Genomic DNA, 118,769 nt, shown 5'->3' on the forward strand with positions numbered 1-118,769 from the left:
CTGTTTCTAAATGCTTAAATTATGCCAAACAAATCAGTTCGTGCCATCTAGCATTTGCTGTTGATCTTTTACTGAGTACTTGGATTGGGGTAAAGGGCTGTACTATGCACTTTTTATTAATGAATAAATAGACAATATTAGTAACATTTTGTTTTCTGTTTGGCTTCTGTGGGAAACAATGCCTCTTCTACTTAGTAAAGGGTTAACATCCTGGGTTAACATTTCTGGTACAACTTTTCAACTCAAGATATTCCTAAGAAATAAAAAAAGTATCTACATAATAGCTTGGTATAAAACCCAATTGTCAGAGCCTTTATGCCTGAAGCTCTGGATCTTTTCGCCCACACTTCAGAAACCGGGCATGGTGGCACACATCTGTAATCCCAGCTCTTGGGAGGTAGAAGCAGGGGAATCCCTGCCTTGGATGCAGGAGACCTTGTCAAAAATGTAAAATAAAAACAAACCAAAAATTATGGGTAAGTATTCAGAAGAAAAGATTCTAAGAACCTCTAGGAAGTTATATTCAATTTCTTTGGTTATTGTTTTCTTCCTAGAATATGAGGTCAAACAGACATTTTCTTTGAGGGCGTAATATGCAGTAGTATTTATCTGAGCAGACAGTATTTACAAAGCTAGACCTGTAACTGCATTGAACTTACACAGAAGTAAAAATGTGCTTTTGCTCTGACCTAGAAGGTGTGCAGACACAAAAGATCATAATAGCATACGGCACGGGGAAAAGCCTTTGCTTGCAGGGTCATTGGGTACTGTTTAATCTGGACAGAGGGAGCTGAACTGGTGTTGGGCCAGTACTGGGGGGTTGGTTTCTTCTGGCAGAGGGTAAGACACCAAGATTTTGCTGGGTATCTGTAAGTCTGAACTGTGTCTCATCATCAGAGAAGGTGGTGGTAACTTTCAGTTTATGCAAAAGGTCATGTCTTGATCAGTCCACTGCCATTAGTACCTGTATTTAGTCCTTTAAAGAACACCTAACCAATGCCCAAATTGCTCTATGATCCTGGTGGCAGTTTTGGTGCATTCTGTTTTTGAGACAATCTCCGTAGCCTGGGCTGGCCTCAAACCCTCCATCCTACATCAGCCTCTCTAGTGCTGGGGTTATAAATAAGTGCTACATCCGGCTAACTGTCTTAAATGTTACTGAAAATGTCTAAACGTGATAGCATACGCTAAAAGACCTAGCGGCTGGGAATGCTGAACAGGAGGCGTGCTTGAGCAAGAGCCCTGTTCGAAGAAGGGAACACTAGGCTGATGATGGAGCTCAGCGGTAAAGTGTCTAGTTAGCAGCAGCAGGTCACCTGGTACCACAAAAAGTTACAAAATGCTTTGTGCGGCTGAGGAGATGACTCAGTCACTAAAATGTTTTCCTTGTAAACCTGAGAACCTGAGTTTGGATCAACACTCAGTTAAAAACTGGGCATGGTGGTAAATGCCTGCAATCCCATTGCCCCAGAGACAGGAAGGTCCCTGGGACTTGCTGGCTAGGAGCACTGGCTGGATCAGTGAGCTATCAGAACCAGTGAGAGAAACTCAAAAATTAAAATGGCCTCCACGTGCATCCACGTGCAACTTGCACGTGTACCTGTGTATGCACACACATGTTCACACACATCATAAGCAAATTTTGGGAAGTATATGACTTCTTGGAGATAATAGTTCAATCTAAAGTTTCTCACGTGTGGGCCGGGAGTGTAGCAGTCAGTAGAGTGCTTGCTAGGTTTACACAAAGTTCTGGGTTTCAGCTCCAGCAGTGCATAAAACTAGACGTGGTGGCCCACGCCTTTAACCCCAGCATTCACAGATGAAGACAGAAAAAACAGACATTCAAAGTCACACTCAGCTAGGGTTACCGGTATCCTGCAGGCCTTGTCCATCAAAGTATCCCAGTGCGTCCCCTCTGGGCTGTATCCTGGTGATCCAGTGGCTCAGGGGACGCAGGAAAGCTGCAGAAGGGCAGGCCCGGTGATGAAACTCTATAGGACCATTTTTTTTTTCTGGTTAACGCTTCCCTTTATTAAGCGCACATGATGTAACTTCCTAGAGTTTCAAGAACACTCAGTGAAACAACAGGGAAGTACTTCTGTTAGCCTTTTTAATGAATTCTTGTTATTTGTTGAGTATAGGACCATTTTGAAAAGCACCAGACACACTGAGACTTGTGGTTGTACGTAGTGTGTAGTGTCACAAATACTTCCTGGGTTGCTCCTGGGTCCATCTTGTAGTGCAGAATTAAATGCGCCCCTGTTTGTTACATGGTTCTTACTGACCAGAAGAGAAGAATTTTAAAATAGAGTTTATTATCTTTCAGTTAACTTAAACACTTGATCCTCCTGCCTCCGTATTCTAAGTGCCGGAATTGCAGGTATGTTTAAGCACACCCAAGTAGTACATGGTAATACAATCCAAAGTGTAAAATGTGCATGAGCCTACTGCTAGGATTAAGTCATTGAATAAAAGAGAGTAAAGTGCTAAAAATGTTTTGTTCTAGAACTGAGAAACCACAGCTAAAATTATTCCTTTTTGCCCTTTTTTTTTTTTTTTTTTTTTTTGGTTTTTTGAGACAGGGTTTCTCTGTAGCTTTAGAGGTTGTCTTGGAACTAGCCCTTATAGAGCTGGCTGGCCTCGAACTCACAGAGATTCACCTACCTCTGCCTCCTGAGTGCTGGGATTAAAGGCATGCGCCACCACCGCCCGGCTGTTTTTGCCCATTCTTGTTTGTATTCATGGGCTGGGAATCAGCTGATACCTAATCCCACTGCAGTAGAATTACTTTTTTCTGTGGTTTGTTTTTTTTTTTTTTTTTTTTGGTTTTTCGAGACAGGGTTTCTCTGTGGCTTTGGAGCCTGTCCTGGAACTAGCTCTGTAGACCAGGCTGGTCTCGAACTCACAGAGATCCGCCTGCCTCTGCCTCCCGAGTGCTGGGATTAAAGGCATGCGCCACCATCGCCCGGCCTTTTTTTTCTGGTTTTTTGAGACAAGGTTTCTCTGTGCAACAGCCCTAGCTGTTCCGGAGCTAGTTCTGTAGACCAGGCTGTCCTCTAACTCACAGAGATCCTCCTGCCTCTGCCTTCCGAGTGCTGGGATTAAAGGTGTGTGTCCACTGCCCAGCGTAGATTTAACACAGCAGTTGGTGAATTTTTCCTGCTGTCTAGGAGTAATACATCTTATATGGTGAAATTGCCATTGTTACAGTGCTGAAGACAGATGACTTCATGAATGACTCCCGCTGGAGTCTGTCCCATTAGTACGAAAAGCCAGGAAATAAAAAACACTTAGTCATGGCTGTGCTTACGTGAGCCCCAGTACCCAGGAGGCCGAGACAGAAAGACCGTATTTAAAGCTAGCTTGTACCACAAAGCAAGACACTGTCTCTAAGGAGATAAAAATCTATTTTAGTAGCTAATAAGGATGACATTTTGCAAAGAGTAGGTTTAAAATATTCATAGTGTGAATTTTCATTTTTCATATAACTAAACTTTGTGGTGGTCAAGAAAAATTATCGTTTGAGGCCCTGAGTCCAATTCTCAGCCATGCATGCACACAAATACTTGTAATTATAAGTTACTGACAATACAAAGGTTAACCAAGAAGGTGAGATCATTTCAGGAACCAGTTCACTTAAGAATTTTCCAAGCTGGTGTCTGAGCTGAGACCTGACCTATGCCATGGTCCAGGAAAGAATGGTAACAGCAAGTGCAAAGGCCCTGCAATTGAAATAGAATTGTCATTCTCAGGAGGTGAGAAAAGATCAAAGGACTGGGCAAAGGAGCTCAGAAAGAAAGTCTGTCTTAGGTCTTCAAAAGCCAGATACAAACTTCGGAGTTACTTTGAGCATAAAGGAAAGTGATTGGCAGCGGAGACAAGGGAATTGTTTATAATCCCGTTCTAGCTGCTGTGTAGACGCATTGTTGTGTGACTCAGGAAAGGGGCACAGATTGGGGTTTGCTCCGCAGTAGAGCATGTGTGAACCTTAGCTCCAACTCCTGCCCAGCTCCACACAGGAAGGGAGAAACGGAAGCAGCTAACAGGAATGAACCAACCGGCACACCTTGCGGTTAGGATAAAAGGTGGTAGTGGCTTTGGCAGACTTAGGCATTTTGGAGTACTTTGGATAGCAGGGACCAGGTGATGGGTGAAGGGAAAGATAGAAAATGAGAGTGGCCTGTCACCTTGGAGCCTGAGCCGCTGAGTGGTGGCTGATGGAAAGAGATGGGAAAGGTTTGTGGACAGGAAATGAATGGTGAGAGGAAGCAAGCTGCCAAGAAATTTTCCTAAGGAGTCATCTTGACTCTCTGGAATAAAGACCCCGTGGTTGGCTGGGTGATGTGCCTGTAATCCCAGCACTCGGAGGCAGGAGGATCGAGAGCGAGAGGCCAGTCGGGGGTGGGGGAGACACAAGACTCACCTGGTAATTTCAAACAGGCTTGAATGCATGCAGCACTCCAACAGTGTAAGTGATGCCCGGCTCAGATGTAACAGTTTATGAAAAAGCAGTGATTTTAAATATTTTCCTACTATAATTCCCTGCTTATTTAAGTCTGGAATTTGTACATCTTCGATGGTATTGTGCTAGAATGTTTGGTTTTGAAAGTTACTGCCTCCCCACCTTACTTAGCACCACCAGACCTGCAGGTCTGTGTGGAGGCGGGACTTTGGTTTCTAGTCTGTGGAATGCGGTTTATGAGCATTTTTGAAGAATAAGGTCTTTTTGTTCGTTTGTTTTTTGTTTTTTTTGAAATGGTTCCTCTGTGTAGGCTTGGAGCCTGTCCTGGAACTTGCTCTATAGCTCAGGCTGGCCTCAAATTCACAGATTTGCTGTCTTTGCTAATATTAAAGGCGTGAGCCCCACCACCCACCTGAATAAGGCCTACTTTAAGAGATACCGAGTTAAGATTTAGAAGACAGCAAGAGAGTAAAACTAACTCCTATTCTTGGAAACCATTTGTGATCCAGGACAAAAATAAGGATGACACACCCAAATATAGGATGATAGCATTTGTCAAATATGAATTACTCCAGGTGGTGGTGGCGCACACCTTTGTGTCCAGCACTCCAGAGGCAGGTGTATCTCTGAGTTCGAGGCTAGCCTGGTCTACAGAGTGAGTTCAAGACAGCCAAGAGCTACTAGAAAAGCTGTCTCAAAAAAGAAAAATAGAAAGAAAAGAGACAGTTCTCTCAGTACTTAAAGGACAACATAACTCCAGATATGAAGGAGATGCATAAGAAAGCTCATGCTGCTACCTGAGAGAATCCAGTCTGTGAGAAGTCAAGGGAGAAGAAGAGGAAGAAGAGGTGGAACTGTCCCCAAATGTTCCTTGCCCAGAAGGAAGATAGGGTTGCTCAAAAGAAAACTGCCTCGGAGCTCACGAATGAGCTCCTGGGAGCTAAAGCATTTTCTTTTTTTTTTTCAGAAAGACAAACTTGCCAGGTGGTGGTGGTGGTACATGCTTTTAATCCCAGCACTCAGGAGGCAGAGGCAGAGACAGGCAAATCTCTGAGTTCGAGGCCAGCCTGGTCTACAGAGTGAGTTCCAGGTACTTTCCCCCAAGCCTGATGGCCTTAGTTGGATCCCTGGGACCCACATGGTGGGAGGAGAGAACTGACCCTCATAAGTTGTCCTCTCAGCTCCACATCCACGTGCAAGGTGTCACCTGTGCCCCTATACATCCACAAAAATAGATGGTTAAAATTCTTGTTTGAGAATCCAGCTCGGATGAGGAAGGGGCTTACAAGTCCCCACACCTAGCTGAGGTGCCATGGACAATTGATGGCTGTTAGGGTAGAGTTACTTTTCTTTGGGGTGTGGCCATTGGTGGGTTACCCATGCTCCGGTGAAGGCCCCATAGGCAAGTGCACATAAACAGCACTACTTAGACTGAGTGAGTAATTACAAAAGTTTCCAGAGGGGGCATATCTTCATGGCATGCATATTACCTTCGAGAGACATTCCATCAGTCAATCTGTCTGATTAATACATTCAGCAGTGCAAATTCTCTCAAATAATGTTTCAGCACCCACTGTCATGGACTGGGTTTTATGTGCCAAATCAGTTGCTTTCTTCTCCGGAGTGCTGAATCTCTCTTTAAATAAATTACTATCAGTCTGTACCTTTTCCAAAAACATCTCAGTTGACCAAGCCTTATTAAGTAAAGTCTTAGTATCCTCCTTCAGATGTACAATCTCTGTTTTGAAAAGTTTGTTATCAGTCTGTACCACTGCTAAAAGCACCTCATTCGACTGAGTTTTGTTATTCAAAGTGTTTGTGTTCTCCTTTAGATGTACGACCTCCTTTTCAAGAAGTTTTGTACCAGCCTGTACCATGGTTAAAAGTACCTCAGCTGACTGAAAATTGATAGTTAAGGTGGCCGTGTCCTTCTTCAGATTCTCAACTTCTTCCCTAAGAAGTCTGGATTCAGTCTGTAAAGACTGCACCATTTCCCTATTGTCAAACCATATTTTAAGAAAAAAGGGACAAGACTAAACCCTAGGAATAAAAATAGTGATGTGGAAGAGGCATCATAGCATCTTGTAAACCTCACACATGGTGTAAGTGAAGAGGCTATTTAAACCTTGGATGGTTAGATTGTCTGGCATATTGCCCTTTTAAATCAGTAATTTATAGCCGGGCGGTGGTGGCGCACGCCTTTAATCCCAGCACTCGGGAGGCAGAGGCAGGCGGATCTCTGTGAGTTCGAGACCAGCCTGGTCTACAAGTGCTAGTTCCAGGACAGGCTCCAAAACCACAGAGAAACCCTGTCTCGAAAAACCCAAAAAAAAAATCAGTAATTTATGAATTATATTTAGAATAATAAATCTCACCTGTGGTTTAATTAGCTGGAGTAGTGCAATAACCATTATCTGCCAGTAGGTGTCGTGGTGCACTTGGAGCCGCGTGCTTGGTTTAAATCTGATTTTAGGTTAAATGCTGAAAGATATGCTTAAATCAAGAAGTTGTTTAGTATAAATCACAGACTGTGTGCTCCTTGAAGGTCCTTGGATGTTGGACAGCCCCACGAGACAGTCGGACGGAGAAGGCGCCTCCTGTTCAGGACAGAGGGTGCATTGTCTGCGGTGGCAGTGGAGCTGGGCTGGATGCAAGCTCCTCAGCCTCCACCGGCAGAGGCTGGCGAGCTCCTCAGCTTTTTCCGTCTCAGCCTCCAGTAGCGGCCAATCAGAGCCAATGTGCGGGAATTACTATGCCCATAGCCACCGCTGGCCAGAGCTGCCGAGCCGGGCACCAACTATAAATGTGAACTCGATTCGTGAAATAACCAGGCCAGCATGAAGATAAACAATTATATTTTTACTTATTATAAGGGGAAACTCACGCCATGAGATTGGGAAGTCCAAGCTCCACTGTGTCCCATGGGAATCACCTAGAGAGAGCGCACGCACCTGGTCCATCCCAGTTTTTCTTCTCTGGGCTCGAGGTAGCCACACCTTAGGTTCCACTTCTTAGAGGTGATTGATTAACAAAGCTTCCCCCATCATTCCAGGGGAAATAAAATGGAAATCACACTTTAAAAAGAAGACATGAAGGGGACCGTTTGGGGGTGTTTCAGAGAGTTGGGGTGAAGGGGTAGATATACTCAAAATACATCATATGCCTGTATGAAATTCTCAAAGAATAAAATGTTAAACATTCATGTAATGCACAAACATGCATACAGGGAAAACACCAAACACTTTTTAAAAGTGTTGATGGACCAGGTGGTAGTGGTGGTGCATGCCTTTATCCCAGAATTCAGAGATTCAGAGGCAGAGACAGGAGGATCTCTATGAGTTTGAGGCCAGCCTGGTCTAGAAAATGAGTTCTAGATCTAATCTACATGGGAAGTAGAAAGTAGAAAAAGACAATATTTCCTGAGTAAATTAGGACCATGGGGACCTTGGGGGAGGGAGAGGAGAGGCAGGGAGGGAAGCAGAGAAAAATGTAGAGCTCAATAAAAAATCAATCTAGCCGGGCGACGGTGGCGCAAGCCTTTAATCCCAGCACTCGGGAGGCAGAAGCAGGAGGATCTCTGTGAGTTCGAGGCCAGCCTGGTCTACAGAGCTAGTTCCAGGACAGGCTCCAAAGCCACAGATAAACCCTGTCTCGAAAAACCAAAAAAAAAAAAAAATCAATCTAAAAGAAAATGAGTTCTAGAACAGCCGAGGCTGTTCCACAGAGAAAGTGTCTCAAACAAAACAAAAAGTTGTTGATGGAAGGTACGCTGGCTCAAGCCTTTAATCCCAGCAGTAGGAGGCAGAAGTGACTTTTGTGTCACTTGAAGAAAAGAATGGAGCTGGGCACCTTTAATTCCAGTAATCAGGAGGCAGAAGCAGGCGGATCTCTGTGAGTTCGAGGACAGCCTGATCCACAGAGAAAGTTCCAGGACAGACGACTACACAAAGAAATCCTGTCTCGAGAAAAGAAAAAAGAAAAAGGGGAACATCAAAGTAGAAGAGAGGAAACAAATGGAAAACAAAGACAGTCACGGGCATGCACCTTCTCAGAACCTGAGCATAAATCAAACCTCTAAGAGGCAGGATCAACTATGTCAAATTGTGCAGAGTCATTCAGTCACGGGGCAAAGAATCGCACGTTTGGACTAGTGAAGTTGGCTCGGTGAGTAAAGTTGCTTTGCTGCCAGGCCTGATGGCCTTTGGGACTCAATGTGGTTAAAGTAAACAACCAACTCCCTCAAATTCCCTGAGCACACTGGCACACCCATGCCCATTCACACGCAAATATGCTTAAAGAATTTGAATATTTTGATTAAACAGATTTATTGATGAACTTAATAAAAATTGCTGGTGGCATGATGGGAGCTGAGCAGTTAGTGTGAGGGAGGAAGAGGGAATCTGAAAAACTTTTTGGAGTTCTACCAAGAGGGGAGCAGAGAATTCAGGGTATGCATGGAAGATAGAAGGAAAACCTTTGCATTGCTGCTGGTTTTGTTTGTTTGGAGACACAGTCTCACATAGTCCAGGCTGGACTTAAACTCCCTTTCCGGTACTGGGCGTACAGGCAGACACCATCATACCTGATTTGTTCTCAGATCTCCCTCACCAATGTCTCCCCACCGTCCTTCCACATTGATGACTTCATCATGATAACTGATGTTAGAAACTCTCAGGATTGACCCTGTCCTGATTGTCACTATCCCAGGCATTCACCCCTCCTCTCTGCAAGGTCCTGTGTATCTCCTAAGCTGGTGCATCCTCAATCCCTTGTGCCCAAACCAAGCTCAAAGGACAGCAGCAGCAGCAGCAAGAGTCCTGTATCGTCGACTCTTTCTTTGAATACTCCATCACTCAGCTTCAGTGAGACAGCCCTTAAGGAATAAAGTGAAGCATAATAGAGCAGAACGCTAGATGTCCTTTGACCTTGAACAGAGACACGAATGTGCCGCGCGCGCGTGCGCGCGCGCACACACACACACACACACACACACACGAAAGTCGTGGGGAGACATTACCAAGGTCTCTATTAACTTTTACTTTCAAACATCTCTAGAGATCCTGGTTTCCCTGAATCTCCATGCCACTGTCTTAGTCATCCTTCCTTCAGCTCTACATGACGGAACTGACCTTCCTGAGTCCATTCTTCATCCCTCTGTAACTACTCTATGTCTTCTTGTTGTTTTGTTTTTCAAGACAGGGTATCTCTGTGTAACATCCCTGGCTGTCCTGGAACTAGGATCTCTGAATTCGAGGCCAGTCTGGTCTACAGAGCAGTTCGAGGACAGCCAGGGTGACACAGAGAAACCCTGTCTTGAAAACCAAACCAAAACACAACACAAAGCCGTTGTTTTAAACTCTCTACAAGAAGCTTCCGCTTCAAACAGAAATCGCGTGTGGAAGATCGGCACACAACACAGATGGAGGCAGCGCGAAGGAGACTTCCTGGAGAGGAGCTGTGCTGTTTGTGATCGATTGGAACTTCAGCAGCACGGGGAAGCTGGAATGTGACGGGTCAAGAGCTGAATTACGGTTTATCTTGGGCTATCTTTAGCCTCCTACACAGCTGTTCCCTTCCCAGCTCTGTATTGGACCTAACTTTCTGTGACACGCAAAAATGTTTGGAATGTATTAACTTAGCTGGCCGCTAGCTTCCGTCCGGGAAGCTAGAAATACTATTAAGTAGTTCCTGAGGACTTAGGCAAGATCTCTCCACTCGACCTTCAGCCATCTGATGTTTCAGCGTATTTCGAAGTATCTTGATTTATAACCTGGGTCCTCTACAAGAGTTAAATGCCCTTAACTCTTCGGCAGCTCCACCTCTTTGAGATTAAGGTCTTATCATATTGGCTGGCTGACGTGGAACTCACGATGTAGACCAGGCTGGTCTGGAACTCACAGAGATCTGCCTACTTCTGCCTCCTACTATTAAAGGCATGTGCCACCACTATCCAGCCCAATTCATGGATCTTCTAAAAGGTCCTCGGGCTGGCGAGATGGCTCCCTGGTTGTTGTGGGGTGTTCACCAGAGAAGATTGCTCGGACATGGGCTTAAGCCAATAGAAAGTCTTTATTGGCCAGCTGGCGATTACACTGGGTATAATTTAGAGAAAGGAAGCCGGGAGGTGGTGGTGCACACCTTTAATCCCAGCACTCGGGAGGCAGACACAGGTGGATCTCTGTGAGTTCGAGGCCAACCTGGTCTACAAGAGCTAGTTTCAGGACAGGCTCCAAAGCTATAGAAAAACCCTGTCTCGAAAAACCAAAAATAATAATAATAATAATAATTTAGAGAAAGGAATTAGAGAAATGTGTGTGTGTACATGCACATGCAGAGTATGCATGCATTCATGTTGCTCAGACATCCTAACTTGTGGGAGTCAGTTCTCTCCACGATGTGGGGTTTTAGGGATCAAGCTGAACTTACCAGTCTTTCCAGTAATCGCCTTTCCCGGTGTAACAGGGTAAAGTTACACTGTGTAACCCCCAGCCTTCTCAGGGTGAGCTTTTAAGCACGAAAGCCTTGTTCTGGGTCGACACACATCAATTAACAAGAACAGTCAGCCAGAAGCAGGACTACAGAAGCCGAAAAGCAAGGTGAGTACATTTCGAGGCTTTCCCAGAACTCTATGGACTTTGATGGATTAGGCCTTTGTTTTAGTTTTGACTGGTGGTCCTAGCTGCGTACTGAGTTTTACAGCCTGAATGATCATCATATCCTTCCATCACAGAGTCAGTTGTGCTAAGGTCTGGGGAACTGCTAAGTTACACTGTTGCACTGTTACCCCAGAGAGAGAGAGGGGGGGGGGAGGGGAGGGGAGGGGAGGGGAGAGGAGGGGAGAGGAGAGGAGAGGAGAGGAGAGGAGAGAGAGAGAGAGAGAGAGAGAGAGAGAGAGAGAGAGAGAGAGAGAGAGGAGCAGCTAATATATGCTTTAGATTTAAACATGGAACTTCAGAGAAACACCGTAATGGGCTTCTCAAGAGAGTAACCTTTAAATACCTTAACAGTCCTATGTGTGACTTTTAAAGGTATATTGCTCAAAAGATAGAATTCACAACCAGATCTAAAGATTAAGCAAAGTTTAAAATTTGAATTTAAAAGGGGAGCTTGTTTACACAGCCCTCCTAAAGAATTTCTTCTTTGTAAATGGAATTCTAAGATGGTTTTCTGTCCAGGCATAGTTATGGGAAGAGCACCGATGTGGTTGGCCAGCTGAGATGCAAAGAACAAGCGTCTAATGAAGCACTGGTACCTGTTCTTAACTCTTGTTTGTGATTCTCTTGGAAAAGGAAGTATTTATAGCAATGATTTTTCTTCTTTCTTTGTTTTTTGTCTGTTTGTCTTTTTCAAGACAGGTTTCCCTGTATAGCCCTTACTGTTCTGGAACTTGCTCTTGTAGACCAGGCTGGCCTCGAACTCACAGAAATTCACCTGCTTCTGCTTCCCAAGTGCTGGCATTACAGGTGTGTGCCACCATCACCTGGCAGAAATGATTTTCCAAAAAAAGAGAAAAAAAGGAAAAGAAAACAGTGCTTGTTTATAACTTACCTTTACAAATCAAACTTTCTCTTAACCTGTTACCAAGTTAGTAAGTAATGTGCTTTCAGGTCACGTGGCACTCTGAACTCATCCTGCTTCCATACTGTTTGAAATTAATTGCCCTTTAGGAAAAACTGTAATAAAGCCAGGCATGGTAGTGCAAATCTTTTTAATCCCAGCACTTGGGAGGTAGTGGCAGGTGAATGTCTGAGTTCGAGGCCAGCCTTGCCTACAGCGTGAGTTCTAGGACAGCTGGAACTACACAGAGAAACCCTGTCTGCAAAACCAAACAACACAACTGTAATCAATCTTACTGTGCTTCGGACTCCTTATCCCGTGTCTCCTCTGTGACTTTCACAGGCCCATAACTCAAAATAATGTATGTGTGCATGAGATGTGGTCACTGCTATCCTCCAGGCATTGAAAGCAATGTTCACCCACAAAACATGTTGAAAGCAACATGTGGGCATAGATTGATAACATTTGATTGTGGCTTGGTGTGATGTTCTCAGTGACACAGTCAGAAAAACAAATTTTCCTATTATGAAACTCCTGTAAAAGATTTACTAAGACAAGGGACTGGAGAGATGGCTCAATGATTAAGAGCATTAGCTCCTCCTCCAGAGGACCCGGGTTCAATTCCCAGAACCCACATGGCAGATCACAACTGTCTATAACTCCAATTGCAGGGAACTGACACCTTCATACCAAATGCACATAAAATAAAGTTAAATAAATTTTTTTAAATTGACTAAGACAAAAGTACCTCACTCATCCCCTCAACAATATAGCTGTCTAAACAAGACCTAGAAATATAACATCAATAGACCTGATAACGTAGAAGGGGGAATCTAACGGGGCCCCACCCCTAGACAAAGGCCCTAAAGACAACGAGATGCTGGGAGGGGAAATGAGCCTCTTAGTTGTTTACCCAATACAAAATGTTAAGCCCTGAAACCATATAGACCTGAAACACTAAACAGATTCAGCAGGTTTACTTACATAGTTAAGCAAATATGAGCATGCGTGCGTGTGTGTGTGTGTGTGCACGTGAGTGTAAAATGAAACAGAGGCTATGACATTGAGAGTGAGCCAGGGGGTACATGGCGGGGCTAAGGGGAAGAAGGGAAAGGGGAAATGATATATTTCAATTTTAAAAGTACTTGGAAGGCAGAAGTAGGCAGATCTCTGTAAGTTCAAGGCCAGCCTGGTCTACAAAGTGAGTTCCAGGACAACCAGGGCTACACAGAGAAATCCAGTCTCAAAAAATAAACAAAAACCCATCAATCAATCAATAACTAAATTTAAAATGTTTTAATTTCTTTTTGCACTATATTTATTGTGCAGTTCAATAGAAAGGATGACATTTGTTCAGGAGATGAGAATTCTTTACAAAAGCCAGGCTCATTCTTGAGTAACCAACATCAAGTATTTTTCTTTTAATATGGCACTGTTCCCTCAAATATTATCTTAGTAGACAATTTTGACTCCTCTACTTGTATTAAGGTTTGTTTTTTTGTTTTGTTTGGTTTTTGAGAGAGGGTCTCCTGTAGCCCAGGGTGGCTTAAAACTATATTTGGGCCAGGCTGGAACTTCAACTCTGCATTCTGACTATTGAGATTTTAGGCTATACCAGGTCTAACAGAAGTTTTTGTTTATTTTTACTTGAACCAGCAGAAAACTAGATTTCGGTGTGCTGACTGGCCTTATGTCAACTTCACACACACACTAGGGTCATCAGAGAGGAGGAACCTCAACTGAGAAAATGCCTCCCTAAGATCAGGCTGTAGGCAAACAGTGAATGAGGTGTGAGGGCCAAGCCTATTGTGGTGACGTCATCCTTGGGCTGGTGGTCCTGGGTTCTATAAGAAAGCAGGCTGAGTAAGCCATGAGGAACAACCCAGCATTCCTCCATGGTCCCTGCATCAGCTCCTGCCTCCAGGTTCCTGCCCAGTTTGAGTTCCTGCCCCAGCATCCTCAATATTTGTATATGAAACCCAAATAAGCTCTTTCCTCTCCAAGTTGCTTGTGGTCACGATGTTTCAATCACAGCAACAGAAACCCTAACTAGCCATGAAGTGAAGGGCTTCTTTCTTTTGTCATGACCCTTTAATTTTTCTATCCTGCCCTGCTAGCCTGTGAGCGTTTCTGTCTTCGGTCCCTGGGGCAATACAGGACACCCATTAGACACTTTGTAAATTCTTGCCGGGTGAATGAACTGCATTGGCTGTACAAATCCTGCAGGGTCTGCCACACTTCTTACAACCTTCAGCTCACTACGCTTAGCACAGCACCTGCCCTACTTTGCTTTCTGCTGTGATTAAGACTATGCCCACAGCAACCTGGGGAAGAAAGCCAGTCTGATAGAGGGATTTCCAGGTGAGGTTTCCTCTTCATAGGTGATGCTACATTGTGTCAAAAGTTGACAAAAAACTAACCAAGGTTCACCAATTTTCTTAGAGTTGCCATCATGAGCATATCAAGAAAGTAAATTATAACTTTGTTTTTTGTTTCTTTGAGACAGGGTTTCTCTGTAGCTTTGGAGCCTGTCCTGGAACTAGCTCTTGTAGACCAGACTGGCCTCGAACTCACAGAGATCCACCTGCCTCCACCTGCCTCTGCCTCCCAAGTGCTGGGATTAAAAGTGTGATCCACCACCGCCGGGCTTATTTTTTGTTTTTTCAAAACAGGGTTACTTTGTCAAGCTCTGACTGTCTTAGAACTCAGAGATCCCCCTACCTCTGCCTCCTGAGTACTGGAACTAAAGACATGCCCACCACCTCCTGGCTGTAATTACGACTTTAAAAAAAAATATTTTTGAACCTGGCAGTGGTGGCACATGCCTTTAATCCCAGCACTTGGGAGACCGTAGCAGGTGGATCTCTGTGAGTTCGAGGCCAACCTGGTCTACAGGGCGAGTGTCAGGACAGGTTCCAAAGTGACACAGAGAAACCTTGTCTTGAAAAAAAATTTTTTTAGTACCCAGAGGCTAAAGATCAACAATTGGTGCCTTCCTCTTGTTCTCACTTTATTTTTAAAAGTAATTTTTAGACAATTTCATACTTGCATATAATGTATTTTGATCATATTTGCCTCTCATTTCCGTTATTCCCTCTAGCTCCTTCAGTAATGGGAACTCGCACTTTCTTTTTTGAGACAGAGTATATCATGGAACATGAAGCTTACCAATTTGGCAAGACTTTCTGGTCAGCAAGCCCCAGGGTTCCTCCTATCTCTGCCTCTTGATTGATTTCTTAAGTCTAGCAGCAGCTGACTTTGTTGCTGTTTTTTTTTTTAGGTATTTATTTATTTATTGTTTTTTCGAGATAGGGTTTCTCTGTAGGTTTGGAGCCTGTCCTGGAACTCACTCTGTAGATCAGGCTGGCCTCGAACTCAGGCTACTTCTGCCTCTCGAGTGCTGGGATTAAAGGCATGCACCACCACTGCCCGGCTCCTGCTTTGTTTTTTAATTATACCCATGTATCTGTGTTTTTGTCTGTGGGTGCTTGCACCTGTCTCTGGGGCTGGCTCTTCAGGCTGTTGCGAGCGCCTCTGAGGCTGGTACTGGGACCTGGACTAGGGTCCGCTGCAAGAGCAGTACCCCCTCTTAACTACTGAGATATCTTTCTAGTCCCAGCTCCTGGCTTACTTGGGCTTTAGGGATCTGAACTTAGGTCCTCATGTGCGCGTGGAAAGCAATGTGCCCATTGAGCCATCTCCTCAGACCTATGGCATTTTAATGTGCTTTCAAATTTTCCTAATTACTTGTCCCATGAGGTACATACAGTCAAGCACTACATAACGTCGTTTGGCCAACGACTGACTTCATATGGGTGGTCACATATTCTATTGGGTACTGATGTCTTTGCGAGCGTGTGTTGTCTAAGTACACAATGACGTGGTAGAACAAATCTACCTAACACATTTCTCAGAACATATCACCACCAGTGAGAGACAGTAACTGTGCCTGTTTTTTTTCCCTTTTTGGATTTCAGGCTTAAGATGATCTTGAAATAGCAAAAGAAGCAAAACAACCCTTCATATTAAAAGTCGGATTGCCAGTAATCATGAATCCTGGGAGGCTAAGCAAGAGGATCGCTGGAAATGCAAGGCCAATATGACCTCTTCAGGGAGTTCCAGATCAGCCACCTCTACACAGCCAGACTTTGTCTCAAAAGACTTGCATGTGCAGGCTACATAATTTTACCTTTTTTTTTTTTTCGAGATAGGGTTTTTCTGTGGCTTTGGAGCCTGTCCTGAAACTAGCTCTGTAGACCAGGCTGGTCTCGAACTCACAGAGATCCGCCTGCCTCTGCCTCCTGAGTGCTGGGATTAAAGGCGTGCGCCACCATGGCCCGGCTTTTTTTTTTAATTTATGCGTACGGGTGTAGCTGTGTGTGCCACTTGTGTGCTGGGGTTTGTGGAGGCCAGAGCGTAGTCTCCTGGTGCTGGAGTTCTAGGCAGCTTTGGGTCACCTGATGTGGGCCCTGGGGAGTGAACCCCTGAGCCCTCTCTCCAAGTGGCGATTTTACTTTTATGTATGTATGTATTTTGGTTTTTCGAGACAGGGTTTCTCTGTAGCTTTGGAGCCTGTCCTGGAACTAGCTCTTGTAGACCAGGCTGGCCTCGAACTCACAGAGATCCGCCTGCCTCCTGAATGCTGGAATTAAAGGCGTGCGCCACCACCGCCCAGCTGGCAATTTTACTTTTTATGCATTTGTAAGGATTGGGGACATAGTTCAGCCAGGCACAAGGCTGAGTTCAATTTCTAGTACCACATACACACGCGTCAATGCACACCTACACATTTCTACTTTGCCTACGCCTTCCTATGTATCATGCAAACACTCTCCCTTTGAGAATTTGGTTGCAAAGTTTTCCTGGAAAATACGCCCTTAGGCGTGGGCGCCCGAGTTCTTCGGCCAGGGACCAAGAGACACTGGTCCAGTCATGATGGAACTCAGCATCCTTCCGATCTGAGGCGTTTTCTTCCCAGACCCCGCGCCACCGGGGTGGGACGTGAGTAAACTCTGGGCAGCAGTCCGGAGGGCGGGGCGGACCTAGGGGGTCTGAAGGCTGTGGGAGGGTAGCGGAGGCTGGCCCGCAGAGACCAGGGTGATGAGAACCCAGGCTCAGCCATGAGGGGAAGGCCCGAAAACCAGAGGATCTTCCAGTGAGCTCGGCCCGCAACGCGCCCTGCGCTCCAGTCCACGGGTGGCTCATTTGGCACACGCGAAGTGAGCCATCCCAAAGTCCAAGGACCAAGGGGCAGAAAAAGTCCAGGCGTCACGATGCCCTGGCCGACAGCCGCCCAACCTAGGGACCCAGGGCGCACGCAGCCACGCCCAGCGCCGCTCGGCGGGGCAGGGGCGGGGCGGTGACTTGGCTCGAGCCGATTCGCCCGTCTCGGAAGGGGCGTGGCGACCCACTTCGGGCCCCGCCCCTCCTGCCGCCCAGAGTCCAGAAGGAAATAGAGGCCTGTCCCGGGCCTGGCGCGGAGGGAGGCGGGGCAGTGCGGGGCGGTGGCTGGGTTCAGAGTCCCGGGCGGCCAGGCTGCGGGGGAATGAAGCCTCCGCCTTCCCCGGCAGAAGCATTTAAATACGGCCGCGGGCCCTGGATTCGGGCAGCGGCGGGCGGAGAGTGTGAAGGAGGCTACGGCTTGGAAGTAAGGCTCTGTCCGAGCGAACGGGATCCGAGTGGCCGCCGTGCTCCTGCCTTGGAAGTGGGTAAGCGCGGTTCCCCGCGGGATGCCTCCTTCTCGCGGCCGGGGTGTGCACGCGGCCCGGGGCTCGCGGCGGGGCTGCCCATCGCATCATTCTGGTCCCCCTTTCGGGCCCGGCGGAATCGCATCCGGCGCCTGCAGGAGGTCGGGCGAGGAGGGCTTTTGATTTGCAACTTGTGAGTCTTCGGGCCGGTTCTCATCTTCCCACTTTACGACTTGAAACGAACAAGGTTTTCCCGCCGCTTCGGAAAGCCAAACGCCCCCACCCCCGCCCCAAGGAAGGGGTCCACCCCGTGGGGCCTAATAGGAGGCTTAAAGTCCTATCTGTGCTTTGTTGAGAATTAGAGTCTGCTCACCTGGGGGTCCGCTGCTCTCCTCTGGTAGCCCCTAAGAGAAGAAAGCAACGCCCCCTGAAAACGAAGCCCTAAGGCATTTATCCAAATATCTTAGAGTCTTCTGCAGCCTATTGTTGGCCGAGGCAAATGCTTGGACGTTTTACTTGATGTCAGGGAAGGCCTCTCTTGGGGGCTTCAGAGACCATGTTTTGGGGGAGATCTTGAACATCTTCATGTCCTACGTGTAAGATAATTGAGCAAGGCTGGGAAATCTGCTAGGGAGAAAGGAGGTGCTCTCTGGGTGACAGAGCTCATACGTGGGATACACAGAGGACTTACTGTTCATCCGTTCACCTCAAAGGCCAGTCTTTGGGTTTTTTTTCAACTCCCCTAAGAAATAGAGAACAGTAGTCTGGTCTGTTTCTTCTGAGGGGTCTGGACTTGAAAGAGCTGAGTGTTTCTGCTCTGAGGCAGGCTTATGTGTACTCAGCTTCTAGTCTTAGCTAAATGCTTCACAACCCTGGTTTGGAAAAGAACTCATAATATATCCCACCCCCCACCCCACTCCTCCCCTCGCCTTCCTCTCTGTACTCTAACCACTAGGCAAACTCCATCTTTCCCTGTATTTCCACTGCTTTGCTCTTGCCCGTTAGACATAGAATTAAGTCTTTCACAATAGTTTTTAACCCCCTTAGGTGGGGCATTTTATTAAGTATGTGTCCAGGAAATGACCGACCGAGATGAGCGAGATTGGTGTACCCAGCTGTCTATCATGTCTACTGTTTAGCTAATCAGTAGCTATGAAGAGGGGTGGCAGATGGATTATATTCTGTTCAGATTGCAGCATAGGACATTTGCTGGCTGTTAGTGACATCTTGTAGGGTGAAATGTTTATCTGAATTTAAGAGATTTTACATAGGGCCAGGCGATGGTGGCGCACGCCTTTAATCCCAGCACTCGGGAGGCAGAGGCAGGCGGATCTCTGTGAGTTCGAGACCAGCCTGGTCTACAGAGCTAGTTCCAGGACAGGCTCCAAAGCCACAGAGAAACCCTGTCTCGAAAAACCAAAAAAAAAAAAAAAATTTTTACATGAACAATAGTTTCAGGCCGATGTGATATATTGTGATTCCCAAAACACAGAGGTGGGAACTCAGTTCAGAATGACCTATTCACTAAGCAGATAGGCCCAGTTTTCTCTCATTACCGCGAGGGTCAGAGGGCGAACAAGTAGAACTAGGAAATGGTGAGATGAGCCTGCAGGGAGAACACTCATGATGTGGGATTCCCCTCTGTATGCTGTGAATACCATTGGTTAATAAAGAAGCTGCTTTAGACCTGTTATGGAGCAGAACTTAGGTGGGCAGAACTTAGGTAGGCGGAGAAGACTAAACTGAATGCTGGGAGATAAAAGGAAGGCAGAATCAGGGAGAAACCAGAGCCAGAACTTTAGCAGGTAAGCCACAGCCACGTGGCGATACACAGACTAATAGAAATGGGTTAAATTAATGTGTAAGAGTCAACCAATAAGGGCTGGAGAGATGGCTCAGTGGTTAAGAGCATTGCCTGCTCTTCCAAAGGTCCTGAGTTCAATTCCCAGCAACCACATGGTGGCTCACAACCATCTGTAATGAGGTCTGGTGCCCTCTTCTGGCCTGCAGACATACACACAGACAGAATATTGTATACATAATAAATAAATAAATAAATATTAAAAAAAAGAGTCAACCAATAAGAAGTTAGAGCTAATAGACCAAGCAGTAGTTTAATTAATATGGTTTCTGTGTGATTATTTCGGTTCTGGGTGGCCGGGACAAACATGCGGCCGCCTCCGACACACTTACCTGCCAACTTTGAGTTGGATCCCCAGAACCCACAGAGAAAGGAAAACCTAGACCCCCCAAAGTGGTCCTCTGACCTCACACATGTGCCATGGCCTGCATATAACATACAGAGAAAGAAAAAAATAAAACTCTAAAATTATAAAAAATGAAAATACAATCAGAAAACATCTGTATCATAAAGCTATTGGTAACTTTGTATCACGCTCCATATTGAAGTTTATTGAGGAGGCTGGAAAGATGGCTCAGCAGTTAAGAGCACTGGCTGCTATTTCAGACATCCTGAGTTCAATTCCCAGCAACCACATGGTGGCTCACAACCCTCTATAACAAGATCTAGTGCCCTTTTCTGGCCTGCAAGGATACGTGCAGTCAGAACACGGCATACATAATAAGGAAATAAAAAAAAGCTTATTGAGGATTTTATTGAAACTTCCAAGTAACTTTATTTGGTTTGCATCGGTTGTGCATCCATCTTTTCCATATTTCCATCCATTGTCATGTACGAGCTGCACATCATTTGAAGACTAGAAGGCAAAGTTACCCAAGATGAAGACCAGCTCATCAAGTAGCTGAGTGTTGTGGCTCGTGTCTGTAATCACAGTCCCCAGGAGGCTGAGGCAGAAGGATCACCACCATTTCCAGGACAGCCTAGCTGCAGAGGGAAACCTTACTGAGGGAGAAGTGGGTGTGTGTGAGGAAAAGGAGGAGGGAGAGAGAACGCAACACTAGAGGGGAAAGAAAAGCTTATTCATTTCTCCAGTACAGATGCAGCTGTTGTCAATAACTGCTCCTTGGAAAGAAAGAAAGGCAGATAGGAAGTAACTTGAGGACTAGGGGGTGGAACACAGTGGTGGAATGTTTACCTGAGATGCTTGAGACCCTGGATTTAATCCCCAGCACGATAAAAAACAACCAAGTAATATTAGAGGTAACAGGAAAATATGATGACATTCTTTAGGTGGCTAAAGAAGGTAGCAGTCTGATTGTTCACTGCAAAATATCAACCATCTTAACTAAACCTATGAAATAGGAAGTCTGCAATACAGAGTCCCATGGGGACAGTTAACTCAGTACGTGCAGAGGGATTGCCATACAAGGTGTTGGAGGTATAGCAGTGAACGGCAGCTGATAAGGACCAGCAGCCTTGGTGCTGGAGAGAGGCCTCAGAATTTAAAGACCACTTGTTCCTCTTGGTTCAGCTCCCAAAGTTCACAGTGGTGACTCACCGCCATCTAACTCCCAGGCACTCAGGTGGTTTACCTTAAAACACATTAAATAGATAAATCTCAAAACATTTTTTTAAAGATTCATTAGTCTCGGGATACCTTATTAAACTGTGAACTCCTTAAAGCCCAGGAATTTATCTTCCATAGACATTGGATCTATGCTTATTCTGTAAATGGTAACAGAAATAGGGCCTGCTTGAGCTTGAGGGTGTAGTCTGCCATAGTAGCTCTAATGTCTTGGCTGTGGAATCAAGTTGTAACTCTGAAAGATCCTCTGGAACAACATGACTTAGAAGTTCTCGCCGAGCAGTGGTGGCACATCCCTTTAACTCCAGCACTGGTGGAGGAGAGGTGGAGGCAGGTGGATGTCTGTGAGTTCAAACCCAGCCTGGTCTGGGTACACAGAGAAACCCTGTCTTGAAAACCAAAAAATACTACTTACTAGTTTAATTAGGGAGGAAAGCAGGTGTCTTTTATTTTTATGTATTCTTATTTTATGTGTGTGGATGTTTTGGCTGCATGTATGTCTATACCAAGGGTTCTCAATCTCCCTAATGCTGCGACCCTTTAATACAGATTCCATGTTGTGGTGATCCCAATCTTAAAATAGTTTCTATTGCTACTTCATAACTGCAATTTTGCTACTGTTATGACTCGTAATGTAAATATTTTTGGAGATAGGTTTGCCAAAGGGGTCACGACCCGCAGGTTGAGATCCACTGACCTTTACTGTCTACATGCCTGGTACTGTGGTCAGAAGAAAATCCCCTGAACCTGGAGTTATGGTTGGTTGCGAACCCCTATGTGTGTTAGGGATTGAACCTAGGTCCTTTGGAAGATCAGCGAGCGATGATAACCACTGAGCATCTCTCCAGCCCCTCATCAGGTATCTTATATTTATTTGGTGGTTCTGGTTCAGTCCTGTGAACCTTGGAGATAAACCTATAGGCCCAGAGTTAACTAGGGTTTAGATGTTGATTTATGTCAGTGTGGCTGATAAAGAGACTGAGTAGATAGATACGCTACGGTGGAACTTTGCTGTCACACTGGAGGGTTTTGTTGCAGGCTGGAAGACAGTGGCCTGGTGTCTCTGGGAGATTGGCTCCAGGTCTACTGCAAATGCCCACAACTGGAAATGCTCAAATCTTTTAAGTAAAATGGTGCAGTAGTTATCTGTCTATAGCCTATGCATGTCCTCCTGCAAACTTTAAATCCTCTGAGTTACATATGATACCTATAATTGTGCATCATGGCACATTCCTGTCATCCTAACATAGGAGAGGTGGAGGCAGGAGGATCATGGGCATAAGACTATCTGTCCCAGGCTACATAGCAAGTTCTAGGCTAACCTAGGCTGCCTAGGGAAATCTTGTCTCAAAACAAACAATTAAAGTAATACCTAAAAAGTCTATATGTGTTCTCAGTAGAAATCCAACTTTTTTTTTTTTTTTTTTTTTTTTTTTAAAGAAAGGTCTCACTATGTCACTGTGGCTGGCTGGCCTGGAACTTGCCATATAGACCAGGATGGCTTCAAGCTTGCTTCTGCTTCCCTAGTGCTAGGATTAAATATGTCTGCCATTATACCTACACGCATACACAAATACACACCACACCTCACACTTGATTCTGTGTGTGTGGACCTCCTGGGTATAGAGAATGTACTTATACTTGAAATTGAAGCCATCTTTTCTCTCTCTCCCTCCCTTCTTTCCTTCCTTCCTTCCTTCCTTCCTTCCTTCCTTCTCCTTCTTTTCTTCCCTCTCTCCCTCCCTCTCTCCCTCCCTCCCTACCTCTCTCCCTACTTCTCTCTTTCCCTCTCTATCTCCTTCCTTCTTTACTTATTTTTTTTTTTTTTTGAGATAGGGTTTCTCTGTGTAACAGTCCTGCTGTCCTGGAACTCACTCTGTAGACCATGCTGGTCTCGAACTCATAGAGATCTGCCTGCCTCTGCCTTCTGAGTGCTGGGGTTAAAGGCCTTTAATTATAATCCCGGCTAGGACCACCTATTTCTGCTACTGTAGCTTCTGGAAATTCAGATTGATAAAGCATCAGAACAGAGAATTTTGAGGAGGCACGCTATCTGTCCCCACTTTCCTGGAACCAGAGAATTTCTTATCTCTAGAATCCATGCCCCAGTCCTTTTGTATGACAGTAAATATCATGTATTGTGCTGTATTGTTCCTAACTCTTTCAGTCTCCAGACTTGAACTGAAGCCGCCCTGCTTGGAAACACTTCCCCTCTCCTAGCACAGAACAGGGTTAGTTGTGGCAGTGCTCTGACTGTGATGGTTCCATTCGACCATGTAAGCTGTTACTAGATTACGCTTACCGATTGCTGCCTTGCTGTCCTGAGAGAGACATTCAGGGGCCAATGTATGTAGCTATGGAGGACAGTTACTGCTCCCCACAACTCCTTAGTTCTCATTGCTTTACCCACTGAGCGTACAGCCTCACTTCTCTGTGTTTATTCTTTTACTCTTATCTAGAATGTTCTTTCTGATTTTGTTCTCCCCTTCCCCAAATTCCACCCATTCTTTACTGCAGGCTTAACTTCTGCATCTCCATTGAGATGACCTTTCTCTGCCTCTTTCTCCTTCTTTTTCTTTAAGTGCCCCATATTATTATTGTGTGTTGGGTCAGAGGGCAATGTTCAGGAGCCAGTTTTCTCCTTCACCTTATGTGGGTTCCAGGGACTGAACTCAGGCCATCAGGCTGGTTCGGCCAGCACTTTGTCCTCTGAACCGTCTCATGGGTCCCTCTTCATCCTCTTTCTTCTTTGGACTTGGACGTCATTTTGCTTTCTAGTTGACTATCTTTTTCTCATGTGGTCGTTTTTTGGGGGGGTGTGATTCTTTCTTTTCCCTCTTTAAGTTACCACTTTTCAGAGATCCCTTCCCTGTCCCCTACCCCACAGACAGTTCCTGTGTGTTTCTCTACAGGGCACTTACAAAGGCCATGGCTCTTCTTGCTCCTTACTGGATTGTAACTGTGGGAGGGCAGGGTCTGAGCTGTCTTATTATTGTATCCATAGCACACTGAACAACGGGAGCTGTTACATGGAGGTATGTAATAAATGTCTCCAGATAGTTGTTAAATACTTCAGCGTCAGGTCCTCTATCCATGGCCAAGTTCTCACCCATTTTTTTTAAGATTTATTTATTATATATACAATATTCTGCCTGCATGTATCCTTGTGGGCAAGAAGAGGGTACCAGATCTCATTACAGATGGTTAGTGAGCCACCATGTGGTTGCTGGGAATTGAACTCAGGACTCTTATCCTCTGAGCCACCTCACCAGTGCCTCTCACCCATTTCTTACTGTCAGGAACATTACTTTTTTTGTGTGATGGGGAAGGAGTAGGCCCTGGGACAAGTTGAAATAAATTTTCTGAAACCAGAGGCCGAAGTTTTCCGTTTGCAGAGGTGGGACAGCTGTGGTGTCGACTGGAAGCATGGGAGAGTTTCAGATGATTCTCCAGCTTCATCACTTAGTGTCCCCAACGTCATCTTTTCCATCCACTTGGGTGGGGGAAGCAAGATGGGTGAGGCAAGGAGAGATGGGTGACTGCCAGAAGCCAGCTTTTGGGTACTTACTCTTGGTACTTTTATTCCCAAGGCAAGTCTTACAATCCTAAAAGTTTGATAGGAGTGTTTGATTTTTGTAGCTTCACAGTGCGAATAGAGAACTTTTAACTCACTTACTTAGGCTCTTAAGGAATCAGTTTTAATATCTCCTGGTAAATGAATCCATGTAGAGGGATGCAGCATAACAGTGAGAAAGCCAAGGCAGGGGAGCATGGGTGTGACTTTAAAATACAGTAACTTAAAAAGAAGCCAAGCGTAGACACTGTCTATATGTGTGTTTCTTCAGTTCAAAACTACGATTATGCCAGGCATGATGGTGCACACCTTCAATCTCAGCACTTGGGAGGTAGATCTCTCTGAGTTCGAGGCCAGCCTGGTCTACATAGCGTGTTCCAGGACAGCCGGAGCTGCATAATAGAGAAACCTTGTCTCAAAAAGACCACAGTGTGCACATATAAGTGAGGGGCTAAGTAACACCGGGAGTAGACACAAGAAGCAAGGGAGCTGCCTGCAGAAGCAGAGTCAGTAGGGACGGGTAGAAGTGAGGCTTCTTTTTATTTTTTAATGTTTGTTTGTTTGTTTGTTTATTTATTATGTATACAATATTCTGTCTGTGTGTATGTCTGCAGGCCAGAAAAGGACACCAGCCCTCATTACAGATGGTTGTGAGCCACCATGTGGTTGCTGGGAATTGAACTCAGAACCTTTGGAAAAGCAGGCAATGCTCTTAACCACTGAGCCATCTCTCCAGCCCGAAGTGAGGCTTCTTGAGATAGATTTTCTTGTAACCCATGGCTTTGCCAGTGACAGGGTGACTCAGCTGGTAAATGCTCTTGCCAACAAGCCTGAGGACCCTAGCTCAGTCCCTGCGATTCACATGGTGGAAGGAGAGACCTACCCTCCACTCCAAAACTTTTACGTATAACTCTTAAGAATACTTTCTTAGCCGGGCGCTGGTGGCACACGCCTTTAATCCCTGCACTCGGGAGGCAGAGGCAGTTAGAATGCTTTCTTAGTAGAGTTATGAAATCCCATGACTTGCCTATTTGGGGAACTAAAACTGTGTGTGCTTTATTTTTTGCAGTAGTTAAGACTCAAACTCATTAGCTCAGCTCATGCATACTGGGCCAACAGTCTTCCACTGAACCACAGATACGTGATTGGTCTAACCCAGAGCACCTTCTCCCATCCTGCAGGAGTCCACAACAAACTGTTAAGCTCTCTGACTGCTGTTTTCCTTCTCTCTGGGTTGCATGAATGGGTTTGAATGTAATGTCTGAGACCTTGGCAGAAACTGAAGTGACCGGTCATTACAGTGAATAACCGGGCATTCATATATATGAGCCAGTTCCTTGTAAATTTTTACTGTCAGTCATTTCACCCGATGACTATTGAAAACATACTAAGATCAGTGCAGCAGTATTAGTAACTGCAGAAATGACTTTGCTGGGCTAGGGAGATTGCTTGTTGTGTAAGCCTGAGGACCGAGTTCAGATCCCTAGCACCCAAAGCTCTTGTGGCCGCACATACCTCTCACCCCAGGACTGAGAGCCAGAGATGGTGTGGTTGGGGACTGCTGGCTAGTCAGCCTTGCTCGATGATCGCAAGCTCCAGGCTCAGTAAGACCAGAGCCTCAGAAGGACAGGTAAAGAGCAATAGAGGAGCATGGTGTGGGCTTCAGGTCTCTGCATGCTCACACATAGGTGTTGCACACCAGCACACACACACACACACTCCTGTAGTGTTTTCACAGTTTCTAACTAAAGTTGAAATAGTTTCAAGATTATTGTCCAATATTTAAAAATAATCTGCCGATGCCAAGTTAAGAATTTGAGGGATGTTTTTGTTCTATTTTCTGCTTCTACAACAGCACCTGTGATGGATAATCTATAATGAACAGGAATTTCTTGGCTTAGGGTACTAGAGGTTGGCAAAACCAAGATGGAGGGCTGACAGTTTTGCTGTGTCATTCCCTGGCGGAAGAATAAAAGATATGAGATCAAACCTGTAGGCCTAAGCCCTTTTATAATAGGGATTAATCCACACTGAGAGCAGAGCTCCTCTTATGCCCCACCTACCAGCTCTTTTGCACGGGGGAATTAAGTTACCCGCACACTTCCAGAGGGACGTGTTTAATCAAGCAGGCGAATAGTCTTCGAGGCCAGAGCTGAGTCATGGAACTAATCTGACCATCTGTGACCATCTAAACCTGCGGAAAACCTCACCTTTGTACCTCACCTATAACCCTGGTTTAGAGGACAGGCTTTATTTTGCTTCTTGATTTTCTAACTCTCAGGTCATTATAATCTGTTAGAGATTTTCCCTCTTTTCGTGCGAGCACAGTGGGGGAGTGGCCGAGTCATCTGACTGGAATGTTATTTTCCATTTACAGTTTTCGCAATTCCTGTGAGCAAATGTAGGAACTTGCTCCAGACACCCGACGGTTTTGTGACGGATGTGCCAGTGATTTGTCCACATTTTCTGTTTCTAATACCACAACAGAACATTCCTGATTGTTTTCCTTCTAGTTGAGCCATGGTCGAAATCAAGAAGATCTGCTGCATCGGTGCGGGCTATGTCGGTGGCCCCACGTGCAGTGTCATTGCCCATATGTGCCCTGAGATCAGGGTAACGGTTGTCGACGTCAACGAATCGAGAATCAACGCATGGAATTCCCCAACCCTTCCTATTTATGAGGTAAATTATATATTAAATAGCTTTGTGTTTATGCTTATTGTTTTCTTACTGTGTTGGTTGACTATTTTATATATACTATTATTGTGATGTCTATGGATGCAACCAATTTCAGTGAATAAGGTCTGGCTGGGCATGTTGGTAACACCCGTGATCCCAGCTCTCATGAGGACTGGAGTTAGTTCATGGTCTGCCAGTTCTACATAGCTGGTTAAGGCCAAACAGGACAACAGAGAAACCCTGCTTCAAAACAAAGCAAAGGTTCTGGATGGTGTTTGAATGTAGCTCATCCTAGCTTAACTAGCTGACATAAGGCACTTATTTCAGGAAGGAAGGAAGGACGGATGGACGGACTAAGTGTGGTAGTGCATGCACTATAATCCCAGTGCTTTAGAAGCTGAGGCAGGAGGATTACTGAACTACATAGTGAGTTCCAGGCCAGCCTGGGCTGTATAGTAAGCCAAAAGTATACAACAAAAATTTCAGATAAGAAAATGTTCTGGGCCTTTGAACAGGGAACATGGCACATGATTAACATGTGTCAGGCTCTGAATTTCCTCTCCAGTACTGCAGAAGAGAAAAAGACCAAATTAAGGACAATAAAAAGACAGTCTTATTATGTCAGGAATGCTGAGAGAGAGAAAAGTGTGCCAGAGCTGGGGTATTGCCCAGTTGGTGGAGTGCTTGCTCAAGTTTTTCCCAGAAGGGGCATGGCAGTACACTCAAGAGTTGGAGTCAGAAGGGACAGAAGTCCCACGAGAGAGTTGGAGGCCAGTTTGGGATACATGAGGCCCTGTGGACTGTTGGGTATGATGGAGCACTCCTTTAACTCTGACACTCAGGAGGCAGAGGCAGGCTGACCTCTATGAGTCTAAGGCCAGCCTGATCTACACACAAGTCCCGGGACAGCCAGTGCTAAATAGACCCAGTCTCAAAAAAAAAAAAAACAAAAAAACAAAAAAAAAAACACCTCCTGAAACACAAAAATAATAAGTAGATCCCTGGTGTTTGGGAGACAGGATGGCTATCCCAGAGTTCTAGGCCAGCTGGAGCTGCGTGAGACCCTGCCAATAAATAAATAAATAAATATTTTATTTTATATATGGGACTAAAAATTATTTGTATGCACTTATGGGGTACAGTGTGATATTTCTTGTACAGTGCTTAGTGATCATATCAGAATAATTAATCCTATCTTTCACCTCAGAATGTTTATCATTTATTTGTATTAAGAGAATTTTCGGGGCTGGAGAGATGGCTCAGCGGTTGAGAGCACTGACTGCTCTTTCAGAAGACTCAAGTTCAATTCTCAGCCCCCACAGGCAGCTCACACCCATCTATAACTCTAGCTCCAGGGCTTCTGACACCCTCACACAGACATGCATGAAGGCAAAACACCAATGAATATAAAATTTTAAATAAAGAGCCAAGCAGTGGTTAAAATGAAAACAGAATTTTCTACAAACTGTTTTGAGATAATCTAATTGCAGCTCTCGGCCAGCGCCCCTGCTGTCTCGAGAGTGTCAGAAGTCACCCTTCCTGTCCAGCTGGACTTCTGAACCCATTACCGGCTATCACTCTCCCTGCCTCCGGTAATCACTGTTTTATTCTCTGTGTGATCAGCTCTCCTGGCTTCAACATCATGAAGGACATGTGGTATTTGTCTTCCTGTGCCAGATTCACTTCATTTCACAGAAGACTGGTTAACTTGTTCTCTGCAAAAACACACCTCCGCAACATTTTCTGTCATTCTAGTCCCTGGTCAGGACACCTGAAGAAGTCTAGTGCATGTTGGGGACCCCACACATGTTGTATATTGTTGCTGCTCCTGCTCAGGTGTTAATTAGTACGGGGTATGCGTTTACAGTTAGACCTCCTCCAGTAGCTTATGTTAGAAGGCCTCAGGGCCTGGGAGATGATGGTTCAGCTCAGAAAGGCATTTGCTATCAAACCTGCCGACCTGAGTTTGGTCCTGGGACCCCCATAGTGGAAGGAAAAAACTATTCCCAAAAGTCCTCTGACCTCCATATGCACACCATGGCAAGTACAAGCTATGACACATTTGCATGTACACACACAAGAATGAGTGTTAAAAATAAGTTAAAATTAGTAAAGAATAAGACTTTAAGCTTAGTAGTGATGGTGCATGCCTTTAATCCCAGCACTCAGGAGGCAGAGGCAGGAGGATCTCTGTGAGTTCGAGGCCAGCTGGTCTGTAGAGTGATTCCAGGATATATATGTGTATATATATGTGTGTGTGTGTGTGTGTGTGTGTGTGTGTGTGTGTGTGTGTGTATCCCTTGTCTTGGAAAACAAAACAAAACAAAGCAAAGCAAAATACTGTGAAGAGCTCCTCTTGGGACTGGGAGTGTAGCCTTATGAGAGAACAGACAGCATGATCTAGGCCACTGCAAAAACCCAAAACAAACAAAAGAAAAAGTTTATGAATGTTCATCCTCCAGTTAGTTTAAATCAGAGGCCAAGGAAGATTCCCATTTTGCAGTAGAATGGTATCACTTACGTGTAAGTATTTTATTTTGTTTCTTTCATCGGAGACAGGATCTCACTGGACGAATCAGGCTGGTTGGTCTCAAACTCAAGTCCTCCTGTCGCCTCCCGAGGGTTGGAGCCCAGGTGTGCACACTATGCTCAGCTGTGTCTTGTTTGATTTTTATTTTTTAGAGACAAGGTTTCTCTGTGTTCCTCTGCCTGTCCTGGAACTGGCTCTATAGACCAGGCTGGCCTTGAACTCAGAGATCCGCCAGCACCTTCCTCCTGAGTGCAGCCATGTCTAAGTCCACAATCTTTTGACTTTCTGTTCACTTGTTTATCCTCCCTTGCTTTGTTAATGGTTTTGTTTTGTCCCCTGCTTTTTAGTTAGAGAAATTAGTTTGATGTGGAAATTTCCAGAGTAGATTCTCCTGGTTGACTCCTGAGCTCCCTTGAGTATTTCTAACATTTTCCTGCATCCTCTAGTCCCTGTAAATTGGCAGTTGGATCTAGAGGACAGATCTGCTCAGATCTGGGCTCAGTTTTCTCTCTCTACAAGAATACTTGTGGACTGATGGGGTGACTCTGGGTAAAGGTGCATGCCACCAAACCTGTTGACCTGAGTGTGACTTTGGACCAACACTGTAGGAGAGGGCTGACTCCCAAAGGTGTTCTTCTGACCTCCACACGCATACCACGGCACGCACACTTCCACACCCAAAATAAATGTAGCTTTTTAAAAAGTTAAACAAATACTTTTTAAGTGGCAGTGTTCCTTTTAAAAATTTTTGACATAAATATGTCCCCAGATAAACTGCATGGTAAAAAGTAGTAAAGATTTTCAGGGCTTCTTATAGTAGGACTTGGAAAAACAAGTACTATTGTCTCCTTGTTTAAAGCAAACACTGGCTTCTACAACCACCTCTATGGTGTGAATCATGGGGCAGGTGCAGAGGCCATGGCACGGATACGACTGCGTTCATAATGACAATGCAAAAACTTTGCTTGGAATCCCAGGGCCTTGCAGGGTGTGATAACTGAGTTGATACGAGGGGTTAATGGTTAACGCATCACCAGGTCCATGGCAAACAACGAGAAGGCATTTTAGAGCTGCTGATCTTTGTGCAAGTTCAACTTTGCTTTGCTTTGTTTCATAACATCCTTACTTACTGTGTCTTGTGTATGCCCCTGTGTCTTGTGTATGCCCCTCCTTTTTCCGGTTTTCACAGGACCTCCCAGGGTAGCCGGTCTGACCTCAAATCCACTGTGTAGCTCAGCCTTGCCTCAGACTCAGTTCTCCGGCCTCAGCCTCCCAAGTGTCAGGACTACAGTGTGTGCTGCCACGCCCAGAGACCCTCAACTGTCCTTACCAAACACCTTGAAGTTACAGTACAACATAGTTGATTATGTTTGCTGTTCGTCTCAGGATTGGATAATACTGTGTTCAACTCCTTTTTCTTTTTTCCTTCTCTAGCCTGGATTAAAAGAAGTAGTAGAATCCTGTCGAGGGAAAAATCTATTTTTTTCTACCAATATTGATGATGCCATCAGAGAAGCTGATCTAGTATTTATTTCTGTAAGTAGTTTGCTTTCCCATGTGATTTTATTTATTTATTTTTAATATTCCTGCCTATAAAGGTTTCTTTGTTTTTATTTGGCATTAAGCCAGTTTTCTTAACTGCTGAGTCATCTCTCCAGCCCTAAAATTTCTCTTTAGAGACTTAATAATAGGGGCTGGAGAGATGACTCAGAAGGTAAGAGCACTGGCTGCTCTTCCAAAGGACCCGAGTTCAATTCCCAGCACCCACATGGCAGCCTACAAATGTTGGTAACTCCAGTTTCAGGATCCAACACCTTCTAACCTCAATGGGCACCAGGCATGCACACAGTTCATGTACATATACATAAACAAAATATACATATAACAAAATATCTTTTTTAAAAAGACCATCATAATATTTTGCATGTAATAGATAGGTACTCCTTTAGAGTAAGGACCTCTGAATTCATTCATTTTTATCTCCTGGCCTTAGCTTGGAACCTTCCTGCCTGCCCTCGGATCTAGCATATGTAAGGCCACCCTCCCACAGAAGAGTTCTCTAGATGTTTCCAGTTGTTTCTTTCTGTGGTTATATTTGTAAAGTGTATTGTGTTGTTCTGTGAGAGTTACGAGCTTCCTACTGTTGGTAGTTAACAGAGGTCGAGGCACTATCTTGAGAGCACTGGAGAGCGCTCACAGGCACCGTGTGTGCTTCATCCCAAATGCTTTCTCTAGGTGAACACACCCACTAAAACCTATGGAATGGGGAAAGGCCGGGCGGCAGATCTGAAGTATATCGAAGCTTGTGCTCGACGCATCGTGCAGAACTCAAATGGGTACAAAATCGTGACGGAGAAAAGCACAGTCCCCGTGCGGGCAGCAGAAAGCATCCGCCGTATATTTGATGCCAACACAAAGCCCAACTTGAATTTACAGGTATGAAGAAAGGAAACACCACAACTGATTCTTCTTAGGGCAAGACTGATGCCTTCGAGTTACCCACGATTCATTCTAGCCTAACCTTGCCTCTGTATTGCTCTTCTAGGTGCTGTCCAATCCTGAGTTCTTGGCAGAGGGGACAGCCATCAAGGACCTAAAGAACCCAGATAGAGTCCTGATTGGAGGGGATGAGACCCCAGAGGGCCAGAAAGCTGTCCGGGCGCTCTGTGCCGTGTATGAGCACTGGGTGCCCAAGGAAAAGATCCTCACCACCAATACTTGGTCTTCAGAGCTTTCCAAACTGGTCAGTGCAAAGCTCGCAGCTCTCCATTAAATCTGTTACTGTGTTTAGACAGTGTATTCCATGTTACTGAGGCCAGTGTCAAACTCAAATCCTGACTCTGCTTCCTGACTGTGGGGATCACCACACACACATGTACACACGAAAATATTTCTTTTGCTTTCCCCCCCCAGTGCTGGAGATTAAACCTGATGCTTTACCTGTTCTCTACCACTGCAACTTAATATCTTTTTAAATTGTCTTTTCTAATCAGTTTTCCACTGTCTCCTCCAAATGAGCCCATTAGTATCTTATGCGTTCTTAGTAGTTTGCATCAGCTCAGTGAGCTCTCCTGACATATAAGGTCGGGTTTTCACTCGCCGTCTGTCTTCTCCCTTTTGTCTTATATTTGAAGGCAGCAAATGCTTTCCTTGCACAGAGGATCAGCAGCATTAACTCCATCAGTGCTCTGTGTGAAGCGACGGGGGCTGATGTGGAAGAGGTGGCCACAGCTATTGGGATGGACCAAAGGATTGGAAATAAGTTCCTAAAAGCCAGCGTCGGTAAGTACAGTTTTCTCTATGTTACACAGGTTACTAATGCTTTCAGCTTTATAGAAGAGTTGTGTTTTCTTTGTAATTTAATATCCTTTAAAAAAAAAAAGATTTGGGGCTGGAGAGATGGCTCAGTGGCTAAGAGCATTGTCTGCTCTTCCAAAGGTCCTGAGTTCAATTCTTGGCAACCATATGGTGGCTCACAACCATCTGTAATGAGGTCTGGTGCCTTCTTCTGGCCTGAAGACATACACATAAACTATTGTATATATAATAAATAAAAAAATAAAAAATAAATTTAAAAAAAAATTAAAAAAAAAGATTTTAAGTCAGGCACTGGTGGCTTATGCTTTTAATCCCAGCACTCGGGAGGCAGAGACAGGCGGATCTCTGTGAGTTTGAGGTCAGCCTTGGTCTACAGAGGCTAGTTCCAGGACAGGTTCCAAAGCTAAAGAGAAACCCTGTCTCAAAGCAAAAAAAGGGATTTTAGAGGTACTAGGGAGATGGCTCCGTGGTTAGGAGCAATGGCTCTTGCAGAGGGCCAGAGTTCAGTTTCCAGCACACGCATGGTGACTCACCCGTCTCTAACTTGGGTTCCTGCACCCTCAGCTCTCTTATGATCTACATGGAACACATGCATATATGCAGACAAAACATTCATACACATAAAATAAATCTAAAAAGAAAACATCTCGGGCCTGTGAGATGGCTCAGTGAGTGAGGGCACCTGTCCCCAAGCCTGGTAACTTGAGTTTGAACTCATGCTGAAAGGAGAGGAGAGACCCCATCCCCACCCCCCGAGTTGTCATCTGACTCCAGTGTGAGCTGTAAAGAAGAAGTGAAGTTGGGGCAAGCTCATCCTTGCCCTTAGGAAGTCGAGGCAGGAGGATCAGGAGTTTGAGGCTAGCCTCTTTTATATAGGTTGCCCTGATGCCTTTGAACTTGTGTAGCCCAGGCAGGCCATGAGTCTAACTTTACAGTAGCCCTGTGGTCAGTTCTCGTTATCTGTGGTAGTTATACCGTGTTATAGCGCTAAAAACACTTCACAGAACACAACTTAGTGAAACAAACCCTGTCTCCTAATAAAAAATATATAAAAGGAGTTAGGACGTGACTCAGTGGTAGGAGTGCTTGCCTAGCGTGTGCAAAGGCCTACCTAGGGTTCAATCCCACCACTCACGCACATGCGTGTACACACTGCTAGTATTTCTGAGGTTAAACGTCACTTCCTAGTACCGTTTTCCCTGCCCTTTTTGATGTTTTCCCTCAGTATAATAAAAATAGCTTCTATTTACATAAGGCATATTATGTATCATATTCTATATCAGTACTTTATCTCCTTCAATTTTTTTTTTCTTTTAAGACAGAGTTTCACACAGCCCAAGATGACTTTAAATTGCTCTGTAGTCAAGGTTGTCCTCAAACTCCTAATCCTCCTGCCTGAACCTCTCGTGGGCCAGAATCACAGATGTTTGAAACTATACTTGGCATTTTTACTGCTTATGACCTATTAAGGAGGTGATGTAATTTTGTTTCTAGAGAGCACTCAGAGTCAAGGGAAGTTTTGTACATTGTTCAGAATCCTGCAGTGCTGAGGCCAGATGTTTCTGCCACTCAAGTCCTTACCTCCCTATGACAGCCTGAACTGTGCTAGCTCAAGGGTGAGCTCCAGGGCGAGCCCAGACACAGCCCACAGTTTGTCTTTGGCTACCACCACGCCCACAGCCTGGCCCTTGTCTTTGGCTACTGTGTCCCACCACGCCCACAGCCTGGCCCTTGTCTTTGGCTACTGTGTCCCACCACGCCCACAGCCTGGCCCTTGTCTTTGGCTACCACCACGCCCACAGCCTGGCCCTTGTCTTTGGCTACTGTGTCCCACCACGCCCACAGCCTGGCCCTTGTCTTTGGCTACTATGTGGCTGCAGTGGCAGAGGTTAACAGTCGTGGCAGAGTCTTCATGGCCCACGAGGACTGAAATATTAACCATCTGGCCTTTACCTTAAAAGTTTCCTGGCTCTGCAGTAAAGCAGGAGATGTAGGCAGTCATACAGGTGAGCACAGGAGAAACAGAAGATTAGTGCAAAGGAAACGTCTAATGGAGCTGGAGAAATGGCTCAGGGTTAGAACGTTTGTCCTTGTGGGTGGATGGCCCATGCTCAGGGTCCAGCACTCACACAGTGGTCAGCTAAACCATCCATCCCTCTTCCGACATCTGAGGATGTGCATATGCATTCATGCAGGCAAAACACCCACATAAAAAATAAAATCCTCTTTTAAAAGGAAAAAGATCAAATGTAGATTTAATAAAACTTGTTTTGGGGTACTGTTTGGTAAATATTTGAAGAGCTGAGCTGATTATCTATAAATGCCACGTGATTTATAAATCTGCTTTTCCAATTTTTATTTTTTATCTTGATACTGGGTCTCATGTAACCCAGGCTGGACTTGAACTCACCATGTAGCCGATATTGTAGAGATTTTACCACAGAATTTAGTTTCTGGATCTTACCTGAAAAAATGTGAGTTCTTTTTTTTCTTTCCTCAGGTTTTGGTGGGAGCTGCTTCCAAAAAGATGTTCTGAATTTGGTTTATCTCTGTGAGGCTCTGAATCTGCCTGAAGTAGCTCGCTATTGGCAGCAGGTATCTGTCTTTGTCGTCAATGACTTCTGATTAGAGTCTAATTCAACATGGCCTCCTTGATGAAATGGTTTTGACCATTTGAACTTGTTCCAGGAACTCAATTTTTTTATTTCAGGTTTATTTGATGAGTATCTGTTTTCAATTAGTCTTTTTTCCTAGTCAACTGTGATGGGCATTTTTTTATACATTGGTATTTCCTATTTTATAACTAGATCTCTCCCAGAATAAGTCAGGAAGTAATATCCTTTATGTTTGGGGATATGTGTTTTGAGACTGTCTCATAAAGAGGCTGGCCTTGAACACCCACTCCCTCAGCCTCCTCCTCGTGAATACTAAAATTACAGGCGTGTACCATCATCATAAGAGATGGGGTCTCATTGTGTAGTCTAGGCTAGCCGGGAACTTGGTGTGACGCGCCCACGTTGTAATATTTTTTTTCTCTTGAACTTAATGACTTTATTTGACACAAAATACCATATGTCTGTGGGAACAGCAAACACCAAAGACAAAGGAAAAAAACCACAGTTCTATGTAATTTATAATTAACAGGAAAGTGAGTAGCACGCATAGCAAAAGGCTAAGCTTTGGGGAGAGTCTTTTCTAAGCAGTGCCCCTACTTTTGGAATTCCCACTGTGTTGTCTGGTGGACACACCTGCCTCGTTCTGGGCCATCGAGAGGTGCAGTGGGAATGAGAGCGTAACTACAGACTCCCCACGCCATAGCACACTCCTCAGAAATGACGTTCAATGGAGCAATCCATGATGTGGCTCCTGCGGATGGCACAGTATCAACCGCAATATCTCGGGCCCAGAGGCTACTGCGTTCCTCTTGGTGCCACTGGGGGTATCCACATCCATCGCTGCTGCCATTTTAGAAATACACGCATATTGTAATATTTTAAGTGGTTTGCATCTATGGGTACTCTCCTCCTCTCTTTCAAATTCACAGAGCTAAAACGGGAACCCCTTCCTGGCTTATCAAATGCTTGTTTTTTCTGGGTACTCTTTGAATGCAGAACACTGTTTACCCCTCATCACTAACGTTATCCCCCATTTTTAGATGAGAGAAGATACTTTGAGAATGACAGATTTGCCTAAAGTGCCAGCCAGAATATGCACCGTTCCCAATGGTTTCCTGAATCCATAATCTTCAGATTTCAGCAGTAGCTATGGGAGCGAATCTGTATAGACAGACTCATTTTCTGTGTATTTCACTCAGCCAAGCAGGTGGCTTCATCTTGCCATCCAATTAAGATGAAGCCCTGATTTCCCGACACTTTGGGCTTCTTTCCAAGCTGCCAAGACTTGAGACCATTCCTGAAAGCTTTTGAAAAGGCCCCCCCTTCTCCCCCAGCTCACTTCATCAGCAACTTAACCTAGCAGATGTCGGATGCTCTGAGACACTCTGACTCAGGGCATTTGGTTAAAACGCTTGTCCAGTACTTGTGTTGTCACGGTTTGTGCAGAAGCAGCTCTCCCTCTGTGTGGTGTCTGTTCCTGTCTGCTCATGGTGAGCCTTGGTGGATGGTGAGTGAGTTGGTGAGCTTTGGCGAATTAGTGAGCTGTGGTGAGTTGGTGAGCTGTGGTGAGTTGGTGAGCTTGCAGCATTTGATGAGTGCTTGGAGAGCTGACTGCTCACCACCTTGTCCCTTCTGGGGACTTGAAGAAGCGGGGTAAAGGTGCCTTATTTAGGCTGGCTTTGTGGCTGGATCTCACATGCCTTCAGAATTCAAGCCTAGCTGTGTTCCCGGAGTCTTTTCATCTACCCGAACGTCACTCACAGCCTACCAAGCCAAATGAAAATGAATATTTTCAGAAAGGCTCTATGGAAGGGGACTAGTGGATTAAAGGCAGGTGTCACCACATCTGGCAATTGGTGGATTTTTTTTAAAGATTTATTTATTTATTATGTATACAACATTCCTTCTATGTATGCTTGCATGCCAGAAGAGAGCACCAGATCTCATTATAGATGGCTGTGAGCCACCATGTGGTTGCTGGGAATTGAACTCAGGACCTCTGGAAGAGCAGTTAGTGCTCTTAACCTCTGAGCCATCTCTCCAGCCCCCAATTGGTGGATTTTTAATTTTCAGATTTAAATCTGAATAACAGTGTTGAGTAAACTTTGCGTAATATGTGAACCATATATTTGTATAGCAGCATTTACGAGAACACCATGTGCATATACTAGATGACACTTTTGTAAGCTAACATTGTATATTATAATATGATTTCAGGTCATAGACATGAATGACTACCAGAGGAGGAGGTTTGCCTCGAGGATCATAGACAGCCTGTTTAATACAGTAACTGATAAGAAGATAGCCATCTTGGGGTTTGCATTCAAAAAGGACACTGGCGATACCAGGTATTATTAGTTCTTTTTGTTGTTGTTGTTGTTCCTAAGATTCGTTTATTTTATGTGCATTGGTGTTTTTCCTGTGTGTATGTCTATGTAATGATGTCAGATCCTCTGGAGCTGGAGTTACCAACAGTTGTGAGCTGCCATGTGGGTACTGGGAATTGAACCTCAGTCCTCTGGGAGAGCAGCCAGTGCTCTTAACTGCTAAGCCATCTCACCAGCCCCAGGTATTAGTTCTTTAAAACCATAAAAGTGTTTTTGGCCAGGCAGTGGTGGCGCACGCCTTTAATCCCAGCACTTGGGAGGCAGAGGCAGGCGGATCTCTGAGTTTGAGGCCAGCCTGGTCTAGAAGAGCTAGTTCCAGGACAGGCTACAAAGCTACAAAGACACCCTGTCTCGGGGGGGGAAAAAGTTGGTTTTTTTTTTTCAATTTTACCTATGCTTAGTGACTCAGGGTATTAATCTCAGGAGGCATAGCTAGAGACAGGCAGATCTCTGTGAGTTGGAGGCCAGCCTGGCCTATATAATAGCAAGTCCAGGCCAGCCAGGGTTACACGGCGAGAAGTGTGCACACGGCGAGAAGTGTGCACATGTGCACACAAGCCATGGTATTCGTGTGGCGGTCAGAGGACAACTTGGAGCAGCCAAGTCTCTCCCTTTTTTACCTGCTAAACATCTCAGGGCCAGAAGTGGGTAAAGGCACTTGCTTCTAAGCCTGATGGAACTAGAACGAACCAAAGAATAACATTTCAAACCTTTTGAGAGAGTATGGGAATCTTTCATCTAATCCTGATCTTCCCGTTGATAGAAAAGAATTGAAGTACATGTGATTGTACATATGTGTATATGTGCGTTTTCTATAGTATTTTATTCTCTATATATAACAATGCCAGAAGAGGTCTGTTAACAAGGTGCCTCACTCAGCGGAAGAAGGCCTGGGTATCTCGTGTGTGTGTTAGCCTGTCATGGTGGTGCATGACTTTAATCTCAGCCTTTTAGGAGGCAGAGGTAGGTAGATCTCTGTGAGTTTAAGGCCAGGCTCATCTACAAAGTGCGTTCCAGGACACCCAGAGCTACACAGAGAAATCCTGTCTAGAAAAAATACTCAAAAAAAAAAAAAAAAAGAGTCTATTTCCTCAACAGTTTAGCTTAACTAGAACTTCCCCATATCTTAAATTTCCTGATATTCTGATATTAGAATATGTCATTTAGCTGGGTGCTGGTGGTGGCGTCTGTCTTTAATCCCAGCACTCTGGACGCAGAGGCAGGTAGATCTCTAAATTTGAGGCTAGCCTGCTCTACAAAGGGAGTTCCAGGACAGCTCAAGCCACACAGAGAAACTATTTTTCAAACAAAACAAACCAAACGACTGTGTCATTTAAAGCAATGACTGGTCTCTCCTGCAGAGAGTCCTCCAGTATCTACATTAGCAAGTATCTGATGGACGAAGGCGCACACCTCCATATATACGACCCCAAAGTCCCCAGGGAACAAATCGTTGTGGATCTGTCTCATCCAGGCGTGTCGGCGGATGACCAAGGTAGGACTCTGTTCTCTAACCATTTTGAGTATAAACCCACACAACTGTTTTCCTTTGGAACCTTTAGTGGTTGCATTTTCTTTCGCTATCACGGTTGGCTCTGTATGCAGCCTCATTTCTCAAAAATTAAACTCTTAGGTATCATGTTCTCAGCTTTGATCTGAAGTCACCACTGGTGTTTCAATCCAGCAATTTTTGCAGGGGTCAGGGATGTATATAGCTCAGTGGTATTTCATAAAGCCCAGAGAGTCCCAGGAAATACTTCTGGAGAAAGTTTGGGGTGCTCCTGGTTCCCCATTATTCACTTCTGTCAGACACTCTTTCTGCAGGGCTAGTGTTATGTGCGTAACTTCAGATGCCTTGTTTCCCATCTCTCTTTTGGGCATTGTTGCTGTTTTCTAGTGTCCAGACTGGTGACCATTTCCAAGGATCCATATGAAGCGTGTGATGGTGCCCACGCCCTTGTTATCTGCACCGAATGGGACATGTTTAAGGTGAAGTCTCAGAAATTACATTAAGAAAAATCCTAGGCACATTCCAGTATCAGCATTGGTTGGATATGTGTCCACATGGTGTTCTAGTTCTGCATTTGCTGTGTCTTCACAGGAACTGGATTATGAACGGATTCACAAAAAAATGCTGAAACCAGCTTTTATCTTTGATGGGCGACGTGTCCTGGATGGGCTCCACAATGAGCTGCAGACCATTGGCTTCCAGGTAATCAGGATTCTGGGTTGGTCTTCAGAGGATAGCCCTATGGAGTCTGTTCTCTCCTCCCTCCTTTATATCTGTCCCCCAGGGCTTCCGGCTTGGATAGTGAGCACCTTTGCCCTCTGAGTCATTTCACTGGTCTGGTCTGTTATAAACTCATTGTATGGGTTCTAGAATTGCCATATTTTCTAAGTTAGCAGTAATATAACTGGGCAAGAGGTCTTCTCTGGGAAGTCCTGATTTCTTTGGTGACCGTTCACTCCTTCCATATTTGACATAAAGTTGAGCTCCTTTACTTAGCAGCTAAGAGGGCCTCAGGTGTCTGTCATACAGAAACAGCATGTGCCCTAGCTCACCTCATAGCATGAGTCAAGTAAGAAGACACTAGTTACATTGTCCTTATACCCCAGGGAAGACATGGGCGATGGGTGGGTGGCCACTGAGAAGATGCTTCACTGTGGCAGCAACATTGTCCTCTTGTGAGCATAGCCAACATCCACCTCATCCGGTACCCAGGCCCATCAGCTGGTTCATCCTGTACCTTTCCTGGGCTGAGAGATCTGAGGGGAGAGCACAGGCTTCGTGAGGCAGCCTTCTTTAGTGGAGCTCGGGGAAGCTGACTGAAGCTGCCCAGAGCCGTGCCTCTGTGTGTCCTCAGGCTACTGACAAGTTGTTACATTCTATCTCCTGCAGCAGTGTGGGCTTGGAGTGGAGGCTCCAGCAGGGTCAATTAGGGAGGATTAAAAAGTTGCTGGAGGAGAGCTGTCGGCAGGAGACACGGGGACGTGTTGAGCGGAGGGCCTGTGCGTGCCTCAGCACCGGCATGCAGGCGCCAGGATAACTGTGTCTGGTTTCTTTAGCTTCTTACTCACTTGCTGAGGGGCCATGTCTCTGTCATCTGTGAGACACTGGCTTCCAGCAAGAGTTAGTTGACAACTTTGTTCACTCCTGTCCGACCTTGGGAATTCCTCCAACCTACCTTCCCAAGCGGACAGCAGGCCTGCTCTTCAGAGCTGTCATTTAAAGTCAGGAGTGTTGCCAGGCGATGGTGGCGCACGCCTTTAATCCCAGCACTCCGAAGGCAGAGGCAGGCGGATCTCTGTGAGTTCGAGACCAGCCTGGTCTAAAAAAAAAAAAAAAAGTCAGGAGTGTTAAATTTTTTGTTTGTTTGTTTTCTTCTGAGACAGGGTTTCTCTGTAGCTTTGGAGCCTGTCCTAGAACTCACTTGGTAGACCAGGCTGGCCTCAGATTTACAGAGATCGCCTGTCTCTGCCTCCTGAGTGCTGGGATTAAAGGCATGTGCCACCACAGTCTGGCAATAGTGTTATTTTTAATTTTCCTCTTGTTTTATTTTTCTTTTTTGAGATAGGGTTTTCCTGTGTATCCCTGTCTGTCCTGGAATAGCTCTATAGACCAAGCTGGCCTCAAATTCACAGAGATCTGCCTGCCTCTGCCTCCCAAGTGCTAGGTTACCTAGCTGAGTGTTATTTTAAAATGTTATTTCTAAGACATATGTAGCAAGATACATACTTAAAATTATTTTAGCCAGTTGTGGTTTCACTCAGGAGGCAGAGACAGGTGGATCCTGAGGCCAGCGTGGCCTACAGAGTGACTTCCAGAATAGACAGGGCTAACCAAAAAAAAAAATAAAAAAGGTGGTTGTATGGGGCTGGAGAGAGCACTCACCGTTCTCCTCCAAGTCCTGAGTTCAGTTCCTAGCACCCAGATGGCAGCTCACTACTGATGCCTTCTGGTGCAGATGTGCACGCAGACAGAATGACTCATAGTCATAAAGAAGTGGAGCAGCCATGTCTGTGACTTGATTACAGGCATGCCGTTCCCTGCACTCCCGCAGGACAGTCTGTGAGTTAGAGGCCAGTGTTACATAGCAAGACCCTGTCTCTAAAAACCCAAACAAATACAGGCCAGCAAAGGGGGGCAACACTTGATTCTAGAAACACAAAAATAAAGGAGCCGAAGATCTCTCAGCCACTCAGACAACTTGGAAAGTTTTTCTCCTCGTCCTCCCGTCTCTCTCTACATACGTGCACTGGGATTAATGGTTCTATTTTTTTTCCTCTTCAGATTGAAACAATTGGCAAAAAGGTGTCTTCCAAGAGAATTCCGTACACTCCTGGTGAAATTCCGAAGTTTAGTCTTCAGGATCCACCTAACAAGAAACCAAAAGTCTAGATGCTGCCATTTTCTGTGATTATTTTGGTACTTCAGGATAGCCGGTGTCTGTCTGATATTAAATGGGAAATGAACTACATGTTTTTAAGGAAACAAAAATATTTTTTTAATCATCAAATTTATACTAGCTATATGGGTGTTAGCATATCGAGGAATTATGAGTGTAGAATAATTTTTACATATTTTTATATTATTGTCCTCTCAGTTATTGGATGGAAAACAATCATGTTGGTTTAAATGTGGTCAATTTTTGTAAAATAGAAACTTTGAACTCTTTCTAGCATCACAGACTGTCTACAGACTGACTTGATTACCAGGGAAAGGCGGTCTCATTTTCCTGGGCTTATCACTCAGTGGGGTTTTGAAGCCATGAAATCACTGTGCTACCATGTTTGGGCCGGTCGAGGTTCTCTGTCCTTATTGTTTTAATGTGATATGTCATTAGTGGTTTTAATTGTTTTTGTTTTCCCCAAATGATCACTCTGCAATCCCTTCCCTGTTTAACATGAATAATACTTTCTTTTTGAAAGAGTTTAACCCAAGGAGAAAATCAGTATTGTGGTCTGTGTTGTCCCTTAGCTTCCGCCACTGACTGTTGCTTTTGCAGCCGGAGTCAGAAAGTGTTTGTTACCCTTCTTTTGATTATTTCTACTACAATTCTAAGTTCTTCCTTTAACAAAGAAAACCAATAAAATCTCATGTGTAAACTAAAAAATTTTCTAAGTTACATATATCTCTTTTACATGTATTTATTTGGAGGGGAGGTGGGATATGTACAGCCAAACCATGTGCGCAGAGGTCAGAGGACAACTTAGAGTGGTCAGTTCTCCCCTTCCGTGTGGGTCCTGGGCTTCCAACTCAGCCATCTCAGCATTAAAAAAAAAATTGTGTGCTTTCCCATTTACGTTTTAAATTTATGTATGTTTACTTTTTTTTTTTTTTTTGGTTTTTTGAGACAGGGTTTCTCAGTAGTTCTGGAGCCTTTCCTGGAACTAGCTCTTGTAGACCAGGTTGGCCCAAACTCACAGAGATCCACCTGCCTCTGCCTTCCGAGTGCTGGGATTAAAGGTGTGCGCCACCACCTGGCTCATTTTACTTATTTTTATGTGTATGTTCTCCTGCATGTGTCTATATGAAGTGTGTGCCTGGTGTCCAGGGAGGGTAAAAGAAAGCATCAGATCCCTTGGAACTAGAGTTATGGATGGCTGTCAGCCATCATGTGTGTGCTGGATACTAAGCCCAGGTCCTCTCCAAGAGCAGTAAGTGCTTTTAATGTCTGAGACACATCTACAGCCCTGTGTTTGCTGTCTCGTGATGAATTATTTGTAGTGGTTGTTTTCACTTGGACTAATGTCATATTCCCCTTTTATGCCGTGTGCACCAAGAATGTACAAACTTTGCTAAACAGATACATGTCCCATTCTTTAGGACTTCTGTGACTAAGTACAAATAGAAACTTGAGGATGTCAGGATGTCAGCCCCTGTTACTGGAGGGGTTGTGTGAGCCATAGTGTGGGTGCTGGGAACTGAGGCACATTTGTAACCACTGGGCCACCTCTCCAGCCTTTACTGTTAAGGTACAGTTGCAATGCTTATAGAATTTCCTATACAATAGACTCGATTTTGCCCCTTGTCCCACAAAGCCTAAAAACTATCTGCTGTTTGACCTTTGAGAAAAGTTGCAGACCTCTGGACTCATGTTGGCTTGAGGACTAACCCTTATTTATAAGACTTCTGAGAATGAGTTTAGGATTAGAGTTTGCTCTAATCCATATCTGCTTGTCAATAGGATTATAAACTCAAAGATGAGCCGGGTGATGGTGGCGCACGCCTTTAATCCCAGCACTTGGGAGGCAGAGGCAGGTGGATATCTGAGAGTAGGAGGCCAACTTGTTCTGCAGAGCAAGTTATAGAATAGCCAGGGCTGCACAAAGAAACCCTATCTCAAAACAAAAAAAGCAGCAAAAGAAAGCTTTAGGTACTCACTCCTTTTTTAGTTGCAGGAAGCTTCTGTCCTAGAGTAGAAAAGTAAATAATTATTGCAGAATACAGTTATAGTTCAAAAGGTAGAAAAATTGGAAGTGGAAGAAAATGGGTCAAAGACAGGAAGCCTTGGAAGTCTTCTGTGACGGGAAGAAATACGTGATTCAGCATATAAGTGGGCACAGCAATTTGAGACCCTTTGGCCTTCTACTGTGTAGAATTAAAAAACACATTTTTTAAAAAAGAAAGTATGTTCAACATAAAGCCAGCCACACTGAACCTTATAGAAGAGAAAGTGGGAAGTACACTTGTAGGCATTGGCACAGGGAACCACTTCCTAAATATAACCCCAGTAGCACAGACACTGAGAGAAACAATAAATGGGACCTCTTGAAACTGAAAAGCTTCTGTAAAGCAAAGGACACAGTCAAAAAGACGAAACGACAGCCTACAGAATGGGAAAAGCTCTTCACTAACCCCATATCAAACAGAGGTCTGATCTCTAAAATATACAAAGAATTCAAGAAATTGGGACACCAAAAGATCAATATGAAAGAAAATATATTTTTTAAAGGTGGTTTGTTTTTGTTTTTGTTTTTGGCTTTTCGAGACAAGGTTTTTCTGTAGCTTTGGAGCCTGTCCTGGAACTTGTTCTGTAGACCAGGCTGGCCTGGAACTCAAAGAGATCTGCCTGCCTCTGCCTCCTAAGTGCTGAGATTAAAGGTGTGTGCCCCCACCGCTAGAAGCAAGCAGAGGCATGGCTCCTTTAAGAGCGGTTTTCCTGATTCAGCAGTAGCAGAAAAAAGCCATGGTTTTGAAATGCTGGCTTTCTGGGCTGTGCTGCCAGCATGAACTCTTATTTCTGGCAGTCCTGCTAAAGAGCATTTGAGTGGGGTCTGTGAGCAGACTGCTACAACTTGCTTACTGGCAACATAGACTGGCTGTGTGCCTAAAAATGGGGCTATGAGCATGGCTCTCAGAGGCAGCAAACAGCTCCACCATGCTGGACTGAATGAGGCAAGCAGGCAATGCCGTATTTTCCTTAGCAATGCTGCCGATTAAGTTCATAAGAAGGACTTAGCATTTTAAGGAGTGCTCCTGGACAGCAAAGAATTACAGATACACAATAGGACAGATTCAGACATAAAAGACTTCTAAATGGGTCACAGTGTTGCATAAATGTGCATAGGCTTGGGAAAGAGAAGAAAAGAAGTAAATGTTTTTTTTAAAAAAAATAGTCTTAAAGAGACAGGGTACAGACAGTCAAAAATAAAGAAAAAGTAATAAAGACAAGCCACATAAAGATGGAAAATTCACAGAGAATCTGGATTATGTATGTTATTGTATTTTCTTTGAATTTTTTGACTGTGAGGGAGCTAAGTACAAAGAGACATCTCATTATATGAGCTAAACCAACATATGTATTTCAAAGGTATTTTGAATTCAAAATTTGAGTCTAATGATACATTGCTTTGGAAAAGACGTTCTTTTTTTTTTTTTCCACAAAAGTTGAGAACCTGTAGATTGCTTCCAGACTAATATGGTTTGATGGACTATGAGCCCCCTGAAAGATTGCCTTGAACACCACTCAAAAAAATTACTTCACCCAATAAACAGCAGGACGCAGTTTGGAGAGAACTACACCCATATTCCCAAATATTGTTTATAAATGTTGGTTTACATTTAAAGGGGCATATGCTATAGAGATTTGCATTGGTATGGATCTTGGTTTATTGATACAAATTTAAGGTCAATTTTGTTATATGTATATTTCTGTTCTTGATTAAGGTATTGTGTTTGTGCAGCTCCTTTTAAAAATGTAATGTATAATTAATAAAGGTCAATAGATAATCATCTATAACAGTCAAGCTTGTAGTTATGTTAGATTTTCTAGATGTACAGAGATATATTTCAGATACATAGGTATTCTTCAAATCTTTCAAAGACTATAGAATATGACATTTAAAATCTGCTCCTGGCAACACTAGTTACTTCACGAAGAAGATGGGCCAAGCAGTGGTGGCACATGCCTTTAATCCCAGCACTCTGGAGGCAGAGGCAGGAGAATCTCTGTGAGTTCAAGGCTAGCCTGGTCTATAAGAGCTAATTCCAAGGCAGGCTTCAAAGCTACAGAGAAACTCTGTCTTGAAAAAAGAAAAAAAAAAAAGAGGAAGATGGGTGTAGTAATAAGAGCGGCGGGGCTGCGTCCCCAGCACCCCGCCGCCCGCACGGCTAGCTTTACCGGAAATAATTACACGGACACTGTATTCTTTTAATCACTGTTTGGCCCATTTCTATCTAGCCTCTTCTAGGCTAATTCTCGCACCTGGACTAGCCCATTTCTAATATTCTATGTAGCACAGCTAGGTGCGCTTACCGGGAAGATTCTAGCCTACGTCCATCCTGGGTCGAGCTTCATGGCGTGTGTCTGCCCAGGAGCCGGGCATGGCGTCTCTGCTCCAGAGAGCAGCTGACGAGTCTGAGCTCACTTCCTCTTCCTCCCAGCATTCTGTTCTGTTTACTCTTCCCACCTATGTTTTAACCTATGAGGGCGAGCCAAGCAGTTTATTTTTTAACCAATGACCTTCCTCCATCAGATGGGCATCAAAGAGGCTCCTTATGGAGTTGATTAGCCATTTGGGCAAAAATCTGCTCTTGCCTGGACTGCTTAATGAACTGAACATGCATGACCCGCAGAGAAATGACTGCTAAACTTGCCTAAAGGTGAGATGATCCTTGGGGTTCGTGCTTCATGAAAGAGTCTGCAAAACATTCTACAGGACACAGAAAAAAGTGACTGACAATATAGGCAGAACTGTCTTTGAAATTCCTGTTTCATGGAAAAGTCTGCCAGATACTATGGGCTTGTGGGCTGAAGACTGGATGCCCCAATGATACAGAAGAACTTTGGGTGACTGTTCAGGCAGCGAGATGTCTCTCTCAATTCTAGAGTTTTTGAAGTTGCTTACAATGCACTTCCTGTTTACTCAGGTAATATATCCTTCTGGAGTCTTTGATGGAGTTAAAGAATTTATAGTTATAGTTTTCCTTAGTCATGATAAAAGATAAAGTAGATATAAATATTGTAACTGTAATTATTGCTTGATACCTGTTTTGTTAGAAGTAATTTTACTATGTTAAAGTTAAAACCATTTTTATTTAAACAGAAAAAGGGAGATGATGTGTGATTTCTCTCTGTATGCTGTGAATACCATAGGTTAATTTTGAGCCCATAGCAGTGCAGAGCCCACAAAGAGCTAGGCAGGGAAAACTAAAGTGAATGCTGAGAAAGAAGGGTGGAGTCAGAGAGACACCATGTAGCCCCACTGGAGACAGACTTTACCCAGTAAGCCACAGCCACATGGCCATACACAGATTAATACAAATAGGTTAATTTATAAGAGTTAGCCAATAAGAATCTAGAGCTAATGGGCCAAGCAGTGATTTAATTAATATAGTTTTCTGTGTGATTATTTTGGGGCTAAGCAGCTGGGAACAAACTTGCAGCCTTGTTACTATACACCAGGACCACAGGCTCTACCCCAAGGGAAGGGTGGGAAGGGAACTGACTGACTGTGGGACCAGCTGTAGATCTATCTTAAACAACCCTCCAATTGTCTCCATTCCTAGACTCCACAGAGTGGGAAGCAGCCTGGCATTTATAGTTAGACCATCATAGCCTAAGGGTTCAAAGAACAGACAGGGTAGGAAATGAGGACGCGGCATGGAGACAAATAGAGCAATGGACCCATCCCTCCCAATCTCATACGTTTTTTTAATATTCACCAAGTCCAGGTCTAGCATGGTGGCGCTCACCTTTAATCTCAGCACTCGGAGTTCAAGGGTAACCTGATCTACAAAGTGAGTTCCAGGATAGTCAAAGCTACACAGAGGAACCCTGTTTCAAAAAACCACACACACAAATCACTGAGTCCAATTTGGCTTCCCATATCTTCATGGGTGTTGAGTCATTCACTGGAGCAGAGATTCTCAACCTGTGGGTCAAGTGCCCCTTGGAAGTCACATATCAGATATCCTGCATATCAGATATTTACTTATAATTCATAAGAGTAACAGAATTAGGGGGCTGGAGAGATGGCTCATCAGTTAAGAGCATTACTTATTCTTTCAAAGGTCCTGAATTCAATTCCCAGCAACCACATGGCGGCTCCCAACCATCTGTAGTGGGATCTGCTGCCCCCTTCTGGCATAAAGTCAGGCATGCCAATGGAGATTCATATATAACATAAATAAATAAATCTTTTTGTTTAAAAAAAGTAGAATTAGTTATGAAGTAGCAATGAAATAAATTAGTTGTTTTAGTTTTTCTTTTTTATTTTTTTCGGTTTTTTTTTTTTTGAGACAGGGTTTCTGTGTAGCTTTGAAGCCTGTCCTGGAACTCACTCTGTAGACCAGGCTGGCCTGACAGGGATCCATCTGCCTCTGCCCCTTGAGTGCTGGGAATAAAGGCGTGCACCAGCACTACCTGACACAATGAAATAAATTTATGGTTGGGAACTGTATTAAAGGGTCGCATCATGGGCTGGAGACATGGCTCAGAGGTTAAGAGCGTTGCCTGCTCTTCCAAAGGTCCTGAGTTCAATTCCTGCAACCACATGGTGGCTCACAACCATCTGTAATGAGGTCTGGTGCCCTCTTCTGGCCAGCAGGCATACACACAGACAGAATATTGTATACATAATAAATAAATAAATAAATAAATAAATAAATAAATAAATAAATAAATAAAGGGTCGCATCATTAGGAAGATTGAGAATCACTGTTCTATGGAGACCACACCCCTGAAGAAAACTGACATTCCCCCTCCCCGCAGCTATCAACTGTCAGTAGCTCCTCAGCTGCCGACACTAGTGGGGCTCGTGAGCCATTCCCAGCTCCACACTGTGATGCTGACTGACTTGGTCCTGCCTGTGCAGGTCTTTTAAAGAGATGTGTTATTATCATGTGCCACTGAGTTCATATGTGCAGGTGCACACGTTCCTCTAACTCTAGTCCAGAAGACACCTCCACAGGCATGTGTACTGCACACACACACAGTCCAGAAGACACCTCCACAGGCATGTGTACTGCACACACAGTCCAGAAGACACCTCCACAGGCATGTGTATTGCACATACACACAGTCCAGAAGACACCTCCACAGGCATGTGTACTGCACACACACACAGTCCAGAAGACACCTCCACAGGCATGTGTACTGCACACACACACACACACACAGTCCAGAAGACACCTCCACAGGCATGTGTACTGCACACACAGTCCAGAAGACACCTCCACAGGTATGTGTACTGCACACACACACAGTTAGTCCAGAAGACACCTCCACAGGTATGTGTACTGCACACACACACAGTTAGTCCAGAAGACACCTCCACAGGCATGTGTACTGCACACACACACAGTTAGTCCAGAAGACACCTCCACAGGCATGTGTACTGCACACACACAGTTAGTCCAGAAGACACCTCCACAGGCATGTGTACTGCACACACAGTCCAGAAGACACCTCCACAGGCATGTGTATTGCACACACACACAGTCCAGAAGACACCTCCACAGGCATGTGTACTGCACACACACACAGTCCAGAAGACACCTCCACAGGCATGTGTACTGCACACACAGTCCAGAAGACACCTCCACAGGCATGTGTATTGCACACACACACAGTCCAGAAGACACCTCCACAGGCATGTGTATTGCACACACAGTCCAGAAGACACCTCCACAGGCATGTGTACTGCACACACACACACACACAGTTACTCCAGAAGACACCTCCACAGACATGTGTACTGCACATACACACACACACAAATAAGTAAAAATAAGTCATTTAAAAAAAAAGAAATGTCGAGACAGGCAGTGGTGACGCACATATTTAATCCCAATCTCAGCACTCGGGAGGCAGGGGCGGGCGGATCTCTATGAGTTCGAGGCTAGCCTGGTCTACAGAGCGAGTTCCAGGACAGGCTCCACAGAGACTGAGAAACCCTATCTTGAAAAACAAAACAAACAAACAACAAAGAAAGCCAGAAATGTCATAATTATAGATCTATTACTGTGATTTATGAGATCTTCTGAACGTTGTTAATGTAACAGCAAACTGTTCAAGATGTTCTATGATTCTATCATCACAATGACAAGGACAAGGAAAGGGGCAAGAAGTTAAATGAATTATCATTAAATGTATACCTTACAGATTTTTTCTTTTCTCTTCTTTTCTTCTTTAATTTTTTTTTGGGGGGGGGATTGGGTCTTACTCAGGTAGCTGGGGATGGCCTGAGAGGAATTACAGCTACCTGCTCCTGTTCCTGGACCAGACACCAGACACTGCAGACACAACAGCGTTGGTCGGATGCACAGTAATTCTGAAAGGCTGGCACCAACTGGAAGTAAAATCTTCAAATTCCTGTAATTCTGAAGGTCTTGGCTAAACTTTAGAAGCTTTCGTTTTTCTTTTAGCCACTAGATTTTTCAGGAAAAATTCACCTATTTGGGAAAAATAGAATACATTAATGTCATCTTGAAACAAGCAGCAACAAGCTGCTACTTCAGAAACACCCACCTCCCCACACACAAAGAAGGATTGTATGTACTGGCTTGCCCTCCTCTCAAATCTCAAAGGCACTATTTTTATCACCTAAATACTCCATATCTTTTAAATTTTCCCCTACTAGCCGGGCGATGGTGGCGCACACCTTTAATCCCAGCACTCGGGAGGCAGAGGCAGGCGGATCTCTGTGAGTTCGAGACCAGCCTGGTCTACAGAGCTAGTTCCAGGACAGGCTCCAAAGCCACAGAGAAACCCTGTCTCGAAAAACCAAAAAAAAAATAATAATAATAAAATAAAAAATAAATAAATAAATTTTCCCCTACTGTTTTGATTTGATTTTTTATTATATTTTTTGAGATTATAATACTTTACCACACCTCCCCTTCCCTTTTCTCTCTCCATAACAGCAAAGGCTACTCAGGGACCAAAAAGAATTGCTCTCAACTGTTGTTCCTTGCAATACCCAAGTGTTATGCAAGACGACCAGAGCCTGCGTGTCTGCTTCTGCACGTTCACCCTGCCGTGAGTGCTAACTACTCTTCGTTCTATAAAGTGCTGCCGTAGGCACAGGGCATTTCAGAGAGCTGCCTGTCTGTCATTAGCCTGAACATGATGTTTATAAAGCCGACCTCATGCAGCTGAGCACTCGGGTGGGATCTGGTTGAATGTAATGGGCGCCTGTCCCCATCTGAGCCGAGCCTGAGCTACACATCCCTCTCAGCCCACGAGGCTCCATTTAGTTCAGCATGCGTCAGAGGAGCTCGGTGCTTGACTTTATGAGTTGGTCAGCTCCCCTCTGCTACCATACAGGCACAATCAGAATGCCACCACCACATCCAAACCCAATCACCAAGGATCCTGAGCCTCTTGTCTACACTGCTCAGTCCTTCACCGAAATCTGGTAGACACAGAACTGACATCACCAGACTGAAATCTGGTGTGAAATCTGCGTTCAATGCTCAATACACCAGAATTCAATCTTTCAGTAGTGACTTTACAAATACTAAAGAGTCACAATTCACTTCCTTACAAATATTAGATTTCCCTTTAAGTACTACTTAATGCTGACCATGGTTGTTCACACCTTCAATCTCAGCACTTGGAGGCACAGGCAGGCCTGAGTTCCAAGTCAGCAAGGACTGTATAGTGAGACCCTGTCTCAAAAATTAAAAAGTAGGGGCTGGAGAGATGGCTCAGAGGTTAAGAGCACTGCCTGCTCTTCCAAAGGTCCTGAGTTCAATTCCCAGCAACCACATGGTGGCTCACAACCATCTGTAATGAGGTCTAGTGCCCTCTTCTGGCCTTCAGGCACAACGCAGAAAGAATATTGTATACATAATAAATAAATAAATACTTTTAAAAAAATTAAAAAGTAAATAAAAATAAGAAGCTGGGTGGTGGTGGTGTACACCTTTAATCCCAGCACTTTGGAGGCAGAGGCAGGTGGATCTGTGAATTGGAGGCCAGCCTGGTCTACAGAGCTAGTTCCAGGACAACCAGGGCTACATAGAGAAACCCTGTCTTAAAAAAACAAAACTAAATATATAAATAAAGTCACCTGCCATGCACATAAAAAAGGCAAAAATAAAATAAATGTTACTCTAGGGTGCTCACTTCTAGAAACTGACTTCTGGCTTCTGTATGTATTTCAACTTGTCAATCATCCTGCTCCACCCTCACCTCTAGTTATATATGTGTGTAAGCCTTCACAGTCTGTCAGTCAGTGCTGAGCCAAAGTCTTAGGTTTTTTAATAATTCTTTGAGAATCCCATATATGAATATAATACATTTTGAGTCCTCTCCACCCTTCCCCCAACTCCTCCCACACACACCCAACTTCATGTTTTCTTTTACTACTTAAAAAAAAAATAACCTAGAATTCAAATTCTTGGCCTTTATAAGTAGGATAAACTATTCATAAAAATATCTTAAATTTCTTTTCTTTCTTCCTATTTGGCTTTTTTAAACAGGAGTCTCATGGAGCCCAAGCTGGCCTCAAAGCGGAGGGTGGCCTGACCCCCTTCCCAAGTGCTATGATTACAAGTGTGCACCATGCCCAGCTCACTTAAATTCCTTTATAGGGATACTGAGTACCGCTGTCAAATGAACACACATTTTCCAGAAAACAGTACCCATGCTCTGCATGCGCTGTTGTTTCTGGAAGATCCGCTACTGAAGGCACCTGGGCAGTAACTGACTGTACAACTCTCTGCTCCTGTCAATGGCTGCAGGACCGAGAGCAGCAGGCAGAGTGCACAGACAGTGGGCCTGGAGAGCACCCTCTGTCTGTGACCCCACAGAGAGCACAGACAGGTGAGCCTGGAGAGCACCCTCTGTCTGTGACCCCACAGAGTGCACAGAGACAGGTGGGCCTGGAGAGCACCCTCTGTCTGTGACCCCACAGAGTGCACAGAGACAGGTGAGCCTGGAGAGCACCCTCTGTCTGTGACCCCACAGAGTGCACAGAGACAGGTGAGCCTGGAGAGCACCCTCTGTCTGTGACCCCACAGAGTGCACAGAGACAGGTGGGCCTGGAGAGCACCCTCTGTCTGTGACCCCACAGAGTGCACAGAGACAGGTGGGCCTGGAGAGCACCCTCTGTCTGTGACCCCACAGAGTGCACAGAGACAGGTGAACCTGGAGAGCACCCTCTGTCTGTGACCCCACAGAGTGCACAGAGACAGGTGAGCCTGGAGAGCACCCTCTGTCTGTGACCCCACAGAGTGCACAGAGACAGGTGAACCTGGAGAGCACCCTCTGTCTGTGACCCCACAGAGTGCACAGAGACAGGTGGGCCTGGAGAGCACCCTCTGTCTGTGACCCCACAGAGCCAAGCTGTGAACGACGCTCCAGGAAAAGACAATCTCCTTTTATTCCCCTGACAGCCGACAACCACCTATTGCAATTTGCTTTAGAACTTTGGTGGTTTGGGGTGGAACATTAATGGAAATTAATTCTAAAAAGAAGCAGCACCCGAGGCGAACTTACCTGCTTTATATGAAGAGCGCACCAAAGGGCCACTTGCAGTGTAATGAAATCCAAGCTCATTTCCTACTTTTTCCCAGTACTTGAACTTCTCAGGAGTAACGTACTCTTCAACCTTGATGTAAAGAATCTCTTCAGAACAGATTCCAGAATGCTAAGTAACTCTGCTTCTATATAAAGTCTATGTACTCGGAAGGGCTCGGCTTTTATCCAACCCCCTCCCCATGTACATGTTGCTGGCCTCTATCAGAGCATAACCACAGAGGACTCAGAGAGGAGAGAATGTTACCTTGTACTACATTAGCTGTTCTAAAGGGGAAAAATGAGAGTACAAAGATTACTTATGTTTTTCTTTCATGTATTAGTAGTAGAAGCAAGAATTGGTCCTTCCTGTAAGATTCCGTGTGTGTGTGTGTGTGCGCGCGCATGCGCGCGCACATTTTTGTGGATGCTTGTGTACATGTGTATAGGCCATCGACAACCTTGGAAGTCATTCCTCAGACATTCCACCTTCTTTTGCTACAGGACCCTCAGTGGCCTGGAACTCTTAAGTAGGTCAGGCTGGCTGGCCATCAAGCCCCAGGAATCTACCTGTGTCTGTCTCACCTGTGCAGGGATTATAAGCACACGCCACTGTCTGGCTAAAAGACAACGTGGGTTCTGGGACGTGAACTCAGTCTGCAAGCACCCTAATGCCACTCTAAGTCTGATGGAGGAAGGTCATTGGTTAAATAAAAAGATACTGCTTGGCTCTCATTGGTTAGGAAATAGGTGGGAGGAGTAAACAGAACAAAACGCTGGGAGGAAGAGGAAGTGAGGTCAGACTCCGCAGCTCTCTTCTCGGGAGCAGACACCTCAGAGAGAGATGCCATGCCCCGCTCCCGGGCAGACACACGCGATGAAGCTCCGACCTAGAATCTTCCCCGTAAGACCGGTGCTCACAGATTATTAGAGATGGGTTGATCGGTATATCAGAATTAGCCAGTAAGGGCTAGAGCTAGAGGGCCAAGCAGTGATTAAAACAATACAGTGTCCGTGTAATTATTTCGGGTAAAGCTAGTCGGGCAGGCAGCTGGGGTGTTGGGGATGCAGCCCCGCCACCGCTCCATATTACTACATAAGTCCCCTTATAAGATGCCTGAGGACAAGACTAATTTAATTCATCTGTGTCTCATGTTTAGCACTGTACATGGCACATGTTTTATTTTGGTTTGTCTGTCTGTCTGTCTGTTTGGCAGTCCTAATGGTTGGACTAGGACCTCACACATACTAGGCAAGTGCTCTACCACTGAGCAACAGCCCGAACGTGCTATAGGACATGATAGTACTCAACACAATTTTCTCCAGTACATATACACTCTATTACAGAAACAGACACCTGCCTTCCTTTGCAGGATCACCAAATGCAAAATCTCCCAACCTTTAACTTTCTCTGTATGTCCACTTGACTCGAACAACTGGGGAGCAGTAAGTCACTGCTTTATGTGGGCAAGAAGATGGAAACTTGCACACACAGAACATTATACTAAAAAGCTAATAGCTTCTTATTCTTACCTGTGGACAGTGAAGATTTACTTCAAATTACTAAGAAAATATTTGGCAACTCAAGACACTTGTACCTTAAGATGGCGCTTCGTTGGCTGCATATACTGTCCTAGAGTTAAACAGTCCACATCGGCTGCGCGGAGTGCTGAAAGGGAAGAACAGCAAGGATTCCAGCAGCAGCTGTTTCAGGCACAGCTACAGACTAAGCACAGGTCCCGCGAGGACAGCTCCCACCCTGTGTGCTCTGTCACCACAGGCAATGACAGGCGGGAGGAAACCCAGTCATTCAGAAACACATGAGCCAGGGATGCTGGTGGGAATTGGAAACACAGAATGGTTACCACTGTAGTGTGAAACCGGGAGACAGAAAGAAAAACTCAAGGCTGGATAGGCTGGCGCACGCCTTGAGTCTCAGCACTCAGGAGGCAGAGGCAAGTGCATTTCTGAGTTTGAAGCCAACCTGGCCTCAGTGCAAGTTCTAAGACAGCTGGAGCTACACAAATACTCAAAACAAAAAAAAAAAAGAAAAAGAAAAAGAAAAAAAAAAAGAAAGAAGAAAGCCACTTACTGCTATCAAATAGAAGCCATGCCCATGCCTGGCTGTACTTTTCCTTCTCTTGAGTGTGTCTCTAGTCATCCCCATGCTTAAGTCTATGTAAAAAATCTTTTTTTCTTTGTTTTTCTGTTTTTGGTGACTGAAAAGGTGCTAGGAACCGAATTCTTATATATTTGGTTGTTAGCCTGGCCTTTAATGGCTGAGCCATCATTCCAGCCCTACCACCTAAAATCTTTTCTTAATAAACTCCAACTCTGGGCTGGAGAGATAGCTCAGCGGTTAAGAGCATTGCCTGCTCTTCCAAAGGTCCTGAGTTCAGTTCCCAGCAACCACATGGTGGCTCACAACCATCTGTAATGAGATCCGGTGCCCTCTTCTGGCCTGCAGACATACAGACAGAATACTATATACATAATAAATAAATAAATAAATATTAAAAAAAAATAAACTCCAACTCTGCCTTTAAAAAAAAAAGGTGAAGGAACAACTATCCTAAGGTAAAAAGAGTCAAACGTGCTGCCTGGGCTTTGCCCTGGTGAGCAGGCTGTGCTCCCAGAGTGTGACTTGGCCTGTGACATATCAGAGTCTTTCTTTTTCAGTTGTACTTGGTAGGCAAGCGCTCTACTACTAAGCTAAAGCCACAGCCTTCAGAATCTCATCCACCAGAGCCTGGTGCCGAACTGGCTTTCCACACCACTCAATGACAGAGTGCAATCTCGTTCTCACTGGAACAGGCGAGGACAAGGACTAAAGATCCCTGTGTTAAGCACCACGCACACCGTTCCATGATGATAAAGAAGGCCGAATGCTCCTGCAGGCCTACAGCTGCACGCCAGGTACGCTGTTCTCACCGTCACCTGCGCTTAAGACTATGGAGGAAGCATGCATTTAACAGGCTCTTTAAATGGAGTTCCGGCTACCACTGAACGTTAAAGGAAAGGGTTTCTGGTTTTCAATGTCTTTACCTTTCATCGTTGCATGGACTTGTTCATCCGTTTCACCTAGGCCCAGCATTATTGATGTTTTGGAAACAATATCAGGCTGAACTTTCTTAGCATGTTTCAATACACGAAGAGACTGGTCAAAATTGGCCCGGGGGTCACGAACTTTCCTGGAAAATGGGCAGCTTTCAGTGACAAAGCAAGTTCAACCAGAAAGCACATTCTAGAACAGTGCTCTCAACCTTTCACAGGGGTAGCCTAAGACCACTGGATCTCACATTATGATTCATATCAGTAGCAAAACAATAGTTGTGAAGTAGCAATGAAAATAATTTTATGGCTGGGACCACTATAACATGAGGAAGTGTATTGAAGGGTCCCAGCATCAGGAAGGAGGAGAAACACTGCTCTGGAACACGTGACCCACAGTTAGTGAGCATCTGTACCAGTGGAACATGTGTGCACAGAGGTAATTAACGTGGGAAAGAAAACGAGGCCTCACTGGCTTCCTAGATATATCAACTTTTCAGGCCTCTCAAGCCTGGGACAGAGAAGCCCAGACTGGAAGCTACTCGGTTTATACACTGAAAACTGAGAACCTGAAGCTCAAAATTAGAATGACCTTTAGCAAGAAAAGAAACTGGACAAAAGACAGACAAACCCCACTCTGAGGACAAGACGTTGAAACTTTTATGTGCTTTTCTTTCCTGCAGGTTGGGCTGCCCTCTGCTGGCACGTAGTAACACTGCAGGTTTGGAGGAAAAAGCATTCTGGGATTTTCGCTGGAAAGGGTAAGTTTCTGAAGTGAAATCACAAAGACTGGCACCCACTGCTGACGATCTCACCACAGACTGGGTGGCGACCCTTCAACATGGCCAAACCACCGTGGCTTAAATGAGAAGGAATGCAAAGGGATAATAGAAGACCAGAGCTTAGTTGACTTCTAATGCAGCCTATGTTCTGTATTTTTGTTTTGTTTTAATTTAAATAAGAGGCAGGGAGTTGAAGAGATGGCTGAGCGGTTAGAACTGACTGCTATTCCAGAGGATTCAGGTTCAAGTGCCAGTACCCACAGGACGTTAATAAGTGTGTAACTCTAGTTCCAAGGGATAAACACCCTCTGGCCTCTGGCCTTCCAGGGCACTGCATGCACACAGTGCACAGCAGTGCACCCATATATAAGGAAAACAACAAACAAACAACAAGAACAGTACGTTATCTTGTGACTCGCACACACACACAAATGTAAGTTTAAAAAGAGCAATTTAAAAAACCTCCATAAAACTGACAGTATAGAAAGCTAACACTTTGTGGGGCAGTCACGCTAACGCTAACTATGTTGGTCTTGAACTTGCAACCCTTTTGCCTCAGCCTGTGTGCTGGCTAGGATGACAGCTGTGTGCCACTACACTTAGCAAGGTGGACTTCAAACATTTGTCTTTATTGTTTATTTTCTCGGAGGCGGGCATGTCAGAGAGCAGCTGGGTGTTGTTTGGGTTTCTATCTGAGACAAGGTCTGACTATGTAGCCTTGGCTGGCCTAGAATGTGAAATGTAGAACAGGCTAGCCTAAAACTTAGAGACTAGAGACCCACCTGCTTCTGTCTCCTGGATGCTGGGATTAAAAGTATGCACTATTATTCTTGGTTTGGGGTTTTTTTGTTTGTTTGTTTCGTTTTGTTTTTTTAAAGAGCCACTTCCGCCCGGCGAGTCTGTCTACTTTTTTCTTCTGTTTCAGAGTCTGTCTATTTATTAAGAGGTTTAAAACAGTGGTTTTTCTGATACATCACTTTTCATTTGAGAAATATTTTGGAAAAGAAAGGAATTCAGTGCATCTGCAACAATAATGCTGCTAGAAAACAGTAAAGATGTCATTACGTGTCATTAAAACATCATAGGTCGGGTGGTGGCGGTGCACACCTTTAATCCCAGCATTGGGAGGCAGAGACAGGTGGGTCTCTGTGAGTTCGAGGCCAGCCTGGTCTACAGAGTGAGTTCCAGATCAGCCAAGACTACACAGCGAAACCCTGTCTCAAAACAACAACAAACAAAAACTGAAAACCGTCGACAACATTCGCATAGATATTTATAGGTGTAACACAATACACAGTGACAGCAGCTGTCATTACTGGCTAAAACATCATGGGTGATGTTTGCACGTTTTTTAAAAAGACTTTTCTTTTTAATTATATGTCCACGTGTATGCTCGTGTGTGGGTGTGCGCACAAGTGCAGCTGCACTCTACCAACTTCCAAGGCCATGGGAACACCGTGGAGCTGCAGTGACAGGAACTGAACTCTAGTCTCTACGAGCATATGGGCTCTTAATCACTGAGCCATCTTTCTAGCCCTTGGTCACTCACTTTTGGTGGTTATCTTTTCTGATTTTTTTTTATTAACTTATGGAGGAAGGACAAAATGAAGATCAAGAGAGAAAGGAAAGGAAAGGGGGAAGGGAAACAAAGGAGCTGCCTTTGTATAAGTCCACTGCAAAGTGAGACCCATAGCATGCTGTGGCCCACGAACATGCAGTCACCTCTGTAATTCCGGAACAGTTTCTACATTGTGCGCGTACACATCTAAGCCCGACAGAGCGACCTTTTCTACTGCTCTCAGATCTCCTCGGAAGTCAGGGGTGAGGCATTCCACAAGGATTTTTGGATTCCTAAAAGAAAAAAAGATAAGCCCAGAACGGAAGAAAAGAGCCGACGGGACTGCTGCCTACACAGCTGTCCCCGCTGGCCCAGGGTGACCGCAGCAGCCCCTGAGCCCTGCTAAGGAGGGCCTGGGCACACCATAGTCCTATGTGAGCAACCGTAGGAAACCCTCAGAGTGGTAAACTGTATTCCATAATGACCAGAGCATCTACCTCAACAGCCATCAGTAGACTCCCACTTAAACCTAATGGGAGTAGGTGATTAAAAAGTAAAATCATTTAAAGGAACCAAAATAAGGCATAAGTATTCTTCTTATTATTTTACTGTTTAGAAAACAAAGTGGGGTATTTCTTCTGTGGATGCAAATGCCATCTGCTTTGACTCTGATTTCTTCTGTAATTCACCAAACACTCCCCTCCTCATCTCCTGTGGGCAAATATCTCACCGTGCTTTCAGCTTTAAAAGCTGTTTCTAGGTTTGCTGAGTCATGAGTTTTTATCTTTAAATGAAGTACCAACAAACATTAATCTTCCTGTTTATACTGTGGCTTTACCTATCTAGTGAGCACTGTAATATGAACTAGGTCACAGAGCAGTCTGCAAACCCAAAGGCAGGATGCAGCAGTTCCCTGAGAATAGAGACGGAGGACCACACTTGGTCCCTTGTGAACAGAAGATGCGGAAAGTTCTTGGTGTGTAACTCGGAAACTGCCTTTAAAAATTACACCTGAGATCCATTAGTAAGTGCCTGTGAAGGAAACTTCGTGAGCTGCAAAATTTTTTGAAGTGTTAAGAATCAGAAAAACTTGGAAATCATTGGAAAAACATGTTAGTACAATAGACATTATACCAGCACCAAGTTCCAGAAACTATTTCGCTCCTTTTGTTTTTAGAGACAAAGTCTCACTATGCAGCCCTGGCTAGCCTGAAGTTCATTATGTGATGTGGGATTCCCCTCTGTTTGCTATCAGTATGTTTTATTACCATTGGTCAATAAAGAAGCTGCTATGACCTATAACAGGGCAAAATATAGCCAAGCTGGAAGAACTATAGAGAGAGAGTGGATGGAATCAGAGAGATGTCATGTATAGGCCGAAGGAACAAAACGCCACCACCAGAACCTTTCCTGTAAGCCACAGCCTCGTGGCAATACACACATTAATAGAAGTGGGTTAGTTTAAGATATAAGAGTTAGCTAGGAATACACCTAAGCTATTGGCCAAGTAGTGTTGTAATTAATATAGTTTCTGTGTGATTATTCTGGTCTGGGCAGCCGGGAAACAAACAAACAGTCTCCGTTTACAATTATGTACACCAGGCTAACCTCAAATTCAGAGATCCCGTCTCTGCACTTAAACACTGGGAATAAAGGTGTGTGCCGCTAATCTGGTGAATTTTGCTCCTTTTTAATCTTTTTGGAATGCATGAGATTTAAAAAAAAAATCCTAGCATTTGGGAGGCAGAGGAGGGTGGTTCTCTGTGGGTTCAAGGCCAGCCTTGTCTATCTATTGAGTTTCAGGGCCCAGGGCTACACAGACTCTGTCTCAAAAGAAAAAGAAAAAAAGAAAGAAAAAGAAAGACAAAGCCCTCAAAATGAATGTGTGTGTCTAAAGTTCCTTAAACACATAACAAACGTGAACAAGTACCTCTCCTTCAGGCACGACACAGTCTTGGCGATGTGCTCAGCTCCCCCGTCGGGCACATCTAGAAAGAAAAGCAGTTATTGCTCAAGCTGTGCCACACCCAGCGGGAGTCACCACGACTCACTACTAACCATCTCGATCCACCGATGTCAGCACAACATAATCCAGACCCCACTCTGCAATTGCTTTGGCCGTATTGTAGGGCTCATTGGCATCCAACGGAGGGGGGTTTCTTGAAGTCTTAACAGAACAAAATCTGCAACCTCTTGTACATGTGTCCCCCATCAACTAAAATAAAAATGTTACAATTCAAATCAGATGACTCTCAGGAATACAACGCCAAAAACATGGCAAAGAACATCAACAGAATGACTCTGTCTATAAGGAATCTGAAATATTCAAAATTAAATACCATATGGTTAAGGAATACAAATTTATGTGGAAAAAGGATCAGGAGGGAGCATATGAATTTTAAATTTTATAATTTAAGGGCCAGTGAGATGACTCACTTGGCAACAAGCATGGTGACCTGAATTCAATTCCCAGACCCCATGCAAAAGTGGGAAGAACAGATGCACAAAGCTGTCCTTTGACTCTCTCTTTCTCTCTCTCTCTCTCTCTCTCTTTTTTTTTTTTTTTTTGAGACAGGGTTTCTCTGTGTAGCCTTAGCTTTAGCTATCCTGAAACTCACTCAGTAGACCAGGTTGGCCTCAAATTCACAGAGGTCCTCCTGCCCCTGCCTCCAGAGTGCTGGGATTAAAGGCGTGCGCCACTGCCTGACAAATTGTTATTTTTTACAGCTTACTCATGGTTTATAAAGACTATTTACTACTTAAAGATCAATAAATATGATTTTAAAATATATTCTTTTAAAATGACATTTTAAATTTATTTTGTCTGTATGGGCATCTGTGTGTGTGGAAACACAAGGACGTCAGAGGACAACTGTAGGAGTTGACTTTTTCCATCCACTGTGTGGGTCCTGTGGGTTGAACTCAGGTCACCAGGCTTGACAGCAGGTGACTCCGCCCCCTGAACCACTGGCTGCCGATATACTCAGTGGGAAGACATCATGCAGATCTGAGGAGAGTGGAGCTGGAAATACAGCTCATTCTTGTTAAATACATGATAGAAAAAAGTGCACAAAAGTTAAATAATTATGAAGAATATCTCCAAACATTGATCCAACACTTCCCCTAAGATACCAAATAGTTAACTACTAGATACATGGAAGAACCAATAATAGACTAATTCAGAGAAGAGTCAAATCACAACAGGTGACAAGATTCTATCACTTCTTTTTCTTTGAAAGTTTCAGGAATTCATATGCAATAAAGATTTCACTGGATGTTCACAGTGCACATCCTTAGGAGGAGGACATAAAATACCCCTGCCTGGACCAAAGCTGTAGAGACTGGGTGGGCCTCATTACCATGATGGTGGCTGTGGCTGTAGCATATTCTCCACCTCCCCAACACTCTCCAATGTTGGGACACCGGGCTTCCTCGCAGACCTGTGAAAAGGGAAACGCAGCAGGTTGAAGAGACCTACCTACCAACAACGGAGCATTAGATGGTCCCAGGTTTGCTTCGTTTTAAGATTATTTTTATTATAATTTTGTATGTATGGGTGTTTTGCCTTCATCTATCTCTGTGTACGACATGCATGCCCAGTGTCAAGCAGTATCCAGAAGAGAGTGTCAGATCCCCTGAAACTGGAGGTAGATATGGTTGTGAGCGGCCATGTGGGTGCTAGGAACTGAACCTGGGGCCTTTAGAAGAGAAAGTAGCCTTGCTCTTAACCACTGAGCCATCCCTCCAGCCCAGTATTACATAATTTAAACTGCCTGTTGTTTCCAATGCATTTCAGAAGAAATATAATGACCTATTGTTTATTTTGAGGGAAAATGTAAAGGGGAGCTAGGGACCAAAGTGCTATCAAACACACTAAGCACGCACTGGGTTATACTCTCAGGCCCTACAGGTCTATGTATGTTTTTTGTTTTCACTTTGGTTTTTTAAGACAGGATTTCTCTGTGTAGCCCAGGCTGTCCTGGAACTCACTCTGTAGACTAGGCTGTCCTCAAACTCACAGAGATCCGCCTGCCTCTGCCTGCCAAGTGCTGGGATAAAAGTGTGCGCCACCACTGCCGGGCTTCACGTACACCATCACTACTGTAGCTCACACTTCACTTTCCCTGCTAAGAGTTACATACTCAGGGCTGGAGAGATGGCTCAGTGGTTAAGAGCATTGCCTGCTCTTCCAAAGGTCCTGAGTTCAATTCCCAGCAACCACATGGTGGCTCACAACCATCTGTAATGAGATCTGGTGCCCTCTTCTGGCCTGCAGACGTACACACAGACAGAATATTGTATACATAATAAATAAATAAATATTTAAAAAAAAAGAGTTACATACTCATCAACCACTTCTTCTTGGTCTGGTCTGGCACCACACATCTTATAACCCAAGCACTTAGGAGGCTAAGACAGGAGAATCACAAGTTTGAGACCAATCAGGGAGCTCCAGCCTATGCTAAATAAGGTTAGACTATATCTCAAAACCTTTTTGTTATAAATATGGAGAGAGAGCATAGACTTGGGTTAAAATCGAGGGGAAACACACTGGCTACTCACTGTGTGGAGATTTAAATTCCGCAATGTAGTTTTCAGCTTATTGTAATTTTTACCCATGGGTATCTCTGTCTTTAACCACGGAGGTAGTCTTAACCTAGGGAAAGCCAAACGAACAACTGCCCGTTACCAACCTCTGGAAGACATGTAGCTTAGCTCTAGCAGCTTTTTCCACATTCTTGGACTCAGTTCCATCACAGGAAGAAGACCAAAGACTCAATCTCAGGTCTGCTCAAGCTGCTTTAGGAAACACTGATAATGGAGTCTAGGGGATGCTATGCTTACAGCTACCTTATGCAAAGGCGCATTGCTATACTATTCTAATTAAAGGACGGATATGTCGTTGAGTGTGTCCTTCCCTGTGAACACTACTGTACCAGGCTTTCTCTTTTGGACCACCAACCAGCTCCCAAATCACAACGTAGAGACTTAGTTATGAATACCTGGCCTTAGCTCTTACTTTAATCTGTTTCTCTTAATCTGTTTTGCTTGTGGGCTTTTTCCCTTTTTTCCCTCTGTATATCTTTTTTTTTAATATTTATTTATTTATTATGTATACAATATTCTGTGTGTGTGACTGCAGGCCAGAAGAAGGCACCAGACCTCATTACAGATGGTTGTGAGCCACCATGTGGTTGCCGGGAATTGAACTCAGGACCTTTGGAAGAGCAGGCAATGCTCTTAACCACTGAGCCATCTCTCCAGCCCCCCTCTGTATATCTTAACTTCACTCCTTCACGTGTCGGGCTGGCAGCTGCCTGGCATCTAGTCTAGGCATGTCCCTCTCTTTCTTCCTCATTTTTTCCTCCTCCTCCTCTCTTGAGCCTACAGTCCTCCTTCTACTTACTCTCTCTGCTCACCAGTCCCGCCTATAACTCTTCAGCTTAGCTATTGGCTGTTCAGCTTTTTATTAGGCCAATCAGGTGCCTAAGGCAGGCAAGATGAGCTGAATGTAACACATCTTCACATTGTTAACAAAGGCAGCGGAAACAAATGGAACACATCTTCACCTCCTTAAAATAATATTCCACAACATAGTACAAACTGCTGCAGTAACTCCAAATAAGGAAAGAGCCCAACTGCACACTATCTACCCTGCATTCTAGATTCTAGTCATTAATAAAGAGAGACAACTTGTTAGCTGTGGTGGTTCATGTCTGTGATGCTAGAATTTAAACCAAAGAGGTAGAAGGATCGGGAGTTCAAAGTCAAATTTAGCTACACAGTAAACCAGAAAACGACAAACTGACAATAACAACAACAAAAGGTGACCTAAAATTTGGAATGGAGGCTATATATACCCTTATTTCCCCCTTCACTTTATTCCCTTGTGATCTAGAAACTGTTTGTAAGTATTTATGAAAATGACCCTGTGGATCCAAACCTCACCATACTTCTGTTACGATTTCTGTTTATTGTGGTACTAGGAATTGAGGCTTCTGCTTGCCAGGCAACCTTTCATCATTAAAAAATAATGAAGATAAAGTAACTGTAGGCTATATGCAAACTTTCTCAGAAAAAGAACAAGTTAGAGCCAGACGCGGTGGCATAGGCCTTTAATCCCAGCACTTGGGAGGTAAAAGCAGGTGGATCTCTGTGAGTTCAAGGCCAGCCTGGTTTACATAGCGAGTTCCAGAACATTCAGGTCTATACAGAGAATCCCTGTCTTGATAAACCAAATAAAATAAATCAATTATTACCTAGAGGAAAGTCTACACTTATCCAATTAGATGCTGGGGTATAAAATGGGAGATCACAGTGTAAAATGATCAGGTCGTTTTAAGAAGGATGAAGAAAAATGGCCAGAGGGCACAGAAACACTAAAACGATGCTAACAGCTTTGCTCGCCTACCCTATTTAGATTTGTCATCACTTCTAGTATCTTTGGTAAGTTTAACATGTCTGAAATTTAAAATCGACAGGGCTTGATTAAAAACAGTGCACAAAATCAAAGGGTGGGATACTAAAATAATATCTAATATTCAGTTACCTTTCTCCTTTCTGGCGCTTTAAATTTCCTTTATATTCATCCCAGGTGCTCTTGTCCGCAAGATCACCAGACACAAAATCTTGAAGATCTGGTCCATTCTGTAAAAATTCCTTTTTTTTATCGGGCAAAGAACTTAATGCTCTAGTCGGATTGTATAAATATCTTCCAAATACCTGCAGAAAAGGTTTATTATAACATTCATTCAGCACACTCTGGAATAATTTAGTTTTAACCCATTATAATACCAAAGCCAAAGGACTGATTCAGAAGTTATGTAAAACGGGTTAAGAGCTCAAACTATGTAGTGTTTGGGTAGTCTTAAAAAGACTCAAGGCAAAAGAACCTCTAACTATGGTGGCTCAAACCTGTAATTCATCACTCAGAGGAGGCAAGGGAAGATTGTCTGGTCTACAAATTTAGTTTCAGGCCAGCGAAAGAGATCTGTGCATCCCCTGCCCCATAGAAAGGGGGTAGGGGTAGGGTACGAGACTAAGAGTTAAAACACTAAATGCAGATTAGAAAATTTTAGGAACTGACTTAACATGTCACATTTTCATGTCTTTTTTCAGACAGAGTTTCTTTGTGTACTCCAGGCTGTGCTGGAACTCGCTCTGTAGACCAGGCTGGTCTCGAACTCACAGAGATCCGCCTGCCTCTGCCTCCCGAGTGCTGGGATTAAAGGCGTGCGCCACCACCGCCCGGCTCAAGTCTTTTATTCTTAAGACAGGCACTAAAAGCATGCTGTCAACAAGTTTAAACTGCAATCATCAGGATATGCCACGGCTGTGACTTTCATTCCTGACGAGCCAGGGCGTTCAGAAAAGGATATCTGGAAAGATTTCCCTAGTTTTGGACTTCGGCTAATCAACAGCGTTCCTGCAGCTCACCCAGGACCCCAGGCTGCGAGCCGCATCCCCGCAGCGTAGAGACATCCCCCAGTCAGGTCTTAGGAGGGTCAAGGGCTCGAGGGACCAGCACTGGCGGAACAGGACGCCGCTAAACACCGGTCGCTTTGCTTATGACAAGTCTTCATCGCCACTGCACGGATCGACCTGATAGCGAGCGACTAGTTCGGCCTTCCGTCGCGCGCTCATGACGTCACCCGTCAGGACCCTGCCGGATTACAAGAACGTGATGACGAAAGACGTTCTCTCTTTGCCCCATCTACTGCGAGGTGAGCAGCTTCCGAGCTCTTCCCCGGGAATCTGAAGCCATCCTCTCTCGGGGGCTCCGGTGGCTTGGGGCCGGTGCCCCGAGTCCTTGTCCCGAGTGTTCCCCAGCACGACAGGCGTCCCCCGGATATGGCGTTGCGGGCTGGACGCCGCGTTCTGGGCTCTCAGGCCTGCCCCGGCCGCAGCCCTACCGCCATGGCCCCCGGGCTGGGCTTGCTACCGTCCCTCCGGGGCCCGCACCTTCCCTGCTCGCTCGCTCCCGGGCCGCCCTTTGTCACGGACCCCCATTTGTGCCTTCCTCCCGGATTTTCTACCTGGAGATTTCCAGTTGAGGCAGAACTCTGCCCCGTCTCCGCGGTAGAGCGTGCCCTTCTGCAGCCTTCTTACCTGGGTGTTTGTGTTTCAGAATGAAGACCATTCTCAGCAATCAGACGGTCGACATTCCAGAAAATGGTAGGCGACTTGGTGCTTTGTCTTGACGGCTTTTTTTTTTGCATGCTCTGAGCCTTGGCCTGTGGTCTCACGGCTTCGTCCTGCCCTCTCTTCCAGTGGACATCACTCTGAAGGGGCGCACAGTCATTGTGAAGGGCCCCAGAGGAACCCTCCGGAGGGACTTCAATCACATCAACGTAGAGCTGAGCCTTCTTGGGAAGAAGAAGAAGAGGGTAAGGACCTCATTACTTTGATAGCCAAGTTGCTTGCTTGCAGGGTAGTTAACTGGTAAGCGTGAGGTTTGGTGCCTTGGCCCGGCGTACACGCCATGAATCCCAGCCCCGGGTGAATTTCTTGGCCAACTGGAGGTTAGACTGGTCTACCTAGTGAGCTCCAGGACAGCCAGGGCTGCGTAACTCAGACCTTGTCTCAAAAAACAAACAAAAAAACCGGTCACTTAAGATGTTACCGATGGGGTGCCTGGAATTATAGGCAATTTTGCTTTGGTGAAAGTATAAGATCAGTTCTGAGTAGTTTTTCGGACTTAATCCCGGGATGACCCTTGTGTTCTCGGGGTTTTTTGGGTGGGGATGTCGTTCTTCTGGAATCCTGTGCCCATGACATACAGTATATTGGTCATTTGTGGGAGACTTTGAATGCTCTTGTGGTCACCAGCTAAAAACTAGATGTTTTAATTTTGAAATCTTGTTCTGTTGCAGCTCCGGGTTGACAAATGGTGGGGCAACAGGAAGGAACTGGCCACCGTCAGAACCATCTGCAGCCACGTTCAAAACATGATCAAGGGTGTTACGCTGGTAAGCCAGCCCAGATAATCTGCTGTAGCATAGATTTCGTTATTGTTTGGTATGTGTGGTACTCATAGAAAAGGTCTGGCTTGTGCGTGTCTAATTTGGAATCCTTTCTCCAAAGATAGTTAATGCTGAAGAGGTTTGTTTCATAAAAACAACCTGTACCTCTTGGGTCATGCTTCCCTGTTGCTCCCAGTTTCGTTGGAGGACTGGACCTTTAATTTAGCTTGAAAATGTGAAGTCTATGGTCGGCTGTGTCTAACTCAGTAAATCTAGTACCACAGATAAGGGTCCTGGGCTCTCACTGAAAAGAGCAAGCCAAGATAAAATAGTAAAACAGATGCTTCCTCCAGGAGTGTTACTATCTAAAGAGACGGTTCAAGTTAAGACAGAAGCACCTTGGGGAATTTTAGAGCTGCCCCTGGTGGCATGCAGCTGAAGAAGGAATCTCGGACTCTAGGCCAGCCTGAAATGAAAATGTTTTGAGATTGTTCATTTATTTAATGCAGGGCTTCCGCTACAAGATGAGGTCCGTGTATGCTCACTTCCCCATCAACGTCGTTATTCAAGAGAATGGGTCTTTGGTTGAAATCCGAAATTTCTTGGGTGAAAAATACATCCGCAGGGTTCGGATGAGGACAGGTATGTGTGTCCCTTCACAAATGATAAGCTGCTATGGTTCTTTTTCTTGGAGTCTTGGGGTGCTGGTGTTTGTGCTGAAGGTTATTTCAGAACTCTGTTTTGGTAACTGCTAGTTTGAGGTGTTTTTGTTAGTTTTTGGGGGGGGGGTTGTTTTTGAAACGGCTTCTCTGTGTAGCAGTACTGGCTGTCCTGAAACTTTGTAGACCAGGCTGATCTTGAACTCAGAGACCCATCTGCCTCCTAAGTGCTGGAATTAAAGGCATGCACTGCCCCCTGCTCTAGCTTGAGGTTTATGTCATTTTTCCTGAAGAGACCATGTGTGAAGTTTGTAGGACGGAGATATGTGGCTATATATATATGTGTGTGTGTGTGTATGTATGTATGTATGTATACATACATGTATGTATACATATACAAACACAGCTTTTTGTGGATGCTGGAAATTGAATCTGTCACTCCTGTAATCACAGTATGTTCAGAAAGCCCAGTCCTAAAGTTGATGGTTTGCATGGAGTTTTAAATGAAATTATATTTTGTACATGCCTCGTGTTAATGCTATCGAATGCACACCTCTTTTAGGCGTTGCTTGTTCTGTCTCTCAAGCTCAGAAGGATGAATTAGTCCTTGAAGGAAATGATATTGAACTTGTTTCAAACTCAGGTATGTATGCTTATGTCTGTTATCTGGAAAATTTTATCTAAGCCTAAAGGTTGAATGCTTAGCTGGTTTCTGTTTGAAAACTTTTGAGTGGTCAGACATTCAGAATCTGTTCTGTGTATTGTACTTGGTATCATGAATACATGGTAGTTGTGTATGTAGTTCAAAGTGATGGGTAGCATATGGCTGACTTTTTAGATCTATATTGGGGGCTGTATGAACGAGTTTCCTTCCATCGTGTAGATTCTGGGGATTGAGCTCCAGTAGTTAGGGCTGAAAATGAATTTGGCTGGTGAGATAATGGCTTCTTTGCTTCTTCCTCTATAGCGGCTCTGATACAGCAGGCCACAACAGTTAAGAACAAGGATATCAGGAAGTTTTTGGATGGTATCTATGTGTCTGAAAAGGGGACAGTGCAGCAGGCGGATGAGTAGACCTAAGGTAGGTGGAGCCTGGTGCACTAATCATTACTAACGTATATCACGGGTGGGTTTGTTTTACGCTAATTTATAATATAGTTGAACTAAGAAAAGTTTCTGGGCAGGAATATTTATGAAAATTTGTGTACTTTGTTTTTTTTTTTTACAGTTACCAGTTCCAGAAACAAGAACCTGAATTTTAATATGATTTGGGGTATCTTTTTGGGACAATAAAAGACTTGTATTGATTTGGGGTGTCCTTGATCTTTCTGATTACTTAGCAAATGGGTCAACTGTAACCAGACATTCGGGAAACAAGGGTGTAGTAACCATGACAGACGATGGATGTTCAATGGGGATGGCACTTTGAGAAGATTCTAGAGGTGTTTGGCCTTGGCCTGGGCATAATATTGACTATTTGGATGTGGATGTGCAGATGTCTCAATAAGGACTGAAAAATGTAAATCATGTAATTTAATTTATTTGTAAGTTCTGTGTGAAATATTTTCCTATCCATCTGGTGGTGAAGAAGGAACCCAGCAAACATGGAGTTACCACCATCTCGTTTCCTGCCAACAGCCAAAACAGATACAGGGCTGGTTACAGGCACTTGCTACTCTACTGGTAACAGGGCATCTCTCATGCGTGTGAAAATTACAGGCTGACATGACACGCCAGCACATCAGATTTGAAGGTCAGAAAGGGTGTTGATCACTTGGGGCTAGCGTTAGAGGAGTTTTATGAGCTATTTGGTGAAGACACACTGAACAAAACTTTAGCAATTGACAGCCACACAAGAAATTTGAAAGTCAATAACTCCAAATTTTTAGTTACCTTTTTGTTTGTTTGGTTTTTTTTTGTCCTGTCATTGTGTGGGTAGATGGCCTGGCCATAGTGTATGTATAGGGGTCAATGAACAACTTGGAATCTGCTTATGTTCTAGGAATCAAATTCAGGTTGTCAGGTTTTTTGTTGTTTTTTTTTTTAACTATCCTGTAGACTAGTTTTTTGAGATAAGGTTTCTTTAGCCCAGGACAACCCGCTTCTGCCTTCTGGGGTAATGGTTTGTGCTACTATGCCCAGCTGGTTTATTTTCTTTTTTTTTTTTTTTTTAGCTGGTTTGTTTTCAATCCGAACTGGGTTTGCACATACCTGTCACCTAGCCCAATCCTACAAACTGTACAGACATGCCCATAATCCCTGGCAAGAGGATCAGTGAGGCTGTGTGAGGTGTTTGTAGCTCAATTGGCAGAGTGCTTTCCTAGTGTTAAAGCCTTGGCAGTGCACATTGGTGTGGCTGGTGTGTGCCTGTCAGTGATCCTGACCTTACAGAAGTGGGAACATAGTCTTCAAGACCAGCCTCAACTGCATACTTGACCAGTTTGGTAAACAAAATTGCTAGCCAGTGCGCTTAACAGCTGACCCATCTCTCCAGTCCCCCTTTTTAACCCTTCAGTGCTATACCAACAACTTGGTTGATGCCAATTATATGGACCTATCTGGGTGGAGGTCTTGAGCTCAGTTCCCAGAACCACATGGTGGCGGTGGTTCGCAAGCTTCTGAAATCTGACACCCTCTTTTGGACTGCAGGCATACATGCAGACAGAACACTACATAATAAGTAAATTGTTTGGGAGCTGGAGAGATGACTCAGGTTAAGAGCTCTGGCTGCTTTTCCAGAGGTCCCAACTTCTATTCCCAGCAACCACATGGTGGCTCACAACCAATATGTAATGAGGTCCGGTGCCCTCTTCTGTGCAGGCGTACATTGAGGCAGAACACTATACATAATCTTTAAAAAAAAATCATCCTTCAGTATCAGTCAAACTAGGAAAGTGCTGAGTTCCACTGAGCCGTATCCCCAACCTGTGTCTTGGAGAATTTCTCTATTACTAGAGTGACCTAGTGATTCTCTTATGATCAATTAAAATGGGTAACTTCACATGCTCCCTAACCCCCCAAGTGTAGCAGTAGGAAGCATTGGGCTAGGAACTTTGCATTTGGGGAACTCAGCAAGGCAATTTTAGGAAGGAGGAACATGTTCTAAGCTTAGCTTAATGGAAACACTTTTTTTTTTTTTTTGGTTTTTCAAGACAGGGTTTCTCTGTGGTTTTGGAGCCTGTCCTGGAACTAGCTTTTGTAGACCAGGCTGGTCTCACACTCACAGAGATCCGCCTGCCTCTGCCTCCCAAGTGCTGGGATTAAAGGCGTGCACCACCACCGCCCTGCTTGGAAACACATTTTTAAAAAAGATTTATTATGTATACAGTGTTCTCGGTAACATGGTTATATATTGACTTGAAATAATGGGTATGAATGGGTACACATTCAAATTATCCCTAGTGTTTGTGATCAAATATAAGAATATCCAAATTGAGATATACTTAGTGCTAGCCTTAAAAGGTAAAATAGATTTGTCAGTCCAGATACCCTGGTTGTGTTCTGTACCTATGTGCATGAGAAGTTATGAAGCTCTAGGAATAATGGTAAGGACTTTGCCCTTTACTCATAGTAAAATCTGCATGTTTTTAACTCTCCTAAGTGTGCCAGACGTCTTGCCTCCGGGGCAGTAGGGGTAATGCCAGTTTATTTTAAAATAGAAATTGCTGTGCTGTAAGGCTAAGTGAACGTGATCTTCACAGACACTTGGTCTAGTTGTCCATCCTGTGATCTTTCCAAGACATGAGTTGTGGAAGCTACTTTTAAAATCAGAACTCCAGCCTGGATGTGGTGGGCATGCCTTTAGTTCCAGCACTCTGGAGGCAGAGGCAGATGGATCTCTGAGTTCAAGGCCATCCTTGTCTACAGACCGAGTTTCAGGACAGTCAGAGCTACAAAAAAAAACAAAACCCTGTTTTGAACCTTCTCCCCCAAACCCCCTACCAAAACAGAAGTTCAGGAAGAAAGGGCTCACAAAATCAGACATTTAAGAAATGCCTGGTTTTTCTTTAAAAAAAAAAAAAACAGAAAAGCTAAGTTTTGTATGTTTTAAATCATATGCTTTAACTGCTTATGGACGAGCATCATCTAAAATTCTGTTGTTTCTACATTCCCTCTGAGGACTACCTCATCTAACAGAGCACCTTGTTAGAAGTGACAGCATCTATCTGTCACTAACTGTCCAGTTTAAAGAATAGTCTTAGCTGGGTGTGCTTAATCCCAGCACTCAGAAGGCTGAAGCAGGTGGGATCTTGTGAGTTCCAGAACAGCCAGAGCTACATAATAGATAGACACTGTCTCAAAAAACAATAACAGCAAAATAGTTTGAAACTATGAAGTCTAAAACAACAGAACTTCACTTAAAATTAATTTCTTTACCATGAATAGTGATTGCTATTTACAGAAGAGCTAGAGAAAAATGATGTGAAACATGCTTCAAACTTCAAACCATGTTAGCCATGTTTGGGGTCATCCCCAGAATTCCTGTCAAGATGAAGCCTTCAGCTCTAAGAACTCCATTCGCTGATTGATTGTCAATACCGAAGGGAAGGATTTGGACCACACTGCAAAGGCATCGATTGTCATCACCTTGGTTACAGCTGTCTCTCACATTGTAAGTTACCAGTATTTGGAACTGGAGTGAATCTTTAAACCATGTCAGAAATGATAGTTTAGCTAAGAACTCCATTCTGGCCTTTCTTCAGTGGTATATTTTCTAAGTTCTTTGCTTTCCGAAATTTTCTTCTCTTTCGATGATGAAAAATGGTGATTGACAGTAGTAGAGCCAGAGTGGCGATGAAGCAACAGCCAAAGAAGACCAGTGGTTTCTTCTGAGTGAAAACTGAGCAGATGGTGCACTCGGTGTCTTCTGCTGGCCGGCCACATGCGGGCCTGCTGGTCTCGGAAGGAAAGCCACTGCTGCTGATCAGCTTGCTGTAAAACTCCACAGAGGATTTAGCTTTGAAGTCAGATGTGAAAAATCCAAATCTCGGCTTAGATTTCTCTTCTGTCAGTTTGAATGCATAATAGCCTTTGATATTGACCTTGTCAATGAGGTAGGCTAGGAAAAAAACAGCAACATTGTTGATCACAAATGGTCAGTAAAGTATCTTTGAGTAAGAATTTAGATTTCAGTGGCTCAATGATTATGAGCACTGGTTGCTCTTGCAGAGGCCAAGGTTTAATTCCCAGCACCCATGTGGTAGCTCACAAGCACCTGTAACTCCAGTTCCAGGGACTCTCATGCACAGATACCAGGGACACATGTAGCAAGCAGATATGCACGAAGGCAAAAAATTCATACACAATTTTTAATTTTTTTTAAAAATTTAGTTTTCATTGAAGCTAAGGTCAAAAAGCTATGAAGTCATGATTTTCATTGAAGATACTGTTTTGGAGGCAGGGTCTCATGCATTCCAGGCTGACCTCTAAGTCCCTGTGTAAGCTGAAGGTGACCACTAACTTCTCATCCTCCTGCCACCACTTCCAGAGGACAGGGATTACCTGGTTTTGCCACCATGCCTGGCTCATATGTGTTAGGGATCTAGCCCAGAACTTTCTGCATGTGAAAAAAAACACTGTCAACTATGTCCCCAGTCTTGTTTGTTGATTCTCATCTGCACATTTTCATATATTGGGCAGTCTAAGGTAATTAGAAATGACATTTCTGTACAAAGATAAGTTTTTCAGTGGGGTGATATCCCCAACTAAAGAATGGTTGAATTGTGGAGGCCCAAAAATGTAAGCCTATTTCATCTTGTCTGGAGGTCAGAGAGTTTGAAGTTGCTCAGAATTGTTGACAACAACATCCCGACCTAGGGTGTAGTTCCTTAGTCATTTTGACATTAAGATGGCCCACACAGCTAGATCCACTCCACCCTGACTAATGGTCAAGCATGCTTCTGCTCCTAATAGGAGGCTTACCCTTGGGAGCGGCTGCCTTCAGGACACTTGGTCTAGGGTGGGTTCACTGCCTAAACAACAGAATGTTTTCTCATGAATTAATTGCTTGATGGCTCAAAGTATTGAAGCAGGTAACTGTTCTAGTTATGCTTTGTACCATGTTTTGTCTTTTGTCTTCTCCCCCTGCGGTATTGGGATAATTAAACACAGGTGGATTTCATTAGTCATTTGCCCTCCCTCCCGGTACTATCCTATGTTTTCTGTTTTATTGTCTTCACTTGTGTCTTCGTCCTCTTTACTGTTCTTCTGATTCCCATGCCCCTACCCTAGTAAGTGGTATTTTTGTCGAAGCTGGTCTCCGACATTGAATATATCAAGATATGTTTACTAATAGGACATTAAGCAGCCATTAACATTTGTAAGAGTTTTAATGACGTGAAACACATCTAATGTTTAAAAAGGGGCAGGAGTGGTTACACTAGCTTGCAGCCTCCAGTGGAGGCAACACGCTGGAGAGCAGGAGTTTATGACCAGCCTGTCTAAAAAGAAAGAAAATCAACTACACTGCTGTTTTGTGCTTCCGTGGTAGATTGGTGGTTTAGCACATGTAAAGAAAGCCCTGGGGCCGGGTGGTGGCACACGCCTTTAATCACAGCACTCAGAAGGCAGAGGCAGGTGGATCTCTGTGAGTCTGAGGCCAGCCTGGTCTACAAGAGCCAGTTCTAGGACAGGCTCCAAAGCTACAGAGAAACCCTATCTCCAAAAACAAACAAAGTCCTGGATTTGAACCCCAGCACCACAAAGTTGGGGGCTGGGGTTGTAGGTCAGTGGTAGAGTTCTTGTCTTGTATGCATGAGGTCCTTGGTTAAATTCCCAGCTCCATGAAAATAGAAAAGTTAGGGATATGGGGATGTAGCTTTTTAGTGTAGTCAAATGGAACTCCCCAAGCAAGCGAACAAGGTGTATGCAAAAGGGTGATAGCCAGAGTTCAGTTGTGTTAACAATATCTAGGGAGCTCACTGGATGTAATCTAATATTGACTGTGCTTTTCTTGGGAAGTAAGAGTGAGGTGTTATTTAGGGAAAATAAATGCTTTCCAAATTTTCCATGAGTTTATGGCACCTTACCACTCGCTTTTTCTTTCTTTTTTTTAAAAAAGATTATTTATTTATACAGTATCCTGCCTGTAGGCCAGAAGAGGGCACCAGATCTCATTATAGGTGGTTTTGAGCCACCACGTGGTTGCTAGGAATTGAACTCAGGACCTCTGGAAGAGCAGTCAGTGCTCTTAACCGCTGAGCCATCTCTCCAACCCTACCACTCGCTTTTTGATGCTCATGTAATCTGTGCACTGAGACGGTCTTGTTTTTAGCCTTACTCCTTCCACACCGTGTAGCAGTCTTTTTACCGGTGGCATTCCACACATACAGGTGTGGTAGTCTAGTCTTGTAATCCCACCACTTGGAAGGTTGAGGCAAGAGGATAGGGGTCAGCCTGGCCTTGGAGACCAGTCTGGATGACTAGTTAGACCCTGTCTAAGAAACATTAATAATGAAAGAAAAAATTGAATATTATGCTGGGCATAGTGGCATACTCCTTTAATTCCAACATTCGGTAGGCAACCTAGTCTACACAGCTGGTTCTGATATATGATCAGGACTAAAGAGACTCACAAAAAATAAATAAATAAAAATTCATTAATTAAGGCCCATTATAAGGGGGAAACCCAATGGACAGGAGTCAGTCGGGAACCACAAATCTGAGTTGCTGGTAATCTTGGCGCCCAGCGTCTCACTCACTGCTGTCAGTTCATATACCCCTCCCACCTCTGGATGTGAGCTCCCCAAACCTCACCTTTCAGAGCCTCCTGGACGTACTTCTCCAAGTAGTACTTTCGGATCCGATCATTCTCCAGAGCCAGGTCATCGATGCCATTGGCTGTGATGTAGATATCCTTGTCCCCGTAGTTCCTCCGGATCCACCCAAGCAGTTTGCGAGCTCCCCAGGGTGTTACAGCCAGGCGACTGGGCGAGCTGAGGCGGGTGATGTCCTGCAGGAACTGGACGTCCCTATCTGCAACAGAGCGGCTACTGTTCAACTGCTTGTGTATCACGAACCTAGTGGTGAAGTGGTTCAGCGCGTAGAAGTCGATGGTACCCTTCACCAGTCTGCTCTCCTCCGGGGTGAAGCGCGGCAGGACTGAGCTGGACAGCCCTCGCTGGTTCTTGGAGGCGATGTACTCTTTCATGGCTAATGGGTAGTCCCCAGTCTTGAAGAGCGGATCTGCGAACCAGGCGATCTCAAACTGGAGGAAGCGCTCAGCTGCCTTCCAGTGTGAGTCCACATAGGGGTTGGCAGGTTCGGCCCAGTCAGAATGTAGAGACAGCGACACAGCCCCACGCTGGACCAGCCTATACTGCCTGTCGTAGAGGCGCCAGACCTGGGCGTGGGCGATCATCAGGTTGTGGGCTGCACGGTAGGTGTCATTACTCGTGCGGTTGTACATGTCACTCAGCCTGTTAGGCTCGTTGATGGTGATCCAGAGCTTCACCAAGTCTCCCAGTTCCCGGAAGCACAGCCCCGCATAGTCCTGGAAGGCCTGGGCAGTGTATGTGTTTAGCCAACCCCCACTGCTCCGGAGTGGCTCCGGAAGGCCTAGATGGGAGTGGGTGGGGTGGTACAACGTCACCATGGGGGAGACACCCAGCTTCAGGCCTTCGCTCACCACACACCTATAGTACCTCAGCACTTGTCTATTAACTTCAGACAGGTTGCCAGTGGGAAGGACAGAGGCCCAGTCCAGAGCAAACTGGTAGTGGGTGACTTTCATTTTGGCCAACATCTCCACTCGCTTTTTGATGCTCACGTAATCTGTGCACTGGGACGGTCTTGTTTTTAGTCTTACTCCTTCCACGCGGTGTAGCAGTCTGTTACCGGTGGCATTCCACACATACAGGTGAGGGTCGGTAAACTGGGGGGAGGAGACCATAAACTCCGGCTGTGGAAAACAACAAACACATTCAGGTAAATCACATGTGGCTCCTAGCATATCCCACCCTCAGATGAGAACTGAGTCTTTAGAAGCCTCTCACGGCAAGATGCAATAAATAACTTTTGTCCATAATGGTCTCTGTGCTCTGACTGTTCTGTTGGTAATAAGGCAGAAAGGGCCTGATTCTAGTCCTTCAAATCTCTAGGGAGACCAGGAACCACACGGTGCAGGGGAAGGACGGCTGTTTGAGAAAAGCCTAGGGGCCATTTTCCAGCTCATTTGACCCACAAATCCAGGTTATATAGCATCTCGTGTGGTGGTGTGCAAATGAATCAGGAAATTGGCTGGGTGCCCTCAGTCAAAGGCACTGTCGAAGCTGATGACTAAGGTAAAAATGGGGTTGTAAAGTCACTGAGAGCAGCACTTGCATTCATAGGAGGCTGGGTGAGCCAGACCACCCCTGAAAGAGGCTGTGTGTGTGTGTGTGTGTGTGTGTGTGTGTGTGTGTGTGTGTGTGTGGAGGGGTGACAGCAGGCAGTAGCCCCTTGCATGTAGTGGCTACAACTTTCAGTAGTTCTTGTTTGAAAAGACCAAGTGATAACCTAGAGTAGTGGTCATATCTATAATCTCAGCTCTCAAGAGGCTGAAGCAGGAGGATAACTATGAGTTTGAGGCCAGCCTAGGCTATATAGCAGAGACTACAAGATAAAATACATAACTTCATAATGGTTTCTGAGTTCTGGCTGCTCTGTTGGTAATATGGGAGAAAGGGCCTTATTCTAGCCCTCCAAAAATGTTTTTTTTTAAAAAAAAAAAAAAAGGAAGGAAGATCCAAAGATATCCCATTTTTATGCAGTATCTCCTCCACCATGTGTCTGTGAGCATAGCTACTCAGCAGCAGAGTGTATGGGATGTTCTCCCCCCCCCCCGTGTGTGTGTGTGTGTGCACGCGCCAGCGCGCACTTGCGCGCACACGCATGCACAAACACCTTGGCTCATATAGCCCAGGGCTAGCCTTAAACCTAATAAGCACCCGAGAATGACCTGGAATTCCTGTGTCTCTTGTCTCCATTCCCAAGTGCTGGGAGTACAGGCATATGCCGCTATACCTAGTTAGTGCAATGCTCGTGATAAAACTCAGGGCCGTGGAAACAACCTTCCTCAAGACCCAGTAATACTACTTTTGGGTATATATCCAAAGGATGCTCAATTGTGCCACAAGGACATATGCTCATCTATGTTCATAGCAGCTTTGTTTATCATACCCAGAACCTGGAAACAACCTAAATGCCCCTCGACCAAAGAATGGATAAGGAAAAATAATGACAGCTTGAATTTTGTAGGAAAATGGATGGAGCTAGAAAACATTATTTTGAGTGAGGTAACCCAGACACAGAAAGACAATTATCACATGTCCTCACTCATAGGTGGTTTTTAAACATAAAGCAAAGAAAGCCAGCCTACAAACCATAATCCCAGAGAATTTAGACAGCAATGAGGACACTAAGAGAGACTTACATAGATCTAATCTACATGGGAAGTAGAAAAAGACAAGATCTCCTAAGTAAAAAGTAAATTGGGAGCATGGGGGACCTTGGGGGAGGGTTGAAGGTGGGCGGGGAGAGGCAGGGAGGGGAGCAGTTTTCTCAATAAAAAACAATAAAAAAGTAAAACAAACAAAAAAAACCTCAGGACCCTGAGTGTGCTGGGCAGGTACTGTACTGACTGAGTTATAACCTCAACCTTGAATTTTTCTCTTTGAGCTTGGACTGCACAATCATATGGGGATGGTCCTGCATCACCCACTTCCCAGGCGCACTGTGGGGACCAGATAGATGCTCTTGGAAGGTGGGGTCTCCACTGAAAACCATTGTTCAAAGGTAAGGTGACTTGGATTGAGTTTCAGAACAGCCAAGGCTACACAGAGAAACTCTGTCTCAAAAAACTAGTAAAATAAAATCAAACAAAAGATAGTAAGAAAAACATTTCCAAATTCAAGATTAATTAGAGCAAGGAAAAATTCTGTGCTTTCATTAAAGTACTCCCCCTCCCTCGCCCCGACTGAATTTAAATGCACCATGAAAACCGATAATTAACCTTTAGTAAATATTTTCCTTCTAATTGTTTTCCCATGTGTCATCTTTCATAGTCTAATTACAAAGTCATATCACTGCCCTCTTGCCATCTGCCAACCGGTTATCTAGAACATTAAACTGAGAGAACATTGATCATGTGGGCATGGAGTTCAATCTGTGCATAATCACCAATTACCCGAGCAGTCTTCCCAGCTAAGGCCAGCTCGTGTTTTGAAAAGTTCAGAACATCTCAGTGCTATTGAAAAGATGTTTATAAAAGGCAATTTTGCCACAAAAAAAAAAAAGGGCAAGATCAAAAAACTTGCCCTGCACTTTACAGAGCCCCAGAAAGCCCGAGCTGTAGACAGTGCATGTGGTTATCTGCTCAGAGACTACGTAAAGGTGAGGCACCCCCAAAGGAACAGGCCAGTAGGAGGGTAAAGGATGTAACGTGAAGGTGACCATGACCAGAGTGTGTTTTATATACTTGTGAAGCGGTGGTTCTGAAACACACTAGTTTGTATAATTAGCATACACCAGTAAAAACTAGGGGGTTCAGGCTGGGGAGATGGCTCAGTGGGCAAAGCACTTATTGAGTAAACCTGGTGACCTGAGCTCAATCCCTCGCACCCATGTAAAGGTAGAGGGGAAGGAGCTAAAGCCACAGTTTGTCCTCTGACTTCCACGTGTGCCATGATCTGCACCACAACATCTACAATTCAGTGTAATCAAGTTTTAAATCCCAACTCAGAGCTGGAGAGTCTCAGCAGTTGAGAGCACTGACCAGTGTTTCAGAGCACCTGCAATGTGTGTTCATAACTATCTGTGTCTCCAGACACACACCTTTAATCCCAGCCCCCGGGAGACGGAGGCACGTGGGTCTCTGAGTTCAAGGCCAGCCTGGTCCACGATCCAGTGCCCTCTTCTGGATCTATGAGCACAGGCACACAGATATATATATGCAAGCAAAACATCTGAACCTGTAACATTTGTAAAACCATATTGTAATCTCTGTGAGTTCGAGACCAGCGTGGTCTACAGAGCTAGTTCCAGGAGAAACCCTGTCTCAAAAAAAACCAAAAAAAAAACCCAAAACCATATTGTATACCCTCTCCCCTAGCATGTGGTTAATTTACCTTAAGAACAGACTCAGTGACTCCCCAGGAGAAATCACAGGGAAACTGCCCCCGCATGTCTGGCGTGGATTCTTTCAAAGGGAAACCATTGTCTCGTATGATCTGTCTGTAGTAGTGCGCCGAGGACTTGGGCCTCCTTTCTTTCTGCTCACTATTAAAATCCACATAAAACAGCCCTCGGCGAGTAGTGTAGGCGTCCTGCCATTCAAAGCCATCCAGGAGGGACCAGGCTGTGTAGCCAAACACTCGAATGTCATCGAACTTCAGGGCTGCATGGAGAAAAGGAAGAGCGGGGGTCTTCAGAGGGCTAAGCATTCTAGTTCATGTGTACAGCTTCATGAACAACATGCCAAGGCATGGCTTGTTATACAAGCAGCACTTGTCCTAATAGCAGGCCTTTTAAATCAAACAAAAAAATTGTTCATTTGGAGCCAGCAAAATGGCTACGTCGGTAAAGGGATCTAAGACAAAGCTTGACAACTTAAGTCAGCTGTGTGGTGGAAGGAGAGAACTGAGTCCTGAAGGTTGTCCTCTGATCTCGACACAGACGCCACACACAAAATAAACACTGTACCCTCCGTACACAGATGAGCGACAGTGAAGGACCTCATTAAAAACATTTCTGATAGCAGAGGCAGGCGGATCTCTGTGAGTTCGAGGCCAGCCCAAGCTACAAGAGCTAGTTCCAGGACAGGCTCCAAAGCTACAGAGGAATCCTGTGTCGAAAAAATACAAAAAGATTTAATCATGTAGTTTAGCAGGGTATGATGGTATATGCCTTTAATCTCAACACTCAGGAAGCAGAGATGGGCAAGATCTCAGAGTTCAAGGTTAACTTGGCCTACATATTGAATTCCAGGTCAGCCAGAGCTACATAGTAAAATTCTGTCTCAAATTTAAAAAAAAAAAAAAAAAGAGGAGGAAATAGGAAATATTTAGTGTTCAGATGTGGGCCACGGGGCATGGCGGTTTCATAGCCTTTTGGGATGTGATGTTTACTAGTGACCTAGAGTTCCTCATTCTGAGTTCGGGCGGGTTCCTGTTTGTGCCCCACTGTCCAGTCTGTGAAACTGTCCTTCAGGGACTAAAATACCAGCTCTCAGGATGAACATAAGCAGCTGCAGGCGGGAGGCATGGAAGGCAGAGAAGTGGGGTGAGAAGTGGCTGGGCTGAAGGGCAGCAGGCCCAAGGCCAGGTCCTGCTGTGTCTGACAGGGAGCTATTGGGCAAGGCTTCGAATGGCAGTTTCCTATATCTGTATACAGAAATTACTGGAGAAGATCATCTCTAAGGACGTCTCCAGCTTTAAAACTCTGATTGGCTAAAAATGAGCTATGGAGACTTTGATCCCAGCACTCTGTGAGTTCAAGGTCAGCCTGGTCGAAAATAAAAACTGAAATTTGCCCCGAAACATTTTTAGAGTTTTTATTACTTGTGTTATATTTCATGCCCAGGAGTGTTTTGCCTGCATTGTGTATCTGTGAACTACCTATGTGTCTGTACCCATGGGAGCCAGAAGAGGACATCAAACCCTCTGGTACTGGAGTTAGAAACAGTTGTGAGCTGCCACATGGGTGCTGGGAAACCAGGTCCTCTGTAAGAGAAGCCTCTGAGCCATCTCATCTTCCTTCCTTCCTTCCTTCCTTCCTTCCTTCCTTCCTTCCTTCCTTCCTTCCTTCCTTTCTTTCTTTCTTTCTTTCTTTCTTTCTGTTTTTCGAGACAGAGTTTCTTTGTGTATCCTTGGCTGTTCTGGAACTTGCTCTGTAGATCAGACTGTCCTCGAACTCACAAGATCTGTCGGTCTCTGTCCCCAGAGTGCTGGGATTAAAGGCATGCGCCACCACCACCCCCTGACTGAATCACTTTAAAAAAACAAAAAGCAAAACAAAACAGAACAAACCCCTTTTGTTTCTCTCACCGAAATACCTCATTTCTGCACGGGGCCTTGCCATCAACATTGCTTTTCTAAAAGGTAGAAAATTCTTTTTTGAAAGAAAAGTAGAAAACCATAACAAAAGATTCCAAAAAGACAAATGTGTTTCAACAGCCGCACTCTGGTCCCACTGTGGTGTGGTGTGGTGTGGTGAGGAAGGGTGGAATAGACACCTTTTTGTACTTGACCTGTAGGTAGTGTCCTGTGAAGGCCACCATGTTTATATGGCTCAGGGCTGGGTGGTGTGGTTGTGTTTCATGCTGTCCCTTTTTGAAGTGAGACCAGGAGAGGGATTTTTAAAATTTATTTTATTTTTTATTGTTTGGACAGGGTTTCTCTGTGTAACAGTCCTGGCTGTCCTTGAACTCACTCTATAGACCAGGCTGGCCTCGAACTCACAGAGGTCCACTTTGCTAGGACTAAAGGCGTGTGCCACTCCCCCTTCTCTCTCTTTAAAGATCTGTTCATTGGGACTGCAGAGATGGCTCAGAGGTTAAGAGCATTGCCTGCTCTTCCAAAGGTCCTGAGTTCAATTCCCAGCAACCACATGGTGGCTCACAACCATGTGTAATGGGGTCTGATGCTGTCTTCTGGCCTGCAGGCATACACACATACAGAATATTGTATACATAATAAACAAATAAATATTTTTTAAAAAGATCTATTTATTTATTTTATGTATATGAGTGTTTATCGCAAGTACTCCTTTATGCCAGAAGAGGGCATCAGATCCCACTATAGATGGTTGTAAACTACCATACTATGTGGTTGCTGAGAATTGAACCTCTGGAAGAGCAGCCAGTGCTCTTAAGCCATCTCTCCAGCCCCAGGACTTGCACGTTCTGAAAACCCTTCCTGAAGCCTCTTTTCCTGCAGGATCTTGGATTTCTCTCTGCATTTAGTACTTGTTTAAGTTATACTTCATGTATTGTGGTGGAAGATGTGTGTGTGTGTGTGTGTGTGTGTGTGTGTGTGTGTGTGTGTGTGTGTAGTGCGTGTGTGTGGATGGATGCATGCATGTGTGAAGACAGCTTGTGGAATGCAGGTGAGCCCAGGATTGAACTCGGGGATCTGACGTGTGGGGCGATTGCCTTTACTGGCTGAGCCATCTCACCAGTCCTGCACCCCAGCTGTCTACGTGGCTGCCGGGGGTCAAACTCAGGTCCTCTTGCTTGCATAGCAAGTACTTTACCCACTCCTTCGCTCCAATACTTAGAACTTCTAAAAAGCGCTGTCCAGCTGGAGAAAGAGCCACGGGAATTATATTCAGGTGGGATGAAACCCGGCTCTGATGGGGATACAGCCTGAGCTGGCTTTGGCCTGTAGGTGTCGCTGCCTGAGTAGGGAACTAGGTGATGTTTAGGTAGGAAGAAATTTCCAAGAGAGTAGGAAGGGCTCGGCTTTGTTTGTAGAACTTTCATTGTTCAATCAGGTCAAGATAAAAGGACCTGCTTTCACTACCCACGGTGATGTCATACACCTTTAATCCCAGAACTTGGGAGGCAGAGGCAGGTGAATCTCTGTGTGTTCGAGGCCAGCCTGGTCTAGAAGAGCTAGTTCTAAGACAGCTAGGACTGTTACACAGAGAAACCCTGTCACAAATTTTGGTCAATATTGAACAATAGAAAACCAACATCAATAATGGCATATCCATGGTAACCTTAAACAAAAACCCCTAGCTCAGCAGTTACAGATGCTTGCAGCCCTTCCTGAGGGCCTGCACTTGTTCTATAACTCCAGCTCCATGCCGTCTGACTCCCTCCTCTGGCCTCCAGGAACTCCTGTACACACGTGGTATACACTCACACAAGCAAACATATGTACATAAATTTATTACAAACTGAGCCAAAGTGCAACCAACCTTGAAGAACCTGGTTGAGGAAATTCTTCATCATGTAGATGGCCGTGGTGTCCTCCGTCTTTATATAACTATCTGTGAACCAGCCATTCTCCGAAATCAAGATCCGAGGGTTGTCATATTCTAGCTTAATCCAGTTCAGCACCTGTCTTAAGTTGAGTGACATGTTTTGTCCCATTTTCACTGCGTTCACCATGTTCGAGGGCCTGAAATTGTTAGGCCCGAAAGAAAAGGCAAAGAAGTCAGCCGTGCCCCTCACCTCCTCCTTCTCTGCCTGAGAGAGCACGGGCATGCCGACCATCGTCCTCATGTACTCAGGGTAGTCACCGTCCCCGTGGATGGGGTTGGCGAACCATCCCAGCACGGAAGCCATGGAGTGCTGGCAGTTGAGTACGTCCTCCATGTTCTCTGTTCGGTTGGGTTCCATCCAGTGGGACCCCAAGGTAATGGACAGCCAGCCCTTCTGATGGGGGCGGAAGTTTTTGTCGTAGTTATGCCACGCCTTCGCATGAGCCTGGTGGGAAAGAAAACACCATTGGGTTTCACGGGGGCTGTGACAGAAAATCCTCAACAGTTATTAACATGTATGTGTTTTCGTGCACACGCCAAGGCAAACATGCCCAGGTCAGGGAGGACAACCTTAGGGAGCTGGTTTTCTCCTTCCACGGTGCGGATCTTGGAGAACAAAGTCAAGCCATGAGGTTTGGCTGCACGCTTATTTACCGGCTGAGCCGTTTGGACGGCCCCAACACCCAGCCTTTCTTCCATGAGCTCTGGAAGTTAAATTTAGGTCCTCGTGCTTGTGTGGCAAGCAGCTTGCTAACTGAGATATCTCCTCAGCCCTCCATTTGGTCCTGCTGTAGAAGTCCAGGACAGGGCAGGCTGCACAGTCTGTAAATGAGTAACAATAGAGTTCACGAAGGGATGGTGCGAGGGTTGAATTAACACTGTACATATCTTTAGAACCGCCAGACAGTGGTGGCGCACGCCTTTAATCCCAGCACTCAAGAGGCAGAGGCAGAGGCAGGTGGATTTCTGTGAGTTCGAGGCCAGCCTGGTCTATAAAAGCTAGTTCCAGGACAGGCTCCAAAGCTACAGAGAAACCCTGTCTCAAAAAACAAAACAACAACAATAAAAAGCTAATTGAAACTATTTTCTGGAGAACTTTCTAGAGGAAGCCATTTTGAGACATCACCTCAGCAATAGGTCCTTACTCACCACCCTGCCCCCTTCCTCTCTGTGTCTTCTTTCTTTTTTTTCTTCCATTTTTAAAGGTTTTATTTATTATGTATATAGTGTTTTTTATTTATATATTTATAGAGATCTTCCTATCTTTGCCGCTCCTGGAATTAATGGCTTGTGCCACCAAGCACAAGAATCTTTATGAATGTTTTTTGTCTCAGATAAGGTCTTAAATCTCTAACCTCCTCTCTTGCTTGCAGGCTGAGGTCATAGTTTCTGCTGGGAGCCAGTAAAGACCAAGGCAGACTGCTTTAAATGGTCTCGACCACAGTCTCTGAAGTTCATATGTGTATCTGCCTTTTGTGTCTGGAAAATGCTGTTTCCTTACAATTGTCTACCATCTCTGACTCTTCCAACTTTCCTGGCCCCTCTTTGACTCTTCCAACTTTCCTGGCCCATCTTCTGCATAGATCTGGGAGCTGTGTGTGTGTGTGTGTGTGTGTGTGTGTGTGTGTGTGTACATCCCTTTTAGGCTGAGCACTCCAAAGTCTGTCACTTTCTACCCCGTACAGTTGTGGGTCTGTGCTGGTTACCACGAACTCACAGAGACTGTGACCAGCACAAGATGAAGCCAGAACAGAGTCTCATGATGGAGGAGGAGCGGGGACCAAAGTCCCACCCCAGTCAAGCAGTCATTTGTAAATAACAGATGCTGGGAGGAGGAAAAGCCGTTTTCTTCTGTGGAGTCACACTGGGTATACCAACCACACTTTCACGCAAGCCCCATGCTCAGAAGTTGGCCAAAACAATTTGAATTCTATGGTTTGTTTGTTTAGTTTTGTTTTTATAGTGAATTTCTTTTTAGTTTTTGTTTTTTAAGAGAGAGAAAGAACACAAATGATGTTGGGTGGGGGAGGGACCTGGGAGGAGTTGGGAGGTGGGAAAGAATATTAAAATATATTGTGTGAAACTATCAAAGAATGGTCTGAAGCCCCACCTTCCTGAACGAGTCGGAGGCTAGAATCTCTGTGGAAAGTTCTGAAGACTGCTTTCTTTATGGCTGTGAATGGTAGGCTCCAGAGGGGACGTCCTACCCTGATGGCGGTCACTTGGTCTTTCGACAATTCTGTAGTTTCATACTTAGAACACACAGCAGCTGCCAATTCCCTTCAGAGTTGTGCACCCCAGATGTGGACACTAAGGAGAACACTGCCCAAGTGTGGGAGCTGGGCCACCTCACTCACAGGACTGCCACCAACACTGCAGGGAGAACGGGACACAATCGAGATCAATGCATGAACATGCTCCAAACAGGAATTAGCCAGAGTCAAGTGTGGGGGTGGACACCTGCAATCCCAGCACTTGGGAGGTAGAGGCAGGAGAATCACGTATGAAGGGGAGAACCAACTCTTGAAAGGTATTTTCTGATCTTACATGTGTGTTGTAGCACTCACACCCCTCACATACACACACCTCTCCCCCAAAAAATAAAAAAAAATGGTTTAAAGAGAAACTAACAGAAATTAACCAGCCTAGCAGGGAAGGACAGGGAAGCGAGTCTCTTTAAAAATAACCCTCTATTAACTAGGTGATTATAGGAAAGATGCCTTAAATTGTTTTAAAATCTCGGTTACATCAGCATTAAAAGAGGAACCAGGGCAGCTTAGAAGGCAATAGTTTGCACTTTTGCCACGTGTTTGCAACCTGGATTTCTGGTACGTAGCCCAACCTGGATTTTCTTGTCATAGCCCAAGGTGACCTTCGTGCTTCACCCTGTGGCTTGCTCTCTTGCTGCTGCTGTTTGTATAAGCTATCAAGGTATCTCAGGTTATCTTTGCTCTGACTGAAGGCAAAGACGCGTCTCACCAGACAAAATGGGGGAGGCTCTCCAAGCAGTTCTTATGGTATGACTTGACTGTTTGTCAAATAACAGGGAAAAGTTTTGCCCCGAGATGGTCCATTTGCCCCGAATCTTGCAGATGTTCAGATGGACGGTATGCAGGATCTGTTGCAGGACACAAAACGGCCTGCAGCCAGGACCCTTGCACAACCTCCTGTGGTTTTCCAAGGTTGCCTTCTACCTTGTCCAAGGCCATCTACCTTTGGAATGATTGATCAAGAGCATGTCAACCTTTGTTCTTTAGACTCAGTAGCTCGACAGGAACCAAACTGCCTTTTGTGTTAGAGCCAGCTCTTGGGACTCAGTACCCTTGAGAGACAGTAGGAATCCCCAAATCTCATCCATATTCAGGTCCCTCCCACGTCCAACAGGCTGATCTTTTTGATTTCTTCAGAAGTCTAGGTTGATAAATTCAATGGACAGATAGAAAGAAATAAGATAATAAAACAGAGGTGTGTTAAGGGCCAGAATGCCATGGAGGGACACTGGCAGGAAGGATAACTTAAGGTAGATGGTGAACCTTGCCACCGTTTGAGGGCATTAGGGGACCTCTGGTCCTTTGAAAAGTTATTCCACCTGTTGGGTGGAATGAAGGAGATGGAGAATGGATGGGTATGATCAAGATAGTTTGTTGAAACCGAAGAAATAAAAGATACTTAAGTTTCCAGGGACAGGCGAGATTGTGCATGCCTTTAATCCCAGATCTTGGGAAGCAGAGACAGGTGGATATTTGTGGGTTCAAAGCCAGCCTGGTCTGTGTAGAGAGTTCCAGGTGAGCCAGGCCTACATAGTGAAGCCCTATCTCAATAATAATAATAATAATAATAATGTTTTAAAAAGAAAAAATAGAAAGTCCAGTTTCTAAATCTCCCAGATTTCAGTCACATATTGGTTGAAATACCTTCATGTAGTTTGTAAATTTATTGATTGTGAGAACTATTGAGTTGAGAACAAACTTAAAACTTTTTTTTTTTGGTTTTTTTTTGAGACAGGGTTTCTCTGTGGCTTTGGAGCCTGTCCTGGAACTAGCTCTTGTAGACCAGGCTGGTCTCGAACTCACAGAGATCCGCCTGCCTCTGCCTCCCGAGTGCTGGGATTAAAGGCGTGTGCCACCATCGCCCGGCTCAAACTTAAAACTTAAATTTTACTTTAAAATATCACAGTCAGTATGTGTGGGGGCACACACCTATAATCTCAGCACTCTGGAGGCTTGAGGCAGGAGGATGAATGTAAGTTTGAGGCCAGTTTTGGCTGCATAATGAGTTCAGGCCTGGCCTGGCTGTGAGATTCTAGCTCAAGAAACTAAGAAGCAAACAGAAAAATAAATGTCTCCATAACATAACAAAATGTTTTCATGTTTTTGTGAAAACATTTAGAAGATATTTTAATGCCACCTTTTAGAAGGCATTTCCCAAGCCGGGCGGTGCTGGCGCACGCCTTTAATCCCAGCACTCGGGAGGCAGAGGCAGGCGGATCTCTGTGAGTTCGAGACCAGCCTGGTCTACAAGAGCTAGTTCCAGGACAGGCTCCAAAGCCACAGAGAAACCCTGTCTCGAAAAAAACCAAAAAAAAAAAAAAAAAGAAGGCATTTCCCAGGTAACTTCAGTTTAGACATTTTCTGTGTTGTAGTCTCGACAATTATCTCAACATTGTGGAAGTTCCGGATTTGAGGACACAGTACTTGCTTGGCCGGCTTTGTCTTTTGATAGATATAAGCTTTTTTTTTTTTTTTTTTGTTATACCTGTTGTAAGTAAGGCTGCAGTAACTGACTTTGGGAATGCAGTTTTGAATTTATTTGAATTCTTTCCTGTCAGTAACAGGAACAGATTGACTTTTTTGTTTGTTTTAAAACAGGGTTTCTCTGTGAAGCCAGGAACTGTCCAGGAACTCACTCTATAGACCAAACTAGCTTCAGACTCACAGAGATCTGCCTGCCTCTGCCTCCCAAGTGCTGGGATTAAAAGTGTGAGCCACCAATGACCAGCTGACCATTTTTAGTATAAAAATTGTGTTTATTGAAACAAGAGAGATGGCTCAGAGGTTATGAGCACTGGCTGCTTTTCCAAAGGACTCAGGTTAATTGCCAATGTAGTGGTTCTCAGCCATGTATAACAACAGTTTTAGGGAATCTGATGCCTTTTTCTGACACCAGACAGACAAGTGACATTTATTTATTTGTGTGTGTGTGCACAGGTGCCTAAGTGTGTGTGTGCACAATCACAGAAGACAACTTGCAGCTGCCCATGCTCTCTTTCCACCAAGTGGGTCCTGGGGATTGAACTCAGGTCATCAGACTTGGTGGCGGATGTCTTTACTCACTGAGCCATCTCACCAGCCCTGGACAGCCTAATTTCTTAGAACTGCTTCAAATATTTCCAAATCACTTCCCTGATTTTGCCATTGGTACATGAGTTCTCTGATCATCTGCTGCTTTGTTTACAGGGAAATTATCCTTGAGCATGATACGATCATGTCCTCCACTTACATCCTCTCATTGGGGAAATGACCCTGGTTTTGAACGGAAGAAATCTGGGTTCTGCTTTTGGCTCTGCTGTCACTGAGGTTTATGAGCTTGCCAAATCATGTCCCTCTCCGAGTCCTTAGTGGCTTCCCTTGTTAGAGTGAGCTGAAACTACACCCCCCCCCCAGGACTGTGGCAGAGCAGACAGAGGGCTATAGATGTCCCGCAGTTGGTGGAAGCCTTGCCTAGAATGCTGGAAACCCTCACTTCCATCTTCAGCAGGCACCCACTGGTGTGGTGGCACATCTATAATCCCAGCAGCACTCAGGAGTCAGGAGGATCAGAAACTTAAGGTAACCTTGACCACATATGGAGTTCCAGGCTAGGTTGTGCTGAATGAGAGACCCTGTCTCAAAACAAGAAAGGAAGCCCCAAACTCTGAAAGAACAAGCTGCAAATGACTCTCCATCCTCCTGAATGCTGCAATGGCAGGCATGTGGTACTATAGTTATACCTGGCTAGTCCATCATCCTGAATGCTGCAATTGCAGGTATGTGGTGCTATGGCTATACCTGGCTATTCCATCATCCTGAATGCTGCAATGGCAGGCATGTGGTACTATAGTTATACCTGGCTATTCCATCATCCTGAATGCTGCAATTGCAGGCATGTGGTACTATAGTTATACCTGGCTATTCCATCATCCTGAATGCTGCAATGGCAGGTATGTGGCGCTGTGGCTATACCTGGCTATTCCATCATCCTAAATGCTGCAATTGCAGGTATGTGGCACTATGGCTCTACCTGGCTATTCCATCATCCTGGAAAGACAGTACCACTTTTCCAATTTGCATATTTCTGGAATTCAGAACTCTCTAGAAAGCTCCTAGAGGACTGCCAGAAATCCTCCCACCCCAGACTGGAAATCCATGTGGTTGTCCAAGCGCCTAGCATGGCATGTAACACTGATGGGAAAAACCCTGTGCCTCTCTCCTAGATCCAGTAATGCTGGCACTGGACGTTTTCCTTCAGGGTGGCAGAGGCCACACGAGTCCCTCAGGGCACTCCCGCATTAGCTGTCTTTCCCAGAAGATGGTGGTCTTTACGCCATCACCAGTGTCAGATGCAGAGGGCAGGGACATGGCGCCTGCGCTGCGTTTGGGACAACACCACCCTTGTACAAGGAAAAGTGCACGTTCCTAGAGGTGACTGACTTTCATTGTCAGATAGTACAGTGGTGATGTTAAGGACAGGGCAAACGTAATAATATAAACAGCAAGAACACGTTTTATCACCAAATGTTCCTGTTTCTGGTGCTTCTCATTTGTTTGTTCTTCTCTCTCTCTGTCTCTCCCCCCCCCCCCTCTCCTGTGCATATTTTACATGTGTGAGAGCACACTGTGTGTGTGTGTAGGCAAGGTATCAGTGGTCACTGATATGCCAGTCTTGGAGTGTTCTACTCTGTCACTCTCTGCTTTATGAGACGGCGGCTCTCACTTAACCGGAAGGTAGGTGGTGGCCGGGAAACCCCAGTGATTTTCCAGCCTTCACCCCCAATAGTACTGAGGTTACGGGCACCAGCACGGCCACGCCCTGCTTTTCACTTGGCGCTGGAATGCGAGTTCAGAATCTCACACTTGCAAAGCGTGTCCCCTAGTCACCTCTCCTAGAGCCCGTGTGTGTCTACGGACTTTTTTTTTTAATTGTTCTTGTTGTTTGTTTTGAGACAGGGTATCACTATGAACTCCTGTCTCTAACTCACAGAGATCTTCCTGCCTCTGCCCCGCCTAGTGCTGGGATCAAAGCGAGTGCCACACTTACCCTAATGTGGAAGGTGTTTTTCCCCAACATTTCATCGTAAATGATCTAGTACATAGAGCGGTTCTCCTCCAGTCATGTTTTCAAACCATTCGTTCCCATTTCCATGACTTGTAGTAGTTTTTACTCTGGCTGGTGTATTCTCATGTATCAGAGAGTTCAAAGCTGTTTAGACCAGACTGCAAAGTTATTCTATGATCAATTATAATTACATTTATCGAAACTCTTGTTAATCATTCACTGAAGTTTAACTTTTTCTACTCAGGAGTTAGAAAAAGTAAATATTATCACTCTTGAAGGTTTCAGAGTGCCATTTTTACCCTTTGAGTCTGTGACTCTTAGAAATAGCAGGTGCTATGGCTGTAGAAACCATCTTTGGCAATTGTCCCCAAGCAGTTCTATCTCTTATTTAAATTTGATTAGAAGTATCTCAAAGAATAATGAAGCCAGGCATGGAAACACAAACTCAAAATTCCAGCACTCGGGAGGCAGAGGCAGGAGGATTGGGGGTTGGAAGTCAGTCTCACCTTCATAGAGAAACCCTGTTTCAAACAATAAATGCAACAAAAGAAAATTTAAAAGGATGGGGGATGGGGTGCTTGTAGCCAGTTTGCCTAGCTGAGTTCAATCCCTGGAAACCACATGGTGGAGGGGAAAAATGTGAGTCATTCCTTTTTTCTCTTCTCTTCCTTCCGTCCCTCTGTCCCTCCATTCGGCCTTCCCTCCCCTCCTCGCCTTCTCTTTCTTTTCTGATTTGAGGGTGGGGGAGCCCACAAGTCACAGCCCGAGCAGGAGGTCAGAGGACAACTTTCAGTTCCTGTTCTCTCCCTCCACTCTGATCTGGGGATTGAACTCAGGTTGTCAGTCTTGAGGGCAAGTGTTTTTGAAGCCATCATGCTTCAAGATTACTATTTTAAATCTGTCATGCTGGGGTGGTAGCACACGCCGTTAATCCCAGCACTCAGGAACAGGAGAATCTCCCTGAGTTTGAGGCCAGTATGCTCTACAAAGAGAGTTCCAGTACAGGCTCCAAAGCTATACAGAGAAACCCCGTCTCAAAACAACAACAACAACAACAAATCTGTCAGGTTAGCATTTCCTACATTTTATTAAAATTAAATAAAGTTTAGCCTACAAACCACAATCCTAGAGAATTTAGACAACAATGCGTACACTAAGAGAGACTTACATAGATCTAATCTACATGGGAAGTAGAAAGTATAAAAAGACAAGATCTCCTGAGTAAATTGGAAGCATGGGGACCTTGGGGTAGGGTTGAAAGGGGGAGGGGAGAGGCAGGGAGGGGAGCAGAGAAAAATGTAGGGCTCAATAAATACCATGGGGAAAAAAATAAATAAATCAAGTGCATTTGGGGATGGTGGTGCACACCTTTAATCTCAGTACTCTGGAGGCAGAGGCAAAAGGACCTCTATGGGTTTCAGGCCTCCCAGAGCTACACAGCAAGAATTTGTCTCAAAAGGAGAAAAAAAGTGTGTGTGTGTGTGATTATAATGTAAGACCTGTGACATTAGATAATTAAATGAATTATATTAACTAATTATAACTGTATTAACTAATTTGCTTAAAGTCTAAATAATATTGGTAAGGGTCTAATATCCCCTCAATGGGACGCTAAAATTTTGAGCAAATACAATTAACATTATAAAGACAAATGAAAAACACTATTTTAAAATTATGTTAGGGCTAATCTTTTTTTTAAGGTTTATTATTATTTATTATAATATCCTGCCTGTATGTTTGCCTGCACATCAGAAGAGGGCAACAGATCTTATTAGAGGTGGTTGTGAGCTGCCATTTGATTGCTGGGAACTGAACTCAGGATCTCTAGGAAGACTGCTCTTATTCTCTGAGCCATCTCTCCAGCCCCAGGGCTAATCTTTTAACCCTAGCACTCAGGAGGCAGAGACAGGAGGATCTGTGAATCTGAGGCCAGCCTGGTCTACATAGAGACTTCTAGGACAGTAGGAATACAGCGAGAGACCCTGTCTCAAAAATAAAATGAAATGTTATGACCAGAGAGAAGACTCCGTGGCTAAGAGCACCGTCTGCTCTTGATTTCCAGTACTCGCATGGTGGCTCATAACTGTGGCTTCAGTTCCAGGGAATCCCTCTTCTGGCTTGTAAGCATAAGGCACACATGTGTCACATATGGGGAAAACACCCCCACACATAAAATTAACAAACAAACAAATAAATAAATGAATCGTGTTAGCCACGGGCTAAGTAGTTTATGGATCTGGTAGCTAAAAACGTATTAGTCTTTTAGTTCTAATTGCAGCAAATCTTAATTTTGCCTGTATTAATAATATCATACAACTTTCCCAAAGGAGCTTTCGAAACTTCTTTTTCCAAAGAAAATTTATTTCTTCCAATCTTTGAAGATTTACCTCGATATGTATAAGACCTCAAAAAGCCTCCCGTTGAAGTTGCCAAGACTGCTCAGAGGTTAAGAACATACTCAGTACACACCCAGGTGGACCTGAGTTTAGTCCCAGAGTGAAGGAGACAACAACCTGGGTGTGGTCCACACAAGCACAGTGCTGTAGGGGCAGAGACAAGGACTGCTGGGCTTTCGGCTTCAGGGAGAGACCCTGCCTCAAAGGAATGAAGCACACCCAAAAGCCTCCCCTGCGCTTCCCTTGGACACTAGTTATAGTTTTCAGGATACTGTTTGGGGGGGGGGGGTTGGCTGGAAGACTTAGAGGTGATTTTTCTTTCTTTCTTTTTTTTTTTTTAAAGATTTTTTTTATTTATTATGAATACAGTGATCTGCTTGCATGTATGCTTACACTCCAGAAGAGGGCACCAGATCTCATTCAAGTGGTTGTGAGCCACCATGTGGTTGCTGGGAACTGAACTCAGAATACCTGGAAGAGCAGTCAGTGCTCTTCACCTCTGAGCCATCTCTCCTTTTTTTTGTTTTTCGAGACAGGGTTTCTCTGTGGTTTTGGAGCCTGTCCTGGAGCTAGCTCTTGTAGACCAGGCTGGTCTCGAACTCACAATGATCCGCCTGCCTCTGCCTCCTGAGTGCTGGGATTAAAGGCATGCGCCACCACTGCCTGGCAGAGGTGATTTTTAATGTATGTCAGTGCATCTTAGAAACCTGCAGTCTTCTGACATTCCAGACAGAAGCTTGGGCGGTATGTGGGCCAAGGAAGATGGATAAATCATGGGATTCATTTCTCAACGTTGTTTTTGTGGTTTTAACACTAACTTTTGCTTAAGAATTTCAACACCTTAAAAAAAAAAGCTATATAAAGACAGTTTCCTTCCTCTTGCATTTTGCGACAAGATCTTAACATATCCAGCTGGCCTCCGACTCTGGAACCTCCTCAGCTTTCCAAGTGCTGAGATTACAACCACCCCAGCTATTTTCTATTCTTTTTACTTTTATTTTTTAAGCTTTGACTACACATTTAAGGTTTCTTGTGTGGGGAGATACCATTTGTCTCAGTGCATGCAGAAGCCAGCTTGTAGAGGTTGGCTCTCTCTTTCCACCCTGTGGAAAGTAGGGGGCTGAACTGATGCTTTCAGGGTTAGCGGCCCACCAGGATTTTTAAATATTTGCTGTCTTGTTTTATTTTTATTTTTGCTTATTTTCATGAACACAGAAATAGAAGAGCACAGCCGGGCAGTGGTGGTGCACACCTTTAATCCCAGTACTCAGGAGGCAGAGGCAGGCGGATCTCTGTGAGTTCGAGGCCAGCCTGGTGGACAGAGCAAGTTCCAGGACAGGCTCTACAGCTAAACAGAGAAACCCTGTCTTGAGAAACAAAAACAAAACAAAGCAAAATAAGAAAGCATGATGAACGCTCATTGACACACCACTTGGCTTTTACAACTCGGGCTATTTTTAAAAGCTTTTTTTGGTGGTGGGGGATGCTGAGACTCAAATCCAGAGCCTTGTCCACTTGAAAATGTTAAGGTTTATTTTCTTTGTGCTTATGTGTATGTGTCTGCTTGTGTGTGAGCATGTCATATTGTCTGTGGGGAGGCCAGAAGAAGGCGTGGGGTCCAGCTGGAGTCACAGGGAGCTGTAGCTTCGGCACTCAGTCCTCTGCAGAACAGTGAGTGCTCTGAGCCACACAGCAACCACCTCTGCGGGAGGAGTTGTGCCTTACTTTGTTTATTTGTTTGCCTTTAAAAACTTTATTTATTTGACTTTTTGAGACAGGGTCTCATGGAGCTCAAGCTAACTTTGCAGCAATTAATCTTGAACTCTTGATCCTCCTGCCTCTAGTTCCTAAGTGCCGAGATTACAGGCACATCCCACCACACATGCAAATAAAAACTTGACAGCTTGGTGGTGCTTGCCTTTAACTCAAGCACTGGGGAGGCAGAGGCGGTTGGTCTCCGTGATTTCAAGGCTGGTCTGGCCTACAAAATGAGTTCCAGATAGCCAAGACCAAAGGATAAAACCTTGTCTCAGCTGGGCGGTGGTGGCACGTGCCTTTAATCCCAGGCAGAGGCAGGTGGATCTCTGTGAGTTCAAGGCCAGCCTGGTCTACAAGAGCTAGATCCAGTACAGGCTCTAAAACTACAGTGAAATCCTGTCTTGAAAAGCCAAAAAACAAAAAAACCCACCAAAACCCAAAAAACAAAACAAACAAAACCCCCCGTCTCAACCCTAAAACAAAATAAAAATAAACAAATAGAATAAAAAAATTTAAAAAAAATTTGAGGGGTTGGAGAGATGGCTCAGAGGTTAAGAGCATTGCCTGCTCTTCCAAAGGTCCTGAGTTCAATTCCCAGCAACCACATGGTGGCTCACAACCATCTGTAATGGGGTCCGGTGCCCTCTTCTGGCCTTCAGGCATACACATAGACAGAATATTCTATGTATACATAATAAATAAATAAATAAATATTTTAAAAAAATTTGAAAAAGAAAATGATTTTTAAAAGATCTATTTATTTCTTTGACATATACGTAACATTTGCCCAGTGTTATGCAAGCTTCTCCACCTAATGATGCAAAGAAATGGTTGGACAAAGTCCTCAAAGAGGTGGAAAACAAGGAGAAAAAAATAGACTTATCCCAAGCTCAGGAACCAGCCGGTGAGGGCTTGACCTCGAGTGAGTTTCCCAACATCTCGTGCCCTGACGCCTCTTTCACAGTGTGAAGCAATCCCTTAAATCCCTAAGGAATGTCAAAAAGCATGTCAGCCTTTGTGTGTGGCATACAAAAAAGTGTTGACATAGGTTGCGTTTAATAGAAAACCATGTTACTGAAGACTGTAGCGTAAAGTTCGTTTACAATAAATCCAGGGTCAGTGAGCTGACTCAGTGGGGGAAAGGACTTGTTGTGAAGCCTCGTGGTGTGAGTTGGATCTAGAGAACCGCAGAGCAGGAGAAAACTAATTCTCCTAGTAGACCTCTGACGTTTACACTTGAGTCACTGCACGTGAGCATCCCTATTCCCAACACACACACAGAATACAATTTTTCTTTTTCTTTCTTTTTTTTTTTTCGAGTTACTGACCAGGCTGACCATTTAATTTTTTTAAACTAATTTATTTTTATTTTATGCACATTGGTATTTTACCATGGGTGTTAGGTTCCAGAATTAAAGACAGTTGTGAGCTGCCACATGGGTACTGGGAATTGAACTCAGGTCCCTGCAAGAACAACCAGTGCTCTTAACCACTGAGCCATCTCTCCAGCCCTCCTCCTCCTCCTCCTCCTCCTCCTCCTCCTCCTCCTCCTCCTCCTCCTCCTCCTCCTCCTCCTCCTTCTTCTTTTTGGAGACAAGGTCTCTCTACGTAGCTCTAGCTGTCCTGGGTCTCACTAAGTAGATGTGACTGGTTTTGAACTCACAAAGAACCATCTAACTTTGTCTCTCAAGTGCTGAAATTAAGGGTGTGTGCTACCATGTTTGGCATACACAATAAATTTTAAAAATCAAAAATAATGTAAGCCAAGCAGTGGTGGCGCACACCTGTAATGCCAGCATTCAGGAGGCAGAGGCAGGCAGATCTCTGAGTTCAAGGCCAGCCTGGTCTACAGAGCAGTTCTAGGACAGACTCCAAAGCTACAGAGAAGCGCTGCCTCAAAAATAAAAACAAACAAAACAAAAAGTAAAAGCAAAACAAAACAAAAAAGAAAGAAAAGTAAATTTAAAAAACAAAATGCAAACACTGGCATTTCCTAACTAATAAACAACACACATCATTTAAATTATTTTACTTGGATAAGAGAAAGCATTTTTGTGGCATATTTTAAAATGGCATAACATGTTTGGTTAAAGAAGTAAATGCATGCTAAAATGCTGTGTAAAATTTATGTATTCATATTCAGTGGTATTTTCTTTTCTTTTTGTATTTTTTAGTTTTTTGAGACAGGATTTCTCTGTGTGTAGCCTGGCTGTCCTGGAACTCGCTCTGTAGACCAGGCTGGCCTCAAACTCAGAGATACACCTGCTTCTGCCTCCCAAGTGTTGGGATAAAAGGCGTGTGCCACCATCATTTGGTTTATACCAACTTTTAAAACCATTATTTAAGATTAATTTTTTAAATTCTATGTATATGTGTGTCTTTGTGCAAGTGCATGTGAGCACAGGTGCCCTCACTGTTCGGAAGAGGCCATTGGCTCTCCTAGAGCTGGAGTTACAGGCAATTGAGAATCACCTGTCATGGGTGCTAGGAGCTGAGCTCAGGTCCTGTCATGGGTGCTAGGAGCTGAGCTCAGGTCCTTTGCAAAAGCAATATGTGCTGGCAGCCTCTCCAGCCCCCTCCTGAAAACATTTCTTAAAGTATGGTGTCTTCCTAGCAAACGAGTTAACTTTGAAGTTAGACGTGCACTTTAGAGTGCCAACGAAAATCTGGGAGCTGTGTTGTAAGATCACAGCCGTCTTTCCACCCTTCAACCAAGCTATGTTTTATCTGAAAGCTTGTCCAGTACAGATAGAAGTCACTGGTTTTTGAGAAGTGGAGGAAAGGGAAGGACTCTTGACCGCTGTGGGACATTTGGCAATGGTCTAGGGACACTCGGGCTGTCACAAGCCTGAAGCAAGGCTGGTTCAGGCTGAGAAATTAGAAGGGGTGGGGAGATCCATGTCTGTTGATGAACATCGTAGAATACGCAGGATAATCCATCGCAACAGAAAGTTGCCCAGCCCCAAATGTCAATAGCTCTGGGGTCGAGAAACCCTCACACTATGTCAACAGCATATGTCTATGAAAGATAACATTTCAAAGCCGCAGAAGGATCACAGCTAATATGGACGCCAGCAGTGCTTTGTGAACTAATAAACTTGGAATGGCTGACTGCTTCATTGGCAAACTCACACCCCAACCTTGAGACTATTTACTCAGGGGCTCCCAGGTGCCCCACTTTCTGGGGCAAATTTACAAACTTAGATTATTATTCATATTTATGAATATGATCTTTCTTTGATCATCAAAACTGAAAGAGTTCATATTAGTTAGTCAAGACAATAATGGCGTTCATTTTTCATTCTATTCTTAAAGAAAGAAGGGTACCACCTGAGAAGGCCAACTATCTATGCAACTTTACTTATTTACTTTGAAAATTATATATTATTATTTTGTAGGCATGTGTGTATATGTGTGTCTGTTTGGGGGTGGGCGCAGGCCCTAGACCTCATGGGAGCTTCTCTCCTCCTACCAGGTCATCAGGCTTGGCAGCAGGTGACTTTGCCAGTTGAGTCGTCTTGCTAGTCCTATTTATTTAGTTACTTACTTACTTATTTATTTATTTTGAGACAGATTCTTGTTTTTTTGTTTGTTTTGAGACAGGGTTTCTCTTTGTATCTTTGGCTGTCCTGGAACTCCAGGCATGCCTCGAACTCACAGAGATCTACCAGCCTCTGCCTCCCAAGTGCTGGGATTAAAGGCATATGCCACCACACCCAGCGAGACATTTTACTATGTAACCCAGGCTGGCCTGAAACTTGAAATCTTCCTGCCTCTACCTCCGAGTGCTTGGATTGGTACATTGGGCGTGTATTGCCTCACTCATCTGACTGTTGGGAGGCAGAGGCAGGCGGGTCTCTGTGAGTTCGAGGCCAGCCTGGTCTACAAGAGCTAGTTCCAGGACAGGCTTCAAAGCTACAGAGAAACCCTGTCTCTAAAAACCAAAACCAAAACAAACAAAAGCAAACAAACCAAACCAAAACCTACAAAAAAAAACCACACACACACCAAAAACCAAAACAAAAAACTGAATGTAAGAGATCTCCTTCTTTTCTCTTTTTAAAATATATTGAATTTTGTGACAGTGTTTTTGCTGTTGCCCTGCCTGGCCTGGAACTCTGTGTAGACCAGGGTAACCTCAGACTCACAAAGATAGGTTTCCCGAGTGTTAGGATTGAAGGCACATGCCATCAAACCCAGCTAAAATCTTTCTTCTATGAAGGAGAAAACAACATCCACATATCAGAAGGAACAGACACGAGGGAGGGAGGAAAGGGCCCTCTGAGGGCATCCTAGCTGCCGCATCCATTGTCCCTGCTGAGTCAGCCAGGAAATTGCTCCTTTTTGCTTAATGCCGACTTGGATTCGGTCTGTCACTACAGCGAGCACATCCTGACGAATATACCGCCAGACTCATATCTGCGATATGTCCGGAATAAGTGACAGCACAAGGGAGCAGGAGGAATGGACTTGATTACATCCTTGATACATGGCTCCCGGATTACAAAGATTAAGTTAGAACCCCAAAGTATTCACTCACTGGACATCCGTACCATAACGTGTGCCAACGGTTCTGTGTTAGATGCTGGAAACATGAAACCCAAGAGCGAGCAAGCCGAGCAGGTGAGAGGGCTCAACAGGGAAAAGCACTTCCCACCAAGCCCGAGGACCCGAATTCCATCCCTAAGATCCACATGGTGGAGAGAGAGAGAGAGAGAGAGAGAGAGAGAGAGAGAGAGAGAGAGAGAGAGAGAGAGAGAGAGAATGACTCCCTAAGGTCATCCTCCGACCTCCACCCCTGTGCCTCAGCCTGCCCATGCTCCTTCCCAAACCAAATAAACATGGCATAAGAACACAAAATCAAAGAAGCAAGCAGACAAAAAAGAAAAATAAAAAAAAAAACCAAAACAACAACAACAACAAAAAACCACAGCAGCAGCATCAAAGAAAGTCTCTGTAGGAACTCTGTCTAAATGAAGAGGAAGGAGAGGATCAGGGGCTGGAGAGACGGCTCGGTGGTTAAGAGCACTGGCTGCTCTTCCAGAGAACGGGGTTCAGTTCTTCCCACCCCCTGTCACACATGGCGGCTCACAACTGTCTGAAACACAGACACACAGGAGGCAAAACACCAATGCACGGTGCATGTAATGCAATGTGCGTGGTGGCACGTCCTAGCACTTGGGAGGCAGGGACAGGCGGATCTCTGCGAGTTCGAGGCCAGCCTGGTCTGCAAAAAACAAAAACAAACAAAAAAGGCTCAGACCACATGGCTGCTGTGAGCCCACAGAAGGACAGAAGGGACAGTTACCTCTGAGGGGGTAACAGTCTAAAACAAGTTTCCCACAACACTGGACAGAAAAAACGGGGCTCTGAAAGGCATTTTGTCTGGCTGGAACGTGCTAGGAGGGCTGGGTGTAGAGTCCTAGCAAGGTAAACCTGGCCACTGCCAACAACACATCAGGATGGGTCGTGCGTGCTCCCAGAGTGACATGGCAGCTGGATGAGAGAGTGGCCAGATGTGAGCTGACGTGACGGCAGGGGTTGTGTTTTGAAGGACAAATGAAGACCCTCGCCTCAAAGCTTTAGGAAGCCACTGAAGGATTTTATGCAGGGAAACAACCTGATACATATTTCCAATCTTATTCTGTCAAATGGGCATGATTATAGCTTGTGAAAATTACGTACAAGAGTTAATTAGATGCTTAAAAATGGATAAGACAAGTCTCACCCTTATTCTGCTCCAAACACTATTAAAAATTCAGAACAGAACATCCAATGGCCAGTAGGATTATGGGAAATTTACGCCAGGGGTGTAGACTTACGTTAAGGAATCATAAAGTAGCTTCAATAACACAGAGTCTAAGTCAGTTGGGAGCTTGCCTAGCCTGCACGAAGCCCTCAGTTTGATCTCCAAAGCTACACCAATCAGGAATGGTGGCTCACACCTCTATTCACAGCACGGGAGCTGGGGCAGAAGGGTAAGAATTTCAAAGTCGTTCCCAGTTACATAATAAATATAACAAATTCAAGGCTAGTCTGGGCTGTGTGAAGCTTCATCTTAAAAACAAAAACAAACAAGCAAACAGAAACCCAAATTCCTCGTTAGTCTGTAGTGAGCTAGACAGTTCAGGTTGCCTGTAAACCAGGACATTTCAAATTGAGATAAACTTTTGGAGATCATTCTAGAGCTAAAGTGACTCTAATAGTTATTGTATGGTTTTTCAAAACCTCTGAGAAGTAGAGGATAAAGTATCCAAGGGTCACATAACACTTGAGCTTTAAATTAGCTTTAATTTAGTAAGTGCTTTTAAATTACAAACTAACTCTAAAGAATGCTTCTCCTGGGCCACAAGGAGAAGCAGGAAGGGAAAATACTCTTGCAGCACAAAAATATCAAAATAATCTCTTTTATGTTAAAGAAAAGGCTGAGAGGAGATGTGGGGAACGAGTTCACTTGAGGCTACCAAAGCCTTACGAGACTTCTCTCTGTGCAATAGGTCACCGGGTTAGGCAGCACATTTCACTGTCTGGCTGACATCAAGGGACTCCTTAGGTCACTTATTTAGGCTAGTGGTTTAGAAATCATAAGCACATCAGAGAAGTGACTTGGGACAACATGATTACTTAAAAATGGAACCTTCTGAGATGGCTCAGTGGTCAAGGCTCTGTAGTCAAGCCTGACAACCTGAGTTTGTTCCCCAGGACCCACGTGGTGGGAGGAGAGAACCGACTCCGGCGAGTTGTCCTCTGACCTCCACAAGGGTACCGTGGCACGTGCACAGGGATTGGTGTGAGCACACATTCTCACACCACACGCGTGCACACACACACTCACACAGTCATATACAAATGTAACAGAAACTTAAAAAAAGAGTCTAGCTGATGAAATAGAGGAAAAGGGAAACCACACAAATACAGCTTTTTAAAAGTTACGCCGGCTGCAACAAATGACCTTGAAAACGTAGGGCAACCTGGTTCTCGCCAAGGGAAGATGTGACTGAAACTATCGGACTAAATATATAAGATATATGTTTATGCAAATTCAGAAAATCCAAAGAAAAGAGGGTTAAATGGGTATGTTTTATGTGCCTGGGCATTTTTTCCTGTTTGTACATATTTGAAATGTTGATTCCTTAGGAGTCAAATGATTTCCCTTAGCACATTATAAAATGTTATTGCTCACATTTTTCATTTTAAAGTATAACAATATTTAGAGTAGTTTATTTTTCTCAAGTGAACTATTTATCCAAGAGGTTATATCTGATTTCAGATGGTAGCCTCCCATGAGGCTGTGCCACTCCGAAGTCCCTAGGTTACTCTTTAATAAAAAAGACTTAAAGAGCATTTAATTATGTTGCCAGTCATACAGCTCAGGTTTATAGCTGCTGAATTTTATTCTGAACCGTGGCTAAGATAGTTAATCTCATTGAGCTTCAGGTCTCCTTAAGACGGGAACAGTGAAAAGGAGGGCCTGTTTCATGGTTGATATGAGGGTCAAACGTGGTACACAAAAAAGTGCTTCCCATAACCTGTGGTACCCAGTAGGAGCTATTATTTCTCCTGTGCTTTCATGATTGCTTTAATACACCGAACATTTTCCAGCATAAATTCCGACTTCTGAAACACATTGTTTTAAATACCTTAGCAGGGTCTAATATTCCCAGTTTTTATATTATTGCTTTCATTTAGCTCCCAACACATGTCGGCCCACCTGTTTTGCTGCGTGGCACACATAATGCCAGACGTGGGCTATAAATCATTTCGCTTTCCATTTTTAATATGCACAGGTGAGCTATAGGCGATTCCCTTTCTACTATAGCTAAGTACCACCAAGAACAGGAGCAACAAATCCGTACTGAGAATGATTGTGCATTAATATTCTTCTGGAATCAGGATGTGTTATTGGAAAAGAAGCTCAACCTCTAAATCTATAAGCTGCTGCTTTCCCACAGAATAAAGCTAGACGCCCATTACTATAACTTTAACCACATAACTATAGATTTTTAAAAATGGCCTTCAGTTGCAACTGTGAAAGAAACTAAGCTAACATATTAATACCAGCTTTGGAAGATGAAACATATCTTACTTTAAACATAAAAATCGAGGACAGACTTTGTGAGTTAGCATAAAGTTAGTGGTGCCGATTTTTACTAGACTACCCCTTAAACAGAGTGTCTGAACCCCCACACCTGAGCTCAGAAGCTCTTGTGAGAAGCCGGCTGTACAGTACCTTGATCAGGTTGTGTCCCACAGTGTAGACAGCTGTTAAATTTCCCTTCTCTCCTGGCGCGTGCATACCTGTGCCAAACCCATGCCAAGCAACGAGGTAAGGGTTGTGAATTGTAATCCAGTATTTGACACGGTCCCCGAAGGTCTGGAAGCAGTATGTGGCATAATCATTGAAGAGATCTATCAGAGTTGCGTTTTTCCAGCCCCCATATTCCTCCTGTAGTGTCAAAGGCAAATCCCAATGGTATAAGGTAACGATGGGCTCCATATTCCTGAGTATCAGCGAGTCCAGAAGCGCGTTGTAATACTGGAGACCTTTTGCATTCACGGCTGCTACTGTTCCATTGGGGAACAACCGTGGCCAGGAGATTGAGAACTGATAAAAAGAAACTCCTAAAAATTCCAGAGCCGACAAGTCTTTTTCCAGAAACACGTAACTGTCGGAGGATTTGGCTGTGATGTTGACATCTCTCAGGTGTGTGTGGATGAAACGATCCCAGATCGAGAGTCCTCGCCCGTCTGTCTGCCGACTCCCTTCCACTTGAAATGCTCCAGTCCCGACACCCCAGAAAAAGTTTTTAGGGAAAGTGTCATAGAGAAACAGCTGACTGGCATTGACCGGACTCACATAATGTTTTTTATCCCATAGCGCTCTCCCGTCTCCAGAGAATCCGGTAACAGCTCGCAGCAGAACCAACGCTGACAGCACGACAGATCTTTGCAGTGCCCTGTTGGACATTGTTTTCCTAGAGCGTGTGTTTCTTTCATCAGAGCTGAAGAAAATCCATTCATTCCCTGGAGACCCCGCTGCACCGCCTGCCTTCATTTGCCACTAACTGCTGGACTGTCTTTATCAGCTTTCCAGCAAAAGCCTGTGATTGTAAAGCCCTGTCAATGATTAGCCTGGACCGGGAGACTTAGGATGGGTCATGAGAGCCACGCAGTTTGAGGGAGGTGGCCTCAGTGCAGTCAGCAACTCGTGTCGTCTTCTAGGGATGAGCAAAATGAGATGGATGGGAATGCATCTCTGGCACTAATTTGAATGTGTTAAACCCATGAGAACGATGCCCAAGAGTGGCATTGTCTGTGCAGCCTTCCACATAGATCGTTTCTGAACGTTTTGAACTTTATTTGAATAAGGGATCTACTTTTCTATCCTTAGAGTCTTAGAGTGGTAATTTTAACATCTCCCATTTTAGGAAAAGCAATTTTAGATACAAGTCAATAGCCGGAAATAAATAATTAAAAGCAGGCTACCACACTTCAACCAAAAACATACACACCCAAGAATATTCTTAGTAAATGTCATCTGTTTTAAGAAAACTTAGTTGAACTGAGTAGTGGTGGTGAATGCCTTTAATCCCAGCACTTGGGAGGCAGAGGCAGGTGGATCTCTGTGAGTTTGAGGCCAGACTTGTGTACAGAGTTAGCTCCGGGACAGACAGGGCTACACAAAGAAACCCTGTCTCAAAAACAAACAAACAAACAAACAAACAGCTTAGTTGAGCACACTGGCTCACGCCTGTAACTCCGGAAGTTGGGAGACTGGAGCAGGAGGATTGCTGTGAGTCTATTAAGGCCTGCCTAAGCTACATAATTCAAAGCCATTTTGGCTACAAAGCAAGACTCCATCTCAAAGAACTGCAAACCAAGCCAAGTAGGTGCTTTAGGATCGGTGCCCCTAGGAGGTGGTGGCAAGAGGACCAGAAGTTCTAGGTCATTCTTGGCTACAAAAGGACTTTGAGGTCACTGGGGCTATGCGGCATTGAATGTGGGAGATAACTTGAGTTTGAGGATTTGCTGGAGTAAATGAATTGAATTTCTTTTGGCAATACTAGGGCTTGAACTCAGGACATGTGCATGCCCCACCATGGGCCTATGTCTCTAGTCCTCGTTTGACTCTTATTTTAAAGCAGGGGCTCACTCTGTTACCTATGAACTTGATATGTAGTGCAAGCTGACCTGTAACTTGTGGCAATTCCCCTGCCTCAAGCTTACATCACCAGGTCAAAGGAAGTGGCTTAAATTAATTTTTTATTATTTATTTATTTATTTATTTTAGATGGTTTCACTTCATAGCCCTGGCTGTCCTGGAACTCAGTTGTGCACTACAGCTTCCTGCTACATAGAAGTAGCATAAATTGTGTGGTGGTGAGCATCTCAGCCCTTGAGAGGCAGAGGTAGGCAGACTCCATAGTGAGTTCCAGGCTAGCCATAGCTACATGGTGAGACCCTGTCTCAAAAACAACAAGAAAGTCAACTAAAACAAACAACCCAAGAAGCATAATAAGGATGATATTTATGGATTATTATGAGGGTACAGTTAGCACACCTGAGCCACTTCAACTAGAGATGGACACATAGTAAATGCTCAATAAACTTAAATTAAAAAACTATCCGAGACAGGTTCTCATTCTGTAGTTCAGGCTGGCTTGGGACGTCTGAAGCTCTTCCTGCCTCAGCCTCTGAGTGCCGGATTTACAGACAGGGTTTTGTTGTACCTCCAAGGTTGACCCCGCCTGTCATCCATGTGGGCTGCCTCAGCCTCCCCAGAGAAAAAGCATTATTTTTACATGGAAGGAAAAGAGTCCACTAAGTGGCAGTCACAGGCAGTGTTGAAAGCCCGGCTCTGACTCGGTTCAGGCTTCCCTTATCGTCACTTGAGCCCGTGTGTGCACACCTCCCTCTAGCTCGACACACACTAAGCTGCCCACACCCAGTTCAGCCTCAGTGTTTTCCCAGGTGTGCCCCCACCACTGGCCATGTGATTCTCCCTTTATCTAGATCGTGTCTGGGTTTTGTTGTTGTTGTTGTTGTTTTGTTTTGGTTTTTGGAGACAGTGTTTCTCCATGGAGTCCTGGCTGTTCTGGAACTCACTCTGTAGACGAAGCTAGGCTTGAACTCACAGAGATCCTCCTGTCTCTGCCTCTCAAGTGCTGGGATTAAAGGCGTGTGCCATCACCCTTTGGTGCAATAATTCTTTTTTAAAATATTTTATTTATTTATTTATTATGTATACAGTGTTCTGCCTGCATGTATGCCCACAATCCAGAAGAGGGCACCAGATCCCATTACAGATGGTTATGAGCCACCATGTGGTTGCTGGGAATTGAACTCAGGACCTTTGGAAGAGCAGGCAGTGCTCTTAACCACTGAGCCATTTGTCCAGCCCCAGTGCAATAATTCTTGAAGTTAATCATGACTCAATTATTTTTTCCTTTAAAAATATTTTATTATTTTTTGAGAATTTCACATATGCATAAAAGGCATTTTGGCATATTTACCCTCATCCCTCCCTTTCTCTAATTCCTCCTGGATCCACCCCCCACTTCCTAGACCTTCTCAACTTTTGTGTTTGAGAGAGGCTGCCCCAGATCTTACTATATAGAATATGCTGACTCTGAATTCCCAGATAACTACTGAGTCAGATTTGTACTGCCTGTATACTCATGGGTGTTGGGCCATCCACTGGAGTGTGGTCAACCTAGGAAGGGCCACACCCTTAAAGAAATCTGACTCAATCCCCAGAAGTCATCAGCTGCCAATAGCTCCCCTGTCCTGCTGAAATATCCACCGACTTGATCTTGTGTAGGTTGGTTTTGCTTGGTTTTTGAGACAGGGTTTCACTATGTAGCAGTGGACGTCCTGGAACTTACTAAGCAGATGAAGCTGGCTAGGCACTCACAGGGACACGCCTACATAGTGAGTGCTAGGACTGAAGGCTTGCGCAGCCAGGCCTGGTTCTTGGGCTGGTCTTACGGAGGCAGCTATAGCTGCAGTAAGTTCATGGGTGGAGCAATTTTTCTCTTTCTCTGAGACAGGATTTTGCCAAGGAGCCCATGTACCACTATGTCCGGTGTGTTCCAAAGGGATCATTAATGTTTTTGAGGACCATGCAGAGACATTTAAATACTTCAGGTGGAACTGAAGCTGCAGCTCGGTGGCTGTTTGTGTCTTGGAGGTGAATTGAATAGCTGAGTCAAAAACAGCGTGACTTATGAACGAATCAGATCGTTACCAACATAAAATTATAAGAAAATACTCACAATTTCTACCAACTTGTGGTTGGATGGTGAGTTGTGGTTTAATTTTCCTTCTTCTCCTCTTCCTTCTTTTTTTCCTTTCTTCTTTCTTTCTTTTTTTCTTTCGATTTTTCTTTCTTAATATTTATTTATTTATTTATTTATTTATTATGTATACAATATTCTGTTGTGTGTATGCCTGCAGGCCAGAAGAGGGCACCAGACTTCATTACAGATGGTTGTGAGCCACCATGTGGTGGCTGGGGATTGAACTCAGGACCTTTGGAAGAGCAGGCAGTGCTCTTAACCTCTGAGCCATCTCTCCAGCCCTTCTTTCAATTTTTCGAGATAGGGTTTCTCTGTGTAGCCCTGGCTTTCTGGAAACTAGCTCTGTAGACCAGGCTTGCCTTGAACTCAGAGATCCATTTTCCTCTGTCTCCCAAGTGCTGGGATTAAAAGTGTGCATCACCACCGCTGAGTTTTAATTTTCCTTCTTTTATATATTTAATTTTATTTATTTATTTTAAAGATATATTGTCTGAGGCTGGTAACAAGGTCAGCAGTTAAGAGCACTGCTGCCCTTGAAGAGGGTTTGAGTTTGGCTCCCAGCCACTCACAGGCAGCAGACAACCATCCACAATTCTAGTTCCAGGGAGTCTGATGGTTTTTTCTGACCTCCAAAGGCACCCGTGTGGCATATGTATACACACCCCGGCAAACAGTTGGGCTCACATAAAAGAGAAACCCTGTCTCGAAAAACCAAAAAAAAACAAAACAAAACAAAAATATGGGTAAATAAATCTAAACTTTTTTTGAGACAGGGTTTCTCTGTGTAGCCTTGGTTGTCCTTGAACTCACTCTGTAGACCAGGCTGTCCTCAAACTCACAGAGATCTTCCTGCCTCTGCCTCCCGAGTGCTGGGGAAAAAGGTGTGCGCCACCACACTCAGCTGAAAAAAATCTGTAAGGTTAAACAAAATGTGTATGTGTGCGACTCAGTGAGGTAAAAGTTTCCTGATGAGAAGCCAGATGCTTTCCCACTAAGGCAGGAAGAAGCAGATGTCTGTTCTCATCACTGTTAGTGTGTGCAGTCCTGATGGTTGACCTGATGGTTGGCCTTGGGACGTCCCTAAAGCTCGCTCTACCACTGACCTGCACACCTGCTCTGTTCTCTCAGTTCAGCACCATGCTAGAATCTCTACCTAATGCAACCACAAAATGTACGCACGGAGAAGCAACAAAAAATGTAAATTTATAGGTGCTCTTGACTGTTTTATGCAGAAAATCCCAAAGAATCAGCTGAAAATCCTGGCACAAACGAACAGCTATTGTTAAGCTGCAAAATGGAAGTTAATATAGAGGGCTGGAGAGGTGGCTCAGCAGTTAGGAGCACTGGCTACTCTCCCAGAGGTCCTGAGTTCAATTCCCAGCAACCATATGGGGGCTCACAACCATCTGTAATGAGATATGGTGTCCTCTTCTGGCCTGCAGGCAGACATGCAGGCAGAATACTGTGTGCATAATAATGAAATCTTTTTTTTAAAAAAAAAAGAAAGTTAATATAGAGAAGCCAATAAATTGCTTTCTTGTACTCCATCAATAAAATCTTAAAACTTGATATTGAAAAGGTTAAATTGGACTTGGGAATATGGTTTAGTGAGTACAAGCACTTCCTGTGCAGGCCTGAGGACCTGAATTTGAATCCCAGTATGTATACAAAGAGAAAGTTCAACAGGGGGCCTGGTGTGGTTAATCAGACAGATCTCTGGGCAATTTAGGTCAGCCTGGTCTATATATTGAGTTCTGGTCCAGTGAGTGCCATACATTGAGACCCTGGGTTTTATTGTTACTATTGTTTTGAAATTTGTCATGGCTACGGCTTTGTAAGCCCCAGTTTGAGGGGCAGATTTTTTTTTCTCCCTACACAAAAACTATAAAGAAATGCATTTAAATATCTGTATAACGCACACAGGTAGCATTCAATATCCAGGGAGTTGAGAATGATTGAAGGATTGCCACGGGGTGGCAAGGACATGCATCTCCGGGTGTGGCAGCTTCTCGAGCCCTGACACCTTTCAGAATCTGGAGAAACACTCCATTCAAGAAGATGTGCAAGCTGGTGCTCTCTAGGGCCCTGGAACTCTCACAGTCTGGGGCCGAAAGGAAAGACCGTTTCTACTTCTACACAGATGTCCTCATGGGCAGGAACAGAGCTTCTGTTGACCAGCTAGCCTCCCTGGCCCAGATGGCTCCAGGGTTAGCGAGCCCTGTCACAAGAGAATAGGTAGAGTGACAGAGCAGGGCACCCACCTTCCAGTGTTTTCCGCACGAGGAGACATGAACGTGTGCATTCCCATAGTGTGCACGGACACAAGCATACTGTGTACACAAAGTAAGCTAACTAGCCAACGTCTTTTAAAAAGACAGCAGCAGGACTGGGGAATGCAGCTCAGCTGGCTGAGTGCGTGCTTAGCATGCTGGAAGCCCTAGGTTCGAGCCTCAGCACAGTATTAACTGAACGGCGGTGCATGCCTGTTGTCCAGGAAGATCAGAAGTTAAAGGCCTGGGGCTGGAGAGATGGCTCAGCGATTAAGATCTCTGGCCTCTCTTTCAGAGGTCCTGTGTTCAGTTTCCAACAGCCACGTGGTAGCTTACAGCTATCCATAATGGGACAGATGCCCTCTTCTGGCATGTAGGCATATTTGCAGGTAGAGTACTCATACACATAAAACACACTTAAAAAAATCTTAAAATAATAATAATAAATTCAAGGCCATTCTCTGTAATCAGTGTGCTTGAGGCCAGCTTTCATTACACAATGTTCTGTCTTAAAATAAAATAATCTTAAAAAAATCAATCTGGGGAGGTAGCTCAGTAGCTAAGTGCTTGCTGTATAGGCAGCAAGAGCCAGGGCAAGAGTTTGGATCCCCAGAACTCACACAAATGCCAGGTGGGCATGGCAGCCCCTCGCCCCCGAAATCCCAGTGCATCACAGGTAGAAATTGGAGGGAGTTTGATGAAGAACCTCTATCTCAATTTACAAGCTAGATGTGGTGGTACATTCCTGTAATCCCAGAGCTTGGTGGGTGAAGGCAAGAGAATCAGGAGTTCAAGGTCATCCCCAGATACGTGGTCAGCCTGAGACCAAAAACAACAGTAACAAGATCTATATAAATGGAGCGATAGACCAGTTACATGGATTAAAAAAATTATTATGAGCAGGGCGGTGGTGGCGCACGCCTTTAATCCCAGCACTTGGGAGGCAGAGGCAGGTGGATCTCTGGGAGTTCGAGGCCAGCCTGGTCCACAAGAGCTAGCTCCGGGACAGGCACCAAAGCTACAGAGAAACCCTGTCTCGAAAAACAAAAACAAAAAAACAACAACAAAATTATTATGATTTTCTCCTGCAATCCCAGGACTAGAGATGTGGCTTTGTTGGTAGAGTGCTTGCCTTGCCTCTGGAGGCCCTGGGTTTGATCCCCAACACTGCATACTGAGGATGGTGTTATGTTGTGAGTTTGAGGCCAGGCTGGGACACAGGAGACTCTATCTCAGAAACAAAAGCAAAAACCCAGCAAAACAAAATACCCAATTTTCTATGGACTTTGACCTATAGTCTCAATAAAATCTCAGTAAAGATCTCGCCAGAAAAGCATCAACATCTTCACCCAAAACTTTTTATCTCCAGCTCCACTCTTTATCCAGTGAGTGATCCCTGCCCCGCATCCTTCCAGCCCCTGGCAACCATCGCTCTACTCTGTGGCTGTAAGTCTGAGCATGCCATGAGCTTTATCTTGACAGGATAACGAGGACTTCTACTTTGCGTCTAGCTTTTCAATTTAGCATGATCCGGGGTTGATGCGTGGTTGCTCTTGTTGTTCCTGCTGCTGCTATTTTGAGGCCCAGACTGACCACAAATTCCTAGACTCCTAGACTCAGGCAATCCTCCTGCCTCGTTAGGGAAGCTGGGACTGTCGAGGCAGGAAACTGTGCTTTCTCATTTTTAAGCCTGTTTTTGAGATGAGAGATGGTTAAGTGGGTAAGAAAACTACCTGCTCTTCCAAAGGTCCTGAGTTCAATTCTCAGCATCCACATAGGGGCTCACAACCATCTGTAAATTTTTTTTTCTTTTTGGATTTTTTGAGACAGGATTTCTCCGTAGCTTTTTGGTTCTTGTCCTGGAACTAACTCTTGTAGACCAGGCTGGCCTCAAACTCACAGAGATCCGCCTGCCTCTGCCTCCTGAGTGCTGGGATTAAAGGCGTGCGCCACCACCGCCCGGCATCTGTAAATTTTTTTAAATTACATTTATGCCAGGCAGTGGTGGTGCACATCTTTAATCCCAGCACTCAGGAGGCAGAGGCAGGCGGATCTCTGTGAATTTGAGGCCAGCCTGGTCTACAAAGCAAGTTTCTGGACTGCCAGGGCTGTTACACCGAGAAACATTGTCATGAACTCCCCTTCCCTCAAAAAGGTACATTTGTTTGTTTATTTATTTATTTGCTTACTTACTCTGTGGGGGCACACACGTGTATCATAGCTCACACAAGGTCAGAAGTCATCTTGTATGAATTGGTTTTTCCTTCCACCATGTGGGCTCTAGAGATTGACTCTATGGAGTCAGGCTTGCCAGCAAACGCTTTCCACCCGATGAGCCACCTTTCTCTAACCTGGGAGTTTAATTGTAAAAATTATTTTTATTTGATTTTATCTAATTTCTACCATATTTAATCTCTACCCTTGCAGACTGACTTAACAGATCTAAATAGACACTTGATGTTTCTTTCGTGGTAAGGAAGACAGGGTTTCCTGCAGCCCAGACTGGCTTTGAATATACTAGATAGCTGAGAATGACCTTGAACTCCTGACCTTCCTTCCTTCCTTCCTACATCCTCCGAAGTGTTGAGATTACAGGTACTTACCACCTTATTGGACTGTGTTCTTCCTTTCTCCCTACCCTTTCTTCTTTTTGTTTGGTAAGGTCTCTATCTTCAATTTTTGTGCATTTATCTGATTATAGTGAAAAGTTTGGACATCTTTTCATATTTTTATTGATCTTAAATTTCTTCTGTTGTCGGACAGAAATCTCAAGGTCCAAATTAGGAGCAGAAGGAGAGAGAGCACGAGCAAGGAACTCAGGACCGCGAGGGGTGCACCCACACACTGAGACAATGGGGATGTTCTTTTGGGAACTCACCAAGGCCAGCTGGCCTGGGTCTGAAAAAGCCTGGGATAAAACCGGACTTGCTGAACATAGCGGACAATGAGGACTACTGAGAACTCAAGAACAATGGCAATGGGTTTTTGATCCTACTGCACATACTGGCTTTGTGGGAGCCTAGGCAGTTGGGATGCTCACCTTACTAGACCTGGATGGAAGTGGGTGGTCCTTGGACTTCCCACAGGTCAGGGAACCCTGATTGCTCTTTGGGCCGACGAGGGAGGGGGACTTGATTGGGGGAGGGGGAGAGAAATGGGAGGCGGTGGCGGGGAAGAGACAGAAATCTTAAATAAATAAATAAAAATTAAAAAAAATTCTTCTGTTGTGAGTAGTCAAAGTTTGTTGCCTGCTTTTTTAAAATGTACCGTGTACACATGTGGAGCACATACACGCATGTCACATATGTGAAGGTCAGACAACTTGGATGTCCTGGTACTTGCTGAATAAATAATTTTTTTTTCAAGACAGGGTTTCTTTGCAGCTTTGGTTTTGTTTTGTTTTGTTTTTGGTTTTTTTCGAGACAGGGTTTCTCTGTGGTTTTGGAGCCTGTCCTGGAACTAGCTCGTGTAGACCAGGCTGGCCTCGAACTCACAGAGATCTGCTTGCTTCTGCCTCCTGAGTGCTGGTATTAAAGATGTGTGCCACCACTGCCCAGCATAACTAAATATTTAAGTATAAAGAAATACATCAATTAATTCAGTTCTGATTTGTGTTCATTTGCAACATTTTTTTTTGAGGCAGAGTCTTTTTTTTTTTAAATATTTATTTATTTATTATGTATACAATATTCTGTCTGCAGGCCAGAAGATGGCACCAGACCTCATTACAGATGGTTGTGAGTCACCATGTGGTTGCTGGGATTTGAACTCAGGACCTTTGGAAGAACAAGCAATGCTCTTAACCGCTGAGCCATCTCTCCAGCCCTGAGGCAGAGTCTTGCTGTGAAGATCAGGCTAGCCTCCAGCTGACAAAGACCCACCTGCCTCTGCCTGGATGCAAGATTGTTCATGTGTAGCCAGGAGGCAGAGGCAGGTGGATCTCTGTGAGTTCAAGGCCAGCCTGGTCTACGAGAGCTAGTTCCAGGACAGGAACCAAAAGCTACGGAGAAACCCTGTCTCGAAAAACAAAACAAAAAAAAAGATTTTTTATGTGTGTTTTGTGTAAGACCTTGTTAGACTTCCTTTTGTTAGGCCTTTGAAATTCAGACCTGTAGTGGTGGGCATGGTGGCACACACCTTTGATCCCAGAACCCTGAAGACAGAGGCAGTTTCTGAGGCAAGAATTCAGTCTCTGTGAGTTTCAGGGCAACCAGGGCTATACAGTGAGACCCAGTTCAGTAATTCAAATCTATGCTCTTTTGTAAAGTTTTCTTTTTGCGACAGGATCTTGCTATCTATGTATCTCAGGATGGTTGCAAACTCTCAAGTCTAGCAAGGGCTGAGATGATACACACATCATACCTGATACACACACCATCGTGCCTGATACACACACATCATCGTGTCTGATACACACACATCATCATGCCTGATACACACACATCATCGTGTCTGATACACACACACCATCGTGCCTGATACACACACACATCGTGTCTGATACACACACATCATCGTGTCTGATACACACACATCATCGTGTCTGATACACACACATCGTGTCTGATACACACACACCATCGTGTCTGATACACACACATCATACCTGATATACACACACCATCATGCCTGATACACACACATCATCGTGTCTGATACACACACACCATTGTGTCTGATACACACACCATCGTGTCTGATACACACACACCATCGTGTCTGATACACACACATCATACCTGATATACACACACCATCATGCCTGATACACACACATCATCGTGTCTGATACACACACATCATCGTGTCTGATACACACACACCATCGTGTCTGATACACACACACATCATCATGCCTAATACACACATCATGATCATGCATGATACACACACACATCATGCCTGATACACACACCATCGTGTCTGATTCACACACATCATCATGCATGATAAATCATCATTACAGACCCTGAAAGATCTTTTTGCTTTAAAAAAAGGTATGCAGAGTACTGCTCTATATAAACGGAGGGGTAATATATTCTAGTTTATTTCAATTGCATGTCAGTAAAGATGATTGGAAAGATGTCTATGAAATCAAAATTTTTTTATTGAAAACCTTTGAACTATGAAAGAGGATTCCAGGCTTGCCTTATCAAAGAATTTCTGATTGTTCCACCCCCCTGCTCTCCCCTCCAACTCTTCTTTCTCCTCCCTTTCTTCCACCTTCCTCTGCGTCTTTTGGAAATGAAGTATTGTTATGCTATGCAATGCTATGCTATGCTATGAGATCCCTTGAACTCTAGGACTCAAGGGATCCTCCCGTCTCGGCCTTTGGTTACTTGGACCTAAGATACCTAAGAACCTTGGCAGGCTGGGAGGTGGCTCACCAGAGTTCAGAAACCCAAAACCCAGTGGGAACGGTGGGCCACCTGTAATTTCAGCTCTCCAAAGACTGAGGCAGAGGAACCTGGGAGCAAACAGGTTAGTTCCTAGCTCTATCACTGAGTTCTGGGTTCAACTGAGCAATATGTGAACCTATATACATACACATATGCCCACACACTCCAATATACATTTATATGAATATTCACACCACACACACAAACACAGGTCTAAAACCAAGAAGGTCCTAGAGGCCTATGGTATCCCACATGTGCGTGGTTTTCCACGGCAGGAGTTTGCAAGGAAGGGACAGTAGTTCCCTTCACTGGCTGTATCTCGCATTATTTCTATGAATCAACAGCAATCCTGTTATTGCCTTATAACACACAGAGGAAAAGATAACACTGACCATAAATCCTACTATCACTGCAAAATGCTGTTGGAACATTTATTCCTCTGTCTACACATGCCCTAAAATTGCCAGTGAGAGCCGGGCAGTGGTGGTATACACCTTTAATCCCAGCACTCGGGAGGCAGAGGCAGGCACATTTCTGAGAGTTCGAGGCCAGCCTGGTCTACAGAGTGAGTGAGTTCCAGGACAGGCTCCAATGCTACAGAGAAACCCTGTCTTGAAAAACAAAAAAACAAAACAAAACAAAACAAAACAAAAAAAACCCCAACCAACCAACCAAAAATTGCCATTGAGAGCAGGGCCTGGTGGTGGTTGGCCTATAATCCCAGTTACTTGGAAGGTAGTGCCAGCAGGATTGGAAGTTCAAGGTTACACTTGCCAGAAGATAAACAACCCCTCCTTTAAACCAACAAAACAAAACAAGCCTTCAATAAGTTCAAGGTCTTCTAGCACAAAATCAAAGAGGAAAGCAGAGCTGTGGTTCAGTGGTGAAGTGATGCATAGCATGGGCGAGGCCCCTACTACCAAAGAAACAAAATTAAATTAAAAACAATGGCCAATGAGTATTTTAGGAAGTTATAGTTTGGGATGATATACAACTATGTACATTAACAGTGAAATGATATCCTTTTTATTATCTTATTATTCTGAAAGGAAAAGTCCCTTTTCAAGTAAGTGAATGTGCAGATTGACTTGGCAGAAATTTCCTATTATTTATAGGATATGAAAACCACCAGATGCCGGGCGGTGGTGGCACACGGGCGGATCTCTGGGAGTTGGAGGCCAGCCTGGTCTACAAGAGCTAGTTCCGGGACAGGCAAGTTTTTTTTTTTTTTTTATACAATATTCTGTGTGTATGCCTGCTGGCCAGAAGAGGGCACCATTACAGATGGTTGTGAGCCACCATGTGGTTGCTGGGAATTGAACTGCTTTGGAAGAGCAGGCAATGCTCTTAACCTCTGAGCCGTCTCTCCAGCCCCGACAGGCAAGTTTTTACAGACTCAAGTGTTAACATACCAAGGATAACTGGATATCATCTAAGAATGAAGATAATTGGCATAGTTCAGACCTGATTCCCTAAATTAGAATACTTGTACCTTAATGGTGACAGGTTTTGATGTTCCTGTTCCTAAATGGCTTCAAGGTCAACACAGCCAGTGTGGGCCTCCAGTTGCCACAGAGAAGCTGCCTGACAGACTGTTTTCTCCAAGGAAAGTGTTCCAATAAACCCTGATGAAGCAGGGCATGCTAATATTTATCCAGAGGGTGGAAGGTCATTTTGTGGCGGCACAGTGAAAAGGCAATTGATTTCCCTTGATTTTTCAAAGTCCAGGGAAAGACAATGTGAGCATTGTGCTCCTGAAGATGGTTCCAAAGTGAATCAGGGGTGCATCCTACAGCTTAGACAAGTTAGCAGAAGACAGAGGCATTGCTACAGAGGCCAATTAATTGAGTGGTTTGCAATTATCCACGCCTGCAATTAGAGTACAAAGGAGGGCCAAGAACCAGCTCCTGCGCCTTGTGTTGGCATCCTGGCACACTGCTGCTACGCCATTTTCAAATATTTCAGAGCACTGCCTTTCCTCTCTGTGTTAGGGGATGAAGATCTCGTAAGCCTATTAGAAACTATTAGATCGAACTATTCACAAGCCGAGAAACAACTAAGAAAGACTCTAATGTCAATATTCTGTTTCTAAGTAGGAAATAAAATAGCTCTGGCTTTCACAAAATTGTTTTTG

At 44.5% G+C, this 118,769-nt stretch overlaps 4 protein-coding genes across 5 annotated transcripts; 2 read left to right on the top strand and 2 right to left on the bottom strand.

Moving 5' to 3' along the window:
* The first annotated feature begins 17,449 nt into the window (after nucleotides 1–17,449).
* Ugdh (UDP-glucose 6-dehydrogenase) lies at nucleotides 17,450–43,369 on the top strand. Its single transcript, XM_075943407.1, has 12 exons — nucleotides 17,450–17,727; nucleotides 27,240–27,408; nucleotides 31,370–31,471; nucleotides 32,171–32,371; nucleotides 32,481–32,678; nucleotides 33,070–33,217; nucleotides 35,754–35,848; nucleotides 38,086–38,216; nucleotides 39,617–39,750; nucleotides 40,153–40,244; nucleotides 40,357–40,467; nucleotides 42,547–43,369. The coding sequence occupies exons 2-12, from the start codon at nucleotides 27,247–27,249 to the stop codon at nucleotides 42,652–42,654; spliced, it is 1,482 nt and encodes a 493-aa protein (XP_075799522.1). The 5' UTR covers nucleotides 17,450–17,727; nucleotides 27,240–27,246; the 3' UTR covers nucleotides 42,655–43,369.
* Nucleotides 43,370–50,526: 7,157 nt separating this feature from the next.
* Lias (lipoic acid synthetase) lies at nucleotides 50,527–67,195 on the bottom strand. 2 transcript variants are annotated; one of them, XM_075943410.1, is made up of 11 exons: nucleotides 67,052–67,195; nucleotides 66,165–66,337; nucleotides 64,178–64,271; nucleotides 62,974–63,054; nucleotides 61,673–61,829; nucleotides 61,545–61,602; nucleotides 59,779–59,907; nucleotides 57,269–57,414; nucleotides 55,822–55,892; nucleotides 54,206–54,317; nucleotides 50,527–51,153 (listed from the first exon to the last, which is right to left on the bottom strand). In XM_075943410.1, exons 1-11 carry the CDS (start codon nucleotides 67,094–67,096, stop codon nucleotides 51,095–51,097), a joined length of 1,125 nt encoding a protein of 374 aa, XP_075799525.1. In that variant the 5' UTR covers nucleotides 67,097–67,195; the 3' UTR covers nucleotides 50,527–51,094. The 2 variants fall into 2 exon arrangements, with proteins under 2 accessions (XP_075799525.1, XP_075799526.1); XM_075943411.1 differs by lacking the exons at nucleotides 61,545–61,602; nucleotides 61,673–61,829; nucleotides 64,178–64,271 and having other exon boundaries at nucleotides 50,712–51,153.
* A 436-nt stretch (nucleotides 67,196–67,631) lies between these two features.
* Nucleotides 67,632–70,543, top strand: Rpl9 (ribosomal protein L9). Its single transcript, XM_075943429.1, has 7 exons — nucleotides 67,632–67,789; nucleotides 67,886–68,001; nucleotides 68,488–68,583; nucleotides 69,087–69,219; nucleotides 69,799–69,879; nucleotides 70,204–70,317; nucleotides 70,465–70,543. The coding sequence occupies exons 1-6, from the start codon at nucleotides 67,744–67,746 to the stop codon at nucleotides 70,308–70,310; spliced, it is 579 nt and encodes a 192-aa protein (XP_075799544.1). The 5' UTR covers nucleotides 67,632–67,743; the 3' UTR covers nucleotides 70,311–70,317; nucleotides 70,465–70,543.
* Nucleotides 70,544–73,589: 3,046 nt separating this feature from the next.
* On the bottom strand, nucleotides 73,590–105,722 carry Klb (klotho beta). The gene is made up of 5 exons (XM_075943481.1): nucleotides 104,898–105,722; nucleotides 85,134–85,644; nucleotides 81,341–81,609; nucleotides 76,992–78,135; nucleotides 73,590–74,295 (listed from the first exon to the last, which is right to left on the bottom strand). The coding sequence occupies exons 1-5, from the start codon at nucleotides 105,720–105,722 to the stop codon at nucleotides 73,907–73,909; spliced, it is 3,138 nt and encodes a 1,045-aa protein (XP_075799596.1). The 3' UTR covers nucleotides 73,590–73,906.
* Between the last annotated feature and the right edge of the window lie 13,047 nt (nucleotides 105,723–118,769).

This window comes from Microtus pennsylvanicus, chromosome 12 (assembly GCF_037038515.1).
Source record: "Microtus pennsylvanicus isolate mMicPen1 chromosome 12, mMicPen1.hap1, whole genome shotgun sequence".
Taxonomy (NCBI): Eukaryota; Metazoa; Chordata; class Mammalia; order Rodentia; family Cricetidae; genus Microtus; species Microtus pennsylvanicus.

Excerpts from the sequence above, each read along its gene's own strand:
- Ugdh (XM_075943407.1), top strand. The coding sequence starts at position 27,247 with ATGGTCGAAATCAAGAAGATCTGCTGCATCGGTGCGGGCTATGTCGGT. Across the intron at positions 31,472-32,170 it reads CTGATCTAGTATTTATTTCT|GTGAACACACCCACTAAAAC; the intron begins GTAAGTAGTTTG and ends TGCTTTCTCTAG. Across the intron at positions 39,751-40,152 it reads CGTGTCGGCGGATGACCAAG|TGTCCAGACTGGTGACCATT; the intron begins GTAGGACTCTGT and ends GCTGTTTTCTAG.
- Lias (XM_075943410.1), bottom strand. The coding sequence starts at position 67,096 with ATGTCTCTACGCTGCGGGGATGCGGCTCGCAGCCTGGGGTCCTGG. Across the intron at positions 57,415-59,778 it reads ACTGTTCCGGAATTACAGAG|GAAAGTTCGTGACCCCCGGG; the intron begins GTGACTGCATGT and ends CCCATTTTCCAG. Across the intron at positions 51,154-54,205 it reads GCGCTCTTCATATAAAGCAG|GTGAATTTTTCCTGAAAAAT; the intron begins GTAAGTTCGCCT and ends TTTCCCAAATAG.
- Rpl9 (XM_075943429.1), top strand. The coding sequence starts at position 67,744 with ATGAAGACCATTCTCAGCAATCAGACGGTCGACATTCCAGAAAATG. Across the intron at positions 68,002-68,487 it reads TTGGGAAGAAGAAGAAGAGG|CTCCGGGTTGACAAATGGTG; the intron begins GTAAGGACCTCA and ends GTTCTGTTGCAG. Across the intron at positions 68,584-69,086 it reads TGATCAAGGGTGTTACGCTG|GGCTTCCGCTACAAGATGAG; the intron begins GTAAGCCAGCCC and ends TATTTAATGCAG.
- Klb (XM_075943481.1), bottom strand. The coding sequence starts at position 105,722 with ATGAAGGCAGGCGGTGCAGCGGGGTCTCCAGGGAATGAATGGATTTTC. Across the intron at positions 85,645-104,897 it reads TGGGACACAACCTGATCAAG|GCTCATGCGAAGGCGTGGCA; the intron begins GTACTGTACAGC and ends CTTTCCCACCAG. Across the intron at positions 74,296-76,991 it reads CGTCCAGGAGGCTCTGAAAG|CCTACCTCATTGACAAGGTC; the intron begins GTGAGGTTTGGG and ends TTTTTTTCCTAG.